This window comes from Mirounga leonina, unplaced genomic scaffold (assembly GCF_011800145.1).
Source record: "Mirounga leonina isolate KUSES-001 unplaced genomic scaffold, KU_Mleo_1.0 Mir_154, whole genome shotgun sequence".
In the NCBI taxonomy this organism is placed as follows: Eukaryota; Metazoa; Chordata; class Mammalia; order Carnivora; family Phocidae; genus Mirounga; species Mirounga leonina.
In genome coordinates, this window is record NW_023270389.1 from 41,106,540 (window position 1) to 41,250,209 (window position 143,670).

The 143,670-nt window shown below is 46.5% G+C and overlaps 3 protein-coding genes across 4 annotated transcripts; 2 read left to right on the forward strand and 1 right to left on the reverse strand.

The window, feature by feature from the left end:
* Positions 1–9,655: 9,655 nt before the first annotated feature.
* On the reverse strand, positions 9,656–56,111 carry STX6 (syntaxin 6). 2 transcript variants are annotated; one of them, XM_035010569.1, is made up of 8 exons: positions 55,866–56,111; positions 35,075–35,244; positions 32,217–32,311; positions 24,768–24,830; positions 20,905–21,030; positions 19,560–19,666; positions 15,729–15,823; positions 9,656–11,289 (listed from the first exon to the last, which is right to left on the reverse strand). In XM_035010569.1, the coding sequence occupies exons 1-8, from the start codon at positions 55,898–55,900 to the stop codon at positions 11,213–11,215; spliced, it is 768 nt and encodes a 255-aa protein (XP_034866460.1). In that variant the 5' UTR covers positions 55,901–56,111; the 3' UTR covers positions 9,656–11,212. The 2 variants fall into 2 exon arrangements, with proteins under 2 accessions (XP_034866460.1, XP_034866461.1); XM_035010570.1 differs by lacking the exon at positions 9,656–11,289 and adding an exon at positions 11,297–11,665 and having other exon boundaries at positions 55,866–56,109.
* Positions 56,112–73,688: 17,577 nt separating this feature from the next.
* LOC118014224 (major histocompatibility complex class I-related gene protein) lies at positions 73,689–78,714 on the forward strand. Its single transcript, XM_035010367.1, is given in 4 exon segments — positions 73,689–73,907; positions 74,469–74,751; positions 78,382–78,474; positions 78,476–78,714. Coding segments are annotated over 4 exon segments (657 nt in total). The 5' UTR covers positions 73,689–73,705; the 3' UTR covers positions 78,555–78,714.
* A 27,933-nt stretch (positions 78,715–106,647) lies between these two features.
* IER5 (immediate early response 5) lies at positions 106,648–108,829 on the forward strand. The gene has a single exon (XM_035010571.1). The coding sequence runs from the start codon at positions 106,884–106,886 to the stop codon at positions 107,850–107,852; it is 969 nt and encodes a 322-aa protein (XP_034866462.1). The 5' UTR covers positions 106,648–106,883; the 3' UTR covers positions 107,853–108,829.
* The last annotated feature ends 34,841 nt before the right edge of the window (positions 108,830–143,670 follow it).

A 143,670-nucleotide genomic window follows, 5' to 3' on the forward strand; every position in this document is an offset into this window, starting at 1 on the left:
GGAACGCAGAAAATAAGCAGCACGTGCAAGCTGTCTAACCCATGGGCCCACCCCAGCGCCTGCCCATTATTGGTATTCTGGGTCCGGGGCTCGCTCCACAGAAGGCCGCAGACGTCGGGACTACACAGAACAGAAAGGGGCTCCCACCTGGGCCTCAGACACGACAATATCCTTAGCGTGACAGGTGGGGGTGGGGAGCAAGGTGAGACGCAGAGGGCGCGGGGCGCGCAGGCCTGGGAGGGGAGGGAGGGAAGGGCGGTCGTGGCCCGGCCGCCCGTTGCAACTTCTCAGGGCGCCTCTTCTCGGGGGCGGAGGGGCCGGCGAGAGGCGAGAGCACAGGTCCGCGCCCGGCGCGCCCGGAGCCGGGGCCCTGGGGGGGGGCGGGGGGAGCGAACTCGGGCGCGCGCGAGCGACCGGCACCGCCGAGGTTCTCTGCCCGGACGCGCGTGTCGCCGGCAAGCCCCGCGGGTCCCGGCGGTTCGCAGGCGGCTGGCTTTCCGCCCGTGCGTCCTCCCGCCGCCGTCCCCGCGCCGTCCTTCCTGGCCTCGGCGGGGGCCCGGGCCGGAGACGCGGCTCGGCGCGCACTGCCCCGCCTGGCGCGGCCTCGGTTAGAGCCGCCAGAAGTTTGCCAGAGGCTGGAGGCGCGTGTGTATGTGGGAGGGGGGGTTACACACCCCCAGCCCCTAACACGCACACGCGCGCACACACAAGACAGCTTACTGGGCGCCGGGGGCCGGGAAGAGGCTGGCCCCCCCTTTGCCTTCGAGGGACGCACGGCTGGGGGCGGGGGCGGGGGCGGGGAGCGGACAGCCCGGAGGACTGCGTGGTGACCGCGGCGGGCTGGAGCCGGTGAGCGGGATGGGACGGGAAGTGAGGTGACTCAGGACCCGCAGGCGGGGGTGGGGGTGGCGCAGGAATGGGGACCCGGTGCGCGCAGTGTCCCCAGTCTCAGGATGGAGAAACCGCAGGCACGGCTCGGTTTTTGGAAATCAAGGTTAATTCAAGGGCGTGCAGTCGCTGTGCCTGCTCCGTCTGCTCTTCAAATACTCCAGAGCTCTGTTGGGGACATCAAGGATTCAATTCTGAATCCTTCCAGCAACTCTGCGAGGGAGGGAATACTTATCTCAGGGTTACAAACTAGGGGGCCCGAGATTCAGGTTAAGTTACTTATCCAAGGTTACACTGCAAACAACTAGCGGAGGTTGGATTTGAACCGGGCCCTGTGCGATTCCCAGCCTTCATGCGTCCTCCCTCCTGGGACCCTGTGGGGCTCACCTCATCCGGAGGCCCTCGAGCACCCCTCCTGGCCCTCACGAATGGCGGGGCGCAGCGCTGGCCCAGGACACCCAGCTGGGCTCACCCGTCGCTGACCTTCACCAGGGTGGGCGTGAGCGGTTCCCTTCTGTTTTTTGGTGGGTGGGGGAAATGGCATTGGCCCTCCCACTTCCCTGCGGGGAGGGGGGACAAATCATCTTCCAGCACAGTGTTTCCGAAATGTAGGTGTAACCCACTCACGGGTCACAAAATCGGTCGAGACCAACATTTAAAAGAATATCAGTGCTTCGCACAAGCAAGTGTAGGTTTTGTTTGAGAACCGCCTCTTCCAGGGCTGGGGGTGTCCTGAGTTGTAATTTAAAGGGTCATTAAGACCCTGCTCCAGGGGCACCTGGGTGGCTCAGTCATTAAGTGTCTGCCTTCAGCTCAGGTCATGATCCCAGGGTCCTGGAATTAAGCCCTGCATCGGGCTCCCTGCTCCATGGAAAACCTGCTTCTCCCATTCCCACTCCCCCTACCTGTGTTCCCTCTTTTGCTGTGTCTCTCTCTGTCAAATAAAATCTTAAAAAAAAAAAAAAAAAAAAAAGACCCTGCTTCCAGAGGGCACAAAAAAAAAAAACACCCTTGGGGCTAAGGCCCAGGGAGGCTGCCTCGGGCATCCCATACCCCACACTCCACGTGTGGACTTCTTTGGGTGGCGCCTTGCCTCAGGAGGCTGCGGAAACCTTCCTGGACTGAGTGTGCCTGGCCTGGGGCGGGGGGGGGGGGGGGGAAGAGGCATCCTCCATCTTCCATCCTTGTCCCGGGGGCAGGGTATAATGATGTGACTGGACTTGCTGCTCCTTCAAACTAGCTTCAGTGCAGTGGGATTCCCCCGAGGGTATGTATCGCCAGGAGCTTGGGCTGTTGGTTCCCTGATCTGGCCACGCTGCAGATCCACGCCCTCACCCCTTTTGTGCGCTTATTCCTGTGCCCTTGCTGGAACATCCTTCCCCTTGTCCGCCATGGACTCCTTGGCGGCCTTCAGAAATGTCAGAGGTGCCTGTCCTGGGAAGCATTCCAGGACACCTGCATGCTGACTTTGGCCCCCTTTCCTTAGCTCCCATATAATCAGGTACAAGCGCTCTTTATTGTGGCTCTTTTCAAATAGCATTTCTTGCTTATCCTCCACCAAACTCACCTGGCAACAACTGGACTTCCCTTGTCCATCTGCGCAACCCACTTCCTGCCCCAAATCCCCAGGCTGGTCCTGGAGCTATTCAAAAGGTCCTGCTGTCGCCGGATCCCCTTCCTTCCCTCCCTCTCTCCCTCCCCGCCATCCTCTCTGAAGTTTCCCTTCTTCCCACAGAGCCAGAGCACCTGCTTAGAAATGGCAGCAGCCTTCCTTGGCACGAAGCTCTGCGCAGCTTTCTCAGGCTGTGGGCTTGGCCAGGTCGGAGTCCTGGGCCCCGAGGAAGGGGCTGCTGGCATTGGCTCTGAATCTCTGCCCACACAGCCCGGCTTTAACAGCTGCCCTGCCAGGCCTGGAGGACATCCGGGGCTCTCCTGTGGCTGCCCGGCTGCCCCGCTGGGGCTGCCTTTGTCTCGTCCTTCTGCAATCTGGGCTCAGGCCCCGACTCGCAGTGTGGGGCTGTCCTTAGGGGTCTGGCCAGGTGCCAGGTACTGGGGCGAGGCCTGCCCTGCCCTTGGGATGCCCGTGTCCCCAGGGTGGAGACAGCTACAGCTGTGAAAAGAGACAAACCAGTGTGCCAAGGCCTACAATGGAAGCCCCAGGCAGGAGGCCCCACTCCACCTGGTGAGCAGAAAGCTTCCCAGAAGAGCCAGCCGTGGGCTCACCAGCCTCCAATCCTCAGGAGCAAGGAATGCTGGGTGCTGTGGGGGCCGTTCAGATGCCACAATGTTGCTTCTCACCCTGGGCTCCGCAGGCTGAGTCTCCAGGCTTTTCTGAGTTCATATAATGAGTGGGGCTAACTTACTTTTTGCACATTTCCAGCCAAATAAAAGCTCCGAAACATTTTTATCAGCAAGGCTAACCTGCTTGAGGTCCTTGACAAGTAGACTTCTTGAAGCCTACAGCGGGCATATAGGGTTAGAGATGTGGTCAAGTCCAAGGCACCTGGTATCCAGGTTTTATCTTCAGCACTTCCAGCTCAGCGCTTTAACCCACCGCTGACTCATACTACAGCGCTTTTCATTCCTTGTTCTCGCCTCAGCTTTTACCGCTTCTCGGGTCAGAAAGACGGCTTCCCGAAATGCTTGCCCCCCCTCAAATTTGAACGGCGCCTTTTTTGTCTGAAGGGAGGCTGGCTTCATGAGGGTCCAGTCAGACCTGGGTTCTCATCCTGCCTCTACCACTTCCTCATGGAACTCTGGGGCAAATTCTTAATTGCTCCCTGCCTGTTTTCAGGTATAAAGTGGGCTTCGACAGGATTTCCCTCATGGGGTTGTGGGAATTAAATGGGAGACAGAAATTTCACTCATGTCCCGGACACCTTGGTCAAAGACCTGCCAGCCCATCAGATTCCTATCAAATGTTGGCTGAAAGTTTCAGCTGCTAATTAGATATAACATTTGAGAAATTTTTTCCTGTGAGTTGATGGCCCCCTCCCAAAGGCTGGCCAATCCTAGTGTGAACTTTTGTGAAAGCAGACAGGATGCATCTGATGGTGTGGTGAGGAAAGGGAATACCATTACAGAGGTCAGAAAGGTTGGATTTGGATTTCTCACATCCAAGCTTCTGGAACACATCACCCGCGGAGGGGTTTATTGGTGGGGATGTTTGTGCTCAGACTCTGCCTGCATCTGCACCAAATGGAGACTCCACTAATGTTCCAGTTATCAGTGTCACCTGGGTAGAAGGTGTTTCCAGACACGTGAGACCCCAGAGGTGCCAAGGATCAAGGTTTATAGATCTGAACTGTGTCCTCTTGGACGGTGCAACATTATGGCAGTATGGCCTTCCCTTCCTACGAGTTTTAATTTTTGCCTCAGGTCTTGTATTTTCAATGAGTTTTATGTAAGGTTTATAGCCAGTGGGGACCTTTTGAAAGACAGCAAATCACTCTTTTGCTGCAAAGCGGAGCCTCCAGTGGAGTCAAGTGCTGGTCGGTCCAGAACCCTCAGCCTTGTAGACGCCTGCCTTTCCCCACCCCCCGTCCACACGACACAGTCCGCGCTTCCTCGGGCTGGGGTGGGGGGCTGATTTGCTTTTATCAGCGAGCACACGTAACCATTTCTTCCTCCTAAATCCCTTCCTCCTCAGATATTAACTAGAACTCTCAAAATAAGCACTCACCCCTCCAGCAAGGCTGGTTATAGGTTGGTTTGCGCTAACCCTCCTTGCTGTTACATTTGGGGGGTGGGGGGGGGAGTCAAACTGGGGACTCACGAAGCACTGATGTCCCAATTTCTGTGCTCGGCGCCGGGGGCATAGTAAGTAGCTCTGCTTCTCATCAGCTGTGTGGCCTTGAGAAATAACTTGTGTCCCAGGTTCCTCATCTGCGCATTTGAGATAGTATTAGATGAGGAAACTTCACTATTTCATACAGCCATTTTAAGTATCATCTGCATTAGTACAGATGAAGTACCTAGAACAGTGCCAGGCACACAGAAGGTGTTCGGTTAATAGGAGTGAGGAGGATGATGACAAATGGAATGATGAAGGTCCGTGTCCTCAAGGAGCTTATGTAGCCTCGTCACCTTGTCCCACACAGAACTGAAGGCAGGTTCTTTCAACTGCCAACCGGGATGGCCGATATTCTTGTTGGCCAACACTTCGATGAGGGGGGAATAAGACTCAGGTCGGGTTTCTCTGCTCCCCACACACTCCTTGTCCCAACCGAAACTGTGCTGTATGGTATTTTGAATACATAGTGTGGTTATTTTGGGGTTTATATTCATGTGACTTGCCCAGCCAAAGAAAGCCCAGTTTATAATTCAGATCTTCTAACAGCCACACACTTTCCTCACCCCAGGCATACGCGTATGTCTGTGTTTATTAGTAGGGGCAGAAGGAGGGCGTGTGTGTAGGTATGAAAGGAAACAAAAACAAAGACAAAAACCAACAGAACTTAAACACAACAAAACAACAGCCCGAGACAAAGGTCATGGTTTCTCCATTTCTCTTTTAATACTGAACAGTATTCTTTGTACAGCTATAACATGATTTCAAGAGCAGAAGTAAGAAACATTACTAATCGACTTCAGGGTGTAAAAATACCACTTTGAAAGACGGCTAGTTGAGATTTTTCTTACACAAGTATTTTTAAAAAGTTTTCAAGTTTATAGTGTCATCAGTTTGTTTAATGTCAGGATTACACACAAAGCTGTGGAAGAGGTTTTATTATGCAGGGATGGTTTACTGTAGCCTAAATTCCACGATGCAGTAGCAGTGATTCTGAAACTAAACTGGGCGTCAGAACGCCCTTGGAGGGCTTGTGAACACCCCAGAGTTTGTGATTCAGCAGAGCCGAGGGGAGCGCCGAGAACCTGCATTTCTAGCAAGCTCCGGGGCGATGCCGCCGAGGCTGGGCCCACACCACACTTGGAAACCCGGCCTGTAGAAAAAGAACGCATCTACCTGTGGCGAGGGGCGTAAACTGGCACCAGGACCACCGGGCTCTTCTCATGAGGACTGGGGAGTGGGGGGGCCATCTGGAAATCACCCAGGCATTTGCAATTCTAATCTTTGATCTCACTTCTTTAGTTTGTACCTTCTAGCTATTTAAAAATGAAACGCTGTAGGTTATTTATCCTTCGAAGAAAAATACAATGGTTTAATCTTGCTGAGTGCTGCCAGGTATTATACATTTGACTTTTCCATTACACTGATTTCTGATTACAAATGAGCCAGTGAAAGCGTATTTTTCCACTTACAAAAAAATGAATCCACAATCATTTACAGCTTGCTGTCTTTGGCCCTTTCCTGGTTTCCAGGCCGCCCTTACCCAGGGCGCTCTCTCAGCCTGGGTCGAGCTAGGACGGAACCACATCCAGCTTACAAACAAGTTCCAGTCACTCATTCTAATGGGGGACACCTGGCTGGCCTCTCCCCGCCCTGCACAGATACTTTCTTTTCCTGAGGACTAGGACATCTGCCTCTCCCAGAGCGCACTTTACCCACAGGGCTGCGATTCCCGTTCGGGAGCAGGGTCTCAGCTAAAGCTCACTTTGTGCAGAGCAGAAAGAACAACGGTGAACGTGGTCTCCGCCCAGGGCTGGCAGAAAGCCCGGCTCATGCAGAGTGCCCGGCTGACACGCGGCTACACCACAAGGCCCAAGAGCTTTGCTTAGCGAACAGTGAGGCCGGGGGGTCTTATTTCTCTCACCCCCTGGATAATCGAGTGGCTTCTGGGTTCAAGAACTCATAACCTTAAAAAAAAAAAAGGGATAAAATATACTTTCTCACAGGTCCACGCCAAGCAGCTGGGCAGGTGACTGGGACAAACCACCCTCTCAGCACAGTTCCCGTCTACACAGCCTCGGGGAAGGGCATTTCTGGACAAAGGTCACATGGGAAGGAAAACAGCACCAACACATGAGCTTATGTCGCAGGGAAACCAAGTTCTTTTTCTTCCTTCCCCGCCTTGCCACACACCTGTTCTCTGCAGAGACCAGAACATCATGAAGAAGCGCCGCCTAAAGGTAGATGGCAGCCCCATGGCAAGACCCCCCAGGAGCTTTCGGAGCTTCAGTGTTTGTCCAAAAGCAAAAAACACCAAATGGCTGGGGTGAGGGGTGCACACGACAGGTCACTACCAGCCTACCTTGTTGCGTCGCCGAGGTCGCTTGTCCCTGGGGCCAAGTCCAGCATGCGGCGCCGCAAATGCCCCCCGTGTCTGTTGGAGGAGCTGAGCTGGGGGCTCCAAGGCCTTCTGAGGGCACCGTCGGGGCTGCTGACCCCAGGGGCCAGCGAGCCTGGGGTTTCAGCCCCGCCGTGAGTGACCCGGCACTGGGCCTCGAGAGCCGGAGCCTCGGAGGTTCTCTGCACTGCTCTTCTCATCTGACGGCTGTTCTACTTGGAATTCTCTTGATTTTCTGGCCCCGACAGCCGACAGCAGCTTCGCAGTGAGCGTCACAGCAAGGGGCCCACGGCGAGGCTGGTGTCCGCGCTTCCGTAACGGCCTGGCGCGGGCCTTGCAAGAGTAAGACCTCCTCACTGGAAGCGCAAGCATGTCTGTGAGGGCCGGGAGCCGGGTAAGGACAGCTGGACAGGCCAGCCCGGGGCCGCAGCTGCCCTCCGCTCAGCAGCAGAGGCCCCGGGAGAAGCCCGCCGCTGCGCCCACGCCGGCCGCCTGGGGCCGTTCACTGGGCGCCATCCTCCCGCAGGGACTGGACGGGACGGCGCCGTGGGCCGCAGGGGCTGGAAGTCTGCGAGCCCTCTGGTTTCCCCTCTCTGCTCTTGATGGAGAAAGAACGTGCTTTTCAAAAGCATTCTTCCGAAAAAATAGGAAAGACATGGCAGCGAGAGGAACACAAAGGGAGGTAGTGCATGCCGTGTTTTACAACTTGCGCTTCTCGGCCGGCCCACCGCTGTTCTGCTTCCAAGTTCATCCTGCAGCACGAGGCGAAGCCAAGCAGTCCGAGCCCACTGAGCTGAAAAGCAGCTCCTCTATGTAATTCAGTTCCTAGATCTTCAAATGCTGTGAATTCTCTAGAAAGGTAACGGTCTCACTTTATAGCCAGGGAAATTACCAAAAGAAAGATCTTGGCTCTGCCACCTTCACTTACAGAAGGTAAAACACTTCACAGAGACAGATTTCTGTTGGAGTTAGACTAGATTTCTCTTCACAGCCCTGAATCTCACGAGGTGAGAAGGAGTGGGAGTTGCCAAGTGGTTGGCTACCAGACCCATCAGTCTGTTTAACTCTGGCTAAAAGCAGAGAATAATGGGCAAGCCACCAAGTTTCTCCCCCTTCGGCTCTGGCGTGAAGATCCTCGTGTAACACACGCTGCGACTTCCAATTGCCACCCAGCAGCGGGCACCCACAGAGCGCTGGGAGCGCGCAGTCCGCACAAAGGCAAGATGAAAAATTAGGACTAAAAACTAAAGGTATTTCAGTTTTCCAGCTGGATCCCCACTCTGGCAAACTCTCTCAATGGTTCATTCCCCCCAACCTATCCCCCAAATCAGCTGATTAGAAAAACGTTTTTCCAATAAACCGATAAACGTAAGCTGAGCTCTCTTGTATCCATCATATTATGCCAGTTCCTTAGAAATGATATGTGTCGAGGAGTGGAGGCTGCAGGAAAAAGCCCACACGCTACAGGATGTGCCTCTAAGCAGTGCAGAGGGTCACCAGGGTCTGCTTCTCTCCCCATTCTATGGGCAGGGGGGCCACGTAGGTGCCCCCGAAAGCCCGGCAGTGTTAGGATCGCTGATGAGGAAACACTTATCCTCAAAAATCAACCTAAGCCCCTGGCTTGTTCCCTCGGACTGCCCTGGTTTGCACTCTGAGCGGAGACGTCTACAGTGATGCCCAGTTTGGGCACAACAGGGTCAGACCAGGATCAGGCTGGCGGGGCCCAAGCTCTGCTTGGGGCAGAGCTGGCGCAGACAGTTACCGGACAATTACGGTAAGAGGCTGCCCTGTTAAAGAGCAGTTCCTTTGAGGTGCAGAGACAGGGGCGCCCGCGGAGAGAATGCGGGCAGTGCTTCTATTTTAAAGTAAACTTTCTCCTCCTAAATAATTCCCTAGTCAGCCTCAGCGGGAGTCTGGTCTACAATAGCCACTATTTAGCAAACACTTGAAATTAAGTGAGGTCATCATGCCGATTCTAAATCTATCCAGACATTTAGTAATTAAGTCTCCGGGTCACAACACTTGGCCCGCCCCTCCCCCCCCCCCCGACCTCAGGGAAGCAGCTTACTCATTAATGACCAGGCATGTTCCCAACAAGCCCCACGGACACACATGACAGTTAGTTGTGTGGGGCACAGTAAACCTGGTCATAGCAGGAGAAGAGCATGGCTTTTAAATGGCATGATCATATAGGTCATTAGGCTGCCGGCTGCCTCTGCTAATGCGGATTGTGGATTACAGTACTGAGACAAGGTCCCCATTTATGGTGAACAAAGACCTGTACGTTTTAATGCAAATCTAAGGACCATCCCTGTTCTAAGTTTAGAGAAGACTATTTGAATGAGTCTCAAAACTTGTAAAACAAATAATCTAGTACCCTACGTCTGAAGCCCTTTGTAGTTATCTTTTTTTTTTGCTAATTTGAAAAAAATAACTTATTTATATATCAAATAGAGTTGAATGTAAACATGGATGTCAACCACCCTTTTAGTTTTATAAATCTGCTTTTAGCTTTCATTAAGAGGCAGATTTCCTTACCTACCATGATCCTAACCATGAGAAAATACCCTTCTTTAAAAAATTGTTACAAATATTTATTAAAAAGTGCAATTCATAAGTCAGCTGGGCAAGTACATCATTGTAAATCACAAAAAAAGGGGGGGAGGAAGCCCAAAGCAAATAAACAAACAAAAAACCCCAAGAAATACAGACAAAACATGAAAAAAAGGAAAAAAGAAAAAAAAAGAGTGCGCTGTGGAATGGGCCCCAACAGATGAGGAAACAGGAAGTCAAAGCTAGAGCTCTATCCAGACGTTGCTGTGCTTTCCAAGTGCAGAAGGTGGAGGGGGAGAGCGTGGCCCCTGCCGCAGGGCTCCGGGTCAGCTGCTGCTTCCATATCGGTGACGGCATCGGGGAGGTTATAAAAATATCCTACAGACGCCGGGACGCTGGAGGCGTTTAAAAAATCATCGGAAGCTTGAAGTTTAGCATCTCAGCAGTTTCAGCTACTAAAACTCAATTAAAGCATCCGTTCTTTAAATTTGGATTGGCTCAGTTATTTGGCTGGATGATAAAAAAACTGAGTTGTCATCTTAGGGGGAAAAAAAAAAAACCCCACCCAAGTTCACCTACCCATTCTTGCCATTACTCACAGGGTAAGAAAAGTCCGGTCCAGAACTAGCCTTTTTGGTCATTATGGTTTCTGAGTGTCGCCGTACTCCCAATGTACTAACCACCGCCCCCACCCCCAATGCAGAGTGCCACGGGAATGACCTAACCGGCCATGAGGCTGGCCCCAGATCCAGACCATCCAAGTGTGTGGCTGAGCTGCGCCATATGGGTAAGGGGCGTCCTCAAAATACAAGGTGCACCAGGACAGCAACATGAATTTGGCAAGGCGTTGACCTCCGGCAACCTCACCCACCCTTCCCTCAGCTGTGCAAAACCCTGGGTCCTGCTGCCCTCTCCTCCCTTCGGTTCAAGCCACCAGCTGTTAGCACCCCCAAAGCCTAGTGCTTTCTGTTATTTTCCATTAGTTATTTCTACCACAGAATAATGAGCCTGGAAAAGCAATTTTATCCCAGCACTTATCCCTGAAAAATGGATCACTGCGTTTTTTGTCACAAACTGCTTCTGGGCCTAGCGTCCCCATTAGCAGCCAGCTCTCGGGGGGCCAAGGGCCTCTGCCGCAATGGGAAATGAGACCTGCCCGGGAGCCTGCACTCCCGATGGTGCTCTCGGGGATGGGACAGCGGTGTGCTGTCCGAGCTAGGGGGGAGGCGGGGGGAGCTGACAAAGATGGATGGAATGAGCAAAAGCAAGCGCTAGTGGAGTCTGCAAACTTTTCCGGATTCCTCAGAGGCTGTCCTGGGGGCCCAAGGCCCCGGAGGCAAAGCAGTGCTGAGCCGTCCTCGGAACAGGACAGGCGGCCCCGGGAGCGCACAGTCGTCGCTTCCTCTTCCCAGCAGCCCTGCCAGCGCCGGGTCAGAGCAGCTGTCTCAGTGGTGGGGTCACAAGGAGGGAAGTCAGTGCAGGCTGTGTTTTCCAGAGAGGAGTGTAAGGAGACGGCAACGCTGGGGTGCTGCTTCCCGCCTCCCCTGGGGCTCGTGAGCAGGAGGAGCCGTGCCGGGCCGCCGTCACAGCACTAAGAAGAAGACCAGCACGACCAGCAGGACCACAAAGAGGATGGCGATGGCACACCACTGGCGCCGATCTGCAAGGCAGGACACAAGCATCAGCACTCGCAACTCCATGCTCCCCAAGGCACGACAGTCCCATGCACGCCCTGAGGCAGAGAGGGGACAGAATGTGCACACGACGGGCCCACAGAGGCTCTGGAGCCTGCCTGGGGGTCGGGTATGCTGGCCTGCTCCGCGTGTGCATCCACAGCTCTGCCAGTCGCCTGAAAATGGGCCTGTAGTAAGTACGTGCTTTGTGTCGCAAGCCTTTAATTACAATCTGCGGCGCTCAGCTTGCTGCTGGTGGGCACCATGTCCCTGGGAAGGTGTTGGCATCGGCGTTACGGATCAAAGCCCGTCTCCTTTCATCTCCTACCGAAGTCAAATCATTTCATTCAACAACACTCAGCACTATGGGAGGATGGAAAGAGGATAAAAGCGCCTGCTGGTCACTTCAGGAAACGAGGAGCTGAGAAAGCAAGCTCTGGGGATCAAGAGCATGATCAACATTACCCCACACCTGTCAGGAAAGAAGTAAGATCACTTAACCAGTAACTTACACAGCTTACCCGTAAAGGAAAGTGGAATGTCTTCTCTGAAACCTTCTGCCCTACCGACACTTGAGGACAAGCACCAGAAGCAAAGTGGTTAGAGTCCATCTAAATGGCCGAGAGCAAGGGGGCTCGAGGGGCAGGAGGGCACACACAGGCCCCAGGGGAGCCCCCGCTGCACCCACAACCCTGACTGCGGGTTCGTCACGCTGCACAGAGGCTGCCTGGCAGGGCTTTGTGAGCGTGAACACGAATACCCTCGCACACTCTGGGCTGGGCCAGGCTGGGCATGGGGCCTAGGATGCCTCCTTAACTTGTGCAGGTGTAGAAAGAACACGCGGTCTTTCCATAGATGAGTCCTGCACTGTCCACATAGGGTCACATTGATAGAACAGAATTTCACTGGCCTATGAAAACGTAGTTCAATGGCTAGAAATGATCACTCCATTTAAACAGAAATATAAAGGTTTACTGATTCATCAAAAGTTTATTGGAAAGGGGCACCTGGGTGGCTCAGTCGGTTAAGCGTCTGCCTTCGGCTCAGGTCATGATTCCAGGGCCCTGGGATCGAGCCCCACATCGGGCTCCTGGCTCAGTGAGGAGCCTGCTTCTCCCTCTCCCTTTGCCTCTCTCCCTGCTCATGCTTTCTCTCTCTATCTCTGTGTCTCAAATGAATAAATAAAATCTTAAAAAAAAAAAGTTTATTGGAAAGCCTGCAGACCGTGGCACACCACAGCGATCGAGACTCACACTACATAAAGGTTTGAATCTAGGAAAAGAGACTGCCAAACTGTCTACAAAGCAATGCTAAGTCCACGAACCAAGGACTTAAATTATTTAAATGCCATGGAGAGCACAATCTTAGAACCGGGCAACAGACAGCCACCAACCGACAGTACACAAAGCAAGTACCTTCTTAGTGGTGATCACCTTGTTCTACTTCTGACGTGCTAGAAACTCACTTAGTGTGATTAGGGCAAAGACCCCAAATCTGTCAGTTCCTTATCTGAACAGGAACTAGTCCAATGGGCATGGGAGGCAGAAATCAACCTATCAGATAATAATCTGTTTATCGCTTCACTGGCCAAGAAAACTTGAGTATCCAGCATTTTTCATCTATTTAAAAATGTTTATGATAATTTAAAAACACTCTCATTAAAATGATTAATCAATATTCTTCCAGGACAAAACAGTCAAGGTAATTGCTTCCTAACCACCCCCACCCCCCAACCTCATACAGATCCCTGCCCCTCCCCCCATCCTGCCTTTCTCAAACCGGGATTCCCAATATTGAACCGGTTTTCTACTTTTTGGCTTTCCACCAGCCTCTACCCAATCCCCTCCCACCTCCAATCACTTCCTCTTCCCCAACTGCATTAAACAGGGGGTTTTCATCGAGAAGTTGGGTCACACAAGCCAGCACAACCCAGGACCGCTCTTTGAAAGCCATCTTCCCCTGCAGGGCTAAGCTGCTGCTTCGAAGCAGGACCCAGGTAAGCTCTGGGAGCTGTTACCCCAGCTGACTTCTCCCCAGAAGGGGGGAGTACTAACCACGAAGGCTTCTGTGCTCTCTCAAGTGAACAGCCTAACCAGCTCGGCAAGGTCAAGACCTGTTTCAAAAAGTCAGATAGGAACAAAGAGAACTCCAGGGGCAAGTTTTTTTCCCCCTTCCAGTATGTTTTTCTTCCCTAAAGAGAAAAGAACAATGACAGAATTTTGGAAAGTGAGGGGAAGAAAACCTCTGTATCTACTCAAAAGAATATACTTTCCTTGGGTCACTCGAAAAGGCAGGTGTGGCATCCTGGCTGATCTCTGTGGAGCAGCCAGCCGCGGGGAGGGCAGGGGTCCTGTGCCTGCTCACTGACCGCCTCATCGAACTTCAGTGGGTCTTGATATACTTTAGGTAGGGACTGAAAGGTAGTGAATTTGCCCAAAAGTTAGGGAGGTGAACAGAGACAAATACGAACTGCCCTGTTGTCAGACCGAAGCCGGCACCGTGCGGGAGGCCGTGAGCGAGCTTTCTTCTGGGAGCGAGCAAAGATTAAAATGAAAACCCCAGGCAAGCTGTCCAAACTGAAGGGCCTTTCACGTTGAATGCTCTGTTTCCTGGCTCTTTTTCTTAGACAAACATAATTGAAGTCCCCACTTTGCTCCCCAAACTTTTCTTTCAGGATAAAGTAGAATAAAGCATAAGCAAGGCTCAGTGCTATTTATACACACTGAACGGCTTATCACAATGCAAGTACTTTTCTAAATTATTCATACCCGGAATGCTGAGAAACAAAGACACAGTGCATCTTTGTTCTTTGCTCTTCCCCAAACAAAACTGGTGCTGAAGTAGCTACTTGACTTTGTGACTAATACATACACTAGTGAGAGGCCTGGTGTTTCAACTTGTTATATAATACTTCATTAATTTTTTTTTTTTTAAAGTAGAGGGGTGAAGGTGGGAGAGGAGAGAACACAGAGGAATAAGGAAGGCGGCTTTGCAAACCTTTCTCTGAAGTGTGTGAAAGATGAACTAAGCTGGTGCGTGCTTTCGGCAATGACTTGCTAGAAGCATAAAGGTATTTGTCCCTGGAGAGAAAGAAGGAAGGAAGTCTGGCTATGAGCTTCCCTCTGTCTTGGATCTAACAGGTCCCTTGCCCCGTAGGGCTATATTCTGCCTGTCCTACTATTTTTTTAAAACACAAACAGTAAGTACTAATATATGGGAGACACTGTTAAACACTTGTACATTAATTACTATTATTTCATTTAATCTTCACAATGATCTTGAGAGGAAGGCATCAACCTATTTTTTTACAGATAAGAAGCTGAGCCCCAGACAACTGTTCTATAACTTGACTATGAGTTGAAGTGCTGGAAAGTAAATATACATTTGTATTTAAGTCTCAGCTCAAAAGTCCGAACTATTAGACCCCGTAACACAGACCTGATGGGAGGAAACCCAAAGAATGACATGTCAAGAAAGAGGGGAAGTTCCAGTGGGGGAGCTGGGTGCTCTGATTCAAGAACATCTACATCACCTCAAGGAGCAGCTCAGGCCCTCCCTTCACCAAGCCATCCCCACCAACTAAAGAAAAAAGGAGATACTGGATTTTCTTTGATTTAAAAAATACTATTTCTGGGATGCCTGGGTGGCTCAGTTGGTTTAGCATCTGCCTTTGGCTTAGGTCATGATCTCAGGGTCCTGGGATCGAGCCCCACGTCGGGCTTCCTGCTCAGCGGGGACTCTGCTTCTCCCTCTGCCTCTCCTCCCGCTCATGCTTTCTTGCTCACTCTCTCTCTCAAATAAATAAAATCTTTAAAAAAAGAATAAAATATTATTTCTAATGTACCAGGGGAGGTGGGCTGTTGCAATAAGAAAAAATAGAGTCATTGGAACATACCTTCCTATACAGTGAATGATTTGAAAACTGTTACTTCTTCATCCCCATCCTGATGCAAACCTGCAGGAGTATTTCACTATGGATTTAAATGAAAGCCATTTAAATTAGACCTGTAAGGCCATCTTATTCTGAAATGGTAGGAGTTTCTCAATAAAACAAAGTCAGTCCAGGAGAAACAGTAACTGGCTTCTTAATTACTGTTTTATAATAAGTTCCCTATTTTGGCAAGGAAATAGAAAAAATAAAATTAAGTAAGAAAGGATTTTCTAATTGCAAAGAGAGTTGATCCGCCAGGAGATAAGCCACCCAACACCACCAGCCTTGTGTGGTGGGGGAACACAAAGACCACTTCTCAAGTGAAGGCCACAAACGACAGACAAGGCCTGTGCATACTAGTCTTCCTTCTCCGACCGGAAAGCAGGACCAAAAATGTGCCACAGGAAAGATCTGAAGGGGCACGCCTATGAGAACCCTATAGACCGTGTTTCTAGAATTAAGTAGGAATTCTTAAGCTTTAAATACCATACATACCACTGGTCATGTGAGATACTTTTGCAAGTTTCTTCATCACATTGTCTAGCCGAGACTGAGTGCTCTCCAACTCATGAGAAAAATCATCCAACATACTAGAAAGAGAAGCAGACACAGAAGGGTAGCTGGTCAGCACAAAGGCTTGGCAATACACTGGCCATGGAATTAAAACAGGATCTACACCTCCGTTTTAGCAAACCTAAAACCCGTAACTTTGCGATTCCAGTCCCCAGTCTGTTATCCAAATCGTTAGCACAAGACAGGTTTTTGATTTCAGAATTTCGGGGAATTTTAAAAAAGTACTAAGTTACATGTGCTATATGTTAGCCAACACCCTCAAGCAGGGTCTGGGGCAGACCTCATAGTCAAACACGGTACTATTTCTGCAGAGAAAACGATGAGGAATCATTGCTGCAGCCAGGTCAGGTCAGGTTTTTTGTAGTAGGAACTTGCTGGAAACTTTTTTTAAAAGATTATTTTAGCACTTTCTAGACTTTAGAATTGTAGACCTGACTATATAGTAACACAAACTCAGGGGCAGTGCAGCACACGAGGAGGAGGCTAAGCGAAGCCCGACAACCAGGCTTTGCCACTCGTTTCCCTTGTCACCTTGACAAGGCACCCCACTTTGGCACTGTTTCCACGTCTGTAAAACGGGGTAGCTTCCCTGCCAGGGTCTTGTGAGCACCAGGTCATAACACAAAGCGCTTTATGGCCAATAGGAGTTAAACACGCCTTAATCGCATAATCCTCTCCTTTAACGCGCTCTGTGCTTTGTCACAGAGCTGGGAGGCCCTGGGACTGACACTCCTGACCGTGTGCACTCCCACCCACAGAGAACTCAGTGTTTGCCCGCTAGGAGAAGCGGCTCCAGGAAGTGAATAGTATTTGCTGTCCACGCTGCAGCTGGGAAAGAAAACACCAAAATGCTCTTATTCCAGCACTGTTTATTTCATAAATGACTAACCATTCCAGACTTTTCAACTTGGGGTTAACATATGATTATCCCGAGAGTGGAACCTAACATACAGCATCAATGGAAGCTAGAAACCACTAGGCTTGGTCTGTGCCCCCATGAGGCACCTGACTGCCTGAAGGACTCCAGGCAACCAACTCCTCATTAAGTCAATTATTAAATAAACTCCATGTTGACAACTAAATAAACAGATCTTTGTCCCTTACCTGAAATTCCAAATTAACACACTATAAGCTCATCTAAGATCCTGCTAGCATCTCGGCCTGCAGCTGCAGACCTATCCAGGCAGGGCCAAATACTGAAAAACAAGAGCCACCTTTGTATGCTGGGCATAACTTTTCCTACTGAGGACAGAAAGGCCAGGCACCCAACCTCCAGCCCAAGGACACCCACTAAACTAGGTTTCTAGCCCAGATCTATCTGACTCGGCGCTGTCCAAAAGAAACAGACTGCGAGTCCGATACGCTACTTAATATTTGCTAGTAACCACATTTAAAACAAAAAGATGAAATTAATTTTAATAATCTGTTTTATTTGGCCTAATATATCCCAAATATTATCATTCCAACATGTAACTAATATTACAAAAAAAGCACTCACAAGCTACTTTACATTTTCTTTTCATAGGAAGTCTTCAAAATCTGGTGTGCATTTATGCCGAGGGCGCATCTCTGTGCAGACTGGCCACATTTTGTGTATTCACTGGCCACAGCTGCCAGTGGCCACCAATGCTGGAGAACACAGGCCAAAGTCCAAGCCCCAGGTGCTTTCCTTTTAATTTACTTATTATTTTTACCAAAGTGAGACACAGTTTAAAGAGCTAAATAGCACGTTCAGGCTCTTTATAAAAAACCACGGCTGTTTCCTGTCCCCTTGGACAAGTGCTGCCAACCCCTCCCACTAGTCCCTGGGTGCTTTTTCTGTGTGTTCAAGGAGCATGCTCACACCAGAATCCTGTCCTACTGACTCGACTCTAAAAAGGCTAGGGCTTAGCTCTGCTCCCACCTCCTTCCCCATCCCGGCATCCATCCCACTACTCATCCCCCTTCCTTCCACTATGACTATGTCACAACGTGATGAGCACGCCCTTCAGGGCTCACACTATCACGAGTGAATGCTCTCCCCTGCTGGTGGCTCGCGGCGGGAACTGTGTTTGCTCCGTGGCGCCCCCTGCGGCTGGCGGAGGATTCAGCTTTCTCTGGTCTGTTGAGTCAGTAGCCATTCATTTTCCTACTTTCCAGGACCTATAATGTTATGGTTACTGTTTCTTATTTCATGTTCTATGTCCCCATAGGTCTTATGGTATACAAAGTTTTATAAAAAGATCCCTCTGCTGGTGCCCTAGTGGGCTCTAGGGAAGGAGTGACATAAAGGGTATGTTTGGTGTGTTCAAGTTACCATCTTTAACTGAAGTCTGCCAGGCTTCTCTATCATCTACTGAACCCCAAGGAGTCAGGCAATTAGTCCTTTTCCATCCGCAAATTGAAATTTTAGGGGAAGAATGCATTTTAGACAGAAATTCAACACGCATGCCTAGATTCCTGCTCTTCCAGCTTCCCCCTGGTCTCCTTGCCTTCAATCTGACTCCATTATTGTTTGTCATCTAAACCACAGCTAGATGGGTCTGCCCCAAATGTAAACCTGTCCATGGCATTACTCTCCTGACACAATCATCATGGTTCCCCATCACCCTCAGGAGAGAAAGTCCTAACCCCTTAATGGGGCGTCAAAGGCTTCCCCGCTCTGTTCTTGGCCTCCGTCTTGACTTCTGCAACCCCCCCCTCTACCCCCATGCTCTACACAAACCAGACCTTTCTGTCCCATGCACTCTCTCACACTCTCTCTAACCCCCAGTCGACCCTCCCCTCACCCTCACCCCTCCGCCGGGCCACCTTCCATGCATCCTTCAGGTTCCAGTTCCACACATCTTCTCAGGGACCTGGGCTAAGTCAGGTCTGCAGCTTGAGTGGAGCGAGGGCTCTCAAGGCACCACACTCTTCCCCCTTATGTCTCTGCACCTCTTAGTGACTTGCACCATTTGTAGAACGTCTGTTCTAGGCAGTAACTGGTAAACTCTCTGACGGCAGAGATGCAGTCTGTTTGCTCCTCTATGGGTACCTGGGACCTCCCAGCAGAACAGATACCCAGTTTGAAAATTTGAAGAATGAATGTATAAGGCTGAACTCAAGACTGAGATAGGAGAGGTTCTGCAATATCCTAGTGGATGGTCTTATTTTTTCAGAAAGAAATTTGTGAAATGAAAGCATTTAAGAATGATGCTTTTGGCGTCCTACTTCTGAGCACAAAAGGAGACTGTGCTGAAGGAAAAAATAAACAAACCCAGTTATGTTTTCGTTTGCTTTGTTTTTACTTTGTATTTCTGAGAGGGAAGATTTTTGATTAATTGAAGTCAGATTTATAAACTTTTCTTCATTAAGTTAAAGTTTAAGATGTAGAGCAAGAAGTTCTGTTTGATGGAGCAGGAGAGTCAGGGGATGACAGAGGGAAGTCAGCTCATGTCCTATCCTCTCCGGGACCCAGATCCCCAGGGAGGTAACACAGCCATGTCTGTCTCATGTTCCCATTCATCACAACACTCTGAGAATCCGCTTGGAGGAATCTGTATCTGTTTTTGCAGGGTGCAAAAATAATCATGATAATAACTTTGCCCAAACCCTGTTCAAATTTTATCTGATCAATGTGCTTCTTTGGGGGAGGCAGAATAAAGATGCAGCTATAGAAGTAAAACGGCTTTTGGGTTTACTAGCCATGTAACTGTCAGGCTTTTCAGGGGTCTCATAAGATGGCTCTGCCCCTCAATTTCACTGCAGCGAGAGGGGCGTGTCAGTACTCACACCGCCTGTTCCTCTAGCTCCCCTCCGATGCGCTGGGACATGTTCTTCAGCACCCCGATGCTGCCAGAGACCAGCTCCAACTGCTCATCCTGCTGCTCCACGATCAACTGGTGCCAGAGAAATGGGAAAGAAGCAATTAAACTCCATCTTACCTGGTTCCAAGCCCAGTACTCTAGCAGCTGCTAGCTTCTTTGCCAACTTGGGACCATTCTCATTCAGAAGCAAAGCCCAGAAATCGAAGGACCAGACCATCGCCTCTGAGAACACACTGCTCAAAAGGCTGGGATGACAAGCTACTGATACTTCCTGCCGATCCAACTTGTGAACAGTCAGCAGGCCTGGAAACCACCAAGAGTGATTTACTCTGGTTGGCTCAAGTCCAGCGAGGGAACAAGCCAGGGTCAAAAGCACCTGTGTGGTGACCACTGAGACATGGGACGTTGGGGAAGAGGAAGCCCACCGCCAGGGTCAAGGTCTCAATCCACAAAAGACTGCCTCGGCCTGACTCCAAGAGAGAGGCCGGCAAATCTGTGAATGTGGGAAAACTGCATAGAGTCCTTTCCTTCCTCTCAAGGGCAAACTAGAGGAGGCCCTGTGGCTGTAAGCTGCTCCAAGGACAGCTCCTGAGTGATAAATAATTACTTTTAATTGTGGTGTAGCCTCCTCATTTTTTATTAAGAAAAAAACTTGCTTGCTCAATAGCAATTTAAGTAGACAACTGGTTAAACAGACAGGCTAATGAAAAAGAACAAACCTACGTGTATACGTAAAGCATAATATTTAAGAACCAATAGTTTCAATGCATAGATAATCCTCAAATCCCCAGATACATTATTAGCTTCCTTTTTAAAATACAACACATATCAAAAGCCACGATGTAATCATAATCAACCTCACTTTCCTTCTACCCTAGAACCTCCACCAAAGCAATCATTTTTACATATAATGGAACCGGCAATAATTTGCAAAGAAGAAACAAGGACTCAGTTTTTCTGAAAGTGCCTTTGTTGAGATGAACAAAAAACTGAGCATACAAGTGGAGGCGGGGGAAGAGGCTGCTGGGGTGTTTTTTTTTTTTTTTTTGTAAATCAATGGCCTTGTCTGTCAGTTTTGGATGTCTGGTCTGCTTTTCCTAAGAGACCTAATCAAGCTTGGTTCTCCCGAAAAGGTCGTGCTCTGAAGGAGGTTTTAAAAACCCTTCATCTACACAATGGTTGCACACACAGACAGGCAGCCGCGGGGTGAGCTCCGGTCCCCCGGGGCTGTCACTGGTCACAGCGCCCCCTGGCGGCAGAGGAACGCAAGGAGGTGCCCTGCCTCCCTCCCTCGGTGGCTTCTCCGGTACCTGTTGCTGAGCCTGCTGCTCCTCGATGAAATGGGAGTTGGCCAGCTGGAGCTCGCGGTCCAGGCGCCCGGATTTGTCCGTCGTTCCCGCGCTCCAGTTCTGGCCGCCACTGTCCCCTAGGAGTGCCTGCGAGAGCGGGGCGGGGGGAACCAGCTGTTACCATCTGAGCAAACGCTCCAGCACAGGGACAGAGTCCACAGACTGCTCGCAGTGCATTTCCCGCCGGCTCAGCCTTTTGCGTAGTGGTGTAGGTTGGTGCCCATGTGGCACAATTTCAGGAATGCCAGGAAGGGCACCCACTGCCTCCAAGCTCTCCCAACGGGACTCAGAAATGGGCTCTGTCCCATTAAAATACAGATAAAGGTCAACTTTAAATCAACAAATGCCCATCTGTACACTGCTTTACAATCTAGAAGCACTTGGCCTTCAGGCCAGCTCTTCCTAGCACCCTTGGAAGTTCATCAGAGACCCATAGGCTCCAATCTGATTCCACAGACCTAGGGTCCCTTTTTTTTCAAGTATGAGCCAAGAAAGTTTCTGGGTTTCTTCGGAAGGAGGTGGGGAGAGCTCCCTGGAATGACAACGAGCCAAGTCACAGCCCTTCATGTACAGAAGGCACCAGACCCACCAAAGTCTGTTCAACTGAACCCATGAGTAAATCCCAGTGCCCTTCGGTTGAACTAAAAGGCTACGGGCGTCCCAAAAGGAACCGGGGGTTGCTTCCGAGGCAGGCATGGTCACAAGTGAGCGCCTGACCCTCATAACCCAGGCAAGTGCTGGTCCCGAAGTCAGAGCTCTTCCCCAGGGTCAGGTTTCCCAATATGAATTCAAGGAAGTTTGCAGCCAGAACAGGATAAGTCTGGAAAAAGGATAAGTCTCCCTTCCGTGAAGAGGCTGGCCAGGAATGTGAGAGCTCATTCTCGGTAGTGGGCTCTGACTGGGAGCCCCACGAGCCCATCTGACTAGTTGGTCAGAGTTACTGCTCACACCAGCCCTGCACAAAGAACCAGAAGATGCTGCTGACTAAGATTCTTCTTCCTTGTGGAAGTGCCAGATCTTACTAGGTACTTTTTGTCTCCGGAACGGTTAAAAGCCTCACGGGTTACTTGGTTTTCTGTCTGCAAAACCCTTCAATAGCCCCTTGATACTGACATGGACCTCCTGGCCTGACGTTCGAAGATGACTTCAGTCCAATGGCCACACTTCAGGGACAGGGCTCGGAGAAGCTCAGGATGCAGAGCCTAAGTTCTGAGGGAGTTAGGAGAGCTGCTGGCAGCCCAGGGCCTCAGTCCAGCCAAGAAGCCGGATGGGGACTGTCTCCGGCATAAAGCAGACCCAAGGCCTTCTGTAGATGGCTCTGCCTAACGTGATCTTAGGGCTGTCAAGTTTAGAAGATCCTGCTCATTCCGAGGCAGAGACTCTAAGAATCTCTGTGGAGGACACTGAGGCCTAGTGACAATGTTTTCAAGGTCAGAAAGAGTCTATATAGAGTACATCATTAGGCTACCGACAGAGAAGTGGGGGCTCCACCAGCCTTGTGCACTCCTGGGATCATAGTCGGGGCTATTTTTTCTAGTCTATTCATGGTCTGCACTTAGGTGGACATATGTCACGCCGTTAAGAGTTGTCTATGCTTCATTGTGAAGCAGATTAGATGTCATTAGTCTGACTTCCAGGAATCTATCTGCACGGGAACGAAGATGGAGAGGGCCCAGAGCATGGGAAGACCAGCCTGGGCGCAGGTGCTGGAGCGGGGAGGTCCTGGCTGAGCAGGCTGGAGCACAGCACCTGGTCCTGGCACGAAGCAGTGAGGCAGACTGGGCCTGCTCGAGTATGAGAGAAAACTGGTCCTGCCATTCCCTGAGAATTTGTGACTCTATGACATTTCACTCCATGCCAAAAACAAAATCCCAAGCCATACTTGGAGAGGCAATGTGTAAATACACGTTTTATTTATGGTGGTTCAACTTTTACTCTCTAGAGAATAAAGCAATTCAAGTTTGGCGGAACGGAGGCCCAGTGTTCCCCATCTCACTGTCACAACTGCTTCGGGTACCGTTCCTCAACTTCTGTAAGTTCAAGTGTAGACAAAAAGGGAACTCTCAAGCTGCGAGCCTTGGCCATGCCCTAGAGCTCCTTTCAAGAGTTAGTGCCAGATGGGTTGGGTTAGCGCCTGGCGGTTCCCTGCTGCACTATTAAGAGGAAGGGAGGGAGACAGGAAGAAAAAGCCACAACAGTGACTTGAAGAACGAAATGCAGGGAAAGGCAACAGGAAAATTAGGCAGGTGATACCTGGAGAGCCCCTCCCTTTCTTTGAACTCTTGTTTTCAAATGTCATGGGTCAACAAATACCCACAGGTCTAAAGTAAGGATGTACCGATTCCTAGTTAATAATGATGAGCTGTTTCTTACCAGTCTACTAAATCAGTAACTTGATGGAGTCTGAACAGAATTGAAGTTAAATCTAAATTTTAGGCGACTGTTGTAAATTTTTTAAAAGGATTTTATCAGTCAGAAGGGAATTTCTATCCAAAGTGTCTAATTTTAAAAAGATACTTAAGTCTGGGTGGCTCACTCCGTTGAGCACCTGACTCTTGGTTTTGGCTCAGGTCATGATCTCAGGTTGTGAGATGGAGCCCTGCTCAGCAGGGAGTCTGCTTAAGATTCTCTCCCTCTACGCCTCCCCCTACTTGCACATACATGTGCTCGCTCTTTCTCCAATAAATAAATAAATCTTTAAAAAAAAAAAAAAGACACAGGGCACCTGGGTGGCTCAGTTGGTTAAGCCGCTGCCTTCAGCTCAGGTCATGATCTCAGGGTCCTGGGATTGAGCCTCATGTCAGGCTCCCTACTCAGCAGGGTATCTGCTTCTCCCTTTCCCTCTGCCCCGCCCCCCCCTGCTCATGCTCTCTCTCTCTCTTAAATAAATAAAATCTTTTAAAAAAATTTAAAAATTGGGCACCTGGGTGGCTCAGTCGTTAAGCGTCTGCCTTCAGCTCAGGTCATGATCCCAGGGTCCTGGGATCAAGCCCCGCATCGGGCTCCCTGCTCTGCAGGAAGCCTGCTTCTCCCTCTCCCATTCCCTCTGCTGTGTTCCCTCTCTCACTGTGTCTCTCTCTGTCAAATAAATAAATAAAATCTTAAAAAATAATAATAATAAATAAATTTAAAAATTTAAAAATTAAAAAAAAAGATACTTAAATTCAAGGACTGGTCTCCTGTAGGTTTTATTTTTGATTTGTCATTATCTGCACTGGCGTTTTTGAAATCAGGTTTCATAATTTATCTGTAATAACTAATAAAAACTGGACCTCATATCAAAAATATACTTAAAACGATGAAAGATTTAATTTAACACACATTTAAGGTTCCTCCAATGTCTTTACATAAAATTTCACTCATTAGATGTCTAGTAAGTTCTATGGGCAATAGAATAGCAGCTAGAGATTTAAAAACAGCTCATAACATAATTGCTCTTCACTTTCAAGGAGCTTGGGGTCCAGCAGAGAAAGCAGAGAAAAAGAAAGACAGGAGACAAAGCAATCACAGCACTTCCCAGAGCACGTGGGCAGCACGGGCAGAGTGAATGGCTGTGTGTAAGGCCTACAGGGATAAGTAGAGGGAGCTACAGGGGCCCAGAGGAGAGAAGCAGAGGGTGTGAGGGAGGGAGGGACAGAGGACCGTGGCACTGGGGCAAGCTGACCAGACTTTCACAACACCTGCCAGCCTCACACCAGGCTCAGCATGTACAAGTCTTCTGCGTGAACACACGATACACAGACGTCAGCAGTTTTTAATTCCAAATATCTAACCATGCTATTTGATTGATATTTGATTGATATTGTGTTCAGATGTTTACTCACCTGTCTATTTTTTCGTTCTGCTAATGCCTGCACAGATGAAGCTGACATCTGATCCTTCATGTCCTAATGAGATGAGTAGAAGACCAGAAAATGAATGAAAACAAAATCACAGCTAACATTTCACAGGCTAACAAAATACACACAGATTATTATGAATTTTTTTAAACAAAAAGACAGCATTCTTTAGCTTGTAAGTCTCAAAAACAAAGGAAATAAAATAGACTCATATTCCCTCAAAAGGGAGTAACCTAGACACTGAATTCAAACAGGAAGAAAGGGGAAAGGAACTCGTATTTCCTGGGTACCTACCAGAGGCCGCAACACCGTGGTACACTTACACAAGATACCACGGAATTTTCACAACGACCCTGTGAAGCTGCTATTATTTCCATTTTGCAGGTAAGAAGACTGAGATTTAAAAAGGCTAAGATACTTTCTTAAGGTCACACAGTCAGTAAATGGCAATCCTGCGGCGCAAACACAGAAGTCTGTGCTCAAGGGCTAGCATCTTCAAACAGAATGCATGTGAAAAACCACACACTTTAGGATCAAGTCTGTTTACCACTAAATACCAGAGAACACTTTCTAGTATTCTTATTTTATTTATTTTATTTCTGAGTTGGATTCATGTGTAGAATAGACTCCCTTCCCTCCTTCCCTTTCTTTCCTCCTTCCTCCCATAATCTCTATACCCAAAGTGGAGCTCAAACTTGCAACCCCAAGATCAAAAGTCACATGCTCTACCGACTGAGCCAGCCAGGCGCCCCCAGTATAGACTATTTCTAACACAAGAGTGAATTTCTAGAGCAATATCAAAAATAATTTTGTATGGAAAGAAAAATGAATGGACCCATTACTTAACCCAAAGCAAAACACTATTAAATATGAACGCTTTTTCTTATATTTAACCACAACCCAATATACTTTAAAATGATTTGAACTGAATACATAATTACTGTAATACAAATTATCTTTGGGGGGAAAAAAAGGCTGCCACAATACATTACAATTTTCTGTTGGCAAGTAGGCTATTTTATAGATGCAAACCTTGAGGTATTAGGCTCTTAGAAACTTCTTCCAAGACCCGTGACAGGTGAACAGCAGATCGGACAGTGCCACAGTTTTTGTAATTCCTACTGTGGTGAGTCTTAGTAATAACCACCTTGCTCCAACTTTCTAAGTGCCCATTTTACGTTTGGCAAATGCTCCCTAAAGCCTAATACGTGCCCACATGGAGCAGTGAGCAATACAGGCAAGGCCCCTGCCCGCGTGGAGAGGGTACCATGGTGAGGAAGGGGCAAACAGTAATTCCACAGACACGTCAATAAGCTGATGACTGTGTTGGGAAGGAAGGGAACACACAGGGCTGGGATTGAGTGGGTGAAGGACACCACTTTAGAAGGATGGGGGTAACACTGGAATTGAGATCGGAAGGGCAAGAATGAGCCAACCACAGAAAGAGCCAGAGGCTGAGAATTCCAGGCAAAGGGAACAGCAAGTACAAAAGCCTGGAGGCAGGAAAAAGCTCAGCACCTTTAGCTGTGGAGAAGGCAGGCCAGGGAGGCTGGAGGAGCCAACTGTGTGTTCAGGGGTGGGGGAAAGAAGAGAAGGCTGGCCAAAAACACGGGGCTTAGATTTTATCCTGAGGCAGGGGTTGGCAAACTCTGTTTGATAAGGAGTAGATATTAAATATTCAGTCCCTGTCATATACTCTTTGTTGTGTGTGTGTTTTCTAATTATCCTTTAAAAAATGTAAAACTGTTCTTATATAGCTCGCAGGCCCCTGTGCAAAGGCAATGGGAAGGCCTTAAGGTATTTTAAGCAGGGCCATGGAGTATTCTGGTTCATGTTTTAGAAGCTCACTTTGGTTTTTCTGCAGAAAAAAATGTTAAGCAGAGCAAAAGTAAAGAGATCATTTTACTATAACCTGTCACAAAGTACCAGTGCTGCCCCAGATAAGAAATGGCGCATCCAGAAGGAGCAAACTCCCTGCTGTTGGGGGCCTTTAACAAGAGGATACATGAGCCCTTGGAAATGACACTGGGTAGGCAGCGCATCTGAGGGGTGCTCCGTCTAGGGTCCAGCTGACCCAGAAATTCTAGGATTCTCTACCTATTTCATCCATTCGCAAACCTCAAAGACAAAAAAAAAAAGGCCACCCATAGAAACTGAGAAAAATATACTTAGTAAAAGAAAGTATCTGCCACAAAATACAAAGGGAATTCAGTGATATAAGTCATATTTCTTAAATGTGTGAGATATGCTTGAGTCAGTCACCTGAGGTGAAATGCAGGTCCCTTGGGCACCTGGTAGCTCAGCTGGTTAAGTGTCTGACTCTTGGTTTCGGCTCAGGTCATGATTTCAGGGTCGTGAGACTGAGCCCCTGAGGGCTCCGCGCTCAGCGTGGAGTCCGCTTGAGATTCTCTCGTTCCCGCTCCCTCTGCCTGCCCCTGCCTGCATCTGCACTCTCTCTCAAAATAAATAAAATCTTAAAAAAAAAAAAAAAAGGAAAAAGAAAAAATGCAGGTCCCTGAACCCCACCCAGACCTACTCAGGCAGACTCTAAGGTACAGCTAACAAGTCCCTGGGTGAGTTTTATGAATACTGAAGTCTGAGCTGCTCTTTTTTAGATTCTAGAAGCCTTAAAGTGAGCCTGTTACCAATTACCAATTAGAGTTTAAGATGACATTTGGATATTCAATCAAACAATAATAATAGTGCAATCCTATATATATTATTAACTATGCAGAGAAATATCTGAAATATTCATTGGTATGGATAATACATGCTTTAAAAACGCATTTAATACATTTTATAATAGTATTTTTCAAAACAATAAACATTACTTGCATAATGAAAATATCAACACACGGCTATGGAAAAAGTAACTGAAGTTCGATTAAACTTTGAACTTCAGCTATAGAATGTGTTTTTGCTGTTAGAAGTCAGGACAATGAGCAGGGAATTAAAGACTGTAAAAGGGACACAAGGAAGCTTCTAGGGGGTGCTGGGAATGCTCTGGAATGCTTCTGGTTGCCGTTTCCATGGTTGTGAATCAGCTTATAAACTCTTCATGCTGTATACTTGGGATATATGTACTTTTCTCTATTGTTATACTTCAATAAAAATGTAAAAAAACCCCACAAAACCCTACTGTTCTGGAACAATGGCTGGAAGGTAAACTGGACTCTGAAAAAACCTGACATTTTGTATCAAGAGCTGTGATATTTGTATCAAATATTCACGGCCTTGACCTAGCAACTCCACTAACAGGATTTATTTTAAGAAAACAATATAAAAGTGGTGCTCGGCTGGCTGAGTTGGTAGAGCATGCAACTCCTGATCTCAGGGTTGCGAGTTAGAGCCCCACACTGGGTGTGAAGATTACTTAAAATCTTAAAAAGAAAAAAAGTAAAATATATACCCCCCCCCCAAAAAAGCAAAGATGTACACTGCAGTGTTATTTATAATATGAAAGAAAAACAGAAATAAGCAGCAGGTCCAAACCAGAGAACAGTAACTTAGAGTAAATCCAGAATAATATGTCATTTCTTTTAAGAGTCTACTTCAGGGTCACATAATGGCTAGAGATAATATGTAAAATTGTTAATAGTGATTATTTCTAGGGAGTGGAATTACAGAATGGGCGGGAGGCATTTTCACCTTTCTCATACAGCAAAATTATTTGCATTTTTTTTTTTAAGATTTTATTTATTTATTTGAGAGAGAGAATGAGAGAGAGAGAGCACATGAGAGGGGGGAGGATCAGAGGGAGAAGCAGACCCCCTGCTAAGCAAGGAGCCCAATGCGGGACTCGATCCCAGGACTCCAGGATCATGACCTGAGCCGAAGGCAGCTGCTTAACCAACTGAGCCACCCAGGCGCCCAAAATTACTTGCATTTTAAAAACAGCAAGTATGGATTACCTTTAATTTAAAAAAAATTAAAAATGCTTATGATTGCTTAACAGTATGATCAACTATGTAAAAATACAACTGTCATGCATTAACAAAATGAGAAAATGTAACAAAGTTTGGTATTTATTATTTTGAGCTTAGGTTTCTTTTTCTAGCTTTTCCTCTTATTAACATTTTTCTAATTTTCTTTAATGAACATGCATTACTTTAATGAAATAGATATTTTAAAAGTCCCAGTTTTTAAAGTTTCTGCTTAATAAATGTGTGTGGGGGAGGGGCGGTTAGCCCTGATGGCCATGACTTCCCCAACAGCTGTGTGCTGTGCGTCCTGTGTGTGGCCATGGCAGCAGGTAAAGCACCAGGCTTTCACTTCCAGGATGGCATTTTTTCTATGGACGTTAAAAGCTGTAAGATACCATGCAACAGACTACCTTCTTATTAGGATTTGGAATTTTAAGCTAAGTCACTACACAGTTTTAAACATTCTATAATAACCCATCAGGCCAAAAACATAATCAATCATCTTTCTAACACATGAAGTTTAGAACCAGCAGTCAAGAAGCAGTACCAATACAATTTGGTTTGTCTGCCAAAAGAGCAATAAATGTCCTGGTTATCTACGCTCCTGTTCCCATTTCATGGTGTCTTCCGAACTGAGTGAATGGGACACTATACATCCCCCAGTACTTCACACTAAGAGGTCTCACACCCTATACACCTCATCCTTTTTGGTTAACCATGTCTGTCTTGACTTAGAATGATATGTGAACAACTCTTGGGTTGGAACAAGATGGGATCCCCCCCCCCCCCCAGGGATGTATAGTTCTCATTCCTTTGAAAGTTAAATTTAGAAAATGTCTGTGAGGACCATTTAATTGATAAAGAAAACACAGAGTGAAAGAAGCTAATTGACCTGCCATGATGAAAATTTATTAAGGTCACGGATGAGCCTAGAACTCAGGTCTCCTAACAGCTCACCCCCCGTATTCCTCTGCCACACACTGCAAAGCCTTTTGCTACTAAATTAAAATGAGGTCACTCCTGGAACATATTTCCACAACAGAAAAATTCCATATGCAAAATCGCTGTTGTGTAGATAACTCCATAAATGTAAAAATGATTACTTCAAAATTATCAAAGGCTATTTACACACACAAAAGAATATTTTGCTTTCTTCAGTAAAAACCGCCAGCAAAACTTACTAAACTGTACAACCTTAAAAGACACTTGGGAAAACAAGACTCTTAAAACAAGGAAGGCTTCTAAAAGCAAAACCAATGGACGTTAATTGGAAAGAAAAACAAGAGAAAGATGTAATTCTTCAGAGACAGCAACCACACACACAAATGCACAATTTATCACTGATTCTCCTGCCTATGAAGGAGAAAGCACCCCTGGCATCAGCTGTGGATCCAAATGTATTCTGTTTAGAGCAACTAAATGAAAACCTATTGATAATGGTTAACAGAGGAGTTTACGTGAGCTTGTGAAAGACAAATCCCAAATCAGAGTGTAGTCTTAGGTCTCGTTTCCCAAATTGGCTAACTCTCTGATCCTACTCTATCTCCTCCAACTAGAACCCAGAGATCTCTGTATACAAATGCTGCTTAACTAAATGCAATAATAGTCAATCAACACAGGGTGCTTTAAAAAAAAAATCAAGTTGGCATCATTACTACCTCCTTCTCTTCTTATAGGACTTCAATTAGAATTTATCAAAATGAGATCAGCAAAAGCTCAGTTACATACTGCTAACCTACAACTAGCAAACAATAACAGCTTCCGAAAAAGGGGTCATAATTAAAACAAGAATGATTAAAAACTCTACAATACTCAGTTGGATTATACAGTTGAGTATGCTTTAGACTTCAACTCTAGAAGGACTGCAACACTATATATGAAATATGGACTTGATTTAGAATACTTCTTTCAGGTGCACCTGGTTGGCTCAGTCGGTTAAGCATCTGCGTTGGGCTCAGGTCATGATCCCACAGTCCCAAGATCGAGCCCTGCATCGGGCTCCCCCACTCAGTGGGGCATCTGCTTCTCCTTCTGACCCTCCTCTTGTGCTCTCTCTCTCTCACTCTCTCTCAAATAAATAAAATCTAAAAAAAAAAAAAAAAAAGAATACTTCCTTCAAAGAATGTACTTTAAAAACCTCTTCAAGTATTAGAAAATGAACTTTGGTTTCTACTTGCAATTATACCAACTAACTTAACTTTCAATATATTTACCTCTGAATTTCAATTTGCAAAATTTACAAGTACTATCTTGCAAAAAGAACAAACACAGTGATTGAGTTCAGGAATTTATGCTTCACTGCCAGCGCTATTTAAATACCAGCCTCTACAGCAGTGTCTTTCAGAAAATCTATTACAAAAAATAAAAATGCAAACTATATTTATAAAATAAATAATTGGGGACTTACCTTCTTGGAATAAGGGGCTTTCTTGTCAGAATAACATTCTGAACTGGCTAGAAATTAGGAGTGTCTAATACAAATGCTCAGTGCATATAGATGGTGTACTTAGGTCCCAAAAGGTTACTGGCCCATTAAAGTATGGGCTTATTTAACAATAATTTATACACACACACATAGAAAGGCAACTAATGAATAAAAGACGACACAAGAATTAAAGTTCAGTGATAACCTACGATTTGAAATAATTTCAAAAGGAAATCACATGACATAAAGTCTTTGGCAAACACATACCAAGGTTCCTGCCTGAGATGACTCCTAAAAAGCCATATGTTAGCGCTGGTATGATCCCAAGTTTCTTTATTCAAGGAAGCTGCTTTCTAGTACATATGTTAAAGACAGCTGGTTCTCTTACATCTAGTTATGCTAATCAAATGGCTTAGCCATATAGTTTCAAAATACAAACATATCTCAAGGAGATAAGATTTGACTTAAATGATATTTTCTCCTAGTTTTTTTTTTTTTTAAACAATAGGTTATTAGCTATATAATTTGAGACTAGAGATTTGTTCACTTGGATTGGTGTTTTGCACTCTGATGGATGCTGCTCTGGACAGCTCCTGAAAGGCTGTCAAGCAGTTGTATATGGAAATGTCAGTAACATGGGTTGCAAAGGTTCCAGAAGCAATTCAGATGGTGGAAGAGGCCGCTATCCAAACCTGGTAAGAGTCACTCTTCACAATGCAAAGTGATTACCAATCAATCAAGAAACCAAATGGTTTCTACAATAGTAATTCTTCCTTTTGTCCAAAAATACAGTATACTGAGAAATAAAGAGGCAAAAAGATAACTGGTTTGGAGAAACAAAAGCTATGGACAAGTAACCTCCCCAAAGCCGGTCATCTACTCTCATTTTTGCTCCAAGAAATAAACTAGACAATACTACAAACAGATTTCTTTATTTGAATCAGAAAAATTAGGAAGAAAACTGGCACTTAATTCATACTAAAAAGTGGTTTCAGAGTTGACCTATTAGTTTACAATTAAAAAAAAAAGTTCTAAGAAGTGTGGCTATTTTTTGCACAAATAACACAGTAAGACCATATTCCTTACCCTGACAACTTGCCGAGTACTTGTGATGAAGGTTTTTCTTATACTCAATTCAGTTGCATCGAGGTTGAATTTTCTAGGGTTTGCTTCAACTATGCGTGGGTCAAAAAGTCAAGGGAAAGCAATTTCATCGTTAAAAACCTAACAAACATCATCATGTTAAACCACAAAATCTCTCACAGGTAAGCAGTAAGATCTGGCTCGATGTTTCTTAAAACACTGTCAACTTGACACACATCATTCTCAAACTTTCTCTTCCCACAGCTATGAGGATCTCTGTGCCTCCGAGTGGAGAAGACCCACTAGGTTAAGAAACACAGCCCCTCCTGACTGGGTTCACTACAAGTCCATGCATGGCAGGCTGACCACGGCTGAGCTGGGCTCTTCCAGATGCCTGCCAGCACTCTTTGTTTACTCTTTTCTGACTTCAGATCATCTTTCCCATGACAGCTTTGCAAGCCTTTTTCATCTGCTGTTCCAAACCATTCCATTTATGTCAAGAAGCTAATCCTGCTTATTAATCTAGAGGTTAAGGCTTCTTTGAAGTTTCCCCCAATCTCCTTATTCCCAGCCTGGTCCTGCTGCCCCATGTCAGACACTCGCATGGCTCTCTGGTCTTTTCTCTCACAGTCTGCAAATACATAGTGTTATTTGATTAATGTCTGTTCCCCTGTCCCCTGAGCCCCTCACTACTCCCCACCATAAATTCCATGAGGGCTGGTATACTGTTTTGCTTTATCAATCCAATCTCAGTAACTAACAAAATATCCAGCACATGGTACACTCAATGATTATTTGCTGAATGAATGATGAATACAAAGCCATACCTCGTTTTATTGTGCTTTGTTTTACTGTATTTAGCAGACATTGTGTTTTACAAGTTGAAGGCTTCTGACAACCCTGTGTCGAGCAAGTCTATGGGCACCATTTTTCCAATAGCATCTGCTCACTTCATGTCTCTGTCACATTTTGATAATTCTTAAAATATTTCAAGCTTTTTCATTATTATATTTGTTATGGTGATCTATGATTGTGACTCGCTGGAAGCTGAGATGATGACTAGACTTTTTTAGGAATAAAGTATTTTTTTAGGGGCGCCTGGGTGGCTCAGACGTTAAGCGTCTGCCTTCAGCTCAGGTCATGGTCCCAGGGTCCTGGGATCGAGCCCCGCATCGGGCTCCCTGCTCAGCGGGAAGCCTGCTTCTCCCTCTCCCACTCCCCCTGCTTGTGTTCCTGCTCTTCCTGTCTGTCTCTCTGTCAAATAAATAAAATCTTAAAAAAAAATAAAATAAAGTATTTTTTTAAAGATTTTATTTTTAAGTAATCTCTACACCCAACGTGGGGCTTGAACTTGCAACCCTGAGATCAAGAGTAACACGCTCTACTGACTGAGCCAGCCAGGTGTCCCAGCAATAAAGTATTTTTAAATTAAGGTATATACATTGTTTTTAGACAAAACACTACTGCACACTTAACAGACTACTGTATAGTGTAGATATAACTTTTATATGCACCAGGATACCCTAAAAATTCACTTGAGTTGCTTTTTTTTTTTTTTTTAAAGATTTTATTTATTTATTTAAGAGAGAGAGAATGAGAGAGAGCACATGAGAGGGGGGAGGGTCAGAGGGAGAAGCAGACTCCCTGCCGAGCAGGGAGCCCGATGCGGGACTCGATCCAGGGACTCCAGGATCATGACCTGAGCCGAAGGCAGTCGCCCAACCAACTGAGCCACCCAGGCGCCCACTTGAGTTGCTTTACTGAGACCACGATACTCCCCTTACTGTGGTGGTCTGGAACCGAACCACAGTATCTCCAAGGTGTGTGTGTATCTGTTAACACTTCTGTCCTCCTTCTCTCACAATTTCTGTCTCCCCAATCTTCTCTTCCCTCTATCTCAAGGTATCTCCCTGTACCTGTGTTTTTGATCCCACCTTCTCACACATTTTGTTCCACTAATTTTTAACAATATACTTTTTAAAATAATTTAAAAGGTACCCAGGGTCATATGATGAATAGAAATATTATAAATAGATTATGCCCTCCACTTATTAACTGCATATGAACCTGAAAAGCTGGTTTCCTAGATCACACTTACAGAGAGAACTAGAGAGAACTGAGAACATGCAACTGGCATATCTTCAAAATTTTTGATTAACTGGAATTTTTCCAGCTGAAAAAAGGCCATCATTCTCTGGTTCGCCAGGCAGGTCAGTGTACCTCCCCTCAACAGCATGACTTAACAGAACAGATCTGCTTTTACTAAATGCAGTTTCATGGTACAAAATGCTCTCTGATGGACACTGGCGTTGTAACACATCACTTCGTGAACAGAAAAAAGACAGTCCACAAAAGGATTTTCTTTTGATTTCTAATTAACAAGGTAGGACACTGGTCTGTATACACCTCTACGGAATAGTGACTAACACTCACAGCAGCTCACTGCGTGTCAGGCCCCACACTTACCTGTTCAATGTTCCACAACCCTATGAGACAGTAACTACTGTTATCCTAACTTTCTACAGAAGAGGAAACTGAAGCAGAGAACAAGGTGCCCAAAGTCACAAAGTTAGTAACTGGTGTAGCCAGGACTTGAACACACGGTCTGCCTCCAGGGTCCGAGCTTATAACCACTGCACCACATTGTCTCCGTGTTGCCGGATTTATCATGCACTGTAGAAGAAGGTGGCCCCTGCCCCTTGGCTTACTGGGCAAGTATTTCAAGTGTGTCATGGTACAAATATAAGCAGTATCAATCATTATAAAAGGAAATATCTTATCAACGAACTTGAGAAATGAGGATAAAAACGTGTTCACTTTTCTATCGACCCCAAAGGCATAGGCACCATAGAAAAGGATATTGATGGTCTCGTCGAGGTCCTCGAGATCCCATTCTATGCTCCGCAGGTTGTTTCTCAGCTCGTTGGTGGTCCAGTCGATTTCTTCCCTCGTTGCTGTGGAAGGGTCCTGGAGGAGCTCTGTCCATCTCTGAAATAATCCCTGGGCAGTATTGACTGCTTTCTGTACCTCTCTGTAATCAAGGTAAGGGGAAAGGACTGAAATCACAGACAACATGTTCCAGGAACAAGTCAACTACTGCCTAAGTTAACACCTGTGATCACATACCATCTTCAGCAAACTACCACTCCCAAAAGTGTTTTTAGATTTTTTTTTTTTAAAGATTTTATTTATTTATTTGAGAGAGAAAATGAGAGAGAGCAAGCACATGAGAGGGAAGAGGGTCAGAGGGAGAAGCAGATCCCCCGCTGAGCAGGGAGCCCGATGCGGGACTCGATCCCGGGACTCCAGGATCATGACCTGAGCCGAAGGCAGTCGCTTAACCAACTGAGCTGAGCCACCCAGGCGCCCGTGTTTTTAGATCTTTACAGAAGGCTCTTTGTGAACAAATATCAAAGTTTAAACCTTTAAAAATAACAGTATTATGTTCTCAGCTGATTTCGGAATAAAATAGTCACTATTTAAATAGCTATATCAGGTTTATCTGAGGACAAAATTTAATCTTTCTCTGAACAGCCTATACTTAAAAGTCATATAAGCAGCAATCCTACAAATTAACTAAAGTGCCATTAACATTCACACATGCTGCCATTTGGTGTGATAGTAATTTATACTCACATGTACAAGTCCTAACACAGCTTTCCTTTTCTTGGGGTGGGGGGAGGGGTGGTGAGGGTAAAAAGGGTTGAGGAACGGGTTACTCATGCAGCTAGTCTTTCAGAGGGAGGTATTTTAATCTGAGACTTTAAAAATTTTTTTTAAATTCCAGTATAGTTAACATACAGTGTTACATGAGTTTCAGGTGTACAATATAGTGGTTCAACAATTTCATACATTACTCAGTGCTCATCATGATAAGTGTACTCTTAATTCCCTTCACCTATTTCCCCCATCCCCCCACCCCTCTCCCCTCCGGTAACCATCAGTTTGTTCTCTATAGTTAAGAGTCTGTTTCTTGGTTTGTCTTTTTCTTTTTTTTTTTTAACTTTGCTCATTTGCTTTGTTTCTTAAATTCCATATATGAGTGAAATATATTTGTCTTTCTCCGACTGACTTATTTCATTTAGCATTATACCCTCTAGCTCGTTCCGTGTTGTTCCCAAAGGCAAGATTTCATTTCTTTTTATGGCTACATAATATTCCATTGTATATATATACACCACTTCTTCTTTATCCATTTATCTATCAATGGACACTCAGGCTGCTCTCATATTTGGCTTTCATTCACTGGCTGCTTACAATTTTCATATTGTAAATAATGCTGCAATAAACATAGAGGTGCATGTATCTCTTTAAATTAATGTATTTGTATTTTTTTAGTAAATACCCAGTAGTGCGATTCCTGGATCGTAGGGCAGTTCTATTTTTAACTTTCTGAGGAACCGCTATACTGTTTTCCACAGTGGCTGCATCAGTTTGCACTCCCACCAACAATGCACGAGGGTTCTTATTTCTCTGCATTCCCGCCAATACCCCCGTCGTTTCTTGCATTTTTGGTTTTAGCTATTCTGACAGGTGTGAGGTGCTATCTCATTGTAGTTTTGATTTGAATGTCGTTCAAAGATTTGATTGTAGTTTTGATTTGAATGACGATGAGTGATGTTGAACATCTCTTCATGTGTCTGCTGGCCATCCATATGTCTTCTTTGGAGAAATGCCTGCTCATGTCTTCTGCCCATTTTTTAATTGGATTATTTGTTTTTTGGGTGTTGAGCTGTATCAGTTCCTTATCTATTTTGGATACTAACCCTTTATCAGAGATGTCATTTGCAAATACTTCTCCCATTGAGTAGCTTGTCTTTAATCTGAGACATTTTTAAATTCAAAATCTCATTAGAAGATTTCCTAATATTATTAGTTTAAATATAAATATGTATAATATATACATATAGCAGATGAGTGTGTTTCTTGTTTAGAGAGTGAAACTAGGCCATTAAATGCTATGATTTAGAATGCTTTCAAATTAGATATAGTCACAAAGTTCTAAAAATTTTCCCCACTTCCACTCTCATGGATTGGAAGAACAAATACTGTTAAAATATCTATACTACCCAAAGCAATCTACACATTTAATGGTATCTATCAAAATACCAACAGCATTTTTCAGAGCTAGAACAATCCTAAAATGTATGGAAACACAAAAGACCCCATATAGCCCAAGCAATCTTGAAAATGATAAGCAAAGCTGGAGGCCTCACAATTCTGGACTTTAAGCTCTATTACAAAGCTGTAATCATCAAAACAGTATGGTACTAGCACAAAAATAGACACATAGATCAATGAAACAGAACAGAAAACCCAAAATGGACCCACAACCATATGGCCAACTAATCTTCAACAAAGCAGGAGAGAATATCCAATGGAAAAAAGACAGTCTCTTCAACAAATGGTGCTGGGAAAACCGGAAAGCCACATGCAGAAGAACGAAACCAGACCACTTTCTTACATTATACACAAAAATAAATCCAAAATGGATGAAAGACCTAAATTTGAGACAGGAAACCATCAAAATCCCAGAGGAGAACACAGGCAGCAACCTCGTTGACACTGGCCAGAGCAACTTTTTACTAGATATGTCTCCTGAGGCAACAGAAGCAAAAGCAAAAATAAACTATTGGGACTTTATAAAAATAAAAAGCTTCTGCACAGCAAAGGAAACAATCAACAAAACTAAAAGGTAGCCTCCTCCACGGGAGGAGATATTTGCAAGTGATGTATCTGATATAAGGTTAGTATCCAAAACCTATAAAGAACTTATCAGGGGCACCTGGGTGGCTCAGTCGGTTACGTGTCTGCCTTCAGCTCAGGTCATGATCTCAGTCCTGTGATCGAGCCCTACATCGGCCTCCCTGCTCAGTGGGGAGTCTGCTTCTTCCTCTGCCTCTGCCCCCAATTCATGTATGTGCTCTTGTGCACTCTCTCTCAAGTAAATAAATAAAATCTTAAAAAAAAAAAAAAAACTTATCCAACTCAACACCCCCAAAAACAAATAATCCAGTTAAGAAATGGGCAGAAGACACGAATAAACATTTTTCTAGAGAAGACATACAGATGGCTAACAGACACATGAAAAGATGCTTAACATCACTCATCATCAGGAAAACACATCAAAACTACAATGAGGTATCACCTCACACCCGTCAGAATGGCTAAAATTAATACCACAGGAAACAACAAATGTTGGCGAGGATGCGGAGAAAGGGGAACCCTCTTACACTGTTGGTGGGAATGCAAGGTGGTGCAGCCACTCTGGAAACAGTATGGAGGTTCCTCAAAAAAAGTTAAAAATAGAACTACCCTATGTACACACACACACACACACACACACACGTATGTATAGAGGAATATTACACAGCCATAAAAAAGAATGAAGTCTTGCCATTTGACATGGGTGGAGCTAGAGAATGCTAAGCAAAGTCAGTCAGTCAGAGAAAGACAAATACTGTATGATTTCACTCATGTGGAATTTAAGAAACAAAGGAACATGGGCACGGGGTGTGGGAGGAGAGAGGAAAACCAAGAAACAGACTCTTAACTGTTCAGAACAAATTGATGGTTACCAGAGGGGAGATGTGGGAGGAGGGGATTTGGGTTGAATAGGTGATGGGGATGACGGAGGGCACTTGTGATGAGCACTGGGTGTGATATGGAAGTGCTGACTCACTAAATTCTACAACTGAAACTCATATTACATTGTATGTTAACCAACTGAAATTTAAATTAAAACTTGGAAAAACAGGGGCGCCTGGGTGGCTCAGTTGTTAAGCGTCTGCCTTCGGCTCAGGTCATGATCCCAGGGTCCTGGGATCGAGCCCCGCATCGGGCTTCCTGCTCGGTGGGAAGCCTGCTTCTCCCTCTCCCACTCCCCCTGCTTGTGTTCCCTCTCTCACTTCACTGTGTCTCTCTGTCAAATAAATAAATAAAATCTTTAAATAAATAAATAAATAAAACTTGGAAAAATAAATAAATAAATAAAAGTGATACACATTAAAAAAAAGACCAACCACTTCTGAGGTAGCATTCTATATTGGTGTAGTGAGAATGACACTATTACTTTTCAGAAGTGCAAATAAAGATAGACACAGAAGAGAAAAAACGAAAAACAATAAAAATTGGCTGCCTAACAATGGGCCAATATCCACAATTTAAATGTTATAATTGAGTATTACTGCATATAAAAGCCAAAAAGGAATCATTTTATAATTATACAGTCTCTAGTATACAAAGATTATAATCTTCATGCACCTAAACGAAGAGATCTGTTTTGATCCTTCAATGACTTCTTAACCAGTTCTTCTGGGTATTCACTCAGGGTGTCTGCTGCCTATGACTTTAAAACAGAAACTGCATGCATCCTATTCCCTCTGACAGTTTTTTTTTTTTTTTTAAAGATCTTATTTATTTGACAGAGAGAGAGACAGCAAGAGAGAGAGAAGCAGGCTTCCCTCTGAGTAGGGAGCCTGATATGGGGCTCGATCCCAGAACCCTGGGATCATGACCAGTGCCGAAGGCAGATGCTTAACAACTGAGCCACCCAGGCGCCCCTCCCTCTGACAGTTTAAATACCAGAAGATAAAGCACTAGCAAAATGAAGAAAGGTGACTTACAATAATTTCGGTTAGAAAATACCCATGAGAGCTAAAAAGTGTCAAAACAGAGAATACAGCTATGGGGCCAGGCTGAATATATCATTGACCTATATGGCCAACAGGACATCTCCCCAGGTCTGTTTAACACCCAGTTTATGGGTTAGCAGAGTCCTCTCATTGTTCCTCCCATACCAGCCGTATACTTTCAGTGTTAATGAGAAACTCTATTTAACATAAAAAGGGGAGGGACTAAGTACATGTTTTTACTTTCTTGTAAGGTTTCTGGCTGATTTGGTGAAGAAAGAGGTACACATCTTCCCATAATACCAGGTACTTGGTTTACTTCTAAGTGTTGAATATCACCTATGATAATAGAAGACAGGATTAACGAGGTATCTATAATATCTCATTTTAAAGAAGATAAAAATTAGGGGTGCCTGGGTGGCTCAGTCGGTTAGGCCTCTGCCTTTGGCTCGGGTCATGACCCTGGGGTCCTGGGATCAAGTACTGCATCGGGCTCCTTGTTCAGTGGGGGGCCTGCTTCTCCCTCTGCCTGCTGTTTCCCCTGCTTGTGCATGCTCTCTCTTGCTGACAAATAAATAAATATTTTTTAAAAATAAAAATAAAGAATATAAAAGTTAGCAATTCTGTAAAGTACATTTAAATTCCTTTTTGAGAACAAGAAGCCTTAAACCAAAGACGACTCAGGGCATACCACATTCTCCACCCCCAGAACACAACCATATGCTCAAATTAAATTCTCTTAAGTAGCAATCCATACACTTTTTTGATCTCAGAGCTTCTTTGCACTCTTCAGAATTACTGAAGACCCCAAAGAACTTAGATTGATGTGGACTATTTATCTTTTCCCATTTACCATATTAGAATTTCAAACAGATGTTTAAAAAGTATTTATCAAGTAATCAAGTATAGTGAACTTGCTACATGTTAATATTTTTGCAAAATAAAACTTCTAAAACAAAAAAAATTACCCTGTTTCACATGCTTGCAGATCTCTTTAATATCTGGTTTAACAGAAGACAGCTGGATTCTCATATCTCCTTCTACATTCAGTCTGTTGACATGTTTTGTTGAAGTATATGAGGAAAATCCAGCCTCATACAGATAGACAGATGGAAAAGGGAAGAGTATTTTAATAGCCTGTTTAGATAATTGTGCATATTCTTTTTTTTTTTTTTATTAAAGATTTTAGTTATTTATTTGACAGAGTGCAAAGAGCGAGAGAGGGAACACAAGCAGGAGGCAGTAAGAGGGAGAAGCAGGCTTCCCGTGGAGCAGGGAGCCTGATGCGGAGCTCGATCCCAGGACCCTGGGATCATGACCTGAGCCGAAGGCAGAAGCTTAACAACCGAGTCACCAGGCACCCCTAGATAATTGTGCATATTCTTTTTTGACCCTATACCAAAACTCAACAAAGTGGCAGTTTCTTAAAGGTTAGTTGCAATGTGGAACCTGAAACCGTATCAAAGGCTTTTTGAACTCTTCATGTTACAATCCATTGCTATACCTTGTATTTTGAATGGATCTTTTACCTACCCATGTTTGATTTTATCACATATACTGGTCATCTGGAAAGTATTAGTTTACTGAGTACTACAGGTCTTGCAAATGCTGACTCTTTTCACTACCCAATATTCTAAATCATATAATATCACCACCAGTCTCATCAGAGAGATTTAACTATTAGGAACCTGTAAGATGATAGGAATTTAAAAAATTCTATTTTTTAAAAAAGGCTCTAATTTTATCATCAGCAGAAAAACTATCAATTGTTTTCTAGTGACAGGTTCACTTTCTTCATTTTTGAGAAAATATCTCAAGTACTTTTTAGATAATTTTGAAATTTGAGAACATGTGCAAGTCTCAATAGTCAGTTTGCCAGGCATTCTTTCAAGTAAAAATGAGAGTCTGTGGAGGAAAAAAAATGAGCTATTTCAGCTAGTAACTCAATCACAAATTGCTTTTCCTGGAGACAGCCATCTTATTTCACAATATAGCAAAAGTGCTTTCGCATACTCAGTTTGTCACATAGAATAGTAAATTGTGTACTAAGGCTGGGAGAAAACATGTATGAATTACATAATTGATCAATGTCTTTTATCTAGAATATAATTTTTTAAAACCTCTCAAAACTTAGCAAGAAAACAAACCCAATTAAGAAATGGGGGGGTGGGGGCGCCTGGGTGGCTCAGTTGGTTAAGCGACTGCCTTCGGCTCAGGTCATGATCCCAGGGTCCTGGGATCGAGTCCCACACCGGGCTCCTGGCTCAGCGGGAAGCCTGCTTCTCCCTCTCCCACTCCCCCTGCTTGTGTTCCTGCTCTCGCTGTCTCTGTCTCTGTCAAATAAAAAAAAAAAAAAAAAAAAATCTTTAAGAAATGGGGGGGTGGGGTGGATGGGTAAGGGAAACAGGCAAAAGATGTGAATAGTCACTTCACCAAAGATGACATACAGATGATAGCTAAGCACACAAGATGTCCAATACCATTAGTTATTAGAAAAAATGCAAATTAAATCCACAATGAGATACCACTACAAACTGAGAATGGCTTAACACAAATGACTGACAATGCTGAAGGGCTGACCAGGTGGTAGAGTAACTGGAACTCCCATGCATTTCTAGTGGGAATGCAAAATGGTACAACCACTTTGGAAAATAATGTGCCTCTTTCTTAAACATGTTTACCATATGACCCAACAATCTCACTTCTAGGTGACATGAAAACTTATGTTCACATAACCACCTGCAAATTCTTACAGTAGCTTTAGTCATAACTGCCAAAAATTGAAAACCACAACCCCTCAGGCAACAGTGATTAACCTGACAAGACCTCCAGCCAACCCAGACCACCCAGACCAGCTTGAGTGTAAGCCCCAACTCAAGCCTGCGCAGATGGACCATAGAATGACTTCTAGAATGACCAACAACTACCTTTGCCTCATTATATTATTAAATTCTCCGCCCAAGGAGGAGAACAAGCCTCATTTACATAACATAAAATGTACGCATAGGCATGTTTCCTGAAGGCACATGTGCGACCTTCCACCCACCTCTACATATGACAAGGCTCTCCTTTTTAAATATTCACACTAACCCTAAATAAAAGGAACCCACCCACACTTGCTCAGGGAGTCACAGCTTTGGAAGTTATTCCCCGTGATCTCCTTATTTGCTGCAAATAGTTTCCTTTGTGCAACAACTCACCTGGCGTAGTATTTTTTTAATTTAATTTTATTTAAATTCAATTAATTAACATATAGTGTATTATTAGTTTCAGAGGTAGAGGTCAGTGATTCATCAGTTGCATATAACACCCAGTGCTCATCACATCACCTGGTGTAGTTTTTACCTGTGACTCACCAAGGAGCAAAGTAATGTTAGTTCGGCTACAAAGGGACACAGAGAAACAAACCTTTAGGGGGGATGGATCTGTCCTATATCTTATTTGTGGAGGTGGTGGTTACAAACAACTGTATCCATTTGTCAAATTTTTAAGAACTGTACACAAAAAATTAGGATCAATTTTACTGTAGGTAAATTATAACCCTAAAAATAAAGTGTCTTTGAGGATCAAGATTTGATACAATTAATTTTTACTGTTTCACTGAAGAACATTTTTAAGGGAGTATGACTTTTTTTCTTCTTCACCGTGAGGGAGGAAGACAGTGACTACTAGTACAGTTTGGTGCCACTGCCTTGACCTAAGCTAAGGCACCGGCACTTTTACCTGCCACAGCTTTTTGCATCATCGTGTAAATGTCAGCACCACGGAAAAAGCAAACGACATCTGAGTTATTATGAATAGCGTTTTAGGTTAAGGGACTCTTCTGTGAAAGGGACAAGAACCCCTTGAGATCCAAGGACCACACTTTCATAACCACAACTCCTCTAAGAGTTGACAGTCAGACTTGAGGGGGAGGAGGGGCACGTGGATGGATTCAATTCTAGTAGCACAGAGTGAAACCAAGGAGGCCTTAAGCACGTTCTGAAGAAGACATCAAAGAAATGGCAGGAATCAGAAAAATGCCGCAAAGCAATCCCAGGATAACATTCAACACCCCACAGGCCCGGCCAGTGACCTGGCTTATTCCACTCTCAATCTCTTATTTTTTAAGAGGTTTTCAGTTAGTGGCACAGACATAAGAAAGGCAAAGTCGTCATTATTTTGCAGTTCTGAGACAAACGTTTCAAGGAATTACAAAAGTGGAACATGGTTCAAATCTCGAAAAGCCAGAGCCTGCAATGTGTCAAGGAATCCTATTTTAACAGCAGCTTATGGGGTCCCTCAAAGTTTAAAACACTTCCCAATTTCATTTCAGCTTAGTGCTAGCCTGAAAAAGAAGGCATGAAAGCAGAGTAGAAAACATCATGTGTCACAAACAAATCCCTTTTTAAGCCAAATATTAATGGTAACCAGAATTTTCAAGAGAACTTGGGGGTTTCTGGTCAGTTTCAAGAGCCACAAGCCACACCTAATTAACGCATGAGACTCTAGTGAGACAACTCATTCAATTAGGAACCATTTGTAAATATCTGGAACTAAATATTTACAATCACTAGGCATTCCAAGTAAATCAATTAACAGGACAGAGAACAACAACAAAAAGACAGGGGAGTATATAATAGTGTCATCTGTTTGAGATTTGTGAGGGCTTTTTTTTTAATAAAGATTTTATTTATTTATTTGAGACAGAAAGAATGAGAGACAGAGAGAATGAGAGACAGAGAGCATGAGAGGGAGGAGGGTCAGAGGGAGGAGCAGACTCCCTGAGGAGCAGGGAGCCCGATGCGGGACTCGATCCCAGGACTCCAGGATCATGACCTGAGCTGAAGGCAGTCGCTTAACCAACTGAGCCACCCAGGCGCCCCAAGAGATTTGTGAGGGTTTTAACAAGAGAAGGAGAAGAGCCCACTGAGTTTTCTTCACACCACTCACTCAGGAAGGGCAACGGAGTTGCTTCTGTAACAAGTGGCTAGTTACGCACTTCCCACACAAACACAAGCCCAGCACTGCCGGCTCCGCACAGCCCATGTGAGCGCAGCACCCGGACCAGACAGCAGCAGGTGCTGACTCCTTAGGCAACAGAGATCCACATTTGTGTATAGTCTCCAGAAAGGTTAAAATCACAAAACACTGCTTTCCTTTTCCTGTGAAGTCTGGTTTACTTATTTGAGGTTTTTCTTTCAACTATGTGAAGGGAATGACTGAAGTCTGACGCCCAGAACTTTCCACGAGGGGCCAGGTATACCTTGAATTTTTGGAGCTCTTCGGCTTAGCAAACTTCTTGGTTAACCATCTGCTCACCAACAGCTCTGGGAATCCTGTCTGACACCATTTCACCAAAAACTTGCTAATTACTTTCCTAGGAAGTACAGGTTTAGCTCCAGAGAAGGTCCCTACAACAGTCAAACAGATTTTCTGCTGCCACATCTGTTACAGATGTTTCCAAAGTCAGTTCTGTCTTACACAGCTCATGGGCAACAAGAGTCAGTGTTGGAAAATGCTAGGGATGAAGATCTTCTGCCCTGCTGTCTACCAAATGGTCTATCAAAATCAAAGAACCTGTCATATCCTCATGGGTTAAACTGCACGAACACCAGAATGAAGGTCCCTCACTGCAATCCGCCTCAATGCCCAGGGAACTCCTGGTAAGCAACTGTCAAAAATGAAAACACAGTCCACATCTTTGAAGAATGTATCTTTTGGGAAAAATGAAGTCATCAAAGCTTTCAAAACCAGATTATTCCATTCATTATAAATAAAAAGTTGACACTGTCAGAACTAACCTAGTTTGTTTCTGAAGCCAGCCAAACACTAGCCCTCTGTCATTTGCTAGCTGAGCCTCTACCGTCCAACAGTCTAGTCTGTTCCACCATGGGGAAGGGCCCACCATCCCAACAACCAACCTCTAGGGCTAAAGGCAACACATCTAGATGTCCATAAAAATCCCCAAGTTTTCTTATCTAGATCTTGCCAAGTTTCTCAGTAAAGCTAGAGGAAGGATTATCTCGGCCATGAGGGAGCTTTGGTTTTGCAGAATCTGCCATTCGGCTATGCCAACAAGTTGCAGAATAAGTGTAGCTGCAACTCCGTCAGCCTTCTGATTCCTCATTTCTTCTTTGATCATGCTGACAGACTCTGAATTGGCATCTGTTCCAGTTACTGTGGTTGTGTAACAACCACCCCAAAACAGGGTGGAGTAAAACAAGCATTTATTATGCCCATGGACTGTGCGGGTCAGGAGATCGTGCCTAACACAGAAGAGATGGCTGGTCCCTGCTCCACAGTGTCTGGGGCTGCAAAAACATAGGCTCCTCAGTAGTGTCTCTGGGTCTGTGTCTCTCCACATGATCTCCCTAGCAGAGCAGCTTGGGTGGAGCTGGATTTATTCCTTGTTCGCTCCGGACACCCCAGCCTTGCGTCCCGAGTCAGGAAGATGCAGGTGCAAGCTATATGGGCAGTCTTTTAGGACTCAAACTTCAGGAGTCAAGCAGTGTCATTTCCGCATTGTCAGGTGAGGCAATTATAAAGGTCTGCCCAGGTCCCAGGGAAAGGAACTAGGAGCCCAGCTTGATAGAAGAACGCCAGCTTCACAATTTAAGAAAAGCAAACAGGGCAGGATATACACTGGAGTGGCCACCTTTGGAAAAAGACAGTCGGCCCCAAGACCAGTATCTGGGGCAGGCAGCGCTCATTCTGCATGACTCTTTACAGAGAGGTTCCTGTTTCATCAATATACTGAGAGGCTAGGAAAGGCAGATGGTTTCCATTCTCGTAATGAAACCTGAAAAACCCAGGCTGTGCGAGCCTCTGCAACCATATCCCCCTCCCGCCCCCTATCCTACCAACCTCATTCTACCACCAATCCCTCGTGCTTGGGAAGGGGGGAGCTCTTGTTACTGCCTGACTTCCATACTCACATCTTCTGTATTTAAGGGGAAAACCACACACACTCCTTTCACTTGACCTCACCGTCATCTCCAAATTCAACTGTACTGTGATACCTTTTGCAATTACTCTTGTGGGGGAAAGAGTGACTCTATTTAGTTACCTACAGTTACATACAGTTTTGACCTCAACTTGCTGCTGCTTCCACAGCCCCCTGGGATAGGACTACTGCTACCAATGCCACCGCAGGTCAAAGTCACGATGGGCTTGAACTCATCTTCACTTCAATACACTTGCCACCACAGCCTTCATAGCTGTTTTCTTGAAACTCTCACTTCCTTTGTTTTTGTGTCATTGTGCTCTTCTGGTTTCTACCAGTTTTCTCGTTCCTTTTCCTCCGCTTGGTCCTAGTGTTTCTCAACACTCTGTATAGCTTCTAGGTGCTCATCAATACCCACAGGTTCAAAAGATCCCTTTCAGCTGATGACTCCACAACTGCATTACCAACCCTAGTCACTCACCCAGGATTAATTCCTATATTTTTAGCTGCCTATAGGACCACTCCATTTGCCTAAAACCAAACTGATCTTATCCTGCCTACAAATAAAGAAAATTTTTTAAAAAGCAAGTATTCAAACAAAAAGATAAAGCAGAAAAGAAGTCTGCTTCCTTCTCTAACTTCCCCTTTTCAGTCAATAGTGCCTCTAGCTTCCAAGGTTTCAAATTTGTCTAGACACTCTGCCTCTTAAACTTCTCACCTTGCACAACTTCTACTTAAGCTCAATCACTGGATTTTAGATCTGGAAGAAACTTTCAAGATATCTAGTCCACACTCGTGAACAAACAGGAGAACTGGGGCTCAGGCATCTTGGCTGTTTGCTTCAAATGCTTCTGACCCTGACTGTGAGGTGCCTTCCAGTACCAAGACCTATTCAATCCCATCTTTGTTAAGCCTTCAGACAAATCTATTTGCTTTGTGGAATCAGAAGATCTGGGTTTGAACCCTTAACAACTGTTTGCCCATAGGCGAGTAAACAGTACCTGCTAGTTAAAACTGCCTCCTGATTAAGAATTTACAATAGGAAACAGATTAAATTTAAACTCCTCAGCTGGGTATTCCATATCTTCCTCCCCCAAACTGACCAACTTTAATATCCAACCTGATTTCTTCACTAAAACAAAATCTGTGTCAGTTGGCAGGTCTCTTTCCCATCCTCCCCTTTCTCATTCCTGGCTCTAGACTTCTGCTCGCTGCTTCCCCAGCCAAGAGTCCCTACATCTCTGCAAATGAAAAGCAGACATTTCCTTTAAGGGTCAGAATGAGACCCTATTACTTGCTTCACTAAAATGCCCTTGACCAACATTCCCCCTGGGGTCTTTCCTTTTTTCAGTCTCCATAACATCTCAACTCTACTCTGAAATCTTACACACAATGCACATTGTCTTTCGCCTACATTCCACGTATCTACATACTGTTGTCCAACTAGACTACTATTTCAGCCAAATATAGTATTAGGCATTCAATAAATTTATAACAAATGTTTGCAAAGTCTTTATGGTGAAACATCTGATTCTGATTTTAAAAAGTAGAATGTGAGATTTGACTTACATTCATTTTATTAGACTAAAATTACCTTGCAAGCAAATGATTTTCAGTGATTATACCAATAAACAGTTCTCTCAATAATGTGAATAAAATGCACAATGCCTGCCTTCAAGGAACTCATAATCTAGAGTTAAGAAGGCTGCACATATAAATGCTGGTTAAATAATACAACATAACATATACCATATTGCTCATCTGCTTACTTAGGCCATTATTTCAACATTGATCCACAGCCAAGAACGTGGAAATTATCCTTACTCAGGCACACAAAGCCTCCAAAACAACAAAATATTAAAGAGCCACAACATTCATGCCTTTTACCTACAGGAGAGGCTCGCTTGGTACCAACAGACTCTCATACTCCAATGCTCAATTTTGTGGTTTTCTTGGTCAGTTCAATTAGAAGTTGCAAATTCTAAAAGGTTGCCAACAAGACAGGGAAAAATACAGAACCCAAAACTCAAAATGGATGCACTCATCAAACAAGCACCGCATGAGTCCCTACGAAATACAAAGATGAAAACAACAGGATTCAAATATGGCATTTTTTTTCACCTCACAAATTAGTAAAGATTTCTTAAAATGAGAATCCCAGGACTGTTATGAGATCAGGGGAAATGGGTGGGGGTGGGGGATAGAGGTGTATTCTGGAGGGCAATCTGGTAATATGCATCAGAAGCTTTGAAAATGTGCTTACTCTCTGATTTTGCAATTTTGCCACAGGAATACAGGCTATGGAAATAAAGAGAAGCAGCAATAAAGACCTGTCAGGCATTCATCCTCCTTGCCACTACTTTATTGGTACTGGTGAAAATTCAGAAATATGCTGTCATCCTAGGTAATCATTTATATTACATTTATATGGCAAAATTTAATGTAGTCATTAAAAGCCCTCCCCACTGAGACATTTTAAGGATATAAAAAAATACAGACGACCCTCCCGTCCTCCTTCCGTGTCACCATAATGATGCACACGAATGTCCTGGCAGATGCTCTCAAGAGCATGAACAATACTGAAAAGAGGCAAACGCCAGGTTCTTATTAGGCCGTGCTCCAAAGTCATCATCCGGTTTCTAACTGTGATGATGAAGCATGGTTACACTGGTGAATTTGAAGTCACTGATGATCACAGAGCAAGGACAATTGCTGTGAACCTCATGGGCAGGTTAAACAAGTGTGTGGCGATCAGCCCCAGGTCTGATGTACAACTCGAAGATCTAGAAAAATGGCAGAAGAATCTGCTCCCGTCCCACTAGTTTGGTTTCATTGTACTAACAATCTCTGGCATCAGTCAACCTCTCACAACCCATGAGGAAGCAAGACGAAAACACACAGGAGGGAAAATTTTTCTGGGATCCTTTTTCTAGGGATGTAATACATCCGTGTAAATAAAAATGCCTCAATGGAAAAAAAATACGGATGAAAAGATTATAATACAGTATGATCCCAATTTCTAAAACAGTTAATCAATAATAATAATACACACATATATAAATCCTGGCCTTTCCACTTATAAGCTTATAAGCCTGAAGTTTTTGGGTTTTGTTTTTTTTACTAAGTTTCATTTTCTTAATTTGTAAAATGATAATAATAGTACCAGTACTGGGCACCTGGGTGGCTCAGTCGTTGGGCGTCTGCCTTCGGCTTGGGTCATGATCCCAGGGTCCTGGGATCGAGTCCCACATCGAGCTTCCTGCTCGGCGGGAAGCCTGCTTCTCCCTCTCCCACTCCCCCTGCTTGTGTTCCTGCTCTCGCTGTCTCTCTGTCAAATAAATAAATAAAATCTTTAAAAAAAAAAAGTACCAGTACTTACTTCATAAGGACTAAAAAAATTACTGTTAGGTTCTTAGCACAGTGCCTGATATATAGTAAAAGATCAAAACCTGATGAAAAGTATTGCCTAAAACCAGTAATAGAAATAAAGATCAAAAAGATGTCAAAATTTTAACAAATTATTTCTGGATGGTGGCATTTCAATAAATTTTTATTCTCCTTTTTATATTTTTGTTTCCTAGATTTTCTAAAATAAGCATATATTAGTTTAACATTAGTTTAAATGTTACTCAAAAACCAGTAAGACATGGTCTTTCCTCTCAGAGACAGCAGCTTATTTGGCTGGAAACATAGAAACAGACATTTAAAAGAGAATGTTTATTGGGCATTTAATATGTGCCTCCAACTGCTAGGCAATTTACATGCATTAACACATTTAATCCTTATAACCAATAAAGCAGGTATTGTTAAGCCAATTTTGTACATTGCTAAGCTATTTTGTACAAACAGGTTCAAAGAGATGAATTAACTTGCCAAAAGTTACTCCAAGTAACTGAAAGGCAAGATCCCAACGTTGGGTCAGCCTGATTACCAAAAAACAGGTCCCCAAACTTCACTGCCTCCTGAAGTCAGATAAAAAGAAAATTTTCACCCAGAATCCACTTTTCCTTTCTCTTTACCCACCTTTATTCTTTTTTTTTTTTTTTTAAAGATTTTATTTATTTATTTGAGACAGAGAGAATGAGAGACAGAGAGCACATGAGAGGGGGGAGGGTCAGAGGGAGGAGCAGACTCCCTGCAGAGCAGGGAGCCCGATGCGGGACTCGATCCAGGGACTCCAGGATCATGACCTGAGCCGAAGGCAGTCGCTTAACCAACTGAGCCACCCAGGCGCCCCTACCCACCTTTATTCTTATAGAACTTATCACCACCTGACATACCACGTTATTTGTCTGTTTCCTGTCCCTAGAATGTAAGCTCCATAAGGATGGGATTTTGTTTGTTCACGGCTATACTCTCAGCTCCCAGCACACAAAAACAGACACTCAATAAGGATGTTAGAATAAAGGACTCTGAATAGAGAAATGACCTGATCGTGTCTCTGTGGACACATCTGGTAGCAGTGCGAAGCTTGCTGAAGAAGTTGCTTACAGGAGTCCAGGTGGGAGAGAACAAGTACATGCACTAGGGAAGACGAACCATCACTAGAGAGGGAGAGAAGATTCCAGAAATATCCAAGGGATGGCACTGATAGGACACGATGATCAAGTGGGAGCGGGACTGAAGGAAGGTCTGGTCAGGCATTTGTAGGGAGGGGAGAGAGTGGGGCCAGAGTGACCAGGATGTGCTCAGATACACAGGGAGTACCTGACACAATGGGAATAATCCAGCTCACCCAGTGAGAGCACACGGAGAGGATCTGCCAGAGAGGCTACACGTTAAGGGCAGGCCAGAGGTGATTCAGGAGGGCCTGGAGTTTCAGGGACCGAGTTCTGGTGCTGTAAATACCACTGTGAATGTCTAGGCCAGGTAGGGGTCACATGCACTCCGAGAGCTCAGCTGCCCCACTGTGGTAGTTTTCTCCTCCGTGTCCTGGGATTCTGCTCTGAACAGGCCGTTGATAGTGTCAAACCCTCACAAAACTAGCCTCAAACATCCAGGCATTAAGAACTGCATATTTCGATTAACACAGCTTTCTAACTGGTCCCCTTTTAAATCTTTCCTCACACTGATGCATCCAACAGTACTACCAAATCAGTATTCCTAAAAACCCCAACTGCATGCCATTTCCCAGATTTAAAAATTTCCAATGGCTTCAAAATGAGACTCTCCTTGACCCTAATTCTACCTGTACTGTGAAATTTTAATAGCGTGAGTAGAATCAGGAAGTTCAAATCTGAATCCTGGATCTACCACTTATTAGCTGTGACCCCAAAAATAACTTAACCCCTCTGGGCTTCCTCAGTTCCTCATCTCTAAAATGGGGCTAGTACCCACATCACAAAGCTGTTCCTATCAAGTGAAAATTTTTATAAAGTGCTTACTTAGCACAAAATGCTTGGATAGGAGTTGCGTCCTTTAAATGTTAGCTATTATTATTACTTCCCCTAAATAAACTTCCTACACCACCTGGGATGCTCTCCTTGATCATTTCTAATACACAATGCCCAACTCAGGGCATCTGCTGGCAAAGTTCCCACCCATGAATCACTACTCCTTAACCACCTGCACCAGCACCATGAGTATTTAGTTAACATTTACGCTGTAGGGCGCCTGGGTGGCTCAGTTGGTTAGGTGACTGCCTTCGGCTCGGGTCATGGTCCTGGAGTCCCGCATTGGGCTCCCTGCTCAGCAGGGAGTCTGCTTCTCCCTCTGACCCTCCTCCCTCTCATGCTCTCTGTCTCTCATTCTCTCTCTCGCAAATAAATAAAATCTTAAAAAAAAAAAAATTAAAACATTTATGCTGTATATTCAAGGTGCTGGGCTGGAAATACAGGAAAAATAAACAGTCCCAACCCACAGAGCTCACAGTCTAATAATGAAAGACAGCCAGAGGAAGAGGTGCAATAACATGTTTTACAAGTGCCAAGGGTAGCTCTTCCTGGAGGCAACACAGATGCTTACACTGAATCTTCAAAGCTTAGTGGGTGAACCAGGCAGAGTGGGTGCACATGGAGTAACAGCACCAGGACTGTGGTCACACACACTCGTTGGGCCTTGCTGGAGCTCTGCGCCGAGGGTAGGCAGAGTGGGCGGAGGGTAAAGGGCCGCGGGATCATGGGGGTCATGAAGTGTTTGGACTTTATTCCTGAGGCAACAGGCAGCCACTAACTGATGCTAAGCATGGAAGCCCTGCTTGGGTTCTAGAAGAGCTGCACCTCTGCGGCCCAACGTGGGCTCCAACGTGACTACGGAACACCTGCAATGCGCTGGGATGACGAAGGAACTAATTTTTCTATTTCAATTAAATTTAAAAACCGATATGCAATTCCGTTCCTGGGAAATTTTAAAGTATGTTTGGGTATGTGAATCTACTTTCTCAACTGTAAATTTAATGAACTCTAAATATAGATCAAATATTCCTGGTGAAAATTCAGTGTCCAAACTAAGATGTGCTCTACGTGTAAAATATACTCCAAATATGAAAACTTAATACAAAAAAGTAAACTATTCCATTATAATCTTCATATTAACCACCTGCACATTTGAATATATTAAAGATGATATTAAAATTAATTTCACCAGTTTCTTTTTACCTTTTTTTTTTTTTTAAGTGAGCTCCTCGGGGCACCTGGGTGGCTCAGTCATTGGGCGTCTGCCTTCGGCTCGGGTCATGATCCCGGGGTCCTGGGATCGAGCCCCACATCGGGCTCCCTGCTCAGTGGGGAGCCTGCTTCTCCCTCTCCCACTCCCCCTGCTTGTGTTCCCTCTCTCGCTCTCTCTCTCTGTCAAATAAATAAGTAAAATATTTTTTAAAAATTAAAAAAAATAAAGTGAGCTCCTCGCCCAGTGTGGGGCTTGAACTCACGCCACAGAGATCAAGAGTCGCATGCTCCACCGACTAAGCCAGCCAGGTGCCCCTCTTTTTACTTTTTAACATGGCTACTAGGAAATGTAAAATGGCATATATGGCTCACATTATATTTTAGATAGCACTGACCCAACAGAACCAAAGGAAGATGACTAGAAGCAGGCAGACCAATTAAGAGACTCTTTAATAAGAGTCCAGATGAGACACAGGCCTGAATTATCTCAATTCTACCCATCTTCATAACCTAATTCAAGACCTACTACTACTTCTAAAAGCTTTTCCAATCATAATCATTTCTAATGAGTTGCTTTTCTCAGAACTACTGGGGCACTTAATCTTCTGTAACATTTGCTTTAGTGCTTAATTTATCACCTGTCATTTCTACTTAATTTTGGGGTGAGTTGTTTCTCAGAACCATCAGCTGCTAGGCTAGGGGCCACAACTTAGGCATCTAATTTTCCACATCGTTTGATGCATTTTCAATACTTTTAATAAATAGAGGTACACGGCTCCCCAGATACTCTGTCACAGTCTGGATACACCCTTGTGGCTAACTTTACCTTCTACAGCAGAAGGTATTGCCAATCTCTTCCTTCAGACACCTTAGGACATGAGCTAAAATGATATAAAAGTCAACGAAGAATCCAGGCCAATGTTCCAATACAGCAGTGATATCTAATCAGTGAGCAAGCACTGGTAGACTATATTGGGTCTATCAGGAAAAGAAGACCAAGATGGCAGAGCAATTTAGCATTTTCACAGATTCCATTAAAAATCAAGCAAACAAAAAATTTCTGATTATCCCTGGTTTCCACTGCCAGAGATAACCTTTGCAACCTAAGCATTAAGAACTTTCATTCAAGGGAAAGACACACAGCCTTAACATTTAAAAATTAACCCCTAAACTAATCCTTCTAACAAATAACACATTTTCCAGGTAGAAAGCCACATATTACTAGTCAATCTGCAACTCAGCATTTTCCCATCTACCTTTAAGTAGGATGAAGAAGAAAACCTTTTAAGAAAATGTTAAAAAGTATATAAATATATTTTACCGTATCATGGATAACAAAGTACTTCACCTAAAGTACCAAGTAAATTTTCCGAGGAGAATCCTTAAAAAACACACTCAAGCAACTGGTCAGCAGAAATAGGAAGCTAGCAGCAACTAGTTGCAAGCAAAGGGACACTTCGTGGTTATTAGTACTGATCTGGGAACTTTGTAGTTCTCGGATTTTTTTATGTCTGTCATTTAAAACATAAAGCTGACAAGTTACAACAGCATGAGAATCGACCTTTTTTTGCATTTGTTTAATGGCTACAAACATAATATAACAAAGTGCAAATAAAGTTTCTATCTCCAAACAATCGAGCAATCAAAGATGGAGTCAGGACAGCTCATAGGGAAAAATAAGTTAAGGCAGTTCTGTTCTGAAAGGCTGGATAAGAAATGGGGGAAACCTGTCAAAGAGCCTGGATGAAATCAGGGAGTTAAAAAGAAAGCACTCACTTCCTTTAGCACTGTGGGAAAATCCCAGTTGCTAATAGAAAGCTGAGGAAAGTTTAGTTTGGCTGATTTCATTTTGTTTTCCTTCCAACATCATCGCCGAGTTCGAACGACTGCTTTCCTCCCCTCACATTACTCAGTAAAAACGCCCCCACTGAATTGAGTTGCCTTCCGGAGCCCTGCTCCCCCGCAGCCCAGCCTGCAAACGTGCTCAGACGCCTCTGGGCGTGTTGTGGTCTCACCACTCTGCGGGCCGGCGCTCCAAACTCAATGGACAATGGGAGCTCACCCCCATCAACGCCAACTACAAAGCTCAGGAGGGCCATTTCCCTTTTCCTGCCCAGATGCTGTTTTCCCTCCTTCGAAGTAAGGCCCCGTGCTCCACTAGAGCCCCAGAGTGGGCTGGGACGCGTGTTTCCCTCCCCACCTGCAGAGCTGCTGATCCCCTCGAACCCCAAATAAGTTGTATCTCCGCGCACATCCCAAAAGGGATCCCCTTCCCCAGGGGCTTGGTCGGGGGCACGGTTTTCACAGTCCAGGTAGGACGCGGAGGGGATGTCTCTGGACGCTTGGTCATGGCCCTGCAAGCTAAGCCGTCCTCACTGTCCCCTCCCTAGCCTCCACTTGTCTCCCCTCCCCCTCTAGCGAGAAGAGCGGGGAGGTGCGGGCTGGCAGCACGGCCACGTCCTCCTCCAGGGGAGCCCACGGGGACACTCACCCTTTCACCACAAAGAAGGGGTCCTCCATGGACATGGCGTCCCAGCCCCCGGCTGCCTCACGCCTGCTCCGCGCACAGGGCGCCCTCCGAGCCCCCCTCTGCCCACCCTACTGGTCTGCCGCAGCCGCCGGCGCCTCGGCCTGGGGTACCCAGAGCTGCTGGCGCGCGCTGGCCGGGGCGCACGGGACCGCCACCGGTCCAGCACTCGATCGCCCCGCAGACCAAACCCCGGACTCTGACGCCGGCCCCCGCGCCTGCCTCCACCCCCGGCTCCTCCCGGCGCGTCTGGCCGGCTTGACCCCGCCCCCGGGACCCGCGGCCTCGGCCAACCACAGACGCCGCCCGTTGCACCACTTCCGCACCCGCGCTCACGTGACCAGGGCCGGCCCCGCCCCCCGTCGGCGGGGCTTGGGCGCCGCGTCACGCAACCCTGGAGGCGGGGCTCGGAGGCGGGTGGGCGAGAGCCGGAGTTCCTCCCACCCTTGCCCACTCAGGCTTCAGGGCCGGAGCTGCTTGTTTCCTCCTGGGGGGCAATTAGGTTTTCAAGATACGCACCAGTACCTGATTTGTACAATCCTTTTACCTTTCCTGTACTTTTAACGCTTGATTTTGATAACATGATTTATAAATCCATCTTGTCCTTGCAATAAAGCGCGCTCATATACATTATCTGACTACATTATCTGACTATGATAATGTTGTACAACTCCTTTACGTAGGTCCTACTATGTGTTCCGCAATGCCCTAAAGGCTGCATGTGCGTTATCTCAGTTTTCCTGGGGGGAAGGTATTATTTCCAGTTTGTAAATGACAAAAGTTCAGAGATTTCAAGATTGCCTGTGGTCACACACCCTGGACAGTTTCTCTGTGCTCTCCGCTAGACTGGATGTATTTTCTATTGCTGTGTATCCGGATGGCAAGTGAGCAGTATGGTAATTTTTTTCATACCGCATACAGTGTTTCCCTGGAGAGAACTCCTTTGAGAGACTAAGAAGGGGCCGGGTGTGGCAATTTCTTCCCAGCTGTAGTTCAAGAGCCCTTCCAGATAGCATTTTGGCCATAACAGTTAGCCAGCTCTCATGCTATGTATGTTATAGGCTTTGTGAACTTTAATTGCTAATTATCACTGAGCACTTACTGTGTGTCAGGCACTGTGCTGTTATCTCAGTTGCTCTCATAATGAGGTAATTACCACTATTATCCCCATTTTACGAATGAGAAATCTGAGAAATCTGAGATTCGTGAAGGTTAAATGACTTGCTTAAAGTCACCAGTCCTTGTGCAGATGGAAGAGTCCTCAGAGCCGGACAAACCCTGTTTGAACCTGGAGTCTATTATTTGGTTTCTCATCTGCAAAACATGAATAATAATATTTAGCTTGTGGATTATCGTGAAGGTTAAATAATAATGCATGTAAACCCCAAGGCCCCCAAAGAGTGGGGCAGCATTTGCAAAGGTGCAACCAAACCAATGTGAGTTTGCTCCTTAGTGAGTCAGAAACTGAACCATGTTGAGTTGTCATACAAAGAAAACTTGTATTTGCAGCAAATAAGGAGATCACGGGGAATGGCTTCCAAAGCCTTGATTCCCCAAGAGAGGGTGAATGGGTTCCTTTTGCTTAGGGTTAGGATGAATATTTAGATAGGGAAGCCTTGTTCCTATGTAGAGGTGTGCATAAGGTTACCCAAGTGCTTTAAGGAAACATACTTATACGTGTGTTGTATGTTACATAAATGAGTCTAAGTCTCCTCCTTGGGCAGATACTTTGGTATTATGATGAAGTAAAGGTAGTTGTAGGTCATTCCAGAGGTCCATCCGCGCAGTCATGAGTGGGGGTCGAGCTCAAAATGTCTAGGTGGTCTGGGCTGGTGGGAGGTCTTATCAGGGCCTTCACCATCACCTAAGTGGTGGCTTTGGGTTTCATGTGCTGAGTTAAGAGGTAAGCCAGAAAGAAGAGCTTAAGGGAAAATGTAAGACATAGATTAGTGAGTACAAGCAGGTAGGCAGGTAGGCAGTAAATTAGGCTGGGGAGGAGATGCTGGGATGCCTGGGTGGCTCATTCGGTTAAGCGTCTGCCTTCTGCTCAGGCCATGATCCCAGGGTTCTGGGATTGAGTCCCTCATCCGGCTCCTTGCTCACCCAGAGCCTGCTTCTCCCTCAGTCTGCCGCTCCTCCTACTTGTGCTCTCTCTCTCTGACAAATAAATAAATAAAATCTTTAAAAAGAAAAGAAAGTGTCCATGTTTCTCTGAGACCCAGGAGGAAGAGAGGTCAGATGTGGGGAAAAGAAGTTTTGGGGAGAGAACCATTTAATTTGGCTATGGACATATTGAGATGGGAAGGCGAAAAAGGATCATTGTTTATTCATTCAACAAACACACGTAATTGAGGGGCAGATGAGAATACTGATTAACAGCCGTACTTGGAGCCAGATTGCTCAAGTTCAAATTCCAATTCTGCTGCTTCCTGGCTATGGTGTCTTGGGCAAGCTGTTAAATCTCTCTCACTGTCCTCATCTGTGAAATGGACTGCATGATAAAAACTTCCTCATAGAGTATTACAAGGATTAAGTGAATTGATGTGTGAAAGGTGCTTAGAACAGTGCCCAGCACCTGTTGCGCTCTTACTGTGTGCTAGGCACTGAGGACACAGACGAATAGGCTTGGCCCTTGCCTTCAAGGGACCCTCAGATTGGTGGGACAGACAGGCCCCATGGAAAGGAAAGCTATAATTAAAATGAGGGAGAAACAAAGGAAGCTACTTCTTTTTTAAGTTTAACAGGCCCCAGGTCCTGGCATAAACAATCACTCAGGAAGAATACTCAGCAAAAAGCCATCTCCTCCCAACCCCCTGCCAAAAAAAAAAGAATTAAAAGTTCTCATGGAATAAAAAATCAAAGCAGTAGTTGCCTTGGGGTGGGAAAGGAAACTTTCTGAGGTGATGGAAATGTTTTCTATCCTGATAGGAGTGTGGCTTATACAGATATATGGCTTTGTTAGAACTCATCAAACTGTTAACACTTAGATTCTGTTCATTTTGCTGGAAGAGGCTACCACTCCACCTCTGAGTTTTCTGTACAGTCCCTAGAGGGCATCCAGGAGAACCTCCAGTCCCTGAGTGAGTCTGCAAAGTTAGGAGAGTGAGTGACAGAGGGAGCCTGCTGGGGGCCAGGCACAGGTCACTAGGCCACGGATTGGATGAGAATGAGGATCAGAAAGTATGGGATCACATCCTACCATTAAGGATTCTGGGGTAGGCTGGAGCCATCCCTTTCCCCTAAAGGCTGTGGGGGTGCCATGACATCCCTACAAGGGAATCTCTTCTACTCCAAAATGAGAATGAAAATACCAAACCTGCTCCCTTACAGGTTGTTTTAAGGATCAACTGGGATTTGTATGCGAAAGCGTTTTAGAAAGTACGAAGTACTGTAAGTACCCTAACTCCTTTTTTAAAAGTAATTAAAAATGTTTTCCTTGTGGTAAAATACAAGTAACAAAATTTACCATCTTAACCATTTTTAAGTATACAGTTCAGTAGTGGTTAGTACACTCACAGTGTTGCTCAACCAATGTCCAGATCTCTTTTCATCTTTGCAAAAACAAAACTCTGTACCAATTAAACAACTCTCTATTCACCCCTTCACCCACCCCCGACAGCCACCATCCTACTTTCTGCATCTGTGAATCTGACTACTGTAGGAACCCCATAACTGAAAGCATACAGTATTTGTCTTTTTGTGATTGCCTTATTTCACTTAGCATAATGTCCCCAAGGTTCATTCATGTTGTAGCACGTGTCAGAATTTCCTTCCTTTTTAAGGCTGGATAATATTCAGTTATGTGTACATACCACATTTTGTTTATCTATTCATCTATCCATGGTCACTTGGGTTCCTTCTACCTTTTGGCTACCGTGGAATCATGAAGCATGAACAAAGGTGCACAAATACTGCTTCGAGACCCTGCTTTCAATTCTTTTGGGTATATATCCAAACGTGGAATTGCTGGATCATATGTTAATTCTATTTTTAATTTTTTGAGAAACCACCAGACCGTTTCCACAGTGGCTGCACCATTTTACAATCCCACTAACAGTGCACAAGGGTTTCAATTTCTCCACATCCTTTCCAACACTTGTTATTTTGTTTGTTTGTTTAGTACCCATCCTAACAGGTGTGAAGCAATATCTTGTTGTGGTTTTGATTTACATTTCCCTGATGATTAGTGATGTTGATCATCTTTTTGTGTGCCTATTGACCATTTGTGTATCTTCTTTGGCAAAATGTCTGTTCAAATTCTTTTTCTTTTTTAAGATTTTATGTTTAAGTAATCTCTACACCCAGCGTGAGGCTTGAACTCACAATCCCAAGATCAAGAGTCGCATGCTCTACCAACTGAGCCAGCCAGGCTCCCCTCAAGTTCTTTGCTCATTTTTTGAGTTGTTTTTTGTTGTTGAGTTCACCCTAAATCTTTTTTGAAATAGCACAGAGTAAGGAAGAAAAGTGTTACATACATGTTAGTATTATACTCTTCATCATTTCCCCAATTGTTTAAGAACCCTGACACACATATGTATGTTCTAGAATACTCCAGGAAACAGTCACTTATGTTGGTTTCCATTGATCCAACTATGGCTGTCTATGTTTCCCAGCCCCAGCCACAGGAAATATCCACACAGTTGTTATGTTTTCTTTCCTCTCCTTGGATGTTACCAATATCTCCCGCTTTTACTCTCTACACACTTGTTTAAAATAAATAAGGAGGAATTCTAGTCAACTTACATAGCCCAACACAAAGAAGTGATTAAGAATTTTTTTTAGGTAGGCTCCATGCCCAGCATGGAGCCCAAAGCAGGGCTTGAGCTCACAACCCTGAGATCAAGACCTGAGGTGAGATAAAGAGTTGGATGCTTAACTGACTGAGCCGCCCAGGTGCCCCAGTGATTAAGAATTTATGGAATATACATTTGATGATTATCAGAAGTGTTTAAAAGTGTGTAAAGACAGGTATGGAAAATAGCAAGACATAAAATTGTATATATGATATATATTTTTACATACACTGTTCATTTTTATGTATACATTTATGCACATATACACTCTGTTCATTTCATATACACATTTATGCATATATACAAACATTTTTATACATAGAAAATTTTTATATGTACAAAAAAGGAAATGTATTTAAAATTTGGTAATTTTTACTTGGATGATCAGAAATACAAAAAGTAAAAAAAAAATTTTTTTTTTAAAAGAGAAGTGAGAAAGCCAAGTGACCACATATTCAAAAACTACATCAAAAGTTAGCAGTCTTAAATCCTTTCGAGAATAAGGCAAGTTAGGCATGTATGAATGAATGGATATTGGTAAGTATTAAAAGTTAAAATATGTTATTGGAATTCAGTGACCTCTTTGACAAAACAGTGAATTTGAACCATTGTAGGAGGGCAGGTTGACCTCTACCATTTTCTACGAATTTGTCAGGGCACAGGGAATCTCTCCTGGTAAACGAGAGATTGTTCTTTTGATTGCTAACATTTACTTACTATGATTGCTAACATTTACTTACTATGTACCAGACATTGTGCTAAGTGATATCCATGCATAATCTTCAGAAGCGGCTCCATAGGGCAGGTTTTAGAATGTGTTTGTACATCAGGGCTAGGAGGCTTGAACTCAGGTTACAAGATAGACCCACTGTCTTTTCTTCTACTACTGGTTTATTTGGGACAGCTCAAGAGTGCCGATGGTGATTGTGTGTGTGATAATCGTGCTCTAAGGTCCAAACAAGTGACCGGTCACCTCTTGGTTCCACCACTGGGGAGCTCATTGAATCCTCACAACAACTCTGTAAGGAGGATAGTGCTATTACCCTCCTTTTCCACATGAGAAATCTGAGGCTTTGAGAGGTTGATAATTTGCCCAAGGTCTCATGTGTAGGAAATGGCAGAGGCCCATTTGAAAACAAGTTTGTCTGACTCCTAAACCCATGTTCTTTGCTACAGTATCCTACTGCCCATTTGCACAAGGGCTAGCCTTCTCCAAAAATTAGCAAGTGGATTTTACCTAAGCACAGAAAATGGCTCAGATTGGACTTCACACACACACACCCATGCACTCACCCACAGGAACACCTGCTGGAGCACATGCACACCTATTGAATTTTTTTAAAGTAGCCAAGAGGAAACTATTTATTGACTGTGATAAACTAAATTGTATGGAAAATAGCAATATTTAACAAATAAGACCCTCCTGCTAACTTGATAATTTGTCTTTTGATTTTTGAGGATGACCCGTCCCATTGGGTCAGATTCTTCAGATGGGCCTTATGATACATAGGTATTAAAAAACCAAGACACACACACACACACACACACAGGGAGCCAAAATACAATTAAAGGGATCCATAGTGAACAAGATAAGCACGGGACACTGAAAAGTGCAGCCTGAGATTTAAGGATAGACAATTGCTCAGAGGGAGGGCTTGTTCTTCCCAGGGAGAATTCACAGGACTCTTCCCTACCCCAGTGATTCCCAGCTTAGTGGGTGGGTTAGGTTTCACTTGTCCTTTAGGATCTTGATTATCATCAAATCTATTTGTTTAAGAATTTAAGGACTATTGAAACGATCCTACTTTTTAAAATGTACTGTTAAATGAAGAAGAGAGGGAAGAACAAAGGAGAGAAGGAAGAAGGAAAGGAAGAAAGAAATACAAAGATCTGAGAAGAGAAAGTGCTAGGAGGGGCTGAGAGGTTACCAAATATTAATTTCATTACCTGGCTTCTTTTTTCTTTGGAGAAATGAAAGACAAATAGTTTCCTATTGCTGCTGTAAAAATGACCATAAACTTAGTGACCTAAAACAACACAAATGTATTATTTTACAGTTCTGGAGGTCAGAAGTTTGAAAGTGGGTCTCATGAGCTAAAATCAAAGTGTTGGGAGGGTTGCATTCCTTCTTGGGGTCTTAAGGGAGAATCTGTTCCTTCTCTTTCCAGTTCTAGAGGCTGTCTGCTTTCCTTGGCTTAGGTCCCCTTTCAACAATGGCATCTCTTTGACCTTGCTTCCGTTGTCACATCTTCTCTGATTCTGACCCCTTTGCCTTCCTTTTATAAGGACCCTTGCGATTACATTGGGCCCACCAGATAATCCCGGATAATCTCCTATCTCAAGATTCTTAACTTAATCCTATCTGCTAAATCCCATGTAAGGTAACATTTTCACATGTTCTGGAGATTCGGATGTGGATATCTTTAGAGTGATGGGGGTGGGGACATTATTCAGCCTACCACAGAAGGAAACCAAATGTTTATAGTTTTGGGGCCTACCAGGTACATCATAAACAGAGCCTCATCTGATACCTCAACAACCTTGTGCAATATATGCCAGGATTTGCTTTTAAAGCTGAAGAGACTGAGCCTTGGTGCAATCTGGGATTCTGCCCAAGGCCAAGCAGCAGGGATGAAGACCCAGATCCCTGAACCCCAGCGCAAGCCAGCCTGCCTCATGGCCCTGCCTCCACTCATCTCTCCCATTCACGTCCACTTCCTCTTTCCCATCTCGGCTGGTCCCCCAGCTCCCTGGACAGGCTCAAGCTGCTGTTTCCCAACGTGGCATGCTCTCCTGATGACAATTGTGTAGTCACAGCTTGATCCTGGGGATTTCTAATCAAGCAAGCCAAGTAGCTGCCCCTCCAGATCTTCTTTTAGGACTTTTTCTTGCCCTCCTTGATTCAACAAGCATTTTGAGCTTATTGTGCTGGGTGCTAGTGCAGCAAGGAAGATAGACCTAAGCTAAAAAGAACCGGACAGTCAGTGATACATACTGTATCAGACAAAAGGGGGTCTAAGATTGTAGGAAGCCAGAGGAGGGAGTTCCAAGTCCTAGGAGCTTTGTGTGAATCTTTTACATTGACCCTGGGTGAAATCTAAGTTCCAGTGAAGAACCAAAGGCTCCTTTTCTTTTGAGCTCCTTAAGGGACCAGGTATCGTTAGTCTTTCTGTGCCTTGCACATAGCCATGCTCCATAAATAATTAAAAGTTGGGAATAGGGTCAAGACAGGCACACTAAAAGGAGGAAGCAGTGTGTGAGACCAATAAAGGGTTAAAAGTCACCTTGGAAGGCAGTCAGCCCTGCCATTTTGTCTCTCTATTCTACCTAGCAACTGGTGACACCAAGTATTTCTCCCTGTTTTTATAGGAGAGGGCCCTGGGTACTGCTAGGTTGTTGAGTCACTGAAGAGCAAGAGCTGATGGAGATGGTGTAGACTTTTGATGTCATCTACCTTGTGAGGGGTAGAAGCCATTCTGGAAGTACCCTCTTGGTAACTTCCTCACTTTCCTTCTGAGCATTGCTACCCTTCTTTTCTGCTCATCTCCTTTCCTTTCCTTTTGTTTCTCCTTACTAGCTTAGTGAATCTCGGGTTGGGGATGTGGTCAGAATTTCAGGGGCACTGAATAGTGGAGGAGATCCACTGCTCAGGTTTATTTCTGTTTTTTTTTTTTTTTTTTTTTTTTCTCCTCAACATAAGCCCTACCTGTCACAAAAAATCCCAGAAAGATAAAACCATGGTTCTGGACTTGTTTACTGGGTATAAAGATATATCAACTGAGTAGGAGGAATTTTTTATTTTTTATGGTATCCATGTCATTGGAAAAGCAGATGCCTTCTGTTGTCTGAAATACATAAGAAGGCCCACGGGCTGGAAGCACCAGGCTTCTCTGTCTTAAGCAACTGCTCACCCAGCAAGGGGCTGGTACTCTTGAGTGGTTTGGCAGGCAAAGTCTAGAACTCAGTCTGGGCCACCACCATAGGTGGTGACTCATGTACTTGACAGTCAAGAGCTCTTTCAAATCATCTGTGTATTAATTCCGCAAATGTTGGTTGATGAGCTACTATATGCAAAGCACTTTTGGAGATACGACAGTGAGTAAGACAGACAGACATAGTTCCTGCTTCTACAAAAATTTAATCCAGAGAAGTCCCACCATTCAAGTCTAGGCTTGAAAATGGGAAAAACTAGGGGTGAAGATAAGAGACAGATGATGGAAAGAGGAAAGGAGGAAGGAGGAAACATGATATTTCTAGAAGTTCAAAGCTTATATATCATCTACATTTGATTGTCAAAGAACTCTCCAGTAATATGACCATAATATCTACCCTACACATAATCTTTCATGTGATAGTTTCACTAACCCTTTGTGGTAGGCTAAGAAAATATCCCCATTTCAAGATAAGGAAACGCAGGCCTAGAGTAGGGAGGCCGACTCAGCTCACATAATGAACAGAGTCCAAAGTAGACACAGGTCCTCGAGCCCGTAGTCCCAGGCTTTACCACAATGTCATAGCACCTTCGGATGTGGATATTTGGCACGTTGATCATTAGTAGAATTTGAAATAAAACCAGTCAGCTATAAAGGACAGGAAAGGTCGCTTTGTGCTGGTTATTCTCCTTTTGACTCCTTAGACTCCAATGTTTCTTTGTCCTGTCTTGTGCCCTGGGAAGCTGACTGCCACAGACTGCATCACCTAGCTGCTCTTGCAGGCTGATATCTGGTTGGGTTCCCCCCATGGGAGGCACTGAGAGGAGAGAGATCAGAGAGCAGAGAGGAAAGAGAGGTTGGAGTATGTCCTTCTTCCTCCTTGCCCTCATTCTGCAATGCGTCTGGTAGTAGCTGTGTCCCTCTGCTGTAGAGTTTTCCCTGAATAGTCCCTTCTTCATGGTTCTAGGTCCCGCTGAGCCTCAGTAACGCTATTTGCTACTCTTATCTCCGCAAATCTAGGGGCAGTCACAGGCTTTCCATGATTGCTAACTTCTGCATGCCCCATCATCCCTCATTTATTCCCTTAACCTTGCACATACATATGCAAAGAGTCCCTTCCTTCAGGTCTCTTCACGTGACTCACCTGGAGTGAAGGCTGTTTCCTGCCAGAACCCTGACTGAGCATTCTTGAGCATTGAGGGATGCTGACAAAGAAGGGAGGCAGGGTTATGAAAAAGACTTGGTCTGCTTGTTATTTGTGTCTAATGCGGGCCCTGAGTAGGGGCTTCTAGATGGGGAAATACAGAGAGGAGATACCAAAGTGTTTGGGGTCAGGAAATGTCAAGATAACTCCAATGTCACTTCCAGTGTATTGCTTTCACTGACTCCACAGCCTGCGGTAGACTGCTCTTCCTCTGTAGTCCTATGGTGCCTGTCCACAGTTCTACAGTTTCTATTTGCAAAACTCTTCCCTTAAAGGCAGGGAGAGATCTCCTCACTTTCCTTTTCTTTATTTCCCAGGCACTACCTAGGGACCAATAGGTACTTAATAAATGCTTCCTGAGTGAATTTTTGTTCAAAGGTAGTGTCCCTAAGAAACTGAAGTTATCCGACTATGATGAGCCATATAGAATCTGGGCACAATAATGACTACAAAATTGCACCTGTGGCTTACTGTAGTTGTAGAATTTGTCTGAAAAAAAATATATATATATATGTTTCACACTTTATAACTCATCTTGTTCTTCACTTCAGCCTATGTGAACTTGTGACCTGGTGTGAGGGGGACATATATGAGATCTCTCTTGCACAGCCATGTGTGGTTTATGTGTTTAATCTTGAAATAACCAAGGTCAGTCTCTCGTTATTACAATTCTATGGTTGTATCAATCTGCTTCACAAATGGTTGAATCCTTCACAGACAAGGACTGATGACGGATAAGCCCCCTAAGTTGCCAACCAGGCTAGTATTAAAAGGCAGACTTGGAGATTATCTGCTTAGAAATGGCCTAGAGTTCAAAGAGTTAACATGAGAAAATGTGGGCCTTTGCTATAGACTTTATTAGACTTTAGTCTGTTTCCATGGAGCTGTTGCCAAGGTACGTGCAACCGAAATTTCTCTAAGACAATATTCCACTCCCCTAAGGCCCTCTTCTTCTTGGTTGACATTGAATCTATCTAAATCTGAGAAATTCAACTCATTTGTAGCTTTTTCTTCTGACTAGTTGGAATATCTGCCTATTCTTTCTTAAAGCCTATTGACCTCAATCCTCTTACCCCAGGGGGTTACCAAGAACTGGAGAGAGGAGGCCTAAGGTAAAGATGAAGCATGTGGCTCTTTATACACTAGTTTTGTGAAACCCAAATTGAGACAGATGACAAAGGACATTCTTTCTGATGTCCGAATTTATATTTATTCTGGAAAACCTTTCAAGAGTATGCATATCAAATCACATTTTGTTACAACTTCAATGAATCATGTAAAAAGAATAAAATTCCTAAATTAGAATTCTCCTGGGAAATATGAGACATCATTGTATATAGAGAATACTAAGAAAAAAACCTACCAGAGCTCATTCATTCATTCTCTAAAACTCTACATGGCCGTACTGTGTTCTCCTTCTTATTCCTCAAACTCATGGAGTGTGCACCCTCCCGGAAGACTTGGGCTTGCTGTTCTCTCTGGAAGGTTCCTCTTCCATGGCTCACTTCCGCCCTGTATCCAAATTTCTTCTCAAATGACACCTGCTCAGAGAGGCCTTTCCTGGTCCTTCTATCTAAAAGATCAGCTCTCTTCACACTGTTTACTTTCTCTGCTTTACTTTCCTTCACAAACTTTGTCACTACTTAATCTTGTTTAAGATATATTTATCTATTGCCAGTCGTCCTCATAGAAATTAGCTCAGAGAAAGGGACTTTGATGTGTTCGTTGCTGTGTCCCTAGCAGCTAGGACTGGGTCTACTGGAAATTCAGAAGAGAATAAAATTTATAGGGGTGCCTGGGTGGCTCAGCCATTTAAGCGTCTGCCTTCAGCTCAGGTCATGATCCCAGGATCCTGGGATCGAGTCCCACATCGAGTCCCACATCAGGCTCCTTGCTTAGCAGGGAGCCTGCTTCTTCCTCTCCCTCTGCCTGCTGCTTCCCCTGCTTGTGCTCACTCTCTCTCTTTCAAATAAATAAATAAAATCTTAAAAAAAAAGAATAAAATTTATATGAAATAAGACCTCGGTAACCTCCAAAAAAGGTAGCCTCAAAAGAGTAGCTAAAAAATTCAAATTGTCGCATTCAGCACACACGGGACTATAAGTTCCTGTAGTTAGATGAGTGGTTAGGAGAGAGACTAGCAGTTCTTGTTGGGGATAGAAGCATCCACATGACTGCATGGTTTGAGAAGTGTCCAAAGATCCTTATAACTAAAAATATCACCATCCCCTTCTCCTCCTCATTCCCACAATGCCTGAAATTCCAAAGAGTAGTTCCCAGAAATCATAATCATTTTGATTGTATTAAGGCATTGGGCCATTTGGGAGAACCAATGAATAATAATCAGAATTGTGATGACCTGGTTATCCAATTAGGATGCAAAGCCACTTGGAAGATCTGGAGCCTGGGCCCCCAGGGACTGGGAAATCAGGGACAACGAGTCATTGTGACACAAGGGGGCGGGAGAGAGCAGGAACGACCGGGCGAGGAGAAGACTGGAACAGAATCTGGGTTGGGGAAGTGCCCTTACGTTAGGGCCAGTTGGGTCACCTAAGGTGGAGAGACTTCACATACGAGATATCAAGAGTGTGATTCCTGGCTCCTCCACTTACGGATTCTAGGGATGATCTTAGGCAATTTTCTTCACCTCTCTGCACCTATTTTTGTCTGCAAGATGGGAATTATAAGACCTACCTCAAAGGGGTGCTGTGAGGAATAAACGAGACTCCTATTTATCGAGGACTTAGCATGGTACCCAACACAGGGCACATACTCAATAAATAAATTGCCGTTCTGATGGTTATGTTTCAGATTCTGCTGCCCTTCATTGCTCATTGGAGGCCCAACTTCATGGAACGTTTGCCACCTCCTTGGAGTGTTTCTGGATTCCTTCATATGAGAACAGGGTCTCTCTCTGCTGAGCTGGGGGAGCACTCCATTGGTCCTTCCTTCATAGCACTTACTGCCTGCTGCCATGGATTTACTTATGCATTGTATTTATTTATGTTACATGCTTTAGTTCTTCAATAATACTATCACTTCCTGGACGACAGAACTAGTATCTGATTTATTTTACTGTTCCTGACATTGCCTCACAACTCCTTGTACATCACAGATACCCAATAAATATAAATTGCCCCATGGATGAATATCTGTAAACACTTTGTCAATTATTTTATGATCCAGTGATTTTTTTCTTTTTTTTTTAAAGATTTTATTTATTTATTTGACAGATAGACAGCGAGAGAGGGAACACAAGCAGGGGGAGTGGGAGAGGGAGAAGCAGACTCCCCACGGAGCCGGGACTCTGATGTGGGACTCGATCCCAGGACTCTGGGATCATGACCTGAGCTGAAGGCAGACGCTTAACGACTGAGCCATCCAGATGCCCTATGATCCAGTGATTTTTCACAGTCTTTTGTAAAAATGGCCTAACCAGGTCATCTACAGGTTAAAGGGGACATAATTTAAAATGTGCAGTAACCACTGCCTCTGGTCTGGGGCTATTTGGTTATGTTGTTCAGGCTTTCCAGCAATGTCTATCAGAGGCTGCTGGGAAAGGGCAGCAAATGTCCTTTAAGAGGCAGTTGGACTGGCCTGGACAGAAGACTATATTCTAAATTGCAGATTACTGTTCAATAAGTGAGTTGATGCTGATAATCTGTTCATGAAAAGGGAGAGAAAAATCTAATTTCATAATTACTAGAGCAAGAAGAGAGAATCAAAAGCTTAAACTGAATTTATGAAATAAAAAATGGTCAGAGATAGGTTTCTTCAAATGATTCAATCTGCATAATTATACTAGAAATCTGATCATCTGGGCTACATATTGATAGGATAGAAAGCATCCTAAGGACTAATGTACCAGGAGAGAAAGGGTACCGTGGACTTTCCCCTCTCTTCTCTGTTCTAAGTTACTGACTTCACATCTGTCAACCAACTTCCCATCACGGCTGAGGTAGCATTTTGGAAGCCCAACTCAGGAGCGAGTGTGACTTGTACTTGTGGACACAGCAGATGGGTAAGTGGGCCCATGGCGAACCGAGGGGACGGGACCGTGATGCCCCTGGAGCAGAGCCACGCTGCAGCTGCGCGAGGGGAGACGAGCAGACGACCGGCAGATGGAGGCCAGCCTTCAGGGGCAGAGCAGCCTTTGAAGTCAGGGCTGGCTGGTGCAGACAAACTGCTCTGAAATCAGGAACTGGATTGAGATTGAGGTTGGCAAAAAGGACATGACACTGTACTTGGACAGTATTGTCAACAGACCATGTTTCTATTTCCCTCTTATAAACTCCAGACAATGCAGATTTTTATGAGGTTATATTTTGGTAAGAAAGTGACATTAGGGACGCCTGGGTGGCTCAGTCCATTAAGCGCCTGCCTTTGGCTCAGGTCACGATCCCAGGGTCCTGGGATCGAGTCCCGCATCGGGCTCCCTGCTCCGCGGGGAGTCTGCTTCTCCCTCTGCCTGCCACTCTCCTTGCTTGTGCTCGCTGGTGCTCACTCTCTCTCTCTCTCTGACAAATAAATAAATAAAATCTTTTTAGAAAAATAAAAAAAAGAAAGTGAAATTATAGGAATTGTAAATAATATGTGTGGAGATGATGTGGGACATAGACAAAATCCTCCCATTGAGCAGTAATGCCCCAACTTGTTAATACTTTGGGGGTTTGATTTTTTTTTTTTTGCTTTGTTTGCCGATGTCCTAGGCATGTAGACCCCAGATGTCATAAGAAGAACCCCACCCAGATTCCAAGGGAAATTCTATACCAATCCAGCATCGCTGAGAAACACAGTCTCTTTTTAAATCCCTTCTTCCTTCTCCTCTCCCATTCTTTGCCTGGAATTTTATTTCTGTGAGGTTTTTTTCCTATGAATCAGTGTGGAAGCAATTCCTACCTATTTCTTTCCCCCTCATTCCCTCAGGTCCAGTCACGGGTCTTCTTGCTGCTCCTGGACCATGCCAGGTTCGTCCTTTCCTCCAGGTCTTTGTACAGTCCCCCTGCCTGGACTGGTGTCCCCAGATACCTGGCTGGCTCTCTCATTCCCAGCAGGCACTTGCCCTGAAGTCTCCTTCTTGGGGAGGCCTTTCTTTCTTTCTTTCTTTCTTTCTTTCTTTCTTTCTTTCTTTCTTTCTTTCTTTCTTTCTTTCTTTCTTTTTTTTAAAGATTTTATTTATTTATTTGAGAGAGAGAGAATGAGAGACAGAGAGCATGAGAGGGAGGAGGGTCAGAGGGAGAAGCAGACTCCCCGCTGAGCAGGGAGCCCGATGCGGGACTCGATCCTGGGACTCCAGGATCATGACCTGAGCCGAAGGCAGTCGCTTAACCAACTGAGCCACCCAGGCGCCCCTGGGGAGGCCTTTCTTAAGCATTGCTGTTTTAAACTGCATTGCTTCATCCTTTTTGCAGCTTTATTTTTCTCCATTGCACTTTCCAAAAGACATGATGTATATTTCCTGTACTTTGTGTTGTCTGTCTTGCTCCCCTCCATCTACTAGGGTGTAGGCTCCACAAGGGCAGACATTTGTATCTGTTTGGTCTGCTGTGTGCTCAGGGCCTAGAACAGTGCCTGGCACGGAGGAAGCACTCGTATGTTTGTTGAATACACAGATGGATACTAAGAAGGTGTGAGAACTAATGTTCATGACTTGTTCTTCCTTCTGCCTCCCTCTCCGAACAGTTGGGTATCTGCAGAGTCGCCACAAAACCTTTCCAGATGTGGAGCAATGGAAGAGTTTCAAAATTGGTTGCAGATTCAAGCATATACACCTTTTGCAGATTCCAGACTAGGTGTAAATGAGATTTCAGCTCTGCTCCCCATTCGCCAGCCTGCACTTTCTGAAAAGTATTTTGAAAAGTATACATTCCAGGTTAAATAGATTCATATTCATTTCAGCATCTTTCAAAACAGAGAAATCAAAAGCTTCGCCAACAACTTAATTCACAAATATTTACGAAGCTCCTACCATGTGTCAAGCTCCCTGCGGCAGGCCTTGGCAGTAAGCACAAAGGAAAGAAGCAAAGTCCCAGTCCTCAAGTGCCTTAGGATTGAGAATGGAGTAGAAGGTAAACAAAGATAAAGAGAATAGAAGGCAGAATATGATAACTACTGATTTGGGGGTAGTATTTGTACTGCTGCTTTAATCTCTGGCTCTTAGTTATAGAAGAACCAACACTTCCATGATGAGAGACTCTTATGCTCAACTGGAGAGCCTTCCACTGGGTTGCTTCCTCATCCCAACGCTTATCCCCCCAACCCCCCAGCCCCAGGAAGGAAAAAGGGGAAGAAAAAGCTGAAAGCAACGAAAAGGGGCCTTGAAGCCTTACGTTCTGCCCAGGCCTGGGGAAGACCAGACTCCTCCATCTTGCTCAGTGCTGCAGCTGATATGCAGGACCCATTCCATGTGGAGGGGCCCACAGGGCTGCGTGCCTGCTCTGAACCCGGCCAAGCTGCTCCCACCCCAGCTAGAGGAGCAGGGAGAAAGGAGAGGACAGTTCTGCTTTTATAGAACCTGGCGCAATCAGGCGGAAGGGGCCCTGGCTGGACCTGGTTCAGTCTCAGGGCCTCCTGTCGTCCTTCGAGGTTAAGGTAATGGTAGCCTGGCCTTGCGGTGGCCCGTTCTCAAAGACAGTCTCCATGTAATGAATGCTTTCAGAAACAGTTTTAGAGAAAAGGAAGTATAGACAGACTTGCATGCACCAAAGCCGACCCAACTGTTTTGTGAATGATTTTTTTAATTTGATATTTTTTTCTTAAATATATATTTATAAATAAAGGGGAAGGAGTCAACATCATTAAGTAGTATTCAGCCTGGGGAATGGGAGCCTGACGCAGTCCAAGGTTCCCTGCTGCGGCAGGGGCCACATGGGAAAAAAAGATCTGAGTGCTAGGGGAGTTCCCAAAGGGACAAGAGCATTTGGCTGGGCAATCTGGAAACACTGTGGAGAGGTGGCATCTAGTACAGTCCTTAGGCCAGAGAAGTCCCTGGACATGGATGTGACCCCACATGGTAGATGGCCCCACTCACCCACAGCCTTCCCTATGGAGCAAAGAAAAGCACCGTGCTTTTAAAACACTTTTTTTTTTAAAGATTTTATTTATTTATTTGAGAGAGAGAGAATGAGATAGAGAGAGCATGAGAGGGAGGAGGGTCAGAGGGAGAAGCAGGCTCTCCGCCGAGCAGGGAGCCCGATGCGGGACTTGATCCAGGGACTCCAGGATCATGACCTGAGCCGAAGGCAGTCGCTTAACCAACTGAGCCACCCAGGCGCCCTAAAACACTTTTTTTTAGGAGGCTGTGTCCTTAAGTGGGTTCTCTGACGTATCTGGTGTGTGTGTGTGTGTGTGGTGTGTGTGTGTGTGTGTGCGTGCGCACCTGCACAGGGTTGGGTAGGAGCCCTCATTTTACCCACGTAGAGGCTTCATTCACAAAACAAGGGCGTGGGTTATCAGGGGTATCAAGCCCTCTGACAGCACCCTGGGGGACCAATGAGTGATCCCGGGCACTTCCCCACCCCAAGTCCAGAGCAGGGCTCTCTACTTCACTTACAACTTGAGATTACCTGTAAAATTGTATCCTGAGGTTTCCAAACCAGGACAAAAAAGGCTCCAGGTCTTGGGCTGGAGCTCTTAGATCCTTTCCAGGCTCCAGTTCCTGGGGTTCTGTGATTACGTAAGATGAAGCAGCAGCTAGGTCCCCGGAGGAATGCAGCGGAACACGGACCACTGATGTGGGTTGCCATTGTCCGTGACTCTAAATATCTTCCCTCTCTGCCTCCCTTCCAGGGACTCACTCGCTGACGTATTTTCGCCTGGGCATTTCAGATCCCAGCCATGGGATCACTGAATCTCTTTCTCATCCCATCATTGCATATGAGTGTCTCTTGGCAGGAGGAGCCGTGGGCTCCGTGGATGGCGGAGAACCCCTTGCCTGGTCCCTGGGAGAGGTACACTCAGCTGCCGAGGGGCTGGGGCTGGCGCATCTGTAGTCACCGCGATCACTCAGGTGGGGAAGGCAGCAGAGATGAATGCTTGCCCTCACCAGCCCCCATTCCTGCAGAGAGGTCCTTGGGCTGACAGTGAACAGGAGCAGTTGCTGAGTTACACTCTTTTGGCAAAGCCGGGACAATCTGGTCGATCGTGTTCAGTGTCTGCCATCTGCCCGAAGCGTCTTCCAAATCCTCTCTTCCTCGGGAGCCCTTTGTCCTTTGCCCCCCATATCCTGATGCCACCCCCATTCAGGCTTCTAACCTGTATCTTCTCCTTTCTCATTCTAAATTTGGCCATTCTGTGTCTCATTTCCTGGTGGCCAGGCTTAGTGAGCCACTTGCTTATGCACAATGGCTTACTACATTAACTTTCCCAGGATATTTCTGGCTCTTGCATATCTTCCTCTCCTTTATTGCATTATAAAATTTATAATTGATCTTTCCTATTATCGAATAATTCCCCAAGGCAAAAATTATCATGTTCCTACGGCGTGCAAATGTCTGTTGCTAGGTGGGTTATGTCATAGGAACCTCCCGGAGGCATGCCTGTGGGATGATGTATTCGGGGGCAGAGGATGCATACCCCCAGTCATCCACTGGATGCCCACCTTTATGTCTCTGTCTAACCCCCTTCCTGACCCACCTAGGTTTCACACCAGGGTTTCACACTTACCAGAGGATGACGGGCTAGGAGTTGCTAGAGGACAGAAGCACCACATTTGTCCAGCATGCCTATGATGGACAAGATTTCATTATCTTAAATAAAGATACCGTTTTCTGGATGGCTACAGATAATATGGCTCACATCACCAAGTGGGCATGGGAGGCCAATTGGCATGAGTTACAATATCAAAAGAACTAGCTGGAAGGAGAACGTATTACCTCATTACAGAGGTTCCTGGAGTATGGGGAAGCTACTTACAAGGACAGGTAAGGAAAAGGGAGAACATCAGGTCCCCAGAGCCCTAGGTGTATATAGAACTTCCTCTAATCTAGGTTATAGTCACCCTATTCTGAAATCCATCTTGTGAGTTACACTATGGTGATCTGAAACTCCCCGTGAAAACTTCCCTTAGTTATTTTTTATCAGCATCTGGACAAGATTCAGCAATTCCTCCTGTCTTGATGGTGGAGTACCTTCAGGGACACCTCTTTTTGGGGGGTATCCATTGAGACCAGTCCTTCCATCTCCTGTCAATGATAAGCTGGGAAATACTTTGGGAGGTGGAGCAATCCTCATTTACCAAGGGCTCACACAGTACCAGTATGAGTGAAAATCTGGTCTTACAAAGAAGACAAATGGAGAGTCTGTGCTTTACTAAAGGATTTATGTTAAGATTTCTTTCAGGAAAAAGCTCATCAAAGATGAGACTCAATCAGTCCACTTTTAGTTAATGCAGACTTTTCACTTATAATCTTATTATTTTAAAAAATTCTTATTATTTAAAATGCATTTATGTCTGTAGCATGCTCTGGGTAACTCCTGGACACAATGCACCTCTTCCCACTGGAGTTATCTCTAATGGTGGGACTTTTCAGAGCTGCGGTGGGCCTTGGGAAGACATCTGGGTCACAGTTACGAATGTAGACTCTCTGTCTAAGGGTATTGGCTTTGGAGGCAGATGACTAGAGCTGGAACGTCTATCCTTCCACTCATTGGCTGACTTAGCCATCTGAATTGCAATGGTTGCAGGTAATAGAAACCTACTCAGACTGGCTTAGACACAAAGAAGGAAGCTATTTGGAAGGCAGGAATCAGGGCAGTGTGAGGACCCAAGGAATTTAAACCAAGATTCAAATGAGGAGGGGATATTGCCGCCAGCATAAAGCTCAGAGATACCTTCAGCCCTTCACCATTCCAGAAGAATGAGCTTCCCTCTCCCCGCTCTGGTTACAAAACTTTTTTTTTACATAGGAGAACTGTGGTTGGTCTGAACTGCATCACAGGCCACCCCTCGGACTCATTGCTGTGACCATCCGGAAGAGTGTCTAAGATCGGCTGTAGGTAACAGAGTCCTGATAAGAAATAGGTGACGCACTCAATGTGATTTAGCCAAGGAGAATTCAATCACAGGATTATTCACAGAGAGACCATCAGGATTGAGGAAACCCAAAGTCAGGTACCCAGAGGCGTGCAGCAGAAGGAAGCCGTTACATCCCCAAATCTGAAGGGGCAGGCGAAGGCAGGGGCCCTTGAAGAAGCACCTTCTAGCAAGTCCTGTGCCTTTGGAGAAACACAGCCACTGGCAGACCGCAGTGAGGTGCTTGGAGAACGGGTCCCTGAGAACCCCAACCTTTCTCTCCTCTGGCTTTCTGACGTTTGCTGAGGATGTTCCCCCTAGCAAGCGGCCAGACCTGGCCAGGCCAGGGAGCCCTGGAGGGGCAGTCTGAGGGCCACAACCTTCCAGGGCACAATACAGAGCAGAAGCTGGGTCTGGGGGCTAGCAATGAGAGAGTAACCAGTGCATGATGGGCTGTGTTTGGGTTCCAGGTTTAAGATGGGTGCTTCTTAACCAGAAGCACACATTGGAGTCAGGAGAACTGATTTTCCAATGTATGTTATGTGTTTGTCAGGAGCAGGGGTTCCTCTTATCAGAAAAAAGTGGAGCTTGTAGATGCTAAGGTGGCAAAGCAGTAATCTTGAGTAAAAGAAACAGTTGTGATAATGCCTACATCCCAGACATTGGTGTGAAAAATGTGCATGAAGGCACTTTGTACAGATAGTTCTCTGCTTACACATTACATCTCATTATTGTTGCCGGGCTGAAGAAGTTCTGACAGCTTGGGATCTGGCTGAAATCTGTGGCCAGTTTGGGGTTGTACGGGGCCCTCAGTCACTGAGACATTGTAGGCCAAGGCTAGGTACAAAGAGGGGCCCTAGGAGTCTCCACTCCCAGATCCTGATGAGTGGCACAGCCTTGGACTGCAAACAAAGAGAACCCTTAGTTGCCTGGCCTCCTGCTCTCAGGGAAGGGAGGGAAACTGGGGAGATGGTAGGAAAACTGGAACAGAGTTGCTATCAGTTGGGATTTTAGGCTTAATACTAATCCTGTTGGTTCTCTCTGGGGCGAGGAGCTCTTTGGAAAGAAAGGGGAGAACCTGGACTCCCAGGTTGTGTGGGAAGAGTATGGGAAGAATGGCTTCAGTGTATCTGCTCCCCCTCCCATTAGGACCATGAGTGTCGTAATAGGCTCTCAACCCTTTGGTCAAAATCCATTCCTAGAAAAATATCTGGGAACAATTTCTTCCGGGCACTGTCAAAAAGCAGTATCTCTCCTTGTGGGATTCATATTTTATTTTTCATGTTGGGAAGCCTTTTTCTCCTACGAAATTTCATGCCTCAGGAAAAATAGAAAGAAGGTGTTGTTGAGGTAAAGCTCTTCCCTGTATCCGAGGGCCAGATAGCAAGGTGTGTGTGTGTGGGGGGGAGGTGTGTATGAAAAGGTGAGGCCTCCAGACGAGCAGGAGGCAGCCCTTCCAAGATGCCGTCAGGCTCTGTACGGCTCACATCCGGATGGGACCCAATTCAGAGGGAATATTAAGGACAGCACCATCTGGAAAATTAGCAGAAGAGTCAAGAGGAAGCAAGGCCCCCAAATAGACAGTTTTTTGTTGTCACTACTGGAGCCCCTTTGTGATATGAATTTCTGGAATTCCTTCGAGGGCATAACCACAACATGATCTATTGATTACATATGTCTGTTTCTGATGACAGTCACTGTTTTAGTCCATTTGGCTGTACAACAAAACACCATAGGCTGGGGAAACTTATCAACAATAGAAATGTATTTCTCACAGATCTGGAGACTGCAAGTCTGAGATGAGGGTGTCAGTGTGGTCGGATGGGGGCCCTGTTCTCAGTTGCAGACTGTGGGCTTCTGATGGCATCCTCACATGATAGAACTGGGCTAGGGATCTCTCAGAGCCTCTTCTGTAAGGCCCTAAGCCCATTCATGAGGGTTCCACTGGCATGACTTTTTTTTTTAAGATTTTATTTTTATTTATTTGATACAGAGAGAGAGAGCATAAGTAGGCAGAGCGGCAGGCAGAGGGAGAGGGAGAAGCAGGCTTCCCACTGAGCAGAGAGCCCGACACGGGGCTCGATCCCAGGACCCTGGGATCATGACCTGAGCCGAAGGCAGACACTTAACGACTGAACCACCCAGGCGTCCCTCCACTGGCATGACTTAGGCACCTCCCAAAGTCCCCACCTACTAATACCATCACCCTTGCCGTTAGGGTTTCAACACGTGAACCTGGAGGGGACACAAACATTCAGACCATAGCAATCACGAAAGTGCCAGCCCCAGGACACCAGGCAGCTCAGAGCCAAAGCAGAGCCATGTTGGCTGTGATCTCTCTCTGCGCTAGCACGGAATTGAGAGTAAGGAAGCCTGAGTTCTAATCTCCAGGCTTTTGCTGAATTACTCATCGCAGTCACACATGTTGTAACTCAGTTTTCCTTTTCTGTGACTCATAAGAGTATTTCAAAGGTTAACAGTAAATGATCCCGACACACTTTCCAAACACTCAAAACTATGTGGCTTTTCCCCCACTTAGAGGACAGAACATGGCTCAACTCCACATTCGTCATGGAACCTATCGGACATGGGTATCAGTTGAGCTGGATCCTCAGAGCGGCGACCTCTACTCCTACCCAAGCAGACTGTGGCCTCTGCGTGGTTCTTCAAGTCCCCCAGGATAAGGACGGGTTGTGGCTGTCTGGGGAGTGAGAGGGAGGGAAAGGGCAGAGCAGGAAACATTGTGTGCTTTTTTAAATCAGTGGTTCTCTTGCTCTTTGGCCTTAGAGCTCCTTTATTCTTAATTATTGAGGACACCAAAGAGCTTTTGTTTCTGTGGGATATATCTATTGCTATTTACTGTATTATAAATTAAACATTAAAAAGATGTTTAAGTACAAGAAAACACAAGCTCATATCTATTGACCGTCAGAGAGATGATGTCATCATGTGTCATGTAGCCTCCAGAAAACTCCACTGGGCACATGTGAGAAATGGAGATGAAAACAAACAGGGAAATCATGACTTAGACCTCACGGACTCCCTGAAAGGGTCTTGAGGCCCCTGGGGCATTCACATCACACTTTGAGAACTGCCGTTCCTCTGTTTTCATTTATCATCCTCCCCGGAGCTGTGAAGTGAGAAGTGTCAGTAAGATAAGTAGGGCTGGGCTTCCTGCTGATCACAGGGACAAGTCCCTAAAAGTTGACAGAGAAGGGGAGGAGGGCTTGTGGAGTTTTCCTCACTTACTGGCTTTCAGAACCAGAAACGATAGGCTGAGGGTCCATTGTGGGAGGGGCGGGGGTGGGGGGGGGGGGGGGGAGCGGGGGAGGGTCCGCAGAAGACCCCATGGCTGTGAGGGAGGTGGAGGGGGGGACTCAAGGGCCCACAGATTGTCTCTCCTGCAGCTCCACACAGTCTCATTTTCTGCACCAGCCACTCCAAGCTCCATTTACAAATGGGTTGGGCCTCACTTTGCGATCACAGGAGGACCAGGAACACCGCTCCCACGATAGAGGAAAGCACATCTTGGTTAGTGCTTGCAAGGAGAGGGGCGCCTGACAACCACAAAGCCCAACGCCCGTCCAGGTGAACCGCCCTCATAGAAGTTGAGTCAGAGAAGGTATGGCGATCTTGATTGGTCTTTTTCCAAACTCTATCTTTATTATTAGTTAATATCAACTTTTGAGGGAATTTTGTCCTTGGTTTCAAGACTTGAGTAAGTTTTCCCATTTTGACACTTTATCCTCCCAATCATGTGAAAATCCTTTTCTTTCTAAAATAATCGTTCAACACATGAAATGCTGAAGAGTAGATACCTTTGGAAAATGGGATTCAGGGGAAGGAAAAGGGGAAGGAGAAATGGAAGATATACAGGCTCTTGATACTTTGGGGAAAAATTAATTCATTCAATAACTATGTATTTAATACCTACTATGTCCTGGGCACTGTACTGGATTCTAGAATATAGCAGTGCAAAGGACAGACATGATTCCTGCTGTCAGAGAGTTTACAGGCTAGTCTTATAACATCATTCCCCTGCCTCTGGCTTCTTTAGGTGCACAAACTGATCACAGCATAATATTGATGGGACCTGGATTATGGGTTTGAACCCACTGTGAGCTAGGAGTTTGGCTTTGCTTCATAACCACAGACTTCAATCTCAATTCAGGTGATACTGTGCAAAGCATGTTATTAGATCAAAGTAAAACCAGCCCCTTTCCTAGAAAATCAACTCAGGAGTTAGTGAGTCATTGATGTTTTCTTTTTAAAGTAGGCACTAATCCCAATCCAATAAGAAATAGCTGCTGAAGAAAAAAAAAAATTAACAATGACATACCCCTTTCAAGACTGATACACACTGTGAGTTCCTTCTTATCTCATGGAGTTTGTGAATTTGAGTTAAAATTTGTCAAATACTAAGAGAATCTTGACAAAGCAGGCTAAAAATGTCAATGCTGGGTTCTCAGATTTTGCTGAATATTGCATAATTTGTTTTTGAGCTATAAGGAAAATTGCATATATCTGACTAAAAACTTTTCCTTTCAAAGCAAAATGGAGTCATCAACCTTTTTACACCAGATCAATGATTGAAGATAGCTCTTTCCCAGTGGTTTTTCCTCTAGGAAGCATGGTCCCCTTGTCCCCCATAGACTCAAGTCCAGTGGTCAACATTCTTGGCCACATCTATGATAACCTATGGATATCATAGGTTTGAGCCTTTATGGCGGAAGGATAGGGAATCATGAAATTTTCGTGAGATCAGAGAATCTCAGAGCTGGAGGGAACCTTCTGATCCAGGACAGGAAATGTCCTCTACGGTACCTCTGACTTGAGCATCCAGCCTCCACTGGAATACCACCAGTTCGGGGCAGCTCACTACACTCTAACATGCTCTTCCTCTTCTTTCACGAGAATGTTTATTATGTAAGAGCTTTGAACATCACAGGTGCCTTTGCGGTGACCCTACGGACAGGGTTAGATCAGCCCATGAGATTAGCCAGTGAGTTTCTACAGTGGCCTATGAATGGCTGGATCATTTTACACATTTCCTGGCCTGAGAGAAAGTGAAAGTGCCCTGTTCTTATGGCAAACCTGCCGGGTAGCTTGGAATCTTGGAAGTATGCCTGCGGAAATGATCTCATTCTTTCTGATGTTTGTGGGAAAGTAAGGACACTAATTATCAGACGTTTTATCACCTTCGGTAGCACCGCAGTGACCTGGACCCAACTGCAATCTTGAATGCAAAAATGAGAGTATGTCTCAGTCTCAGACAGGGGTTCAATTCTTTCTCTACCGGCTTCTCATAGATGGGCCTGACTCACCTTTATACATATGCTTATTCTCCATATGTATATGCACTGGGAATAAAGAAAAGCCTCACTAGGAGAATGAACATCCCCTCGATCCTCCTTTACTCCCCTAAAATCCTCACCATCATTTACCTCTTGTCCTGCTGAATTGTCCTAGGATGGACAGCAGTTACATTCATCTGTCTCACTCCTCTGACTCTGAGCACACACCTCAGCCCAGACACTTCCTTCGGTGGCCCCAACTTTGACAACTGGCTTTGAACATGTACCTTGGGCTTGACCTTTCCCCTCCCTTGACCATGACATTTGCCCTCTGGCTTTAATATCGCAACCACAGGTAAAGACAGTCTCAGTGTGCCAGGCCTTAAAGAACCCACTTGCCAAGCCTACTTCTGGCTTCACTGTCCCCACCTACTTCCATGGATGAAGATCCTACTGTACACCTCTCACCTCTGGTGCCAACTGAGTCACAGAAAAACACAAGTGTCCCTGCTTATCTTGTTTTCAGGGTTGCTCCAGGCAACTTCTATGCCATCTGTTAAACAGTGTTGCACTGTGAAGAGGGCAGCTTTATGTGGGGAATGGTTTCTCACCATTAAAATAGTTAGGACTTAATATATTTCTGGATGGACACTGAGAGTCAAACAGGTGATACGTCTATGTAAATATCTTGTCTCTCCAACTGTGTGGTACTCTCCTCAGAGGTATGAATGATCAAGGCCTCTTTGTGCTCCCAGGGCTTCACCCTATACTTCACACAAAGCGAAAATATCCAAATGGATGAAGAGGAAGAGGCAGAGGCAAGGTCAAGGATGTGGTGAGAATTACCTTCTGTAATGCGCTTGCTGCATTTCTGCCTCTCCTGTGGGGATTTTATAATTTAAGAGCCACATACATGTAACATAAAGGGGTGCTTTTAAATAATACCCAGCATGTTGTAACCTTCATTTTACCAGTGGTTCAAAATTTTATTATTTCTTAATAATTATAGATCTGTCATGGCTTTGTTAACTCATGTTTGCTGATGACAGATGCTCAGTAACTGGAATCTATGAAATATCTGATAACATAAATATCAAACACAACAAACTGTGCTGTCACCAGAATCAGGTTTTGACTTTGGGCTGTCTTTACCTAATATGTGGGTTAAGAACACTGGACGAGAAATCTGTTCAGCTCTCCCTCTCCCTCCTCTTCCTCCTCCTCTTCCTCCCTCTCCTCCTCCTCCCTACTTCTTCCTCTTCCACTCCGCTCCATTTATCATCTGTTTTCCTTTTAAGCACATACAGACCAAGATGTAGCTGGTCTCCAAGGCAGTGTAATGGGAAGGAAAGCAGTTTGGAAAGCAGTGTGAAGGTCAGGTGGGGTTTTCCCGGGGGCCGGACTGCTCTGCCCCAGGGGTCCTGAGCTGTCCCATCAGATGGCTGGCCTCCCTCCTCTCTCTGGCTCTCTCTTCTTGCTCCCACTATTTTTTAGTTCTTCTGAGCCTTCCCTTATTTCTGAGGAGCTGCTTGGTTTTTCCTCTTCTATTTTTGGCCCGAGACTGTTTCGGCAGTTGCGGCCGTGAGGAATAATCATCCACTAGAGAGGCCAGTGATCACTTTCTGGCAGGGTCCCTCAGCAGGGTCACCCCCGATTTGATCACGTCTGGGGTCTTTGTCTTCACATGTGCAGGTCAGGTGGCCCCACGCGCTGATCAGATGAGTGCATAAACTCCAAGGCCAATGGATTAATTTACGGTGAGAAACACGATTGCCAAGTGGGTCAGATGTGTGTCTCAGCTGGTCAGCAAATTTTCTGGCAGCAGAGTCTATGTGAGAACAGCTAATCAGGGTCAGAAGAGTGCTTGGTGGCCCCAGAATCGGTGCAACGGGACACATTCTTGCTCTTTAGCTCTTCCTTTCACACACAATTTTGCAGAGTTTTCGCAGTTCGCAGAGTTTTCTCCAGCAAGGAGAGGGCCCTTGCCTGAAGACTCAGGCAGGGGGCGGCGGCTCTAGGAGGGAACCCAGGTCTCCCAGCCCAGGCATTTCCCACTTGACTGAGGAAGAGTCCCTCATCACCCTTTCTGAATGCCTTCACTACCTCTCTTTCTTTGGACATTTGCCATCTTTGAGCCTTTTATCTCTCTGGGACATCTCTGCATCTCCCTTTCCCACTGGCTGCCTTTCTCCGATGTCCCTCTGGCTTCTGGTTGCTCCAAATCCTGCAGGTTGTGTAACAAATCCCAATTCTAGTGACCTCAAACGGCAACAATCATTTTTTTATCTTTTCCAGTCTCGGTGAGTCAGGAGTTTAGGTAGGGCTGGGCTGGGTCTTTCTGGCTTGGGGTTGCAGTCAAATACTGGCTGCAATTTGCTCCAGGTAGACTCAGGACTCTCCATGTGGCCTCTCTGTGTAGATTAGATTGGGCTTCCTCACAGCATGGTGGCCTCAGGGCAGCGAGACTGCTTCATGACAGCTAGCCTCCCTCAGTATCCCAAGAGCATCCCAAGAGACCAAGGCAGAGGCGCATAGTATTTCTATGACCTAGCCTTGGAAGTCACATAGTGTGACTTTTGCCATTCTCTAAGTCAAGAAAGTCACAAAATTTCTGCTCAGTTTCAAGGGGAGGGGACATGGACCCCAACATTCAATGGGAAGATTGTCAAAGTCACATCGGAAGAACATATATCGGATAGGAGATACTGTGGTCAGCTTTAGCAAGATAAACATGTCCCAGTTGCCATGCCCCACCATCCTCTCCCCATTCCACCCTGTATTGGTTTCTTAGGGTTTCCATGACATTGTAAGGCAAACTGGGTGGCTTCTAAAACAACAGAAATTTGTTCAAAATCAAAGTGTTGACAAGGCCATGCTCCCTCTGAAGGCACCAGGGAAAGAATTGTTCCAGGCTTCTCTCTTAGCTTCTACTAATTCCTTGGCTTGTGACTGTATAACTTCAGTCTTCACATGGTGTTCTGTGTGTGTGTGTGTGTGTGTGTCTGAATTTCCCTTTGTTATAAGGATACCAATCATACTGGATTAAGAATCCACTCTCCTCCAGTATGGCCTCATCTTCACTAATTTACATTTGCAACAACTCTATTTCCAAGTAAGGTCATATTCTTAGGTACTGGGGGTTAGGACTTAAACATGAATTTTAGAGACACAACTCAACCCATAACACACCCCTATCAAACCTCTGCAGGATCTCATCAATCCATCAAAGCTGCTTTCACTCCAGCAGATCAGCCAGCAGTTAAGAAATCAAAGTTATTAAATGAATTCATCTTGTAGTGAGATTGACGAGTAGTGTATCTTACCTTAACTCTCCATGAAAAGAGTTAAGTCAAATGAATCTGGTGAAAGTTTGGATGGTTCTGGGGAAATTCGGGGAATAGCAATCCTTTCTTTAAATCATTCCACTCACTTTTCTTCTATTTATAATGCTTACCACCTAACCTTGCAGAACAAGGAAAGGTGTTCCTGGCCTCTTGATGGTGAAAGGAGTAGATTGGTCTACTCTCTCAACAGCTTCTCCTCTTGAGCCAGAGGCTTCTGATGCCTGCCATCTTTGATTCTCAGTAAGAATGTCATGTTCTACCAGAGCGGGGGATGCTTATGTCTTTCAGTACGTTAAATATGAGTACAGACCCCAGGACTCTGGACTCCCCTGGACATAAGATTTCTGGAGATACTCAGAACATGGGGACCCCGTGCTGAGGAGGAACCTCCTCCCCCCACACACACCACCAAACTGTGCCTCCAGGGGAACTCACCAAAGTTCTCACTGTGGCCTCCTTCTCCAACAAGCTTCCTTTTGCTTCCCCACAGTTGGCTTGGCTGAGTTAAAAAAAAGACCCAGCAGACACAGCCACTTACAGGAGTGACTTACCACATAGCAATATAAGTATCATTTACATCATCAAATGTATCTTTGTTGTATATCTTGTTTGATAAACTCTGTAAACTCAGCAAACCCTGCCCATGTATTCTATTTCTGGCTCATGAACCAACTGAGGACATGAGCAGGGCTACAGCTAACCCATATGGGACATTTGTGAAAATTAGAAAATTGTTATTTTTCTCTGGTAGACACTGACCCAGGCAGGGTCATGGCTTAGCCCAGCAGGACATTTCTACCCTGTTTGCCCTCTCGGTGGGGTATTTATTCTTATGCAGGGCTCAACCTTACATGGCAGCTCTGGTCATACCATTAGAAAACAGATGGAAATTAGCTGTAGACTAAGATGAATGAATTGATTTGGAAGGGAAGAGTGATGGTAGAAAAAAATAGGTCAGTTCATTCAAAACGGTAGAACTAGAAGCCTGTTTGTATATCCGAAGAGCTAAAATTATCTAAAAGGTTTTACATAATCCTATCATGGAGTTTATTTTTGGCGATCTATTTTTAAAATTTTATGTCATATCACACAGTCTGTTTGCACAATGCCTTGTGTGTATTAGCGACTCAGTAAATACTTCTAGAAGGAACCAGTACAGTATTTTAATTAGCTAGTCCTCATGTGCTGGCGCAAAAGAACAGTGTCATCTTACAACTGAAGTCATAGAGGGGAAATATCCCACCCAAGATGGTGTGACATTCCAGGGGCCCAGAATGAACACTCCAAAGGCTTGCCCGAGTTCTTCAAAGGTTTTAGCAACATTAACATTCTTTATTTAACACTTCGTCTTGTTATTGCCTTGTCTGTGACATGAGCGATCCCAAACATTCTAGCTATACTCCTCCTCCTCCACACACGTATCAGGGACAAAAATAGGATACAGAGGTTCTCACACAAGGCACGGTTTTTCTTGAAAGCTCTGACAAGAGGTGCCGAGAAATGAATTCGCAGCCATCCTGGGGGCCCAAATATCTGAAACCTAATATATATCTTTTATTCTTAAGGCCAGTAGAGCTGTTACATAATCTGAATTTTCCTTCCTTTCTTTTTTTTTTTTTTTAAGATTTTATTTATTTATTTGACACAGAGAGAGTGAGAGAGAGAGAGAGCATAAGCAGGGGGAGTGGCAGGCAGGCAGAGGGAGAGGCAGGCTCTGTGCTGAGCAAGGAGCCCGATGTGGGGCTCGATCCCAGGACCCCGGGATCATGACCTGAGCCGAAGGCAGCCACTTAACGACTGAGCCACCCAGGCGCCCCTGTCAGATATTTTCTATATGCTTTGTTTATAATAACTCCAGTTTTTTTTTTTTTTAAGATTTTATTTATTTGAAAGAGAGAGAGAGCATGAGCAGGGGGCAGGGGGAGAAGCAGGCTCCCCTGCTGAGCAGGGAGCCCAATGCAAGGCTTCATCCCAGGACTACCTGAGCTAAAGGCAGTCCCTTAACCTACTAAGCCACCCAGGTGCCCCTACTAACTCCAGTCTTTTTTTTTGTTTGTTTTTAAGATTTTATTTATTTGACAGAGAGGAACACAGTGAGAGAGGGAACACAAGCAGGGGGAGTGGGGTAGGGAGAAGCAGGCTCCCGCTGAGCAGGGAGCCCGATGCGGGGCTGGAGCCCAATGCGGGGCTCGATCCCAGGACCCTGGGATCATGACCTGAGCCGAAGGCAGCCGCTTAACAACTGAGCCACCCAGGCGCCCCTGAATTTTCCTTTCTATGGTTATGCAGGTACTTAGTTAATGAAAGTTCTTGCAGTACAAATTTCATCAATTCGTATCAATGACCTGGGAAGTGTGTGAAACTGCTCTTTCTGAGCAGAACCAATCACGTATAATTTTCCCTCCCCCCTTCCTCCCTTCAGAGTCAGCTGAACCCAGCAGGAACTTCTGCATTCGTCCTTGGCGGGGGTGGGGTGTGAGAGAATGTTTGAGACCAGAAGGTTCTGAGTCGGTTGGAGCTGGACGGTCGGAGCTGAATGGTGGCGGAGTGGTGGCTGGAGAGCTGGGCTGGCCCGCAGCCCTGGCAAGGCCAGACTGGGTCTGAGGCAAGTACCGTGGCGGCAGCCAGACCTCTGAAGGAGCAAAACAGGGGCCAGAGAGTGGGAACAACTGAGGAGAAAAACAGCTTCTCAGATGGAAAATACATTCAGGGAACAGGAGGCTGCAGACGAAATGGGAAGCCACCTGAACAGAAAGGAAGTGAAACCAAGAGAGAAATGAGACATTCACCCCAAGCTAAGGCAGTCTTTCCTTTTTCCCTTTTGAGGTATCAGTAGGGATTCTGAGGTGAATCTGTTATCTGAACTCAGTGAAAGCTCTATTTTTTTTTTTTTTTTCTGAGCAACATGATGGTGGCGTAAATAGGGAATTCTGGGAACACACTGAGAAGATACAAACTCTGAAAGCTGACAATCCTGGGGAAATTTGAAAGGTTGAAGTAATAAAAAGTAAAACCTTTGGAGTCCCATCAGCTGCTAAAACAAACCCCTTGATGCACGTTAAAAGACCTAAAAGCATGTACTCTGCGTATTACTCACAAAACGGTGACAAATACGTGGTCTGTGCATTACACACAACAGGAAGTTGCCAAACCAGATGTAACCCCCAGAGGCTGAGTACTCGGGCTATCCTCCACCTTACAGAGTTCTAGAAGACTGAATTAGTCATCGATCCCTGAGGATCAAGGAGGGTTGAAGACAAAAGGCAAGCTACTCTAACCCAATGTAGGCCCTTGCAACTGGAACTGAGATCAAATTTCAAAGATCTGTAAACTTGCCCAGCTTCACAGACTTGAAATCACTCCACAGGATGACTTGTTTATAGCCCCCATGATGAAATTTTCAAGGATTGTCCCCTGCCAAAAGGAATTAGCAGTTTATCTGTATGACACTGCATACGCTGTATTTTCATTAAAGCCACCAATTTTGTTAACTCCAATTTCTTACTAATAATCTGCCACAGATATTGACATTCAAATTAAATCCTTATGGCCTTCATAAGTTAATCAGCTATTCATAGAATGTATGTTCTATGAGGCCTCAGACTCCAGTGCCCAGCACATGGTGGGCACTCAATATGTAGGCATACTGATTAAATGAATTTCCGTAATGCCTACCCGGAGCCAGACTATAGAAGGCAATGGAGCCCAATGACATTCTGGAAAAGTAGCAAGTGCAGAAATGGCTCAGACATACCCTTATAAGAAAATCAAGCTCACATCAAAGAAAATGATTTTGGAGAAGGTAATCCAGAACATAATTTCTATAACATAGACCCCAGGTTTTATGTTAATAGAAGAAATACAACCCTGACAGTGACCTTTTGTGGTCATGCTGAAAAACACAACTTGGATAAAACTTCAGAGTGAACTAGGAGGGCCTGCATATCAATATTCCATTAACAAAGGGGAGGAGGGAGAGAGGGAATGGTTAGAAGTGTAGAGAGCTGTCTCCCTCCCCGAAGCAGCTGGGCTGGGCTTCCAGGGCCAACAAGCAGTTGTGAGGGTGACATCTAGGAACTCAGAGATGTCTGGTGACACAGAGTATGTTCTAATCTGCTAGTTTCCTTTTGCCTTTCCCATTTCCCAACTGGCCAATCCTCAGAATTAACTCCCTCTCTAAACTCCTAAGCACTTTTTGGCTCTGCCCCTTCACTGACACTTGCTATCCTGTGTTTCTACCCCACCTGTCACTCCAGCTAGACCCTCTGGCTAGATTCTGGCTTAACCCCATAAGAACACAGTTTGCTCGTTTGGAGGGAAAAAAAAAAAAAAGAACACAGTTTAAATGTCATCTCCTTCACTTAAAATCAGAGTGATTTTAAATTGTTTAACTTCTCGGGAGCGCCTGGGTGGCTCAGTCTTTAAGCATCTGCCTTCGGCTCAGGTCATCATCCCAGGGTCCTGGGATCGAGCCCCGCATCGGGCTCCCTGCTCGGCGGGAAGCCTGCTTCTCCCTCTCCCACTCACCCTGCTTGTGTTCCCTCTCTCGCTGTGTCTCTGTCAAATAAATAAAATCTTTAAAAAAATTAAAATTAAAATTAAATTTAAAAAATCATAATAAATAGTTTAACTTCTCTGAGCCTCACTTTTCTAAAAAACAGGGCTTGTCGAGGCACCTGCGTAGCTCTGTCAGTTGAGCAGCCGACTCTTGATTTCAGCTCAGGTCCCGATCTCAGGGTCGTGGGATCAAGGCCCGAGTTGGCTCGGCACTCAGCGTGGAGTCTACTTGAGATTCTCTCTCTCCCTCTGCCCCTCCCCCTGCTTATGCTCTCGCTCTAAAATAAAATAAATAAAGTCTTTTAAAAACCCCAGGGCTTGTAAATGCTTGTCTCCCAGTGTTGCCGTGGGAACTGAATGAGCTGCCTGCATGTGTGTGAAGGTGCAGAGCAGAGGGTGTGGCATGTGCTGCTTCGCTCCTCATCCAGGGACACCCCCTCCCAGCCCACACAATCAGAGCGACCACTTACCGAGTGCTAACTGTGAACCGGCCGCTTTACGTATATGATCTCTGTGTTGTATCGGCTTCGGCAGCAGGTGTTCTGTCCATTTTGCTGACGTTCAGATGAGTTATGTTTCTTTACGAGGTCACAGTTCCTAAGTGGCAAAGGCATGATCAAAACCAAGTCCTTCTCCACATAGAGCTTGTGCTTCTTCCCATACCCCACCCTAGCTGCATGCACTAGGCACTCAAGTAATGCGTGATGAAAATTGTAAGGTATCGTCTACTCCAAACCATGTTCTATAATGAACCCTGGGAACAAACCAAAAACAACTTTACAATGAATCAGAAAATTAATAAAGTCCCTTATCAATTTGTGAAAATGTGAATCTTTTTGTTTAGCTTTTGATAATGTGACTTAAATGCTGAGTGAGGCCCGTAGGGCGAGATGAAGCACATAGGGGGTTCTTAAACATTTCATGGCAATGTCAGTGAAGACCGTGGATAACAGTCATTACTTGTCAATGCGTGGTGGATGGGAACAGCTGAGGCACAAAGGGAAAATTAAAAGCTCCTTACGTTGCAAACAAACTCACCCAAGGTAGATTCAGTGGTGCATAGAATTTTAGATTCGGAGAGTTATATAGTGAAATTCATTTTACAGATGAGAATGTTGAGGCTTGGAGGGAGTAAAATGATGTGCCAAAAGAAACTCTGAAACCAGTTATAAACTTCATGTGTTTACATAAATATGTTCAACATCATTAGTCTTTAGGGAAATGCAAATTAAAACCACAGTGAGATACCACCACACACCTACGAGAGCAGCTCAAATAAAAATTAGTGACAATACCAAGTGCTGGAAAGGATGTGGAGAAACTGGGTCACTCACCCATTGTTGGTGGGTACATAAAACGGTACAGGTACTCTGGACAATAGTTCGGCTATTTCTTTAAAAACTAAAAATATACTTACCCGGCAACTGCACTCCTGGCAATTTACCCCAGAAGAATAACTTATGTCCACATAAAAATTTGTACACAATTGTTCATAGCAGCTTTATTTATAATAGCCTGAAATTGGAGACAACCAAAGCATCCTCTGTTAATGAATTGATAAACAAGGGTACATCCATGCTATGGAATACTAGTCAGCAATAAAAGGAATGAACTATATGTGCAACAATTTAGATGAATCTCAAAGGCATTATGCTGAGTGAAAAAAGCCAATCTCAAAAGGTCACATACTATATAAGTCAAACTACATAATTCCTAGAACATCTCAAAAATGACAAAACTATAGAGATGGACAACAGGTTGGTGGTTACCAGGGTTAGGGATGGTTGCAGAGAGAGGGGAAGGTGTGACAATAAAGGGGTAGCATGACAGAGATCTCTGTTGTGATGGCAGTCCTGTATCTTGATTGTGGTGGTGGTTCCACAGATTTACCCACGTGGATAAAATAACATAGAACAATACACATATATTGTTTTGGTATCAGCTTCTTGGTTTTGGTAGTGCATCCTAACGATGTAAGGTATAACCATGGAGAAAACTTGGTGAGGGTTCATGGGATCTCTGTACTATCTTTGCACTTTCCTGTGAATTTATAATTATTTCATAATACAATATTTTTTTAAATTGAAGGACAGTGCAGCAACTCAGTTCAGTTATGATACTTGTAATTATCTGGCTTACATGAAACTAGTTCCGTGTAGAGTTTAGCCAAATAGTGGAACTGACAGTGTTAGCTTGTTAAAGTGATCTGTGCCTATTATTATAACTACCCAAATACTCTTATTTAGAAAAATCCCATTTAGTTTGCAATGGGTATACTGTAAATTAAGATAGTTAAGGGGATCCATTAACAGTGGAATAATCAGAAAAATCTGTATTTTTAGAATTAGGTAATCTCATAGTAATCCGTTTGAGGAGTATTGGGGGCATTTCCACTGCTTTAAAACCCCATAGAAGAAAAAGTGCAAGGTATTTCGTGCCTGGATCTTGCTGCTGTCTTTCATAATTCGAAAGATGCCCCCACCTAAGGTTAGCATCACCTGCCTGTGTGACCGAAAATCTCATCACTCGGTGGTGAGCAGCTCAAGATGATTTGAACTTAAAGTCTCTTTGCACAGGCAGGAGAACCATCCCTTAAGACTAACTACCCTTCAACCGTTCTGATTGTTGGGTTCTCGAGCTGGTTTCCTTGCAGTAACTGTTTTCTAGAAGGTCAGAGCTGTGCCTGAATCTACAGGTAAATCACCCATTTTCTGGGGCTCTTAGTGACCGAAGAGGAATGACTAATGCTTCCCATTATGACAGTGCTGGCCAACCTAATGAATGAACTCCAGCTAACTGTTTATTTCTTAGGGGCAGCTCCTCATGGAATTTATCCACGTATTTGGTTGGGCAAGATGGCCACAATCTCAACTCACTTGGCGTGTATTCGTAAATCTAACCCTGATCAGTTTTGTCCACAACGGCTTTTCCAGACTCTCTTCACTCAGGCTCCCTGCTTGACCTCACCCCGTTTGCCTCCAAATTCACAGAGAAAGCCGAGGTTCTCAGAAGCTCCTTAGCTCCCAGCCACAAGCTATCTCCCCCTCACCTCCTTCCCTTCAGCCTCAGTGGAGTATTCTACTCTGTTCTGGGCTGGTCCCCCACCAAGGCTCTAGATCCCCTCCTTTACTGACCTCCCAAGACTTTGTCCACCAATTATCCCTCTCCCTGCTGCAATTTTAGCGTCACAGACTGGTGCAGATGCACAGAGAAAAGAGCAGAGATTTCACAACCCGCCAGACAAGGGTTTGAATACCACCTCCTCCATTTACTAGTTGTGCAAGCCTAAGCACTTTTTTTTTAAAGATTTTATTTATTTATTTGAGAGAGAGAGAGCGTGAGAGAGAGAGAGAGAGAGAGAGAGAGCGCTCCAAGAAGCAGGGGGAGTGGCAGAGGGAGAGGGAGAAGCTGACTCCCCGCTGAGCAGGGAGCCTGTCAGTTTCGGGCTTGATCCTAGGACCTGGGAATCCGGACCTGAGCCGAAGGCAAATGCTTAACTGAATGAGCCACCCAGGTGCCCACTTTTTTTTTTTTTAATTGTGGTAAAATATACGTAACATAAAGTTCACCAACTTAATCATTTTTAAATGTACAGTTCAGTCATGTTAAGTAATTCAGATTGTTGTGCAACTGATCTCCAGTGCTCTTTTCATCTTATAAAACTGAAGCTCTGTACCCACTAAACAACACCCTACTCACCCCTCCCCAGCCTCTGCTAATCACCTTCTGTTTTCTGTCTCTATGATTTGACACATTAGGTACTTCATAGAAGGAGAAGCATATGGTATTTGTCTCTGTAACAGGCTTACTTCACTTAGTAAAATGTCCTCAAGGTTTATCCATGTTGTAGCATGTCTTAAGCAAGTTTTAAGGCATTCTTTTTAAAAAAATGTATTTGTTTATTTGAGAGAGAGCATGAGCAGGGAGAGGGGCAGAGGGAGAGGGAGAAGCAGACTCCCTGCTGAGTGCAGAGTGATCCCAGGGCCCCCTGAGATCACGACCTGAGCCCAAGTTGGACGCTCAACCGACTGAGCCACCCAGGTGCCCTTTAAGCAAGTTTAAAAAAAAACAACTCCAAACTCCAGTTTCCTCACATACAAAGCACCACACCTTCCCCAGGGTTGTTGGGAGGGTTACATACTATGGGAACTCAACATTGGTTGGGTCCTTTTCCTCTTACTTTCTGTGATCTTTCCCTGGATTCAGAAACCCTCCCAAGTTCCTGGATGTCTCTCTCTACTTAAGACCTTCCCTTATCTTCACAATCAGAGTTCTTATGAGCAAGCTATCTGCAAGCTGTCTCCACTCCTCACTTCCTTGTCACTCTTCCTGCTCTGCAGAAGGACTTGTATATGTCACTACCCCTCCAGTCATGCTGTTGCTGGGGAAGTCACTGGAAACTCCCAACTGTCCAATCTACTTCTCTTTCTAATTTCACTTGTCCTTTCTGAAATATCTGACATGAATTAAACATCACCCAATGTACTTTCATTGTTGAAAGCTCCTCCCTCGGCTTCTGTGATGGTACTGTGTAGCATTCTGAACTGGTCAAAAAGGTACTTAGGAATAACATGAACAGAGGCTTTATTTGAATGTATTGTTATTATTATTATTATTATTATTATTATTATTATGTGAACTCTGTGCCCAACAGGAGGCTCGAACTCATGACCCCGAGATCAAGAGTTGCATGCTCTACCGACTGAGCCTGCCTAATGTATTCCTTTTATTCATTCAACAACTATTTTGTGAGCACCCTATGTGCCACCTACTATCCCAGGTTCTAGAGATACCTCAGTGAACCACACAGACAAATGTGGTGCCCTGGCATGCTTCAGGGGCAGATACTAGTTCATTAAGGATTGGATGGTGGCTGGAGCTCCCCCTACCCACTCCCATTTTTCTGTACATTATTCACTTCTGCACTAGAAGAAAAGGTAGCTCAAGCCTCTTTCTCTGACACCATGAGCCTTGGCCCCCAGCTCCCACCTTGCCTCCATGACCTGCATCACAGGAGGGTTCCCTGTGCCCTCTTTGATCCCACCCTTGTCCTTGCACAGAGTCCTATTGTAGGACTGATCCCGGTAACACTCTATTATTGATGATGATGACTCTGATGATTATTTCTGTTTTGGATGACTTTCTATTCTCATCCACCTGTCTCCCCTATAAGGAGGTGAGCTGCATGAGGGCACTGCTGGGTGGGGCCATACTCATCCTGCTTTTCCCAGGGCCTGATACAGTGCCTGGCACATGTAGACGATCAGTGAATGTTCACTGGATGAAGTTGAGTAATTTTATTTTTTTAAATGTTAATTAATGAGAATATTGCAATGGCCCTCCTGTCCTCTTATATTTTGTTGCTTTAGAACCTGAACTGCAGGGATTTTAATAAACCCAGAAACATTTAGGAAACATCCCAAATCCTTTTTCCTTTAAATAGTCCCCACTGCCACTAATTTGGCAAATAAGTTTGGGCTGCTCAAAGTCTTTTTTATTCTTCTTTTTAAAGAGCGTTGGAACTGGAAGGGACCTTAGATGAGCCTCATCATTTCATAGATTAGGATCCCGAGGACCGTGAAGTGCCGTGGCTGACACAGGGTCACCCAGCTGGCTAGCAGCCAGGAGAGAGGTGGTCTCCTCTGGGAGAGCGGTCATGGGTGTGTGGAGATGGGGGGCATCGAATCCTTCACGGGGCCCAGAGACCACTTCCAGCCCAGCTGCTCACCTCGCGCTGTGTGCTTGCTTTTCTGAGCAGAGAAGAAAGAACCAGGCTCAGTATTTCAGGCACATATTTACAACCTTATCTTTTCTTACTCTAAAATGTTCCTGAATACGAGCTTTTGAGCCAAGAGTCTTAGTTTGCAATTTAGTCAATACAACTTGATTTTGTAAGACAACCTCCAGAAATGCCTAGGATATTAAGTGATACAGGACTGCAGAGAATAGTCAGAATTAATGTGCTAATGAGGTAGTAACACAGCTTCGCTCAGGATTAACACATTCAGGAGCCAACCAATTAACTACCCTTTCTACTACCTCCCAGGCATATTCTGTGTCCAGAATTTGGTAAAGCTCCTGGCCTCTGTAAATCTCAGCTCTCCTGTGCTTTTTTTTGGGGGGGTGGCTGGAGAGCTTGGGGAGTGGGGGAGGAGTTGGATAAATGAATGGCCTAAAGCTAGCTGATGGCCAAATCCCAGAATGAGCCATCTTGTATGCTAAATATTGGTTATGTACCTGCATCATCACGGATTTGCTTAGCATGATCCCAGCCCTTCCAGCACCCCAGTTTGGGCCAGAGCAGAAGCTGTGCTCTCTGGGCTGCAAGTATCCTATTTTGCCTACCTCGTCGGTGTTGACCCTGCTCCCTCTATCATGCAGAGTCCTTGCCAAAGTAAAAAGAATGTAAGCGTCTCTGGATCCAAATGTTTAACATTTGAGTCAGCCACAAATACCTTTGAAGGAGGGTCCTTTGGAAATATCACACCACATATATACTCCCAGTCCTCTTTCTTTACTTTAGAAGCCCTTCGATAGTCTCCAAAATATCCCCCTCTCATCATGAGGTTGTTTCTTACGATATTTCACAGAGCTGAGGTTGGGAAGCTATGCCTCAAATGCTTTATATTTGAATCACTCTCTACTGCTCCTCCATTCTCTTTCCTGGAAACCTCTTCCTCCAGGGAGAAGAGCTATTTTTCTCCTCTCTTAATCATTAATTCAACAAACGTGTGCTGAGTGTAACCCTGTGCATGCCATGTACCATGTTAGGCGCTGAAGAGGATATTTGTGGAGCAAGTCTTGTCAGAACAAAGTCAATCCCATTGCTTCTCTATCTTGTCTATCTGTCAGAAGAAAGTTTGCCAATCATATGTTGCCTTTTCTGGAATATCAGGAGAAAAAGAGAAAATGTATGAGTATTCCAGGTGTCCTGCTCTACTATCTATTCTCCTCTCCATCCATCCATCCACTCACCCCAACACTCTGAGAGAGTCCTTCCAACACGGGAGTGCTTCCTCTAGACCAGGGCTGTGCTAAACACTGAGGATCCACGCAGGAGAAGGAAGTGCCAGTTCAGAGGGACATAGTCCTATGATCAGACCATGAGCTAGAATGTCACTATTAGAGTGGAAGCACGTCTAGAATGCAAAAGGAACCAAGCCCATGGTTTCTAGCAGCTGAGGTTGATTGGGAGTTAATTCATGAACAGGTTTCTGGTTTTGATAGTGGCTTTAATTCCTGTTGGGTGTATTTTCAAGGAAATTTTAAAACAGCAAAATTTAGAATCCAATTTGATAGGTATAATCTTTTAATTCTTTGAGGGCATATTTGGTCCTTCTCTTTCTCTGCCTTCCTCCTTGATCTTCAAGTTCCCAACCTTCTGGAAGGCGTGTTTGTTGCTGGTCTGTTCCCTTTGTTTAATGTGTCGTGTGCTTTCCCTTCCCATCCACATCCCCATTCATGACAGGAGACATTTCAGGACCCCAGAGAGCCTGGGCTGGCAGAGCAAATTGACATGTGGGAGTGTGAGAGGCAGTCTTTCAGAGAAAAGGAAGAGGAAGAGGTAAAAATGGCAGGCTGAGAGAGCAGAAAAAGGGGAAAAAGAAATAAGAACGTAAGAGGACAAAACAGAGAAGGAAGAAGGAAGAAAACGGGGAAAAAGGCAACACAACCCTAATCAGATCTCCCCAGACCTGGCATTGAGCAATTTCTGCAACAGGGAGTCAGGTTTAGAGAAGGGCTGGCTGGAAGGGTCCTTCCAAATATGGGGGGCGAGGTGGAGCAGAATTGCAGGAATACCAGAAGACCTGACTCATTGACTGAACTGCATCTTAAAGGGCGATTTTGCTTTAATTATTGAACTGGGGGAAATTATGAAATTGTGAACTGGGGCGGGAGGGGAGGTTAGAAAAACTTCTCAGTATCCATCATGTGTTGCTTTTGAAAATTATTATTTTGGAGCATAAGCTGTTTCCTGTCTTAAAAGCCTATTATCTATCTCCCTTCCAGGTAGAGCCTGGGCTGCCTGCTAATTTAATCCCCTGGGTTTCCCCCTCTGCCTTCAAGATCTCATAGAGATGCAGGCTTTAAAAAGAGGGCACCTTTGTGTCTTCCTCCCCTTAAGGGCCTCCATCTACCCTGGCAGCTAGCTAAGAAGATGCTATTTTGGGAAACAGCAGCTGAGTGGGGAGGATTGTTAATTGTTTGTCAAACCTTTCTAGTCTAGTTAGATCTCACCACAAAAAAAAAAGAGAGAGAGAGAGAGAGAGAGAGAGAAAGTCATACCCTTTCCCTTCGTTCTATTTTCCTTTCACATCTGTGAGACGAGAAGGGGCTAAGGAGCTCCTTTTCCTCTCAAGCACAGGCACATAAACTAATATTTTAAAAAATAAACCGAATTCTTCTACCCAATTGGAAACACATAAACATAATATTGGCCCGAGAACCAATCAAAATAGTTTAAAAATCATTTATAAGCCTCAAAACAAACCAACCAACCCCAAACCCAAACAAACAACAAATTCCTATCTTAACCGAAGAGACTTCAGGGGCTCTGCCATCCCTCCGGGACCGGACCTGCCCTACCCGGAGCATTTATTCAAACCACTGCGGCCAAATTGACTGAGTCGATCCCCCTCTCCCCCGTAAAACCCACTGACATACTGGAAAACAATCCTACCCAGGCACACTAATCGGAACATCCACTGTCACACGCACTCATTCCATCACGGCGTGGACAAATTCAAAATCAAACAGAAAAAGACCCAGACGGTGAAAAAGGTCCTTGGGACTCTGACCTCAGGAGCCCCCACGTGATTCTAAACTTCCTAAGCATTACGTCAGCCTGCGAGGAAAATGGGATAAAAAGACTGGGAACCGAATGCTTACGCTTCTTAAAAGGGCAATGCCACAAAACATTTTATAACTAGTTTTTCTCCTCTGACCAGTTCTCATAATGGAAGGATCCTCGTCCTACTTGACTTTTAAAGGACACCTTTTCCCAACCCCCACAATGATCTTTTGATATTTTCAAAGAATGGCAAAAGGAATGAGCTTTTTTGAGAGAGGAGTTGGACTCAGAGAACTTTGTAAGTGATAAAGATGCAGGGAAGGATATGAACGTGCTGCCTATTTCAAAATCATTTTTCCTCAGAAGAGCTCAGACTGCTTTATAAACATAAATCTGCTAATCCACACACCAGCTCCTGGTTAGACAGCAGATCTGAAACTTCCTTTTACACTGCAGGATGTGTCTGTATAAATACTTACTCAGAATTTGCTTAGTCAAAATGAACATGAGATGGGTTAGTGATTTGGGGTTTTCAAAATGAATGCGCATTCATGTTAGCATTTAGATCAGCTGTGTTGATCTAAAATGGACTTGACTGATGAATTAGAATTCGCGCTATTAGTTTCAGCGATTAGAACGGGAGTGGGGAGAAGAGGCGAGATTTTCGTACTGGCTGAAGATATATAGATTGCCCTTAAAGGAGGTGCTGATACCCAGCGGGGTTTTCAGTACATCATTAATCCATAATAAATGTTTAATCAGAACAGAGTAGGCAAGAAATTACTTTCTCAGTAATAAAATCACACATTGGTAAATAGCATGGCAGAAAAAGCAAACTATCAAAAATCAACTTATTTCATGTGAAAAAAATAGCTTTTATAGGGAAAAGGTGGAGGTTAGGGTCATGAATAATAATGAGCTAGGATAAGATAAAATGTATTCGATGTGATATTTTGGTTAATATGCCACTAAAGTAATGTATGTGGAGTACTCCTTTTTTACCCTCTGGTTGTCTGTGTTTAAAGAGTTTAGCACCAGATTTGCGGAGCCCATTAAAAACTTGTTTATCAACTAGTTATTGATCCCTCAATATGTACGTAGCAATATTCAAGCTTCTGGGTATAGAGGAGGCAGGATGCAAAGAAAGTATAATGTAGCATTTCCCAGCACTTGAATGTTATTGGGAAATGAGAAATATATCCACACAAAGTTAAATAGGTACTATGCAAGTAAATAAAACACAAAAATACAAAGGTTATAGATAACAAGTGGTATTGTGGTTTTCAGTAACAAGTAACAGAGTATGTGTGCCCAAGTGAGAACACTGTAAATACCAGTGGGCATGGACGGCTTCCTGGAGGAAGTGATGGTGCAGAATTTGGGCAGGAAGGGAGAGGGCATTCTGTTAAGGAAGTATAAGATAGACATATACTTTTGATTAGACCTGTCTAGCTGGGAAAGAGATGGGTCTTTTATGTTGTTCAGGGTCCTAGAAAGGTTGAAAATGTTTGACTGGATTCACAGAATCTCAGAATTCTAGACCTGAAGTGATCCTAAAACAATCATATCTAGTCCGCTGGTTCTCAAACGTGACTGCACATTGTAATCACCTATGGAGTTTTAAAAAATTCTAATACCTGGGTCTCACTCCAGAGTTTCTGATTTAAGTCATCTGCAGTGAGGTCTGGGCAGCTCCCGTATTTAAAGGCTCCCCAGGTGATTCTACTGTGGAGCCAGAGTTTGAGGGCCACTGATTTAGTCCAACTCCCCAATTTTATAAGATAAATAGCACGCACAGCTGGTGAGAAGCCAGGCTCTATTCACCACTCCAGGCTGTTTGTCTTTGACAGTGTATTGTGTAGTACTCCAGAGACCAGGACAGAGGGTTGGATTTTTGCCATAAAGGTCATGGGGAGCCACTGAAGGTTTTTGTGCAGGGAAAATGGCACGTTGGAAACAAATGGTCCTGCAGCTTCCAGGTGGACATCAGAATTTGAAAACGATAAATGCGCTCTAACAACGCACGAGAATGGTGCTGTCCAAGTGAGTTTCTGAAATTTGTTTGCGTGTTTATAGTTTGAATTTTAAAATAATATTGTGAAAACTGCTGTGTTCTCACAATCGGATGGATACGTAGAATTGTGCTTCTCCACCTGTGTGGCTACTTCTCAGTTCTAGAAAGAACTTTCGTCTGGCTGATTGGCTCTGTTTTTTTGCCTTTTTCTTAGATTTTCTAAGAAGCTAAGTGTTTTAACAACCATCTAAGTGTTTTATGGTTTACTTCCTTTTTACTTTATCTTCCCTCACAATATGCTCATGCATGTTTATATGTCCGCACCACCCTATCCTTTTATTACCATTAGGGCACTGTTGTCCAATACAAATATAATTTGAGGGGTGCCTGGGTGACTCAGTCGGTTGGGCGTCTGCCTTCTTGGGTCATGATCTGGCTCCCTGCTCGGCGGGGAGCCTGCTTCTCCTCCCTCTCCCTCTGCTGCTCCCCCTCCTTATGCTCTCTCCCTCTCTCTCTGTCAAGTAAATAAATAAAATCTTTAAAAAAAGAAGAACTATAACTTGAGCCACATATATAAAAAGAAACAGGTTACATTAATTTTAATAATATATTTTATTTAAGTCAGTATATCCAAAGTTTTATCATTTCAGCATGTAACCATTCTAAAAATATGAATGAGACATTTTATGTTCTCTTTGATACTAAGCCTTTGAACTCTGCTCTGTATTTTGTAATTGCAGCATTGATTCAGATGCTAAATTTTCAATCTTCAAAAATGTTACATGATAAAGTTGGGTTTCAAAAAAAGGATTTTACCCTGTTTCAGTTTTTAGATTTGAAGTAAATAAAATTCAAAATGCAGTTCCTCAATCATCCTAGCCCCATTGGCCCTGTGGCTACTATATTGAACAGTGCAGGCCTAGGGTTTTATATGGTAATGGTTTCTTATTCTGCGGCTTGAGAAGGTGGTAGGCTCATTTTAATGAGTTTGAGTACTCTATTTATGGAGGAATCTGTTCTCTAAGACTACTAAAGGAGGCAAGGTATGACAAGGATGATTATAAAAATAACCTAAGTTTCTCTGAACCAAAATATAAAATTTAGGACAAGAAGGAGGGCTAATTTAGGAAAGGAAATGGGGAGGAGGAAAAAAAAAGGCAAGTTTTGGTGCCCACTCCTGGTCAAATGTTATTTGAAAATAATGAAATTCTATAGTAGTCAAGCAGCCAAAAGGAAATTAAAAAAAGATATAAAATATGACAAGAGTGAGAGAGAAAAAGTTGAATTAAAAAGTGGCTTTGGGGGGGTGCCTGGGTGGCTCAGTCGGTTAGGCGTCCAACTCTTGATTTCAGCTAAGGTCATGATTCTCAGGGTTGTGAGATTGAGCCCCCTCTCCCCCGTTGGGCTCCACACTCAGCTTAAGATTCTCTCTCTCGGGGCGCCTGGGTGGCTCAGTCGTTAAGCATCTGCCTTCGGCTTAGGTCATGATCCCAGGGTCCTGGGATCGAGCCCCACATGGGGCTCCCTGCTCAGCGGGAAGCCTGCTTCTCCCTCTCCCACTCCCCCTGCTTGTGTCCCCTCTCTCGCTGTGTCTCTCTCTGTCAAATAAATAAATAAAATCTTAAAAAAAAAAAGATTCTCTCTCTCCCCACCCCCCCACCTGCTTGTGAGCTCTCTCTCTGAAATAAATAAATAAATAAATAAATAAATAAATAAATAAATAAATAAATAAATAAATTAGCTTTATCTGTCCTCAGAAGAGCAAGAGGAGTATTGCCTACATAAAGTGCTAATAATATATTTTTGTAGTGCTTTTCCCCTAAAGAACTCAGGATTTCATACGAATGATTATTCACTTACATAAGCAACTTTGACCCCCCAACAATTTCCAACTGGCCTAACATTGCAAGGTAGGCTTGGTGCAGGGAACTTACCTCACCCGCTCCTCTCACTCGTTACTTCTCACAGCGCGGGCTATGGAGTGTATCATCCATGGTGTATTTGCATTGTTCTTATACAGACTAGACTTAATTTAAGGCTATAGAAGCTCTGTAATCATCTGATCATAATCCTTAGCCTTCAAGTTGTCATGCAAGAAAAAGAACAACAAGAAATAAAGTCAACAGCAGTGGGCACGCAGGCCCTGCTCTTAGAGGAATCCTCCAGTCAGAAGCCAGAGAGCACCTGAGTGGGAACAGGTGTGGCCAACTGTCAGCATGCTAACCTGCTCACGTGTGTCCAGGGGAGGGGATGGGGTGGAGGGATGGACCAGACTCCATGGACATGCTCTGGCCATTTCGTCCAGAGCAGTTGCTTCCTGGGTCCTTCTCACACTGCTAGTGTTTCTCATCCTCTACCACTTCTTTTTTTTTAACTGAAAAAGTCTCAACAATTGATAATGGCAAATTCGAACTCAGTCACCTGCTTTCTAAAGCTTAGGAAAAGTTGTTCCGGATCTCTCTTTTGGTAGGGAGAGGTAAAGTTTGCTGAGCATAAGAGATGAGTTCTCAAGGTTCCATTCTGTTGTCTTAGGATTAGAAGAAGTCCTGATAATAGGAGTGATCAGTGGACATTTCCTGAGCAGCTATTCTGTGGTATTGTAGAAAAACCATGTACAATTCAACAAGCACTATGTGCCTGGGACTCTATGGGCACTGGTATAATAAGAACAATATCAGGGGGCACCTGGGTGGCTCAGTCATTAAGCATCTGCCTTCGGCTCGGGTCATGGTCCCGGGGTCCTGGGATCGAGCCCCTCATGGGGCTCCCTGCTCCGTGGGAAGCCTGCTTCTCCCTCTCCCTCACTTGTGTTCCCTCTCTCACTGTGTCTCTCTCTGTCAAATAAATAAATAAAATCTTTAAGAAAAAAAAGAAAAGAACAATATCAGGAAATAGACTTAGTAAGTGCTTATATGATGCTGGGAGCTGTACTCAGCCCCCTAGGTATTGTTATTTCTTTTTTTTTTTAAAGATTTTATCTATCTATCTATCTATCTATCTATCTATCTATCTATCTATCTATCTATCTATCAGAGAGAGACACACACACACAGCGAGAGAGGGAACACAAGCAGGGGGAGTGGGAGAGAGAGAAGCAGGCTTTCTGCTGAGCAGGGAGCCTGATGCAGGGCTCGATCCCAGGACCCTGGGATCATGACCTGAGCCGAAGGCAGATGCTTAACCGACTGAACCACTCAGGTGTCCCAGTATCGTTATTTCCTATTTACACAATAGGCGACCGAGGCACAGAAAGGTTGAATAACTTGGGCATGACTTTCTCATTTCACTTAGATGTGAAATAACTTTCCAAAGGTCACACAGCTAGTAAGAGGTGAAACAAGGTAACCTGGTCCCAGAACTCTGCACTCAAGCTTTAGAGCTCCATAGGTTTGGAGTTCAATCCCACCCTCTCCACGCATAGCTGCGTGACTTGGGGGAAATTACTTGACCTTTCAGAGTCCTAGTTTCCTGATCTACTTTCAGAACTTTTTAAGGATGATAAGTAATGGCTGGAAAGTGACTAGCACGGTGCCGGATAGACAATATCATTATTCGATATTCAGTAAGCCAAGTTCATAATCGAATATACAGTATATATTGTATACACTGGTGTGGCCACCCCAGTTGTTAAAATATTGTAATGGTTCCATGCCAGTTGGCAGAACGTCGGCCCCAGCCCCCCGAGTGCACCCTTTCCTGGCCACTCAGCCGCTCCTGCAGGAATCCGCCGTAAACCCTGGTACCATAACAGCCTCCAGGATTCTGTTCTGGTGGTTACTGCCTGTGCCATACATTTGTTAAATATTCTCGCTATCTTCTGGCTACAAATATGAGATGAGCTCCTCCCTTCGATGACAGCACAATTTGAGAGGGGCCCTGAACATGACAGGTGCAAGTGAGGAGAGCAGTGCTGAAGGACCATGAATGCAGGGGCAGATGGTGAAACTCCCAGCTCATGTGGGTCAGCTTCACCTAATGCTTGCTCTATCAGTGACCTGTTTGAGTGGGTGGGGACATCCCAGATCATCACTACAGTTCCTTGTGTTTCTTGTTTTTTTTTTTTTTTTAATTCTTCCTACCTCCACTTAGTTCAGGCTTTCACGACCCTTTGCCTAAACTCTCACAAGAGCTTTATGATTAAGTGATCCTCTTTGTAGTTCAGTTGTAAATTAAGTGTACTGACTGTTCTAGAATCTGTTCTGTGGTTCCCTTACTCAACAACCTTAGGTAGCTCCCTGTGGCCCCATCTCCTCATTGAGGCATGCATGACCCACTGTCATATGGCTCCAGCCCCTGTTTCTAGCCTCTGGCACACCTGCCAAATGATACGCCCTATACCAAACTTTGTTGCTCCAGCTGCTCAGAACTTGTGGATCCTACCTCAGCATTTTTCAACACCCTCTTCAAGCATAGCTTCTTTCTCCTGTCTGTTTCTTCCCTCCTCAGCCTCTTCTCCCACCCCTGGGTCTTGCGTGGGGTGATATTTTCTAACTAACATACACGGATAGCTTCTTATATGCCAGACTGTTCTAAGAGCTTCACATGTGTTACCTTGTTTTATCCTCACAAAACTCTAAGAGGTGGGGACTATTATTATCTCTATTTTAAGATGGAAAAGATGAAGGCACAGAGAGGTAAAATAACTTTCCAAAGGTCACACAGCAAATAAAAAGTGGAGCTGGGATTCCAACTCAGGAAGCTTCCCTTCAAAGCCTGCATTCTTAATCAGTGTTTTATGGTGACTAATAACTATCAAAGAAAGAGAAAATAGAAGAAAAATTTTCATGTTATTACTCAAAATATGTGGCTTGCTTCTGAATTATTCATGTTTATCTCCTTTATGCAAGCTGAAAATTCCTAGAGGGGAGGAACTCTGGGTCTCATGCCCTGGTGTCTCGATTACCATTAATAAGTTGTGGCATAAGTAATGTTACTGAGCCATCACATCCGTTGGAGTCCTTTTGACTGTGAATTACCCATTATCAAGCCCACTTATCACTATTTTTCCTAACCAAATACCCCACTTGGCTAAACTCTGGTGCAGGATTAGGCCAACTATTCCATGTGGATTCCAAGAAAGTTATGCTTAGTTTTATGATTCAGATGTGGCTGAGAGTTGTCATTTAAAAAAAAAATTTAATTCCGGTATAGTTAACATACAGTGTTATATTAGTTTCAGGTGTACAGTGTAGGGATTCAACACTTCCATACATCACTCAGTGCTCATCACAACAAATGCCCTCCTTTTTTTTTTTTTTTAAGATTTTATTTATTTGAGAGAGTGGGAGAGAGAGAATGAGAAAGAGAGGGAGAGCAGAAGGGGGAGGGGCAGAGGGAGAGAGAGAAGCAGACTACCCGCTGAGCAGGGAGCCTAATGATACGGGCTCAATCCCAGGACCTTGAGAACATGACCCCGGGATCATGACCTGAGCCAAAGGCAGACCCTTAACTGAGCCACCCAGGAGTCACAAGTGCCCTCCTTAATCCCCATCACCTATTTCACCCATTCCCCCTCCCACCAACCATCAGTTCGTTCTCTAGTTAAGAGTCTTGTTTCTTGGTTTGTCTCTCTTTTTCCTTTGCTTGTTTGTTTCGTTTCTTAAATTCCACATACGAGTGAAATCATATGGTATTTGTCTTTCTCTGACCGACTTATTTCACTTAGCATTACTCTCTCTAGCTCCATCCATGTCATTGCAAATGTCAAGATTTCATTCTTTTTTATGGCTGAATAATATTCCATTGTGTGTGTGTACCACATCTTTTTCCATTTATCTATGGATGGTGAGAGTTGTCATTTCTCTTCTGCATAATAGAGTAGATGTGTATGTGATTTCTCCCTTTTAGAGTTGGAGAAACTAAGGTATCCTGAGGTTCTTTACCCAGAATCATCAGGCAGGTCTGTGGTGGAGCTTAGGTGGACTAACCCAAACTGACCCTCCAGGAACCCAGTCCAGGACTCTGGACAACCCTGTGGTGATTCCGCCTTAATGCCATGTACTAAGGATCACTAGATAGACTAAGTTGTTGACTGACCAGAAAAGTCTGGAACAGTCTTCCCCTATATTTTTACCTTGACACAAAATAAAATTATGACATCATGATGGGAACACAGGACTTCTCTATTTGTATTTTTAGAACTTCTTCCAAGGGTGAACTTACCAGTCCTTGTGTTGAAGAAAAATAACCGGGAAGAACTTGTACCACCTTTCATTGTAACCCAAGTGACACGTGTGTTTATTCTAGAATCTAGAGAACAAAGTGATAGATGATGGCTTTAGTAGAGAACCAGTAATTTCGTACCTAGTCACAATTCCTTAATAAGCAGCCAAAAACCTTAGGAACCTTTAGAACCCCCTTTTTCTTTCTTGGGGGTTAGAACTGACAGATGTTCCGAGTGTGTGTGACTCCAGGAAGGCAAGGCACTCATCCAAAATCGGTATCTGCTATATACCTTGTGGTGATACTATTTATTATCCAGGGGTATACTCAGATGAGAGTTCGAGTGGTTTAGTTCCCTCTGGTTCTGGCAAGCCGGCGCACAAGCCGGAATCCTTAAGTACAAACCACATTCTGGCTACGCCTCCGCCCCGTCACCCGCCCGCGGCGCACAAGCCCGGACCCGTCCGGCCAGCGCGTCGTCGCCCCCTTTAAGAGCCTGCTCCGCGGGACTAACGTTCGAATAGCCCAGGCGCCCCTCCTCGGCCTCCGATTGGCCGCGCGCGGCGCACGAGGGCGCGCCGGCCAGCCCCGGAACGGTTGGCGGCCCGTCGCGATTGGCGGTCGAGGGCGTATATAAGGCGCCGGGCGTCCGGGCTGCCCTCAGTCAGCGACTGGACCTGGGGCCGAGCTGTGTTATGCGGTGACTAGGACGCGGGGGTCGGTGAGCGCGTCACCGGAGTCGTTTCTTTTCAGCCTTCAGGTATCGAGGGTCCAGCCCCGGACCGGACTTGTCGACGCCTCTCGTTCCCTCTCAGCTTCCGAACGTGAGCCGGGGGTTCACCCCTCACCTCGGCGCCAGCCCCGCGAAGGGGAGGCAGGATGGAGTTCAAGCTGGAGGCTCACCGCATCGTCAGCATCTCCCTGGGCAAGATCTACAACTCGCGGGTCCAGCGCGGCGGCATCAAACTGCACAAGAACCTGCTGGTCTCCCTGGTGCTGCGCAGCGCCCGCCAGGTCTACCTGAGTGACCCGTGCCCGGGCCTCTACCTGGCCGGTCCCGCGGGGAGCCCGGCGGTGCCGCCGCCGCAGCCCGGGGAGCCGGCGGCCGGGCCGCCCGCGGGCTGGGGGGAGCCGCCCCCGCCGGCCGCCGGTGCTGCCTGGCCCGAGATCGAGCCGCAGCCGGAGCGCCCCGCTGACCCGGCCGCGCCGCGGGCGGGCGACGCGGAGCCCGGGGCGCCGATGACGGGCGCAGGGGAAACTCTTCGGGGCGGAGAGGTGGAGGCGGCGGAAGCTGCCTGGCGCCGCGTGGAGGGACCGCGCGAGGCGGCGGAGGGAGGAGCCGGGGGCCCCGCCGGCGGCGCAGACGGCTTCCCCGAGGGGCTCCGTGGGGCGCGCCGCCACTGCGGCTGCCCCCCAGGAGCGGAGGGCCGGCCGGGGCCGCTGGGCCCGTGCCCCCGCGTTGACTGCTGCTGCTGCGCGCCGCGGCCCGCCGAGGACGAGCCCCCGGCACCGCCGGCCGTCGGCCCCCGGAAGCGCGGCGCGGCGGGCGTGGGTGGCGGCCCGGCGCCCGGCTCCAGCCCGCTGAAGAAGCCCCGCCGGAACTCAGAGGAGCAGTCGGGCGGGGCGGCGGCGGAGGAGGAGGAGATGGAGACCGGTAACGTGGCTAACCTCATTAGCATCTTCGGTTCCAGCTTCTCGGGACTCTTGCGGAAAAGCCCCGGGGGCGGCCGGGAGGAAGCCGAGGGAGAGGAGAGCGGTGCGGAAGCCGCGGAGCCCGGGCAGATCTGCTGCGATAAGCCGGTGCTGAGAGACATGAACCCTTGGAGCACAGCCATCGTGGCCTTCTGAGCCCCGGGCCCCCGTCGGAAGGAGGTTGAGCGGCGGGGTGGCCCCGACGTGAGGCCGCGAGGACGGCCCAGGGACCGTAGGCGCTGGCGCGTGGCGGAGCCCGCGGGTGCTGCCGGGCCGCCCGGACTGCCCTTGGCTCGGCGGCCCTGCCGCGCCGAGCCTCCCTGCGGTCTCCTCTGGAGACTTGGGGGGTGGGGGGGTGAGGCTTGTCGGAAGAGGACGATCGTTCGCTTTTGTGTAGTGTTATGTCTGTGTACGTATGTTCGTCTTGTTGAATTAAGACTATTTTGTCCTTCTGGAATGCATCACCCCTTTCCCAGGGCTTAGGAGCTTGGGGGCAGACAGGGACTTTCCTCTGCCGGCAGCCCCGAGAAGGAAGCGGCTGAGAGGGCCGGGGAGTTCCCCTTTCGTACTCGGGGGAGGAAGGGACTTTACACACACCCCTCACTTGAAAGCTAGCCCCGCACCAGAGCCAGGGGTGGCATTTCCTCACAGGATTTCCTAAGACTAGAGGGATTTAGTCTGGGGGTAGAGGCTTGTATTATTTCTCTCTCCCCCCACCCTTCTATCACACTGAAAAACGTTTATACCCTGTGATTACTCTGGGAAAAGGGAATATGAGCGGCCCTTGTCTTCCCCACAGGGGAAAAAAAATAAAAGCTTGATGAACTTCACAGAAGAGTTCAAGCTTGGAAATACGGAGTTTATAGAGAATAGATATATTTTTAAAAGCTCTAGATCAGAACTACTACACAGTGCTTTTAAAAAGTGTTTAATGAAACAAAGTTTACAGACAGAAGCCCTAAGTGGAAAGACCTTATGGTTTTGTAGATACGGTGACTCCAGTCTTTGTTGTATAAAGGTTGGGGGAGCTGACAAGGTTTTTGTACAGTATTTTCTCCTTCGTTGTATTGATTTTTGTATAAAAATGTAACTTTACGTGTCTAACACGTATTAAATATTTTGAAGCAACTTAATTGCCTCCTTGTCTGTAATCACCTGTCTGGGTTGGGAGAGAAGTGGGAGGAGGGAAACTATGGTCCTGGCTGGAAAAGTGTGGTTCTTAATATCAGCCATGCACAGACTGGGGACATTGTTTGCTGACTTCACTGAGTATGGAGAGACGTGTTTAAGGTTTCTCCCCTAGATCAGAGGATAGCTATTAGATACTAATATCAGTGGCCAGCCGGTTTCTTGAAACCTGTCACTACAACTGCCTTTTTAAAAGTCAGCTTAGCCCAATTTGATCTTCAGGCCAATCTGATGGTGTCTGATATTAAATAACTTTAGTGCCAACTTTTGAAGCCCTTCCCATAAGCAAAAATGTTTTCACAAAAACTTCCTTTTAGTATCCTGTTAAACTATATTAACATGGGTCATCTTTCAGCTTTGTTATTGAAAAAAACTGACACATAAGGGAAGCTGATGAGACTGACTTGCCCAGTTGGTCAGATCCACCCTGCAGTCCAGTGGATGTCAGGATGGAATTTTCAATGCTGTTTTTTTTTTTTCCTTTTATTGTTTTATCTGTAGAAAGTAAATGCATCAGTGAAAGGAAATTGCTTGTGTCAAATTAGATAAGGAAGGAGGACTAGTCCTCCATTCAACATTCAACTTAGCAAAACTTCCTGGTTTGCTCCGGTGTTTGGGTCATGGTAAACACTTAACGTGATGACAGCCAAATCATCGGTTGATTTTACTATAATCACTGCATTTAAGAGAGCTTTTTGTCTAAGGCAAATATTCAGTGTTTGAAAGGTATTCACTAATCTTTTTCAAAAGCAAATCAATTAGAAGCATATCTTAAAATATTGTTGCTAGTGCTTTGAACACTGGTATTGGTCTATAACAGCTTATAAATAGTGTTTAAGAGATGGGACAAATTGAGGTTAGACAAAGTTTTAAGTAAGGGTTATGACCTTTGTACAGAAGGAGCAAATGAATGGTGCTTTGGTGTTCCAAAAGTTTTGATTATGTGAACTGTCATAGCTGAGTAGGCCAGTGCTTTGATTTTTTTGCAAATCCATTAGTGATTCATTAAGCATAAGGAACTTTCTGCTTTATGCTCTATCACCTTAATAATATATTCATAGAATTAAACCTTGTCTAATCAGGGTCTTATTAAAATTGATGTGTTTTTCTTTCAGAGATTAGCTACTTGAGTTCTCTTCTAGCCACAAGAGATCCATTGAGTGCTGACTGCTTAAACTGAAGAGGGGGTCCAGGGCCTGAATTTTGCAAACATTTCCTGTTGCTAGAAAGTAATTATGCTTGAACAGCTATCTCAGTGCATTTTTTATATTTGGAAGGAGGTAACATTTGGTGTGTTTAAGAGGGTTGATATATTTTGGATAAGACCAAAGTTCCTGTTGATTGTTTTCACATTAAGATGAACCATGGGACCATGTTTCTGTTTAGAGAATGTAAATGGACATTTTTGGTAGGGAGACCTAGCTTTGTAGGAAATCTGAAAACATCATGGTTTTTGTTGCAGGATTGTTGCAGAAGCAATGTAGTGTAATGGTTAGAGCATGGGCTCTGGATCCAGACTTCCTGGGTTTTTATCTCGGCTCTGCTACTTATTAGCTGAGGAACTTTAGAGAGATTACTTCCTTTTTCTCTGCCTCTGTTTTCCCAAATGTGAAATTGAGATAATTGTATCTACCTCACAGGGTTGTGAAAATTAATGAGTTAATGCCCCTAAAGTTCTTTAGAAAAGGGAACATAGTGAGCACGCAGTTATCATTGTTAACTTAGAAGTGAATTTTGTGTATAAATCAGATATATTACTGTCAAAGAATTGTGTATATTTGTAAAGAAAGGCGAGTAAGGGAGAATCTATTTTAAACTTAGCCTATCTGAATGCTGGGTTCTTTTCTTCTTCTCTGAACACTTGGCAGTTACAAAGCCTAGTTGCATCAGCATGGTTTTGCTGTTCTGTATGTCTCACACCAACTCTGACTTTCCTGATTGTATCAAACAACTATTTTCAGGGAGGAGTAAGCAGGAGTGAAAACACTCAAGGAGCAAAGATCTTGTTGACTTACAAATGCTTTCTGTGGATGAGTAAAGAAAAAAATAGCCCACAGAGTTATTTTTAGCCTGAATTGCTTGGGCATAGAATGTTTCTTAAGCCATGTTAATTGATAGGTCCTGGAAAAGAGCCTTCCTAGTGCCAGGATGGGGTTATCACACATAAACTAAGTCAGATTCACTGTGACTAGAAATGAAGCTACAGTTTTAGGACCTAACCATTTCTTGACCACTCTGAGAGGGACCTCTTCTCTTGATCAAATTAACCTTAGTTGTGGTCTAGGGAAAAAAAAACTTTTTTTGACTGCCACGTAAAAACTCGTTTCAAGTGCTTTAAAAATATTTATTTATTTATTTATTTATTTATTTATTTATTTATTTATTTATTTGAGAGAGAGCACAAGCAGGGGAAGGGGCAGAGGGAGAGGGGGAAGCTGACTACTGGCCAAGCAGGGAGGGCGATATGGGGCTGGATCCCAGGACCCTGGGATCATGACCTGAGCCAAAGGCAGACACCCAACTGACCGAGCCACCCAAGCATCCGTTTAAAGTGCTTTTTGATGAATACTCCAAGAAGATCACATTGATAGTGAATAAAGGTGATAAGTTTTAGTATAATGCTTCTTAATCATGTCACTTTAAACCTATCTTCCCTCTCAGAAATCATTGATTGTATTTGGGGAAAGGAACTAATGATGGAAAGCTTGAACTGCCCCTCCTTGGCAACTGGATTTTCTCTAAGGCAACTAGTAAAGTAATAATAACCTTTCTAATCCCTATCATTCATCACTGATTGGATTTGGGGATGAGAAGTGGAAAGGAATGGGCTATTTAGTAACATTGGTAGAATTCTTCTCAGACTAAAGATAAAGTAAATATTGGGAACGGAATTAATAATGACAAAACTGCTCCATTTTATCACTGGATTAGTCTGAGTCTCTTACCTCAACTTGCTAGGCATGACAACTCAGCTTAGAGCCTGTGAGATGGGGTTGAAAGGCTAATACCCATTGTGACATGGAGTTTGATGGACATTTATTTCCTTATACTTTTTTAAAAAGTAGAGTTAGTTCAGTTCACTGAATAACCAAAGAACTTCTGATCTCCTGCCCTAAATATTCTTGTCCTGTTTGTGAATTTTTTATTCTTGTAGGCTTGCTTTTATCCCAGCAGTTACTGAAAGAAGACGAGAATGAAAAGAAACAGTGATCCAACCCTCCCGTGACTATGAAAGAAGCCATTACTACTAGGTGCAGAACTCCGGTGGGAGTGAGGTCTGCTTCCCAGGATTCCTGGCACTCTTTCCAGTAATGAGCAGTTTGTTTCTCAGCCTTTGAACCATTATTCACATTTAAAATTCTACCCAGTGGAAAGCCTTGGGAGGAAAAATATAGTAGAAGTAGAATTGATGTTAGGTATCATTGTGATCTTAACTCCTGTCCTTGGAGTTTTTTAGTAACAATTCTTGAGGGTATAGAGAAGAGAATATGTGAGAGCAGAAAGTATAAAAGGATACCCACATCTAGTAGAATGCCTCCTTCCCAATCCAAACACAGTTTTTCCCAATGCCTGCCACCACCCCCTCCCTCGGCAGGAACGAGGGTTTTAAAAATAAAACTCTTCTCTAGCTCTCAGAGGAATATAGCCCAAAGCGTCTTTGCTGGACCATATCCTAGGGTTTATCTCAGACATTTGGAATCTTACAAGCAGGGAGGGAGAAGCCTCCTGGGACTGCATTCCTAAAAGGGCCTCTCCCTCTTCCCTACTCTCCTGATCAGCATCTTCCACCACTGGATACTGACCGCTTATGGGCAGGTGAGCGAGTTCTGGCTATCAGCTTTTGAAAACTGCAGGAAGAAGGGCTGATCCCTGTCACTACCGCTGAGCATCTTCAGCAGGTGATTCTCTTAAGGGTCTAACATAAAGTAGGCCCACGATATTTCTTGATAAACCTACTTATTTTATAAAATAAAGTTTTCTGGGACCTGGTCACAAGAAGCCGCCATGCCTGTGTGATAAGCCACATCCCTGACTTACAGAATGAAGGTCAGACCCAGCTTTCCCCTTTCTACCCATTTAGCACCAAGTCAGCCCTGGTCGCCCTCTGCTTTCTCCCTATGAACTTGAGCCTCTCTCTGCCAGGCTGCCCTAGCCCCTCATTCTACTAGATGCCAAGGCAAGGCTCCTTTCGGTTTTTCTAGAACTCAGGGATGTGCCAAACACCATGTGTCCCCACCTGCTCGTTTTTCATTCCGTTCATTCTCTCAAGTCTTGGGGCAGGGCAGGCTGCTGGAAACTTGCTTTCTCTGAGGTAAAAGAAAACCATTCTGTTCCCTCTGCTCGAAGCACTGAAGTTGTCTCTGAGGGGTAGGATTTCCTTTGGCTACTCTCCGTACTTGATCCCTTTCCTGGATCCCATTTGAGTTTTTCTCTGGGTTGATCCACCTCTGCGTGGCTCTTTCTTTCCCACCAGTCACAGCATCACCCTGCCCTTTGTGGCATAGATACTTCCTTCAGTGCTGTAGCTGTCTTTCCTATCTGTCTATCTGGGTCCCAGTCCTCCCCCCACCCTCTCCTGAGGACACTCACATTCATTGTTTACCTGGGGAAGAGTCTGAGTGCCCAGGGAAGAGCTGTGATGGGGAAAGATGGAGTGGAGTTGGATTTCTTGACCTTGAGACATGCAGAATCTCCAGAGATCAAGCACAGCTGTGGTAGCTGGTCGCCCAATCCCGGTGCCTTGGTGCCTCGCCAGACCCCCAATTCCATCATAATAGCAGGGGGTGGGTTTGGGAGTATCCATCTAGAAACAGGAGCAGCTGCTGAAAAACAGCCTGGCTCGTGGCCAGCTGGAGGGAAGGAGAGGCAAAGCCAGGGGAGCCCAAACTTGGGCTACACAGCATTTCCGCTCCCCCTTTCCTGGAACTGCATGTGCCGCTTTTTAGAACAGATAATGAATCACAGAGCTGCTCTGATGAAGAAATCCAAAAGTGCCTTTTTGCCTTGTCTCCCCCATCTAGGCTTTGATTAATAGAAACTTTTTACAGTGGGTTACCAGAAATGAGAGTAGGGGAATAGTTATAACCCCGCTGGAATCCTGCAACAGAGGAGACTGGTAGGAAGTGAGTTAGACCGACCCTGTGAAGAGGTCCTGCGGAGTGAGGGGCAGTCATTGGGAGGAATTGCCACTGAGTCAAGTTCTCTTGCTCTCCTGCGTCCAGCTAGGCTACTACTCTTTGGCATGCAAAGTAAAAGAGAACAGGGATGATAGCTAGAGAGGTCAGTTGAAAGGGCCTGTGCATGTCTTAAGACAGAACCAACCAGAAACAACCAAACTGAGGTGAATGGGGCTTGAATATATAAACTGCTTAAGTATGCATCTCTTTATCAGAAGGAATAAACACTTTCTTTTCCTTCTCCTTTCAATGAATCCAGGGCAGGAGCACCCCACCCACTTTTTTCTCCCTAGCTTTTCTCAAGCTGCACCCATTTTCTTTAGACCATTTCCAAGTTCTATTTTTGGTTTGGAAAAGGGTGAAAGTGCCTTGGCATCTGCATTTATCAGCTTGCTCTCTCTCTGTGTGACCTACTTTAGAGACTGGAGTTGCTTTTATTTTTATGGCTATGGGAGAAATCCCTGAAAGCAAAAATTCAGTTTCAGAAGCTGAACTTAAGGGACATGGGACACTATGTTGAGGTGGTTATTACTCTATGATTTCTGTGGTTTTCTCCCCGCCCCCCGCCAACTCTACCCCACCCCACTTCCTCTTCACAATGTCTTTTTAAGAGGTGCTTCTAAACAGCACCGGCTAAGTTGTAAAGATGCCATGTGGGGGCGATTCTGGCATGTGGGCTGGCCCAGCTGTGTGCTTCCCAACCTTTGAGTCACCTCAGCATCAGGCATCTGGCCTCCTAACATGAAGCTTACAGCTCCTTAAGGCTTCTGAACTTGCCTGTGAGAGGAGACAGAGAGGGGAGAGTCTCCTATTTACTAGTCAGGAAAGATTAAATGAGGTCTGGAAAGTGAGTAGGTCATCTTGAGCAGTCAGGTGAGAACCCAAGCAGAGGCAGTGTTAGAATTCACCCTGGACGGGCGCCTGGGTGGCTCAGTCGTTAAGCGTCTGCCTTTGGCTCAGGTCATGATCCCAGGGTCCTTGGATCGAGTCCCACATTGGGCTCTCCGCTCAGTGGGAAGCCTGCTTCTCTCTCTCCCACTCCCCTTGCTTGTATTCCCTCTCTCACTGTCTCTCTCTCTCTGTTAAATAAATAAAATCTTAAAAAAAAAAAAAAAGAAAAGAATTCACCCTAGACCAGTCCTTGGGACCCCTCTGAGGAACATGTGGACCAGAATCTGAAATGTGACTCACTATTTGGAATATCATTCATTTTTCTTGTTTTCTATTTATAGTCCAGAAAAAAAAGAAAAGAAAAGGATCCACTTGCCTCATGATTGTGATATGAAGATAAATTAGTGTTTGTAAAGCAAAGCTAGAAGATATAAACAACTCAGCCCTGGGTCCTATCAATTAAGTATTCATAGGAACACCCAGAAGGAATTCATCAATGGGGAACACGAAGATGCAAACAATAGCATCCTGGTTCTCAAGTCGGATTACATTCCAGACGAGCTACAAAAACAACGCAGAAAACCCCCAGGAAACCTGACAGTAGTTAAGTGTGATCTAGCCCCTTGCTTCTCAAAGTACTGTCTATGGACCAGCAACGTGGGTATCATCTGGGAGTTTACCAGAAATACAGAATCTCGGGCCCTACCCCAGACCTACTGTATCTGCATTTTAACAAGGTCCCCAGGTGATTTGTCTGCGCATTAACGTCTAAAACGCAGGTACTTCCACTAATCTCAGGGTCAAGTGGAAACTTCTCAGCCTGAGGTCACTCAAGGCCTACCTTCCCTCCTGATGCCTCCTGCCAGAGGGTATTGCCTGCAGGCTTGTGGGGGTGGGGCATGGGGCTTTTCATTTGCTGCTTCCTAGGGGGGCATGGCCAAGTTTAGAGATGATCCTTAGAGCTGAGAGTATAAAGAAACTCTCCAAGCTAGAGAGAAGGGCTAGAGAGAAGCAATAAAAGGGAAGCCTGGAGGTGGGTGCTGGAGTAGGAAGAGCGCACTGCTAGGAGAAACAGTTTGCGGAGAGGTGGGCTTAGAGCTAGACTAATACCTAGGGAGATGTGCAACAGAACAGTCAAGGAAAACGAGAACAAAGAAAAGGTCATTGAATCAAAGATGGTTACTGATGAATTTTGAGAGCGGTTCGGGTAGGACACGGGAGGAAGAAATCCAATTATAAAGTTGTGGAGGGAAAGGTGTGGAGGCTCTGGCTTCCCCCAAGAACTTTGGCATGCAAGGCAAAGGAGAACTGGGATGATAGCTAGAGAGGTCAGTTGAAAGGGCCTGTGCATGTCTTAAGACAGAACCAACCAGAAACAACCAAACTGAGGTGAATGGGGCTTGAATATACAAACTGCTTAAGTATGCATCTCTTTATCAGAAGGAATAAACACTTTCTTTTCCTTCTCCTGTCAAATAAAAGGAGACTGAAGACACTAATAAATCACTCCAGGGACCTTGTTAGTGTCAGCAGCCTGCATTCTCTTCCTCGTTCTCAGCCCTCGAAGACTCTTGCAGCTTTAAACTCCAGCATACCAGTTGGCAAGGTAACAAACTGCGAGAGGGTCCTGGAGGATAAAGGATCACTCTCCCAAACCCTAGCGCTGCCAGCTACTAATCTAAAGATCTATATTTCTGATGCTTCATCCTCTTTACATATCAGGAGTTCAAAACATCTGAAGGCAGGCATGTGTTAGGAGGAAAGCAGAAGTTGAGGTTCTTGACAGCAGAAACACACACACACACACACACACACACCTGGTAGTCTGTTATTTGGAAAGCCAGTTATGAATGAGCATGGTTTCCTGGGTAAGAAATGTTCTCTTCCTTCCCTCCCAAGCAAGTCTGACCTCATCTGTCATTTTCAGTGTTATGGAGGATTAGCCTGAGGCTGAGAACAGGTTGAGACATGCCCCACAAAGAGGCTCCGGATACTGAGAGACCCGGGAGGGAAGCCGAGCAGTTTTAGGTCTCTTAAGGCAACGCTGAGAATCGGGAGTGGGAGAGGAGAGGGGTGGACGGATGGGGAAGGCAAGAGAGACAGATGTCTGTGGTGATTTCAAAAGAAACACCAGACTAAAATAAACTCCGAGTCAGAAAACAGGAAGAATGTGAGAAGACAAAAAGGTAATGGACTGAGAACTGCAGTGTGTTTGAGAAAACACAGCCCCATCCCCCAGCAAGGTCTTCTGGAAGGGGCGGGGGGATGCAGAGGGGCTGCAGAAGAAGTCATAGCTCTACTTGGTACTGGGATCATTTGATGCGAAAGCTCTAAAAGTCACAAAGCAACATCGCTGTTGGGCCTCCATCCCAATTTCCTGAAAGGGTGACAGGAGGCCCTGGCTTGTGCGTCTTTGCCTGCCTAGATATTCAACCCAGAGCTCAAAATTCCTTCAGTCTGTTTGCTTTCTGTCCTCATTAGCTGAAGCTATTTCTAAAACCAAACAGATCATCTCCTCTCGCAGATTCCCTGTTGGCCCTTTCCCCACTGCTACCCTCACCCAGGGCCTTCTCCTGACTTCTGTGTGCTGCTTTGACTCAAGTTCCCTCTCAGACGCCAGGGCTGCGGACCTTAGCTTCACCTCCCTCCTTTGCCAACACATCCCAACACTTGCTAAAGCTTATAGCATTACCTCCAAAGCCAAGCTCATTTCCATTCCTGCTTCTCACTGCCACTTTCTTCCTTCTTTACTTCAAGCCCTTTATGACTTCAGTCTCTTCTCCCCTTTTCCCCCAACACTTCCCCCCCTACAACCTGGTAACTAATAGATTACTCATCTACAATATAGTTTTGGTGGTGTTATCAGTCTCTGACTCAGAAGCCTCTAATGACTTTCCATATTCTCTGCCTGCCTGCCATTCAGTTTTTCATTCAACCATCATTTATTGTCTACTCAGCACCAGGCACTGGATACAAAGTTAAGAAACTTGATGTCTAGTGGGGAGAGAGGTAGAAAACTCATTGCAGTTCAGGCTTGATACTACAGCATTGCAAGAATATTGATGAGGAGTACTTAACCCAGACAGAGAAGGTCAGGGAAGGAGTCCTGGGAAGAGGAAGTTACTTCTGTGCTGAGTTCCAAAAGGCTAGTTGGAGTTAGCCAAATGGGAAGAGGGAAAACATTCCAAACAGACCAAGCTGCATGTGCAAAGGCCCTGAGGCCAGAGAGCTGGTAGTATCTGGATATCATAAATACTTTATTCTGGCTGGAGCACGAAGTCCCAAGGATTAGGAGAGGACAGATTACAAGAGGCTAGGCATGCCATGGGAGGGGTTTGGTTTTATCTGGAAAGATAGAGCGGAGCGAAACTTTTGAGCAGATTTACATGTAGATTCATCATTGGCTATAGTGCAGAGATGGGACTGGGAGTGGAAGAAGAGGAAAGACTGGAGGCAGGCTGAGGCAGGGGCCAGTTAGGGGGCTGTCCAGTGACCCACGCGGGGAATCACTGGGGCTAACAGGTGCAGTGGCAATTCTCCTGAGGAACCTAGTGTACACTGTTATGTACATGTTTGTTAATTTCCCGAAATTCCTTACCTCTCCCTTCCTCACTGGACTGTAAATTCTTGAAAGGTAAGTGCTGGACCTTACTGGATCCTAATCTTTTGTTTGTTTGTTTAAAGATTTTATTTATTTATTTGAGAGAGAGAGAGTGAGAGAGAGCATGAGCGGGGGGAGGGGCAGAGGGAGAGGGAGAAGCAGGCTCCCCGTTAGCAGGGAGCACAACGCAGGACTTGATCCCAGGACCCTGGGCAGATGCTTCACCGACTGAGCCACCGGGGTGCCCCACCGGATCTTAATCTTGTCCATGTAGAGGCCTTTCTGTGTCAGGATCTGCACTGGTATCAGTTGAACCAGGGAAAGTTAAGAAAAAGTGGGGTGAGGGGAAACTAGCCTAGAGGCAATAGGCAGGAGAGAGCTCACAGCCAAAAGAGAGAAAGGAATGTAAGGTTTCTCTTGCTCCCACCCCACACTTTCTGCAGCTCAGCTGGGTTCCCACTCCAGTTTCTGAGAAGCAAATTCTGAATCACCTCTTTCTTCCCAAGTTCTCTTCCCCCAAAGGATTCTAAGGCTCTAGGGGTGTTGGAGAAGGGAGGGTAGAAGCACCATCTGATACTTTCCCCTTCTCACAACATGGACAAAGAGCAGTGATGTTGACAATGGCCAAGCTGGGAAGAAAGTCGCCAGAACAGAGCCTTCTGCCTCTCAGCCCTGGAACCTCGCTTCCAGCGAGCGTGGAATTTCACTTGGAAAGTAGGCTGAGGGTGATGAAATTAGTCTTGAGAAGCTGGCTGGGAGGGGGCCTTGAGGGAAGGCAGTGCCCTCTCAGGCAGTGAGTAGAGTCAAATCATTTAAGCCACTTCTCCAGTTACAGGCTGTCCTGTAGGGTAATTGCTTGTTTACTGCCTCCCAGTTCTTAGAGGCTGTTGGACTCCCGCTGCTCTGGGAGTTGTGGGCTTACCGACCCCCCCTTTACCCTCACCTTCTCCACTGCACTGAACCCACTGGGAAGGAACAAAGACCAGAGTTCAAGTTCTAATGAGGTCTCCAGTGAGGTAGAGGCGATCGTCATCATTTGGTCCCAGGCAGAGAGAGGTATTGAAATCCCAGAACTAGCCCTTAAATTGGCTGTTGGCCTGATGCTCAGAATGAGTACCCCAGGGAGGTGGGCAGGCCTGGTTACGGGCTTTCTGGGACAGGGACTTGAAGTGCAAGTAGTCCTACTGGGCTCATTTCTTCTCCCACCGACAGTCCCTCCCCCAGGGAGGGCATTTGAGTGCCGTGATTTAATAATTCCCTGAAAGAGTGGATTAAAGATGTGATAAACACAAATATGCAACTAGTACTCCTAAAGAAACCAGTAGAAGATAAGTGACCCCTTGTATCTGGCCGTATATGTGCTGAGAATTTCCCAAAAGGGGACGGAGAGATGATAGTCTCTTCAATCACTAGGGGTCCTTTTTTTTTTTTTTTTTTTAAGATTTTATTTATTTTTTGACAGCGAGACAGCGAGAGAGGGAACACAAGCAGGGGGAGTGGGAGAGGGAGGAGCAGGCTTCCCGCTGAGCGGGCAGCCCAAGTGGGGCTCAATCCCAGGACCCTGAGATCATGACCTGAGCTGAAGGCAGACGCTTAACAACTGGGAGCCACCCAGGCGCCCCAATAACTAGGGGTCCTTATCTGCATTTCCATTGTGAGGAATGATCATGAACTGGTTTAAGTAAGACTCTGATTCTGTGAAATCCATTGACACCTTGCTAGGAAAAGCCATAGGTATGCACTTCATATCTTCTCCTAATTAAAGGGCATTATCACTTATTTACAAATGGTTAGGGCTACAATAAACTAACCCTTAGGAGACCGAAGGTCAAACAAACACACAAAGATACAGGATGTCAATAGGAACCCAATTGACGAGTTAATCATTGCTTCTCTTTAGGGTTATTAGGTACTTAAGGACTCTTCCACATTGATCTCTGTTCCAGTTCGGTTCTCCCCTTTGGCCAGGGCCCCGGGGAGGCAATCAGAGTCCTTAGGTAGAAGGAAGAACAGTATCTCCAGTGGCATCTGGGGCATCTCTGCCCCTTCCTTCCCTCCACCCTACTTTGCTCTCAGCAATACTTGGGGGGCCCCCCCAACAGCTGGTGTTTTGCCAAGATTCCTCTGCCTGGACCACTTTCCCCATATATCTGCCAGGGCAAAGAATCTTTGCAGACCCTTCCCCTTGCTGTAATTACTGGTTCACATGTTTCTTTTCCCGACCGGACTGTGCCCTCCCCACCTCAAAATCGAGTTCATCTTTCTATTCCCATAAGCTAGATCAGAACCTAGCACGCGGTAAGTATTTCGCCAGAGCCGACCGGATGCTGGCTGGGGAGGCTCAAGTCTGGGTTGGGCCCTTCACATTCTGTATGACTTTCAGCAAGTCGTTTCATCGTTCTGAGTTTTAGCTTCTCCGTTTTAAAATAAATCCTGCCAATTCCAACTCACACGGTTACGAATTAAAAATGAGACAAGTGTGGAAGCGCTGAACAAAACGCCAGGTGGTGGAGGTGGTAGGAGGGGCGCTGGGCTCCAGGCGAACACATATTTGTCTTAGTCTGCTCAGGCTGCCATAACAAAATACCACAGACCCCGGGGGGGGGGGCACTTAAACAAAAGAAATTTATTTTCTCACAGGTTTGGAGGATGGAAGTCTGAGATCAGGGTGCCAGGATGGTTGGGTTCTAGTGAGGGATCCCTTCCTGGCTTGCAGATGGCTGCTTTGTCATTGTGTCCTCACGTGGCAGTGGTGGGGATAGATCTCTCCTTTCCTTTTCTTCCAGGACCACAGTCCTGATGAACTCACTTCACCTTGAATTACCTCTCCTAAAGAGCCTCTCTCCAGATATAGTCACATTGGGAGTTAGGGCTTCAGTGTCTGCGTGGGGTAAATGCCATAGGGGACACAATTCAGTCCGTAGTAATGTGAGAGGAGACTCAACAGCACACAGAACCCTTCAGTCCTGCCTCCATGTCCCCCAGCTTGCAGATCTGGCACCCTCCTGAGTCCGGTCACCCTGTCTTGCTCTCTGGATGATAGATGGTCTCTTTAGTCCAGTATCAACATTTATTCTTTTATAATTCCCTGTCTCTTATTGGGACAGCTCTTCTGGGCTTGAGTTTTGGTTCCTACCCTTATACAGTATTCGAAGCTGTCTTTTAGGCTAAGAAGTAAAAAGGAAGTCCTCTGGGGTTTGCCAAATTAAGTCAAGAATCCAGGAGTGGTCCTGAAAAAAACACCTGAGTTTCTCTCTGACTGAATTTCTTGCCCTATTCAGAGGAGACTGGACGGAGGCAGTCTATATCTTACTAGGATATTTGGAGAAATAACCAGCAAAATCTTGGGAAAGCACTTTGCAGCTACAGGATGCGAAGCAGTTTGTAGATGTCCCAGTGACTGAAGCATGTGTATGGCATATCCTATGGCTTCTGAAGAATACCTCCTACGTTATCTCATCCCATCCTCACAACAACCATTTCACAGATGAGGAGACTTAGGCCTAATAGGTGCTTAGGTCCTCCGATTGTTCACCCCCAAACTCTTTCCACCATACAAAGGAACCCCCTCCCATTTCAAAGAAAACACTGGGTCCTTAGGAGGAACACAGTGTGTACCTCTTTAGCTCCTCTGCTAGGACCAGAGATAGTCCAGACTCTTGTTCGTTTCATATGAATCTTTCTTTCTTGTTCTGGAATTTTACCGAGTTTGAAGTAGAATATATGGAATGAGGTGACATTCTTAGAGCAAGAGACTTTACAAATGCAAAGTTATTATTTTATTCATGTTCGTTTGATTTGAGACTAAATTTCAGGGGACCCTGACTACTTTCTTAGTGTGTTTCCTTGAGATGCCCTGCCCACTTAGAACAACGGAATGACGGAGGCATTATCTGGTTTTAACCATATCCATTCACTAAACATTAATTTAGTTCAGAACCTTCTACGTGCCAGGGGCTCTACCCTGCAGGAGCTCACATTCCAAGTAAGCCAGGGATAGACTACCCCTTAAGAGGGACAGTATAAATGGAACTCTTCTGGTCTGCCCCCTTTCCTCCCGCAGCTCTGTAGGCGCTCAGAACGTCTCAGTTCGGCCCCAATCACCCTGGAAGCTGGAGACACTCTTTTGGGGGATCTGCAACGCTCCCTTCTCACCACACCAACAAACAAAATGCGCCAGGGTCCTGCACAGTCGAAATCCTCGGGGCGGGCGGGGGGGGGTTGGTCATCCCAACATGGAGCGATGCGCAGTTTTTGTGTTGTTTTTTCCCCACGAGATGCGGTGCACTTGGGGAGGGGGCTGCCTGGAAAGCACGACCCCGGCTCCCGACGGCGATTCCCGCTCCGGTCCTTCCCTCCAGGCCAGTGTCCCTTCGGCCCGCACATCCCTGTTTCTCCGATCCCGGCCCTCGGGCCAGAGAGGGCTTTATTTTCCGCCTGCCTCTTTCATCTGGCCGAGCGTGCCGAGGAACCTCAGCCAAGGTCTCCTTCCATCCCAGGAGGACGGGCGGGGAGATCTGGGGAGGTTTTCGAGGGGCCGGGAGGCCAGGCGGGGCCGGGGAGGCTCCGGGGAGACCGTGCAACCGGCCGGGGCGCTCCCGCTACCTCCACGGGCGCAGCGGAGCTTCCTCCCCCGCTGCCGCCTTTCCGGGCCGGGCCGGCCGAGCGGAGGGGACGCTTCCTGCGTCGGCTGCCGCGGCGCCGAGCGAGTGCCAGCCGGGGCAGCGGCCGAGCGCCGGGCGCCGCGGGCGGGGAGGGCGGGGGCGGAGGCGGGGCCGGGCCGCGCTCGGGGTCCCCTCCCGCGCGCCGCGGCCGCCGTTGCCAGGGTTACCGGGGGTTGCTCGGGCGGAGGGGAGGCCGCCGCGGCGGGGGCCGGCGGAGCTGCGCCGCGGGCGGGGCGGGCGAGCGGGCGGGGGCGGAGTCGCTGCCGCGTCGCCATGGGAACGGCGCAGCTATTTCCAACCCCGGGCGGTGCCCGTGGCGTCGTGCCAGGGTGCGAGGGTATTGCAGGACAGCGGCAATCTGCTGCGGCCGGGGACCTAACAATGCGCTCCTTCTGCAGCGCGGGGCCCGCCGGCGAGAGGCCGGGCTAATCGGAGGGGCCCGGGCCGCCCCCGCGCGTCGCGCCTCCTCCCCGGCGCTCCTCGGCGGGGAGCCCGGCTGCCTGGGGCGCTGCCGGCTGCACGTGCTGCCCCCGCCGCCGCCCTCGCCAGACAAAGCGGCCTCCCCCCCCACTCGAAGGACCCTTTGATTTCTTCCCACTCTCGCCTTCATCCTCACTCGTTCCACCCCGCTCAGCGGCCTCCTGGAGAGCCGCCTCTTTTGTGCTCGCCACCTTCAATTTGGCCCTCGCTCCAAAGCTTTGTCCTAAAAAAACGACTCCGTTTGACCTTGCCCCTCTCCCACTCTGTCATCAACGTTGGTAGCTTAATACATTTGTTAAAAGGGCGACTGCCCCCGTCTCCTCCTATTTTTCAGCTTCGCATTACCTTTCCTTTTGTCCGCTCCCCTTCCTATCAGAACCGACTTTCTGGCCTCAGCCTTTTCAAGATTTCCAGAAACCCTCTTGCCTCTTTCCCAGCTTCCTTTTCACCTTTTTTCTCGCAGCAGAAGAGAGATTGCAAATGGCTACCTCGGTTGAGCCCCCTTTGTATTTCGCTGACACCGCCTTTTTCTGCGACCCCGAAATCACATTGTTTGGGTCCCATGGGTGGGGCTGTAGCTGGGAGTTGGGGAGTTCTATTGCTACCGCCATTAGCAGTCGCTTTGATTGTAAGCCCAAGTGAGGGAAACTTCTGGGAACCGGCCAGAGACCCCTGAAATGCAACTTGAGGACTAATCGTCTCTCAGTCCATCCCCGCCTGGTCACTCTTTAGTTCGTGCACCATCTGCCTCTTCCCACCTCTGGACTCCCTTCACCCCTGCCCCTGCCCCCCTCAACATCACATTGTTCATCCCTTTGGCACCAGCCCTAGAGAGGAAAGGGCAGGTCCTCCTCCCCAGGAAGGAAGGTGGGGCAGAGCAGCTCCTGCAGGAAGGGAAGGAAAAAGGAGGGAAGGAAGGAAGTGGCCAACAGAAGAAGTGGGATCCGGTGGGAGGGCTTTGCATTGTTTTAACTTCTTTCCTTTTTAGCAAGGCAAAGCCAAGTCCAAGGCCATCCCAGAGCCAAGGTTATGCTGCCATCTCTGAGAACCCCCCTGGGACTGCCTGCCTTAGCCTGGAGGGGACAGTCCGAGGTTTTTGGTGGACCTATTTAAGAGAGGTGGGCAGAGTTCAACGTGTGCTGCAGATTGTAAGCACTTACATATTTAATGTATCCATTTCCTTTTTTTTTTCTGTCCAACAAAGTCAGCTTTTATTTTATTAATGTATTTCCATAAAAAGGCCCAGGGTAGAACTATGCCTCAGGTAAGGAAAATGTAACACTTCCCAAAGACCTTCTAAGTGTGAATCTGCTCTCGTAGTCTATAATAGTTCATACTTAAATAGGGCTTTGTAGTTTGTAAAGATCTGCCCCTTAACACTACCTCATCTCAACCATTATTATTACCCCTACTTGGTCCTTTTCACCACCTTACTTTAAAACTCAGCCCCTGGGGGGGGGGAAGTACTCATCTGTATTGCTCTCTGTTTCCTCCCCCTTTTTCCTGAGCTTGGCCCAAATTGTAGGTCCCAGGAACACAGGCGGGAAGTGCTTTGGTCCATGTGAGGCCTGTGAGTCTTACATCAGTTATAAGCTGCTTGGTGATAGACCAAAAGAGGTTTGTCATGTGATTGTTATTTGCATAATGTATCTTTATATCTCTATTCACTTAATATCCAAATGCCTAGAAGACCGCCAGCCAGGTTTCTGGCTGTAGAGGCCTTGTCTTGTTCTTTGAAAGCCTCAGAATGAAAAAAAACCATTGATTTGTGCTTTGGAAGAGCTTGTCTGAAACATAGTCCAAAGTTAACCTGCTGTTTGTCTTCCCATCTTCTGGATCGGTTAACAGTGTCCTGAACACTGAGCAGGGGGCAGAGGGAGTGGGTGTTCGTTTTTCTCAGCCCAGGGAAGCTCATCCTTGATCTCTCTGTGAGCCGTCCTTCTGGCGGGAAAGGGTTCTCAACAACACTCTGATGGCCCGAGATGGGGGGTGAGGGTCAGGAAGGGGGCCCAAGAACTAGGATCCTTTTGTGTTTCTTTGGATTTTAAGTTGCTGTCTCATTGGTGGAAGAAGGTTTGAAGGGGTGGAGAACCTGGCCTTGTGGACTTGGGACAAGTGTGGGCAGAACTGTGGGGCTTGGCTTCTCTTCCTTCCATCTTACTCACCTGGTTCTCTAGAGGGAATATGCTACCACCATCCATTAGCAAACCAATCTGCAAGCCAATTTGCCCTGGGTGCTTACTTGGGGCACTGAGTTAGGGCCTCAGGGAACTGACCCTCTCCCAGAGAACAAGCCCTAGTCTTGTGGTCATTGTGTGGAGGGGGATGGGGTGCAGCGGTGGGGAGGGGAGATTTCTGGCAAATAGTAGAAAGGCTCTTCTCCTAACCAGAGACCTCAACTGTGACAGGGGCTGGGCTTCCTTAGGCATTCGTGGTCGTGGAGATGGTCAGGGAGTCCAGGCTAGAGGTCCATCAGTCAGAAATCGTGCCGTACCTGCTTCTGTGCTGGGGTGGGGGGTGAACTGATGACCCCACGGTCCCTTCTAACCCCGAGAGCTTGCAATTTTGGGATATACTCATGATCTAGGCAGTGTTCAATAAATGACTCAAGCTTTATAGTGATTCTATGGATCCGTTATTTATCAAGCGTGTACTTGGATAAATACACTGGTGCTCTGCTAGATGGTGTGGGAGATTCAGAGATGTGAATGGTGGAGTTTAAGATCTTTGTGGAGACCACCAACACTCAAAGCAAACCGAGGCAGGAAGAGTTCCAGGCCAGAATGAGAGGTCCTGTCCCCCATTATGTCTCAGGTCAGCAACCTCTTACAACATTGCCCGGTGGTTTGTTTCTTCTTGAGACGCTAGATTGAAAGATTTCTGGGGCTTTGGTCTGCAGGAGAGGGGCAGAAAAGAGAAATCTTATTAATCCAGGGAGAAGTGCTGGGGGAGCAGGGCAGCGTCTGTAAGGGTGAAAGCTGAGAGTGAGGATGGAGCCCACCTGTCAGGATACGCTAGGCTGGGGACAGGAATGAGAACCGGGAGGAAGATGAGGTGGAAATGAATGGGCCTCTGTAGGAGGAGGTAATGAGGCGAATCAGAAAAATCTGTCACTGAGATCCAAGAAGAACCTGGGAGGTTTAATCTCTCTTGGTCTTTTTAAAAGATGAGGCATGTCAGTTAGAGGTCCCAGCCTTGTAGAGACAGATCTGTTTGGTTGGCTCCGACCAGGAGCCTGGGGATGGAACAGGTGGGGGCTTGCCAGGGCTGTTGTGAATGATGCTATCCCAGCACCGGGCAGCCTGGAATCAGCTCACGGGCCCATCCTTCTTTCCCATCTTTGGCAGGGGGAGTCTGCTAAGTCCCAAGAACTTCTTCCCCAGCCTGGGCTCAGCAGCAACCCCCACCCCGTGCTGGCCCCCAGCAGAGTCTCTGTATCTGTAGGACTCTCGGAACCCCGAAGCCAGGGAGAGTGGCAGGGTGGGGTGGAGGTCACACTGCAGGATGGTGAATGGAGGAAGGGAGGGGTCACAAGGATTCTAATTTGCTTCTCTGTTCAGGGGAGCAACCCGGGAGTCCGTTTAATTAGAGTTCTTGGCATCCTTGGGGATGGAAACCTCTGCTTTGTTGGGTTTGTGTCCTGGAATAGCCTCCCCCTTCCACAACTGTGGACACTCAGAGAATCTTGTGCCCAGAATGTCACTCAGGGGGGCCGTGTCTTTTTTTTTTTTTTTTTTTTTAAGATTTTTTTTGACAGAGAGAGAAGGAGCGGGGGAAAACAAGCAGGGGCAGAGGGAGAGGGAGAAGCAGGCCTTCTGCCGAGCAGGGAGCCGGATGCGGGGCTCGATCCCAGGACCCTGGGATCATGACCTGAGCCAGAGGCAGACGCTTAATGACTGAGCCACCCAGGTGCCCCAGGGGGACCGTGTCTTGTAGGTCCGGAAGGACCTGACTGTGTGACTTGAGGGGCCTTGCAGGGAGGGGAGGGGAGGGACACCCTATTGCCCAGAAGCACGACTCCTTCGAGCCTGCAGCTTCTGTTGGGACAAATGCTGTCTGTGTGGGGATGAGGCAGCCGTGGGTCACCATCTGCTGTAAGGAGTAGACTGGCAGGCACGGGAAAGGGCCACCCAGTGCAGACCAGGGGCCTGAAGGAAGGGGATCAGGGACCAGGGAATTTTGCTGGGGGTAGGGACAAATCAGGGGAGAAGAATCCAAACACCAGGGCTAGGATTTGGAGCTGTTTTTTACTGTCTTCACGTCATCCCTGGGAGCTGAAGGAGGCTGAGGCTGAGGCCTGGGACATCTCAGAGCATCTCTGGGTGGGAGGGTGCTGAAATGGGATTTCATTTTCTCTGTTCTGCATTTGAGGACAGGAAGGCTGCTGCTGGGAGTTTTGCTCATGTCTGCATTCAGATCATCGCAGGGTTCTCTGCTTTGAAGAATGAACGGAAGCCAGGGACTCAGTTTGACAAGGGTTCTGCAGGGGAATTGCGGGATGCCATTGTGGGCTGCAGGAAGCTCTTCTCCTGCCCAGATGATGGATGTGATGAGCCTCTGTGAGGGATGTGGCCAGATGCTGGTTGCTTTTCTGGTTTTAGCTGTCACTGGTGGCGTTCAGCTGGAAAGCCCTGGTAAGTATTTCATGGAAACCAAAGGAGGGCCAGAGGCACCTCACCTAAACTCAGGGTCCTCAATGTCACAGACCCCTGGAATCCTGCCTGCCAGAGGCGAGGCTGGGGCTGGGGCGGGGCTGAGCTGGAAGCGGAAAGAGCTCAGGTAGAGGGTGGCATCTGCAGCTTCAGAGGGACTGACTTCGAGGCTGGGGCACTGGGCAGAATGGTCAGGCATGAGGCCACTGTGCCTCATCCAGTGGCGAGAGCTGAGCTGTTGCCATGTAAGCCAGGCAGCTCACAACCGGCCATTCTGAGACCCCAAGGCCATTCCACCTGTCTCTGTGTTGACGGTTTGGTTTTGTCTTCGATATTGACTGAGACTTTCAAGAGCTAATCGGGCTTAGGGGACAAATAGAGGCTTGCCTTCCCTTTTGGAATTAAATCCAAATGCTTCAGTGTTAGGTACTCAGTCTTTGTGGTACGTTTCTTGCCTCAGGTTGACACCACCCTGCGCAGACGGCACCCTCTAGTCGTACTGACGGATTCGTAGTTCTCCTGAGCGTGGGGCACTCTCATTCCTGTCTTCAGCCTCTCCCTGGAGCACCTTTGCCTTGCCCACTCCCGAGATGCCTTCAAAAGAGCCTGCGTCTCATCTTTTCCAGAGCACTTTTCCTGATGCCCTCCCCTCCCCAGTCTGGAGTAAAATGGCCCTTCTCTGTGTTCTGCAGGAGAGTATGCGTACCCGAATCACAGCAGTTACCGGATTCGTATTCGGTTGTGCTACTTCGCTCCTGGGTCTCCCTGACAAGAAGAGCTTGCCTTCCGGGCTTTCCCGGGGCTCGGCACAGTACCTGATACACAGTCGGCCCTGGTTTATTTGTTTAGTGGCTATAACTGTATTTCCTCCCACCCACCCCCGCTTCAGAATTTAAGCCCCATAAAAGCAAGGATCTTGCCTTTCTTGTTCACTGCTAACCCCCAGTGTCTAGCACATAGGGGGCCTGTAAAAAGTATCTGTTGAATGAATGATTGGAAGTGACGCGCTGTGGTCCACATGTTGGCCCTTCCCCCGAGTGCCCCAGTGAGCGTGTATAAGTTACTCATTATACCTGGGCCGTGGTGTGGGGCGGTGGTGTGGGGCCGTGTGTCCAGAGCACTGCCCGTAGGCACCACATCAAGTCTTTGCTGCCTGGACTCTGCTTCCAGTGTCTGCTGCCCTGGCCAGCTCTGGGCTGGCGTGGGCAAGTCAGCAATACGGAGGGGCTGGCGTGGGCAAGTCAGCAATACGGAGGGGCTGGCATGGGCAACCGTGACCAGCGCCTCAATGCTTTCTCCCTTTCTTCCTCATGAATGATCTTGTGATGTTTCTCTTTCTTTCTTTTTTTTTTTAAGATTTTATTTATTTATTTGAGATAGAGAGGGCAGAAGCCGGGGAGCAGAGGGAGAGGGAGAAGCAGGCTCCCCACTGAGCAGGGAGCCTGACGATGACGACGCAGGCCTGGATCCCAGGACCCGGGATCAGGACCTGAGCTGAAGGCAGCCGCTTAACCGTCTGAGCCCCCAGGTACCCCTGATCCTGCGATGTTTCAGAGTATCCTCAGATGGCCCCACAGGACCGGTCAACCAGCCGACCCTTATGGACAGCTTCATTGTTCCCCACTGTGTAGGCTCCCTCTCCTTCCCTGTTTCTGCCTTCCTGGGTCACATGCCCAGGTGTGCTACTCACATATAAGCCTCTGTCTCAGGCTCTGCCATTTTCTTTTTTAAAAAAAGAATTTTTTTTAAGTAAACTCTACCCCCAATGTGGGGCTCGAACTCCTGACCCCAAGATCAAGAGTCGCACGCTCTAGTGACTGAGCCAGCCAGGCGCTCCTCAGGCTCTGCTTTTTAGGGAACCCAGGTAAAGACGACCAGGTTCCACTCCTGGCTCCTGCTACTAACTAGCTCTTGTCTTTGGGTCAAACCATTTGACCTGTCTGCTTCTGTTGCCTCAGCTGGGAAATGGGTATCATAAAGCCACACGAGGTTTGTGACATTTGATAATGTGATATATGTGAGAGTGTCTGCTTCAGTCCCTCATATATTAGGGTCTCACTAATAGTTTCTTTCTCTTCCTACTGCCTGTCTTTGTAAAAAGGCGGGTCTAGGAAGCCTGCTGGGCCTCCTAGTTGGTGAGGCCTTGTGAAGAACTGTTGCGAAGTGTGACCCCCACTCCAGTGGGAAGGCCACACCAGAGGACCAAAGGGTGACTGCACCAGATGACTCAGGCATTTGGCAACCGGGTCATTCTTCTTTGGAGCATTATGTAGACATTGGTCAAGGCAGCTTTGCAACATGCCTGGCAGGTGGGAGGCGGGGAGAGGCGAGGGTGTGGAGGCGGGGAGGAGGCCAAACACATTGCTCACAGGGCCGGGGGGGCATGTCTGAGATGCTCTTCTGGCATGAGAATGAAGCCACATGTACAGGGCCTCCTTGTGGGGGGCAGGGTGGGGTGGGGACTCCTCAAGTTCTCTTTCTGTCCCCCACTTGTTTTCCTGTCCACCCCACATCTTCTCCCACATGGCATCCTTTTGCTGCCAAGAAGAATCCCAGAGTTTTTATGTTCCTGGCCCCATCCCCCCCATGCCTCCCCTCCAAAACAGCTTAAGTCCCAAAGCAAAGAAAACGGATTTCTGGCTTATTGTTGGTGATGGGAGAGAGATCTGGGGGGAGGTCATCTGCCTGGCTCCTCCTTAAATTATATACTATATGCCTCCTCAGCCTACAGGTAAGGCAGGTTCTGGGCACAGTAAGCCCATTGGTGACTAGGAAACTCTTTGGGAAATGACTCAGGAGGGCTATGTCAGTCTTCTTGGCATCTAGTCATTACTTCTTTGAGCTGTAAGGCCCCTGCTTTCCACTGTCCCTGGCAGTCTTACACTCTGAGCACCCATGTTCACCCATTTGCAGAGGGACTGTTTTTCCTCTCTTCTCCTGGCCTCCTGGCCCCCAGAGACCAGGGGAGACAGGAAGTTGGGGCCAGGATCAAAGTCTGAAGCCCATTATAGATGGGCCCCTTCTCCCAGAGCGCCCCTGCCCGCCTCCACCTCCCAAGGGGGTAGATTCCTGCCCTCGTAGAAACATGGCAGACGTCTGGCCGGGGCTGGGCCTGCTAAAGGAGGCCAGGAGGAGAGGGGGCAGTTCTTTTTTTTTTTTTAAAGATTTTATTTATTTATTTGAGAGAGAGACTGAGATAGAGAGAGCATGAGAGGGGGGAGGGCCAAAGGGAGGAGCAGACTCCCTGCTGAGCAGGGAGCCCGATGTGGGACTCGATCCCAGGACTCCAGGATCATGACCTGAGCTGAAGGCAGTCGCTTAACCAACTGAGCCACCCAGGCGCCCCGGGGAGGGGGCAGTTCTTAGTGGATGGCGCAGGGGCTGGGCTGGGCGCCCCTGCCTTCTCCCTGTCCCTATCAGGCACCTCCCTCTTCAGTGGTCCGTCTGGGTCCTGTTCCCATCTGGCCAGCAAGGCACCAGTCGCCGCTCTCTGAGCTCCTCCCTGTGCCCCACCCTGAGGTCTCTGTGCTGCCAAGACAGGTGCACCTAGAGACCCGTGGCTTTGCCCCCTTTCCCCCTCCCCCATACTGCCTGTGAGGTAGCAGCAGGCCAGAGCTCAGGGAACTTTCTCTGGAGGGCAGCAGCTGAGAGTGGAGGAGTGGGGGGAGCAAAAACAGTGAGGGAATCATCCACTGAGTTGCCAGAGCCTTTCGTCTCAGGCTCCCATCCCACACTGCTACATGCATCTGGGGATGAGCATCTGAATAGCCACACATGCATACGCCACCTGCTCATGCTAAACTTCAGTGCCCGCGGCTGGTCTTCGGTCAGACTCCTTCCCAGCCCCAACCCTCCTTCCCACGCTCTTGGACCCTCCCCACACCCCAGCCCTGGACTGGTGACCACAGATTGCCTGAGCCGTGTCCTTTATCACAGTGGTTCTCAAAGTGTGACTTCCGGACCAGCAGCAGCAGCGGTACTTGGAAACTTGAAATGCAGATTCCCAGGCTCAGCCAGACCTGCCGAACCAGAAACGCTCAGGAGCGGGCTCAGCAATCTGTGCTTACCCGCCCCATCCTGAGGTGCGTTCCTTTTTTTTTTTTTTTTTTTAAAGATTTTATTTATTTATTTGACAGAGAGATAGCGAGAGCAGGAACACAAGCAGCGGGAGTGGGAGAGGGAGAAGCAGGCTCCCCACCGAGCAGGGAGCCCGATGCGGGGCTCGATCCCAGGACCCTGGGACCATGACTTGAGCCGAAGGCAGACGCTTAACGACTGAGCCACCCAGGCGCCCCCTGAGATGCCTTCTGAAGTTTGAACACCCCTGCCTTATCACCATGCCTGCAAGAGTCTGAGCAGAGAAATGCTTGTCCTGAGCAAGGAGGCCGAGGCAGGAGCAGGTAACTGCCCCAACAAGCTGGGCTTCCTGGCGAGCATCCCCCCAAGCTGGCAGAAGGTGCTGGAGGCCACCACCCACTGACAGCAGCCGCGGAGGTGTCCAGGAGTGCTGAGTGGGCACTTCTCACCACCATTTCTCCACCTGGCCTGGGAATCAGAGCGGACGTGCTCTTCTCCCGAGGGCTTGGCTCCAAGAACGGTGGGGAGGGAGAGAGGGGAAAAGGGCTTCTCCTCCAGGACGAAGTTCAGGGAACCAGTGACTTGCAGGAGGAAGCACGTTAGCTCAGAATTAAAATGCTATGGTGGTTCTAGCCGTGTGGCCAGTCTTCCCTGGAAGGGGCCCCTGTGACAGTTTCATCTGGTTACTTTGATTAGTTGGGTAACAGTGCCTTATTTACGGACACATGGAGAACGGTGGAATGAGCACTGGATAAAGAGTCAGGAGACAAGAACTCTTCTGCCCACTTTGACACATCCCTGTTGTGACTCAGGGCAACTCTTTCTGGCCTCAGTTTTGGGAAACTATATACAAACTATACTCTCATCTATACAATGAGAGTAGCATTATCAACTTCATTTACCTGAAAATAATGCTTTGAGGACAGAATAAGACCCTTGTAACATTTTTTGGTAAGTTCAAAATGTTTGGTATCTAATCCTACAATGCTAGGTTTTTGTTTGTTTTTTAAAAATCTATGTTTCTGGGTGCCGGGGTGGCTCAGTCAGTGAAGCATCTGTCTTCGGCTCAGGTCATGATCCCAGCGTCCTGGGATCGAGTCCCGCATCGGGCTCCCTGCTTAGCGGGGAGCCTGTGTCTCCCTCTCCTTCTGCCCTCCGTCCTGCTCCTGCGCATGCGCTCTCTCTCAAAAAATAAGTAATATCTTTAAACTAGCTTTCTGAGATCTGAACCCCAAGTGCAAATAGAACTGAGGGGCGGGTTGGTGTGCTGGAAAGAACAACGGAGTAGAAATCTGGAAGTCTGGACTCCAGCTTCAGTATGGCCACTCACCAGCAGTGTGTCCCTGTGTCAGCCACATTCCCTCCCTGGGTATCAGTTTCCTCATCTGTAAAATGGGAACATTAGGTTAGATTATATCTAATGTCATGCCAAAATTTAACAGTCTAAGATTCCAGGACTTTGATTTGTTGGTCCTTATCGTCTTCATTCCCAGGCAGCCTCCACGCTGTTCTGGCCTTTGCCTCGTGGAGGGAAAGAAACCAAAGGAAAGAGGTGGGACACATTAGGCTATGATCGCTACAGCCAGGATTGAGGACCAAGGGGATAGAGGATGCAGACAGAAGGCAGAGTTGGAAGGCTTTCTGGAACGGTGACAGATCATTCTCAGAAAATTTGCTGAAAGTCAGGGTCCCTATGCGGTTTTTTTTCAACCGCGAAGCTTAGGTTGGCAGCTCATAAACAAGGGAGTGCCCAAGAGAGAGAAGCAAGTGGGCTGGCTTTATAGATTTCTGTCCTCCTTCCTCACTGGCATCACGACACTGGATGGAATTCGCTTTTACTCTTTCCCACCACAACTGTCAAAGCTGAAGGAGACACGGAGACAAGAAGGGGCAGGGGATGGGGGCTGGAGGGCAGGCTTCACATTCTCAACTCCACATCTCTTCCTCATCCTTAGCTGGCCTTGAGTGGGCCGCTCAGAAAGGAAGGCAGACAGCAGACCCCTGGCTTCAGGAAGGAAAAAGAGCCCAGCATTCCCTTAACAAGACCAGCCCCCCTGTATCCCAAACATCATCCCTGGTTCTCTTGGCTCTGGGTGCTAGCTGCCCCCACGCAGGTCAAGGGTGTGTGCCCAGAACCTCACTCACATCCTTCCTCCGGCTTCTTTGGGGGCCACTCACAGCTTTGGGGAGCAGCTTAAGTGGCAGAACTGGTGTCAGAACGCCCTGGGGCACTCTGAGGCTGTGGCTTCTACTCCTGGGAACAGCCTGAGGCTATTTCTACTCCCTTAGTCAGCACAGGGCGGGAAGGGTGAGGGCCTGGGAAAGGCCAGTCGTGTGAGCTTCTGTAGCAATTGCTCCTTGGTAAACACAGTAATAATAGCAGGTCTGGGATTATGGTTGTTACCCCTGATAATTATCAGCTGCAGCGCATCCCCTCCCCTAGGTGGGCCACACCGAGCTCATCACAGCACAGGGGGCCGTGGAGTAAGCTCCAGATTTCCCAGATCACCTCCTCCAGTTGCTAGGCAACTAGGAGTCTGTGCTGGAAGTGGGGTGGAGCGGGGGAATCCCATTTAGGAAAATCTCCAGGTCTCCCAAACCTCTGCAATCTCAATGGATTATTCTCCAAGTGAAAACCTTGGATCACTGATTGCTCACCTGGGGGGTCAGAGGCTGGTCCAAGTGCAAAGATTAAGATGGGCTGAGTGAGATTGCCCAGCCAGCCTTGGGGGGGTGGGGTGGGGTGGGGAGAATCACAGGGAGGGGAGGCTGGTCTGGGAGCAACCCTTTTCCTGAAACACCAGAACTGCTGTTATGGGGCTGAGTTAGCATGTGTTATGGCCCTAGCTAGTTGGAGGGAGAAGCAGCCCATGGTTGTCTGCCATGTACTGGCCAGAGAGGGTGCAGGGGTGACCCGGTGCGGAGAAGATGTAGGGGAGGAAGGCGGGTTTGTGTGCATTGGCTTGTTTTCCATGGCCAGCCCCCATGGGAGTATCAGGGAGCAGGCCCTAGTGTCTTGGGCTCTACTCCAATGCTCCACAGACCAGGGCTTGAGACCACGGGGGAGGAGAAGGTTCTTGGAGCTGCCTCAACTTCCTGCTCCAGGTGATGTAATTTGGGGGCAGGTGAACTGAAGGACCTGATGCACTGTCTCAGGCATGACTTGGGAATCTACTCCGGGGCCCCTCAGCAGGGGCAGAGTTGGGAAGGGGGAGGAGGAAACGGCAGGCACCGTTGGTTCTGGACCCTGTTGACCTTGACCGGGCACAAATGACATCTTTCTGTTGAGTTTTGAGGAGTGTGTCTAACAGCTTACCTCAGGCCGAAGACCCTGGCCCCAAAGCAGAAACCAAACAGAGGAATTAAAATGGAAGAAAGCTGCCTTGACCATGTACCCAGATGCGCGTGGTGTTTGGGTGCCAGGAGGAGATGGGGAACCGAGGGACCTGGGTTCCTACCTTCGGGGAGCTCACAGTCTAGCCAGGGAGGCGTCACAGGCTCTCCTGCAGCTGGAGGTCATTTCTCATCCTGGGAGTGCGCCTCTCACAGCAGCCAGAGGTTGAGGCTTTGTCCTAAGGTGGAGGTCATAAAAACCTGTTTATCTTCCCAGAGCAAGACTTGCCTCAGGGCCTGCATGTCAGAAACCGGCACTCGATTTGCCTGAGTCAGGCTGGAGAGCACCTCCTTGTCTCTGGAATCCTGCTGGGGCAGGGAGGCTGGGGAGGAGGCCAGGCACAAGCCTGGCGTGGGAGCTGAGGAGGTGGACACGAAGAGCTCCCTCCTCAGTGGCGGGTCTCCTGGCAACCTTGACCACAGTCCTCTCCCCACTAGCCAAAAGTGCCCCGAAGAGACCATGACAAAAAGAACAAGCTGTCCACACACTCGAGGTGATGGTATTCCAACAAAGCAACATCGAGGGTCATGATCACCTTCAGGTTCAATAAATACGGAATTCCCGCCATGTGCCAGCTACAGGGCTGGGGGCTTTCGCCGTCCTGTGTAGTGTATCGTCTCTCCATAATTCTATGACGTAGGTGTCAGCCTCACTGGACAGAGGAGGAAGCAGAACCTTGAAAGCCAGGGAGTCCATGGGGACAACTCACCGGACTCAGCACTGAGCTCTGGGCTGCTTGCAAGCACCACCAGACTCCTGGCGTTCTTCAGCTGTTTCAGAGTCAGTTTATCCAAAACCAAGTTCAGTAGGATTGACTCCTTCTGGGTTCCCCGTCCAGGCCATTCGTCTAGCTGCCCCAAATGTGGAAGTTCTCTTCGATGCCTCCCTTTCGCTCGCCCCTACTTTCTCCATCTGCTGGTCTTACCAAATCACACATTGCTTGGATCCATTTCCTCTCTCTGATCCTGGATCACGGTCTTAATGCAGTCTCTAATAATTTATCTGCCTGGTCATCACAGTGGCCTTGCCTGGAGACTTCTCCACCCACTCCCACCCAACCTTCTGCTGGAGGGCGCCTCTCTCTGACCTCCGGGATAAACATAAGCCCGTTATTTTGAATAAAAGGCCCTTTTGGGTATTACTGATTATTGGTAGTAGGTCTCCTCCTCACTCTGCTCGCTTGCTGCTGGCCCCCAGCACAGGGCCTGTGTGTGGGTCCCTGGGGCGTCCCGTGCTTCCTGCCCGCCTCTCTCATTCAAGCCCGTCTTCCTTTCTGCATCGCCCTTCGCCTCAGCCACCTCCCTCCACTTCCCCGGCTCCCATTTATATCTTCCTATCGAACACAGGCTTCCCCTCTTTTTCTTAGCATTTCCAGACCCCAGGTGGAGGTTGTTGGCCTTGTGTCACCTGTCCCCAGAAAGGAGCCTGGGTGTCCACTGAGCAGAAGTGCTTGGCAACTGCAGTGATCACTGACAAATGGACAGCCTTGGACAATGGTGTTTTGAGTGGGGGAGACCCTGCAACATACCAATTACAAAAAGACTTTTCTAAAGCTGTATGGAGACATCATATAGTTCATTATTCGAGGGGAGAGAGTCAGCATTTGTTGAAGCCGACGGAGGACCGTGCTGAGCCTTTGTCTGTGTTATGTCATGTCATTAGCAATGCTGAGACTGGGGCGCAGAGATTCTAGAAGGCACAGCCGTGGTCACTCGGCAGTTGCCTGCCACACTTGAGGTTCACATCCAGGCAAATTCTCCGCTATTTCCCTGGCCTCCTGTGTCCCCTCCTTTTTGGAGGCAGGTTTTCCAGTGTGGGAATACCCTTTTGGGCATTTTGGGTCCTATCACGACTTTACAAGGGAGGGGACAAGGGATAGGGGACCAGGGATGAGAGGATCAGTGATGCCCAAGGTACCACAACTCAACCTCCTGATCTTTCTTGTGTATTTTCATCACATGTCACCGTGTGTCTCCTGAAGAATAAGCCTGACGGTGGAATTGTCACAAGGTGGCCCGAAGGCTGACATCACTGTGATTCAGTATGCCAGCATCGGGCAGAGAGGGTCCATAATCAGCATGGTGAGAAGCAGAAAGAGCTGGGCCCGCGGAGGCCTCCTGGGAGCGCTGGCGGAGGACCTGCCCCCTCCCCTGCACCTGTGGCTCTGGGCTCCAGCAGAGTGCTTGCTTCTTTTGTTTTCTTCTGGAGGAGGCCTCTTGGAGGGTCATGTGAGCCCACACGTCTCAGATCAAGCTCTGGGAGCCTCTTCCATTTTAGCCCACAGCATTTAGTTCTCTCCTTTCTCCAAGTTCCTCTATTTTCTAGAAGTTTCATGTTTGCTCATGTTGAGCTACTGCAGAAACCCCCTTGAGTGGCCTTAAAAAATCATAGCAACCAGCGCAAACCCAGCATTTCTATTCTTTCTTTACCTCCTAGTTTCCAAATAGTCCTCCTTCCTTGGCCAGACAATTGGCTGCCTTTATGTGATGTCTTTATGTCTTTAAGTTTCAGACTTGATGTGCTTTCTCGCATGGCTGCTTGGGGCCCTGTGGGGCCATTTCTCTGTTGCAGGGGAAACCGCCCCAGCTGCCCTGCCTGTCAGCCCAACATCTGCGAGGTCTCCTTAGCATTCATTTATTCGCTTAACAGACGATCATGGAGCACCTCCTCTTGGTCAGGTGCCGTTCCAGGCATGAGGAATGCAGTTGGGTGCATGACCAGATGATCTTGTGAAGCTTACATTGTTGGAAGGGATTGCAGTGGAGACAGACAGACAATTCCCCTCCCCCCAGAACAACAACAACAATAATAACCCCCCCAAAACAAAAAAAACCCCGCAAAACCCCAAGAAGTAGATAAGTAATATACTTTCAGGCAGTTATAAGAACTACAATGCCAATAAAATAAGATGGTACATAGAGTGAAAAAGGGAGAGAAGGAACACGTGCATAGGCCTTGGGTGAGGAGAATCTCGAGTGGACAGGAGGCCAGCAAGGCTGGAACGCGGTGGCTGAGGGAAAGGGAGGTGCCAGGTGTGGGGAGAGAGGGAGGCGTGGGCCAGATCACCTTGCTTGACGGCGTCTGTGCCCTCGTAAGGAGGTAGGTTTTATTCTACATGCAGTAGGGGAGAAACAGGATCGCTTCTTGAGAAGGACCACTCTGGCTGTTGTGGAAAACAGATTTTAGGCACCAAGAATGGGACCAAGGAAACCCACTGGGAGGCTAATGTAGTGACCCAGGTGAGCAGTGATGGCAGATTCCACTGAGGGCAGTAAAGAGGGAGAGAGAGAGAAATACACTCAAGAAAGATCGTGGAGAGGTCACCAACGGTGGAGTGGAACATGCTCTGATCTGGGACTCAGAAGTCCCAGGGTTGAATCCTCAGCCCACCGCCCACCAGCTGCGGGAGATTGTGTGAATGGCCTCACTCCTCGTCTATAAAATGAGGATGATGGCACCGCCTGCACATTTCTCAGGTCGGGGAGAGGAAGAAGGTGAATGTGCTCAGCTCGGTGCCTCTGTGACGGAGCCTCCAACTGCGTTCTTATGATGTTGAATGTTGGGTGAGGACACTCTAGAGAGGACACAGTGTTCCAGGGATTTCCTGGAACGCACCTCTTCTCTATTACAAGGGTGAAAAGGCAAGACTCTCATCTAGGTTTCAGGCAAGTCAAAGCTCACTCATTGTTGACAGTGAAGGGCCATTTGTAAGTCATTTCTTTTCAAAGTGGGGAAGTGGGTTTTGGGCAGGGTTAGGAGATACCCAGGGCTGGTGGGAGAGAGTAGTAGCCTGAGGGGCTGACTGATGGTGCCGGGACAAGGCAGATGGGCTTGGACCTGGGGGCAAGCCTGTCACTGTCCAGAGGGGCAGCTGGTAAAGGTGGCTCTGGACACATGTCCTTTGATGGATGAAGGCAGGCAGGCTAAGAACAGTTTGATGGACTGACAAGTTTCCAGAAAGTCTCAGCAAGGCTGGGTTTTGACCTTTCATGGGTGGAGGAGGTCAGTTTCGAGCCCTTTCCATGGAAGTTCTGAAAGCAGAGGTCCCACCCCTGGAAATCACCTATCCCAGGCGGGCTTGTTGTCAAGTCTGGCCTGTGGTGCTGTGGGAGCCAGCTGACCCCGGGGGCAGGGTGCTTGGACTTTTATTACGGCATGAATCAAAGGTCGGCATAACATGAGCAATATCCATGGGCTACGCCCCTTTCTCTTTAGCTTTCTGAAGTCTGGACTCTGGAACCTCAGTTTCTAAAGGAAAGTGGAAGGGAGCTGGTAACCGTTCAGGTACGGCACGCCTGGGACCTCGCCAAGCACCTCACACCAATCACAGCACAGTGAAGTAAACATTATCATCTCCATTTTTTTATACTAGGGAACTGGGGCTCTGAGAGAGAAAAGCATCTTTTTCCAAAGTCTTGTGACTGGTAATGGGCGCCCGAGTCCACCTACTCCAAGCCCCAGCTCCCGCGCAAGCGTCTCCTGGACAGGCTAGGTATACATCAGAACCTTCCAGAGGAGGGGACTTGGGATCTTGATTTTTCATTTTTCTCATTTTTATTTTTTTTTAATTTTATTTATTTATTTGACAGACAGAGAGGCAGCGAGAGCAGGAACACAAGCAGGGGGAGTGGGAGAGGGAGAAGCAGGCTTCCCGCTGAGCAGGGAGCCCAATGTGGGACTCGATCCCAGGACCCTGGGACCATGACCTGAGCCAAAGGCAGACACTTAACGACGGAGCCACCCAGGCGCCCCGGGATCTTGATTTTTGTCCCTCAGGCTCCTGCGATGGCCAGGCAGGATTGGAAGCCTCTGCCTTGCCCTGTGTGGCTCTCCTAAATGCCATCATGGGACATTAGAAGCGGAAGGAGAGAGTAGGCACCCAGCCTACTTTGGAACATGACCGCAGCAGGACTTGAAGAATCTTACCTAGAACGAAGTTTAATCTGTGTTAAATGGCTTTCTGGCTGTGATGCAAGTCATTGAGCTTCTCTAAGCCTCAGTTTCCTGGCCTGTAAAATGCGGATCCAAATACCCTGCAGGACCATTAAAGGGACATGAGAGTAAGTGACCTAGCGTACTGTCCGGCTCAGCTGGCCCTGAATGAATGGTCGCCATTAACAGGTTTCACTGCATCATCAAACCTTTTTTGGAGGGGGGAGTTGGGGGACAGTCAGCTTCTCTGTGGCCCACTTAGCCACTGCTGAGGCCCCTCCTTGGCACAGCCTATCCAGTAGAAAGAGCAGACTGCCAGGCACTCTTCCTCTGCGGAAAGCTAGTGTCCCCACAGGGCACTGGGTCCTGGTGCTTGAAGCTCTGGAACGTGGGGACACTCTGCTTTTCAGCCGGTGAGCATGCCCCCCTCCCCGGACTGGCCCAGCGGCATGCTGGGCAGGGGGGCGGCTGGCAGGGAGAGCTGAGGAGGCTGGCCCTGCGCCCTGCTCCTCTGCCATCTGGGTGGCTGGACCCGGCAGCAGCTTGGACTAGCTCGAAGGCCCAGCAGGGGCCTCTGTGGGGCGGCAGCCTCCCTGAGCCCCTCAGCTAGCACCAGGCCATCTGGTGCCTCTGTCCCCTTTTGTGTGCCAGGGGGGAGGAGGGGCGAAGGGGGAGGGACAGATTTCTCTGGCCAGCTCTTTTCCGAACTGAGAAAGAGAAGCTGGAGGTAGAGGGCTCGGAGCCTGGGGATGAGGTGGAGGGCGCTCTGGGCTCGGGACTCGGGAAGAAGGGACGGGAGGGACGGTGGTGGTGGGGTCTGAGGCTTGAAAGGGGGCAGGCTCTCGAGGGAAGGAGGAAAGCTCAGGAGGAACAGGTGCCGTGTGCAAACTACAAGGGGAAGAGGCGAAAGAGAGAGAGAGACAGAGAGAGAGGGCACGAGCGAGCTGTGTGAAGAGGAAACCGTGGGGGCTGCAGAAGAGGGAATAAAAGTAGACAGAGAAGGATGAAGCCCAGGAGTAGGAAAAGGTGTACAAAATCTCTCCAGGTTGGATGCGTGAAGTCGCTGCCGTGTCTCTGCTCTAGGAAAGAGGAAGTGAGAGCGCGTGGGCTGTGGGCCCTGCCCTGGCCAGGGCCGTAGGTGAGGGGGTGCGGCTGACAGAGCAGCCTGGCTTTCTGGGCAGAGCAGCGGGGGTAGGGGGGTGGGGAGGGTGGGGCGGGAGCAGCCCAGCCCTGCCCAGCAGCTGCCAAGGTTGGGTCGAAGTCAGAACTGCCACCAGGCAGAGACTACTGGAAAGGAATGTGATGCTTGGTCTCTAGGGGTGGGGAGAAAACTGGTGTTGACAAATATGCTCTTTGATGTGGTTCACTTGGGGAGTAAAAGTGTGCACTTCTGAGGCCATTAGGGGGTGGACTTTAAAGGATTTCACATTCGGGAACTTACAGTGGCTTTGAGGGAGCGGGCGCCTGTCAGGTGGTGGAATATCCCTTCTCTTCCATGCAGGCCACCGGGCGTGCATAAAGCAGACACAGAAATAACAGTGGTGAGCGTGCTGCTTTGGGCTTCTCTGCTTCTGCATTCGGGGAGCAGGAAGGACACAGAAGGTGGTCTGTTTTCTCTGCTGGGGACAGTACAAACTGGCCTCGGGTTGGAAGCCTCCTTCCCCCCGGCATTTCTCCCGTCAGACTCCATTCGTGGACCCCTCTCCGAATTAAGCTCGCTTCCCCTCCTGGGGTTCGTCTAGGGTTATCCCTCCCTGGCCCCTGGCCCTGAGATGTGTGTTCACCCTCTAGCTCTCCCAGAAATCTGCCCTGTCATCTGCATAAGGCCTTACCAGCGTCTGTCTTCTGGTCCCATCTGGAAAGAAGGACTAAGTCACCGTTACCTTCTTGAAGCATGAAATCCACACAGAACTAATTCATGACTGAGGCACGGAGAACACATACCGCGAATATGATTGATTTTAGTGCAAATTGGTCCATTTAGCACCAACCAACATGGGATTTCCCCCCGTTTTTTTTGTTTTTTTTGTTTTAAAGATTTTATTTATTTATTTGACAGAGAGAGAGAGAGAGAGCACAAGCAGGGGGAGCGGCAGGCAGAGGGAGAGGGAGAAGCAGGCTTCCCGCTGAGCAGGGAGCCTGATGTGGGGCTCCGTCCCAGGACCCTGGGACCTGAGACACTTAACTGACTGAGCCACCCAGATCCTCCCCCACCGCCCGACCCCCCGTTAAAGTCACCTGAAGATCATAGGTTGGTTGGAGGCTCTGGGAAGCCCTTTGCAACTCTGGTGGCAGGGGGTACCCCAAAGTGGATGTGTACGCCATGGCCCTGCCCTGCTGGGCCCTGAGGAGCCGAGTGGGTGATGGGGCAGTGCTCACTGCCAAAGAGGCCCCTGCGTTTTGAAGAAGGTCAGGCTGGAGCTCAGAAACCCCCCTGCAAGGAGCCACGAGATGTAGCTGATGGGCAGCTAGAGGCAAGCAGGGCCTGACTGGAGAGGTCCGCTCCTGTGTGTCTGCCGGCGGGCTCACAGCGGGCTCAGCTGAGCCGCCTGCACAAGGGACAGAGGGGACTCTGTATCAGTGGTGATTTATTGAGCACTTAGGAAGTGCTGCCCAGTTAGTCCTCACAGCAAGCAGGAAGGTGAGGAAATCATGGCCCAGAGAGGCTAAGGGAGTCTCCTACCACCCTTCGGCTAGTAAAGGGCAACGTTGCTGCTCAAACCTTGGCCAGGCCCCATGGGAATGCTCTGGAAGGCGGCATCAGGAATGGCTTCATGGACGGCCTTAGAGATGGCCTTGACAAATGAGCAGGACGTCGACATCTGGAAGGGTGCTGCCTCTTCTGAATAGAGGAAATAGCAGGCACAGCCACCCAGGCCCACGCGGGGAGCCGGGCAGACCGCTGAACACCAGCAGGT

Coding starts and splice junctions, on each gene's coding strand:
- STX6 (XM_035010569.1), bottom strand. CDS start 55,900: ATGTCCATGGAGGACCCCTTCTTTGTGGTGAAAGG. Junction 19,667..20,904: donor AGCAGCAGGCTCAGCAACAG/GTACCGGAGAAG, acceptor CTCTGGCACCAG/TTGATCGTGGAGCAGCAGGA. Junction 15,824..19,559: donor GAGCTAGAGGAACAGGCGGT/GTGAGTACTGAC, acceptor TTCTCTTTCTAG/TATGTTGGATGATTTTTCTC.
- IER5 (XM_035010571.1), top strand. CDS start 106,884: ATGGAGTTCAAGCTGGAGGCTCACCGCATCGTCAGCATCTCCCTGGGC.